The sequence below is a fragment of the Callospermophilus lateralis genome, chromosome 3, assembly GCF_048772815.1.
Source record: "Callospermophilus lateralis isolate mCalLat2 chromosome 3, mCalLat2.hap1, whole genome shotgun sequence".
Classification (NCBI taxonomy): Eukaryota; Metazoa; Chordata; class Mammalia; order Rodentia; family Sciuridae; genus Callospermophilus; species Callospermophilus lateralis.
Window position 1 is genome coordinate 71,028,785 of NC_135307.1, and position 129,341 is coordinate 71,158,125.

Sequence of the window (129,341 nt, forward strand, 5' to 3'; positions counted from 1 at the left end):
CACATGAGGATTTTGGAGAATTTTCATAAGGTTGTGCTGAGAAGAGTCCTTATAAGTGAACAATAATGTGCATTTTTTTTCTTTTTTAGAATCTCTTTGAGGAATAATTGAAACACACACAATAAATTGGACATGATAAGTTCTGATTTGGTGAGGTCTGACATATATAAATACCAATAAAGTGATCATTAAAATGAAACTAATGAATATATTCTTACACAAGGTTTCTCTCTGTGTGTATGTACCTGTAAAGTCTACCCATTATTTTTAAGTTACCAGGTTATTACTTTACCATTGAATTAGAGATTTTGAATACCCCATGTTTTGGGCATAGCATTAAGATCTCAAGTAATTTAACCTTTACAAAAATTCTATGAAGGAAGAGCTACTATTATCAACTGTACTCTTTCAGAACTGGGTAAGAACAAAACTAGCGGAGAGGCGGTCTCAATAGACCCTCCACGGGTCTCCACCAGGATCCATGCTCCGAACTACATGGTGGCTTGCCTTCTAAGTTGTTCCACCGCATGGATGTCCCATAGGTCACTAGTAAAAGTGTCTTACTATGGAGTCATCCTTCCAGTTCCACTTAACTCTTAATTCTTGGCGATAAATTTGGAGAACCCGGGAGGTACCCAGCCCACAGGCGGGCCGCGAGGGGGCGCTCGGGGATCTCAGCGTCCTCGTTGCCTTGGCAACCACCGTCCTCTGGCCGAGGCGGCTCTCAGCAAAAGTGGTAAAATGGACCTGAGCTCTTGGATGTCAGAGCTGGGTTCCGGCAGCCAGAAGGTGAAGAAGGTCGCCGTCTCCACCGGCCCCTCCCTGGAGTTATGCACCTTCCCCTCTACCCTGGGCTCCTCGGTCGCGACTGCTGCGCTAGAGCAACTCTTTGTTGTGGGTGAGAGGTCCAGGGGTGACTGGGGCGAAGTCCCCTCGGGAATGGCGCGTAGGTGGCAGGGAGGATCCCTGGCCAGGGCCGAGCATCCCTGACCAATGCAGAGGTTTCTTCCTCTCCCTAAAGGCTTGGGGGAGAGGCGGTGAGGAACTTCAGTGCTCTGATGCAGACAGGGTGACTTGACCTAACTCATTTTAGTGGCTGGGGAAAAATCCTGACTTCCATGACCTGAGTATCCATCTGCTTTTAGATTATGCCTTACTTCAACTGTCTCTTCCTGCTTTTCTTTTGCAAGTTAACCTCCTTTCACATTTTGCTATGGCAAACGGGAGAGTTTAATAGTCAAGTGGGAAAGGAAGTGTTTAAAGAAACGCCTGTTGTGTTGGGCAAGGAAAATTAGATTAAAAATGTCTTGGAGATTCAGACCAAAAAGGACCTTAGCCAGGTTAACAGACTTCTCCAGCTAGAAAATTGAACTTGTTTGTCCAAGAAGAGGCATTTCTTTTTCAGTGTGAAAACCATTAAGCCAAACAACAAAGCATCTCATTGGTGCACCATAATCATTTTATTGTTTCAAAATAATCATTGATTTCTGTTAAAATGTTACTGTTAGTTTAAAGTAATTTTCTTTTTTCTTCTTCGAGGACCTGGTTTAACAATTTTTATCAAATAGGCTTGGGCAAGTATTATCATGAGGAATGTTAATACTAATGAGGCTTAAATTATTCCTATGTATTCAAGGTCATGGTCAATGACTTTGAGCTTAGACCTCAATTTTTTTATGTGCTTGGTTTTGATATTCACATGTTCATTCAACTCTACAACAAATAATTTTTCTGCTAGTATCTGGACCCTCAGAAAACTTTTCATAAGGAAAAACTTCCTGGGGCCTTCTTGTTCTGAGTGTGTTATAACACAGATGATGCCCCCATTTCCAAGGAGAAGCAAGCTTGTGCTCATTCACTCCATAAAACAAACAAAAGAAAGGAGATAAGTAATGTCTGTGCTTCTTTCACACACTTGTGTGCAAATTCACTAGCAGGTTTTCAGTTGTTTTGAGAACTTAGTTCAGAGAGTCCATGGTCCCTGAAACTGAGAACATTCCTATTCACTTTTCTGAAAGATAGGAAGAGTCTGGGCCCTGGAGTCACACTGCTTGGGTTTGAACCCACACTACCATGATCAGGTCTGTGACTTTGCACATGTAATATGACCTCAACAGCTTCCTCTCTTCTCTCTTCTCTTCCTTTGATGCTTTCTTTTCCTTTCTTCTTCCCATTCAGTATCTACCTTGTTTTCTCTGTGCTAACATTTCAGAAAGCCCCTCTTCTCAGGGGCTTTCTATTTACAAAGTATGAGGGCAAATGAGATATTAGTAAATATATCAACGAATAAAAAGGAATAGAAATGTCTATTTCACACCTACTGGTTTCACAAATAAAATTTCATTCCATTCCTCAAATTTTAGCACAGAAGCAAAAATGATATAATTTTTTGGTTGTTGTTGTTTGTTTTCTTGGTACTGGAGATTTAACCCAAGGGTACTCTACTAAGCTGCACCCCCAACCCTTTTCATTTTGTGACAGTGTCTCATTAAGTTCTCGAGGCTGGACTTGAATTCATGATCTTCCTGCCTCAGTCTCCTGAGTCCCTGGGAATACAGGTGTGTGCTACCACACACCTGGCTACCATAGTGGGTTTTGAAACAGTTGATTAAATTTCTGTTTCTGGCAAAATATTTTTTTAATTTTAGTATATATTTACATGTAGGAAACCATTCTTACTCAAACCTATGTTGTAGACATGTTAGCTTTATCCCATTTATATCCTATAAATGTGTATTGCTTTTTTTTTATCTTATTCTATTCAGACACCTTCTTTCTACCATTAAGATTTGCAAATATGGATCATTAGGAGGAGTCTGTCCTCAAGGTGCACAAAATATATACCTAAATTAGAATTGTATGTAACAGGAAACAAAAGGTACAAGAGAAAATCATATAAAGTACAATAGAAATTCAGAAATAAAGGTAACATCCAGAGTTTGAATCAGATCGTAAAGATTTAAGTAAGATTATAGCAGATTTCAGTATGTAATTAAGAAATCTTAATTTTCTAATCTTTTTTTCCAGAAAAATCTCTGCAAAGTGACTATTTTAAATGCAATGAAGAAGCTAGGATCTTTCTTAAGGACATTGCTATAGCTGTTAAAAAATTGGTATTGTATCATCTATGAAAACTATTTTTTTCAATCATCCACTTAGTTATTCATCAAACTTTAATTTAGCACCAACTCTGTTTCAAGGTACTTAAATAGGTGAACAGGAAAAATATTTGCCTTGAGTTAAAAAATATATATTTTTTAAAATTTCAATTTGCTAAGCATTCACACCAGTATTGATTGCTGCCTGCTTTTTTTGTGCAAAGAGCTGAATTATGGGGGCTGTTCTAGGGCTGAGGAGAAGTCCACTCAGGAAAAGCAAATGAGTGACAACAGAGATCAGCTAGTGGGTGTGCCACCCTGACAAATACTTGGGATACCAGATGTAAGCACTACTTAAAACCAGCCAACCAACAAGCAAATACCAAACAACAAAGAGTCTCTAGGAAAATCATATGCAGGGTGTCAATTAACTTAGTTTTCTATAATGCAATTATTTTCAAAATTGGCAAAAGACTGATATCTATCCCACTGAAGTAGACTGTGCTATTAGTGAAAACAAAAGTGGAAACTCTTTTAATTATACTCACCTGGCCAGTATCAAAGACATGTTTTTATGATTTCCTTCGGAGGTTTCACTGACGTGTGTCTGTTTGTCATCTCTGGATGATTTTTAGGATGCTTTCTTGGTGGGGTCAAAATGATGCAATCTCTCTATTTAAAACTATTGGATAAGAATCTACTATATATCAAGCATCTAAAAATGTAGAAAATGGGGTTGAGTCCACAGACTGCTGATAAAAATTTCATTATATTTTATATAATTATATGTTTATACATGATAATGTTTACATACTACATAGTCATACTTTATAGTCCTACTCAATGAATAGATCCATGCAGACACTTGAAGTTCATGTGTGTTTGCTACACTGGAGGCCTACTGGAACATTTTCTCCTGCTTGCTTTTTTAGTTATGTTTTTCTCCAGTATCTGGTATGTATTTATTTAGTAACAGAGCCATGAAATCTCTTAAGTAACAGAGTTAAATTCCTCCACTTTTAAAAGTAATAATACTCACTATTATAATAGTAATACATGTATGCTCTGGAAATTTTAGGGAAAAAATAGAAAATTAAAAAAAGAAAGTAAAAATCACCATGATCCCACTACCTTAGAATAATTAGTTAGCTCTTTGAGGAATATCCTTTCAACCTTGACTCTTACTTTTGTCCAGAAAAGTGATCTTGCTATATATACAATTATGTAATCTGTTTTTTAATTGGTAAAATATGACAATTTCTCAGATCATTCTAATAGCTATAGCTATTATGACCATTTATTTAAAAGGTGATTTATCTATTTTATTTTTTTACTAACTGGATTTTTAATGGTTTATACTTTTTTAAAGTAGTCCCACCTTAAACCAACCAACCAACCAACCTCACTTGGTTATTTGTTTGGATTTAGAGATATGAATCAGAGAACCATTATTCTCTTTATCCCTAAACATTTTTTGTAGGCAATTTTTATTTTTTTAGTAAGTAGCTTTCTTTCTCAATGTTATCCTCCTTGTTGGACTCTTTCCTTTCTGAATGGTTGAAACTGCACACAAGAAACAGATACACAAAGAGGATAGATTTCTAAGTAGAAGAAAATCAGCAGAAACTAAAGGATAAATTAGCAATGATATCTTAAAAACTGATTATAAAATATGTTCTTGTCGCACTTTCTATTCCAAATAAAAATAATGGCAGAAGATGTTTAATGAAAGTTAAATATTGGCCCCAGAAAACATTTGTAGAACATCATTCAGGAAACTAGGTTATTATTTTGGTGTCTGACTTTTTTAAAAATATAATTTAAATTTTCAGGAAGAAATGAGAAAGTCCACAATTGACCTTCTGGAAATAGAAACCATGGAACTCAGCAGACTCTACTTCCTGCTGGAGATGCTGCCTGAAAACATGGTCACGGAGCTCGAAGGTGCTTTTGAGGTTATCTGCTGTAGAGATGTAGTGTATAAGAAAACAGAACCAAGTACTTTAAAAAGGACGAGTCTGATAGCTGTTGCTTGTATAAATACAGCTAGAAAGATTACCTGACAGGAATACAGTGCAATCCATAACCATTTTCCCTTACATTTTAAGCAGAAATAATGAAACTTTAATTTCCATAATTTCATTTCTAAATAGACTAAACATATATGAATTAGTTCATTCTGATTTACTATTTATCCAATTAAATGAAGCAGCTTGACTGGCCTAAACCACCATTCCAACTTCTGTCTCTATGACTTTAGCAACTCTAGGTGTGTCACCTTCATGGTATCATATTTCATACAGCAGAATGTCTTCAAGGTTCACTCACATTGTAGCGCACATCAGAATTTTCTTCTTTTGTAAGGTTAAATAATGCTCCATTGTATGGATTCACCACGACTTTGTTTATCCATTCATCATCTGATGGACACTTTCATTGCTTCTATTTTTTTGGCCTTTGTGAATAATGCTGTTATGAACATGGGTGTACAAATATCTATGTGGGACCCTGCTTTCAAGTCTTCTGGGTTTACATGCAGAAATTGAATTGCTGAATCATATGGTAATTCTATATCTAACTTTGTGAAGATCCATCCGTGTTTTCCACATGGCTGCACAATTTTACATGACCCCCATCAATGTACAGGGCTTCCAGTTTCTCCACATTCTTGCCTACACTTGTCATTTCTGGGTGGTTTTTGTTTCTTAATGATAGCTATCCCCTTGAGCGTGAATTAGTATCCCATTGTGGTTTTGATTTTCCTTTCCCCAATTGCATTTTTGTCACTCTGATTTAAAAAAAGAAAAACCTACAAGAACAACTTAGAGAAAGAAAGAAAAAGTTTATTTTAGCTCATGGTTTAAGAGGTTTCAGTTCACATCTAGCTGACTCCATTGCTCTGGGCCCAAAGTGAGACAGAACAGTTCAGAACATGACAATCAGGAAGGAGAGAGAAAAATGGGGGGAGTTGAGCCAGAGAAAAAACATAAACTGCAACGTGATGCCTCCAGTGACCTGCTCCCTCTAGTTACAGCCTACCTACCTACAGTTACCATTCAATTAATCCAATCAGTGGGTTAGTCCACTGATTAGGTTATAGTTTCAGAATATGATCATGAAACCAATGAATATCCTTGCATTGTCTCAGATATGAGCTTTTAGAGGACACCTTATATTCAAAGCATAACATAATGATTAGTGGTGTTGGATATTTTTTTCATATGCAAATTGGTTATTGGTGTATCTTTTTTTGGAGAAATGTCTATCCATGTTTGTGGTTGTCATTGAGTTCTTTATGTATTCTGGATATTAGACACATGATTTGCAAACTTTTGTCCCATTTCATGGATTGCATTTTTACTCTTTTGATAGTGACTTTTTTTTTTTGGTACCAGGATTAAACTCAGGAGCATTTGGCCACTAAACCAAATTCCCAGCCCTGTTTTGTATTTTATTCAGAGACAGTGTCTCACTGAGTTGCTTAGCACCTCGCTTTTGCTGAGGCTGACATTGAACTTGCGATCTTGTTACCTCAGCCTCTTGAGCCACTGGGATTATAAGAATGTGCTACCAAGCCCGACTTAATAGTAACTTTTAATGAATCAAATTTTTTAATTTTGGTGTAGTCTAGTTTATTTATTTTTCTTTTTTTGCCTTTGCATTGTTTCCAAGAAGTGATCGCCCAAAACACTGTTTTTGAAGTTTTACCCTGTTTTTTTCATCTAAGAGTTTTGTTTTTGCTGTTTTGTTTTGTTTTACAATGCTGGGAATTGGTCAGACCCCAAACTTCATGCTTACTGGGCAAGTGCTCTACCTCGATCCATACCAACCCATAGGAATTTTACAGTTTTAGCTTCTAAATTGAGGTCTTTGATCTATTTTTTTAAAAAATTGATTTCTGTATTCAATGTAAGGTTAGGGCCCAACTTCATTTCCCCAGCTGCAAGAGTGTCAACGAAGGCTCTTAGCTGACTTTCTCTCTAGGAATTGCCTTAGACAACCGAGAGAGAGAGGCTTCACCCTAGGTTACACTTCCTGCCTAGATGCCATCTACATTCAGTGAACTGTCACTTCGAGGGTACAATCCGTGGCTCCCTCACCGCAGAGCAGAGCAGCCCTGAAGTGTCGTCCAGTCCCAGAACTCTTCCCAGCTTCCAACCTCCCTTCTGTCCAGCCCTGATTTTTTTTTTTTAACCTTACCAGGGGAAACACTCCTAAAAGCACTATTCAATACATTTTCTAGATACAAATTATAGAATCCATTTCCCAGGGAACCCACCCTAAATGAGTGGTCCTAATAAATCGATTTGAAAACATTTTCAAAGACAATCTTTTTTTAAAAAAAATAGGTATTCCAATTATCACTTGTTGCTCCCAGTTCCAATCTCCATTCAATTATTTGCTCTACAGTATGGGAGCCAGGCACTACAGATTTCTCGCTTCTCAACTAGCAGGCACAATGTTAAGCTTTGTTTGTAGAAAGTACTAGAGGAATAGTGGAGGAGGATAGGGTTCTCTTCCTGTATCCAGTATGGTAGGCTTGGGAAACTTCATTCTTGGAGCATGAGTAGCTTCAGCATGCCAAGGTTTTGCAATGTCCAGTGGTCTGGAGAGCCCAGCAGTATCCCCCAGTACCTTTTGGGTAGTTTCATGGTAAAGAACAACCAAGAAGCACCTCTCCATGAAGAGTTTGCCCTGAACTTCTTTAGGAAATTTTGCAGTGAGTTCTGTAGCATGGCACCTCCATATGGATGGGTTCTGCAACACTCAAGGGTGGAGTTCTAGTAAGTTCCACCAGCTAAGCATTTCATGAACTTTTTTGCCTTTCAGTGAGAGACAGCCCTCTCCAATGAGGTCTACCTCTCAGGGCTGGAGGGGCTGTTCCCTCTTATCTCAGCCCTAGGAATGGTGACTGCTGCTCATACCTGCTATTCCTGAATTCTTTGGAGTTCTCTTGAGTCCTTACATTCATTCCCTTATTACTCTAATCCTCTGTTTTAGTTAATTGCCCTTTATAATAAACTTACTCTATTCAATTTATTGTGATATTTCTATCTCCTAAAGAGACCTTGAATGATAGTGTAGGTTATAAAACAATATGCTTGATATTAGTTTAGTTTGACAGGAAAAATGCAAAAGTTTATGTGCAGAGAAATAATAAGACTTAGAAGAATATGCACCAAAGGCAAAATTTAGAGTGTTTTTGCTTTATTTTCTTTCTTTGCCTTTCTTTATCTTCCATATTCGCTTACAGGAAAAATAGCTTAGAAGGAAAAAATATGTAAATTTAAAACCAAGAAAATTTAATAATTGGTTTTATGTCATAAAGTCATACTGTTCAAAGTGTGTGGTCTTTCAACCAACAGGTTAACAGTATCTGGAAACTTGTTAGAAAATGCAGTCTCTGAACTCACCTCAAACCCATGCTGTAGTATTAGAAACTGTATTTAGCAAGATTCCCAGATGACGGTTATGCATATTTGAGAAGCTCTGCTATAATGAGCAATTTAACTAGTAGTCTTGGGGTGGACATGGGGGGCTAGAGAAAAATTAGCCTAGCTTTCTTAGGAGAGGTGCCACAACTTTTGTATTGCAATGGGTATTCCAGCATCTTTCAAAACAATAGTGTTCAAAAATTCACATATGTGACCCTTAATCTGTCAAACACTGACTAATCCTTTGGAGTCTTAAGAAGTATGTTGATTTGTCATTTGTTTATGAATAATTGGTTCTTTAATACATTGATTCCTCAGCAAACAGTCTGAGGCAATAGTTTTTGCACTATTACTTCCTAGGGAATTCACTCTAAAGAGGAGGGTAGAAAAGGTGGAAAGATTTATGCCCTGACTCCTGTCCATCATTGATTTAATATTTGCCATATCTGCTGCACTTTTGGTTTATACATGGGTGTGGCTATCCAAAGAAATTCCATACTAGAGAAGACAGGATGTCTCAGGTAGGAGGTGGGAAGTACATGGGACTGCAGGAATCAGGTACTATCAGACTACAGCTTTTGGAAGTTTTCAGAGCAATAGAAAGCTGATCACCATAGCAGCAGCAAAAACCAGAGAAATAAAAATAGGTAAGATGGAGAGGGACCAAAATGGGTAACAGGTAATTAAAATAATTTTTCAAATGAAGACAATTTTGTTCACAGTTTGAAATTGTGGTATCTACAAGCATGCTGTTTGGCAACTAAATTAATAACATTTCCACTTTTAAGAATGTGTCATAGGTGCTCGCAAATTAAATCGTGCTGAGATACATCAAATGAACATGAGAATTCTCAAGACAGATAATGAAATAGAGTGTCTAAAGAAGAGAATAATTGATCTGACAGAAATTAATAAAGCTCTGGGGTAAGTATCTTTTAATTCAGTACTTCAGGGAGTGGAAGTCCGGAGCTTAAATGAGAAAATTGTCCCAAGGGGTTTGTTCTCTGATCTGAACTGGGGCAGGGCAAGTTAAGAGGTGCAGATCAGTCATAGGGAATGACCCAATCCTAGGCAGGAAAGCAGGAGACTGGAAGACCCGGGCCACTGCAGGGACCATCCAGCTTCCTAGCAGCAACTGTAGTTTGCTTATAAATCACACACGACCTCAAATGCCACCTCCAAAGGAAGGTAAAGGCACAGAATACCTAAGTCCCATTTTCACAGAATTAAGTTTATAACCACAACTCCTTCCAAAGCAGAAACTCTTGTGGGGATTATAATGTAATGACATCCAACCAGATTTATTGTATCTAGTTTAGTTCTTAAAGACATTTAGTCATAACCTACTGGAGGGCTTAAGAATGGGATTTGTTCCCAAAAATGTTCTATAATTTACCTGTTACAACACCTGTAGTTGTCTAAAACTCTCAGCTTGGAATATGACACCTGTCAGTTCCTTTTCTTTATTCCTGAGCTGTGTTGCCTCAGACCAGCACTTCACCTCACAGACCTTATTCATTCCATCTGTGAAATGGAAATCACAGCTCTTGACTCCCAGCTCACAGAGAAAGAGACACGTTCTAGAAGCAAAACAAAATAAAAACAATAAAACCCTCAAGGAATAACTCATTTCTGGGAGAAAATTTGCAAGACTAATGCATAAATATCAGAATGTTTTACCAGGATGAGAAATCTTCAAAGAACTCTCACCATAGGGGAAAAAATCTCCTTGGGAAGCTAAAATAATCAGGAGGTTGCTTGGTGCACAAGATATCAAAATAGTAGGAATTAGGCGGAGACCTCAAGGCCCAGGAACACACTTCCCAAACCAGGCCCTGAGAATACCTGTCCTGAGAGATGCTCCATGAGAAAGAATGTTCATACTTAGCATAAATCTGAGGAATACTGAAATTCTAACCCTGTTAGGGATTCACAACGCAGTGTTATCCATGGTGCAGGCTAAACAGAGACAACTCTATGTAGTAGACTCCCTAAGCCAATAACCAGAGAAACACTGCCAGGCTAGATATTCTTATCAACTGGTCTGCAACATCATACCCCTATATTCCTATGATTCTCAAACTTGAAAGAGCATCAAATCACCCAGAGGGCCTGTTAAAACACAGATTACTGGTATTTCGTGGGTTGTGATGGCAGGGTGGGGGCAAGAGTCTGCATTCCTTACAAGTTCCCAGGTTTTTCTGATGCTACTGATCCTAAGTCATTGCTGTAGCCAAATCTTTATGGAAAGGCCAATTACAGAGAAGGAAGTTGGTACAATCATTTGAGGCATCTACTTTTCAAAGAAAGATGCATCTCAAGGTTCCCACAAGCTCTGACAGGTGATAAGTATATCTCCTTTCTCAGATGGTCCTGAAAATCTGGAAAAAAAGGGCAGCTGTTTGGATGTGGTTTTGTTAGGTCCCAGGTTCTGTTTTGTGAGTGCTCTCTTCTCAACACACCACAACCCACCTAGTTAGGTTTGGTTGTTGTTGTTGTTGTTGTTTGTTTGTTTGTTTTTTAACTTGCTTTGCTTTCATGAGGCTTCTCAATTCTGGGGCTGATCCATTTCTAGGAGGCTTCCTGGGCTAGACCCACAAAGCATCTACTATCTGACCTCCTCGTGGAGCCTCCTGCCTAGGCTTCTTTTTATTGCATTTCTGTAGAGTTTGACTTCTATAAAAAATAAATTTATCAACAGCCCCAACAGCTTGCTTCCATTTTCCTGAGGCTTCAAACACCCCCCACCACCACCACCACCAAGTTAAAGTCCTTAACCTCAGGGACTGGAAAAAGTAAAAGGTCTTTATATTTCAGGAGTTTTTAAAAAGTAAACTAGAGAAATGAACTAATGATCCCCTTTTCAGATCTTTTACTGTCAGATGTTTTTCCTGACATAAGGTCTCCTGTGGATAGAGGAGGCCAGCATGTGAGGTTGAAGACTCCCTTGGTCCTCAGACCTGACAGAGATGGGGGGAGGGTTAGGCGGAGGTCTCAAGCATCTTTGAGACAGTAAATATGGACTCTGCCTCCTTCCCCTATAGTTTCTGTTCAGAGGAAGACTATATTTCTCTTGGGCCTACCTCAGAGGGTCTTGGAGATATGATGGGATGGTTACCTTTTTTTTTTTTTTTTGTGGCTTAATGACATATCTCAGGTTGATTAAGACTGATGCATTTAAAAACATTCATCTGGCCAGGTCCCATTCACCTGTTCAAAACTACTTTTGAATCACTTTATACTTTAATCCAAAATATCCTGTAGTTACTACATGGCAATCGATGGGGTAAAGTGAACCCATACGACACTTTTGCAGCCGGTGAACAATTGCTAGGTTGACATTTGTTTCGTGTTTCCTTTTGTCCTTGTGTCAACTAAATTAAGATAATCACAAACACAGCTAGAAAATAAGCATCCTTTACATTTTTCCTCTTCACAAGGGTTCATCTCATCAAACACTCTTTAAGTTTCTTTTCTAAGTGCCCTCCTTTTTATGCTGGGAAGGATTCTTTCTTCCCTAGTGCAAAGCAAGAAGAGATGTCGAAGCGGCATACAGAGATTGTCCTAGCACTCAACCAGCTGATGGAACAAAAAGCCACTACCACAGTTAACATAAATGATATCTGTACCAAAATCAAAGAGGATAGAAAAGAAACAGAATTGCATAAAGTACATCTGCAAGAGACAGAGGAGTTGATGTCAAAAGATAAAGAAGAATATTTGATAAGAAAACAGCAATTGGCTGCAGAAGTAAGTGGCATGGTGTTTTTTTTTAAGATACAGAATGATTTAGAATCTAAGGCAGAAATGGAAAATAATCGTCTTCAAGACTGGCAAATGCTCTTTATGGTGTCTTCTGTGAACATTGGGCAGAAATAGGGTGAAAATCTCAGACATTTGGAGTCTCGTGGAGAAGACACTTGATTATATCCCAGCATCTCAGTTAATGGGAAAGAATATAAGAGGTAGGATTTGTAACCTCTTGGTGGCCCTTGCCTATAGGCCATATATGCCGCCATAGAGGGAAGAGGGACTTGCCACCATGTTATCTCGTTGCCTTTGGCAGTCCTGGGACTGTTTCTGTGTGGGCAGGGCCAGCTAATTCAAACAGAACACCTGTTCATGCCTGCCACTGCTGCTAGATGAACCTGAGAGATCAGTGGCCCTGCAGAGGAGCTGTCCAGAGCCAAGGGCCTCAAGATCCAACAGTGTTCTGAGGCAGGCATGTAAGGGTAGGGCTGGCAAAGCTACTTCATCTTTTACTGCCCCTCAAAAGGCTGTGTATCTGCTATGCTGTGTTAATCGAAATTCACCTTCAAATGGATTATGATCATTTCATCTGTGAAATTTCTTTTGCAGTATTTCTGGTTACTCCAGAAGATGCAGGGCTGTCTCCATATTAGGTGTACCCATCAGCAGTCTTCACCCTCCCTGTGCAAGCTGGGTGCATGATGAGGATTGCTGTGCAGCTCCTGATGCTGCTCTTTCCAAGATAGCAATTGGCATAACCTTGGTTTAAAATGCAGCAAATCAGACTTGGTCTGGCCAGCACTACTGTCTTAAATAGGAAGGGAGAGGGAGAGGGAAGGAGGATGGAAAGAAGGGAGGAGAAGGAAGGAAAGAAACTTGGTTAATTAAATTGTTTTTCTTGAGTCTTAATTAAAATTTAAAGAAATAAAATCTGGCAGTGACCTTTGGAAATCAAGTGTGAGCTGGGTTTTTGTTGTTGTTGTTTTTGTGTTTAGTTGTTGTTGTTGTTTGCGGTGCTGGTGATTAAACCCAGGGCCTTGTGCATGTGAGGCAAGCCTCCACAAACTGAGCTGTATCCCCAGCCCTAGGTCTGAGCTTCTTGATCCTTAAAAAATGTCAACCTCTTCAGAAATAGTTTTACCCTAAAACCATGTATTCCTGGGAATAGAGAGCCCAGCACCACTGTTTGTTGTAACTGGCATTTTTGTAAAAGAGCTAACAAGGAGCCCATCTTGGTCTGTTTGTGCTGCTATAGCAAAATACCTGAAACTGGATAATTTGCAAATAATAGGAATTTATTTCTCCCAGTTTTGGTGGCTAGAAATCCCAGATCATGGCCAGTGAGTTCAGTGTCTGCTGAGGGACCAATCTCGCGCTCCAACTAGGAGCTCTCGACCGTCATGACTTGGTCAACTCTTGCCCCACCTGTTAGTACTACCACATTAGAAATTAAGTTTCAACATATGAATTTTGGGGACCATATTCAGACCACAGCAGAGTCTCTTGGGCAGTCTGTGGCCACCAGACAGAATTTTAAAAGCCAGACTCTCTGGATCCTTTTCTGGGGTTGAAACTAGCTATAAGCCTGGGCTGCTTTGCTTGAATCCACTGAAATGTGTGTCTAAAAACTTTACTTGAATTTATTGCTATAACAACGAAATGCAAATTTTAGGACAAGAAGGATGAAAAGAGGTTGTCCTGTTTTCATTCCCTTCCCATGACAACCCTGAGAGGCATTTGCTGTTTCAAACCCTGAGCAGGGTTTTGTTCCCTCTCTGTAGCCCAGACACCCCCATACTGGTTCTGATCACCACATTATAGGGGCAGAGCAGGGTGTCCAAGTGGGCCTAACCAGATAAGGACCCCCATGGTGCCGGAAGGGTGGGGGAACCCTGTTTCCTTTTTTCACTTCTCCTGGAACCACAACAGGGGGTTGGGGTTGAGGGGAGGCATGGAATCTGATCTTTGCCCTCCAGAAGGGAGGAATTTGTTACATCCACTACTGCATGCGGGCATCAGGAACAGGGCCTTCGCACCTCACATATGGAAGACATGGCTGCACTGCTTTCTTGAAAAAATGGATTTCACACTTTATTTTAAGCACTACAGGGATGGATCCCCTTTCTATTCTTTAATATGAACATTAAAACCTAAGAAAAAAAGCTCAGAAAGCTTCATATAGGAAATCTGCAAACATTATAGTTCCTCTTCAGTATTGCTATATGAAGAGTCTGTCTCAATGGTCTACAAACTTTTTCTAAAAAAGGCCAGATAGTAAATACTTAGAACCATACAGTCTCTGGCACAGCTGCTCAACTCTGCTATTTTGTCACATAAATAATATGTGACAAATAAATAATACCTAAATAAATGAAAGCAGTTGTTGCATGGACAGGCGGTGGCTGGATTTGGCTCACAAGTAGCCTCCCCACGTCTGTCTTCCTGAGAAAGGACACCAGTTAAGATGCATTCAGATGCAACAGCAAGGCCCTGGTTGAAGCTGGCTCCAACAGTAAGGTCATTTATTTTGTCCTTACTATAGGAATTCTCAAGGTGGGACATCTCCCCTCATCCCCAGGCTTGTTTTGCTCAGGGTCATTAGAAACCTGCTTGTGATAACTGGACCTTATGCTTCCTTATTCAAATGGAAAGAGGAAAACCTTTCCCCAAGCATAAGTTTTTCTCTCCTGTGTTTCATAGGCCAGGTGCAGATGGTGTCCAGCCCTGGAATCACAGCAGATCCTGAGGGAGTGCCATGTGCTAAGGGGCTGGACCAATTGAGGTAGATGGATATTCAGGAATCAACCACCAGTGTTCACTAAAGACACATGACAGGCCATGGTCACACCTGTTAATTACCTTACTTAGTGTGAGAAAGGAAAACCTATTACAGATGTCAGAATATCTCTAAGCCCATAAGATATCTCCCAACACAAAATACTGTTTTCTATAATTGTAATATTTTGGGGGGAAGAATTAAGTCTAAGTATAAATGCGGATTTCTCATTTTCAGTAAAACTTCTTAATCGCCAGGTTTCACTCATATGCATCTGTACTTCTGTGTAGAAAGAATTGATAACAGTCATTCAGGGTTAGTGCTTGGGGTGAAACAGCTGGTGACTCTGATGAAGAGCCACCCAGACATATGTCCTCATAGTTCTTTAATACAGAGTTGAAATGATTTCTTAGTCCTTCCCACTTAACTCTTCCTTCATTCATCATCATTAATTTTGTAGATAAACGTGTTTGATTTTGATAAGAGGGTGATTCACTTCATTAGGGTCTCACAAGTGATCATATTATCTTTGATCTTGGTGAAACAGCAAGAAGTTGTCTGGGATTGTAAGATATCCTGTTTTCAATTATTTTGTCTACTCTGTCTTTAGTTAGTTTATTTCTCATGAAGTAATGTAACTTTTAAGTTCCTAGCAATTCTTCATTCCTCCCCTTCCTCATCTCTCCATGTCTGCTGAGCATGCTATAAATCAGGTAACCATTGCTGTGGTATTTTACTAGTAAATCACTATAAGGGCAAATACTGCTTTTATAACTTGTTATTAATGATCATTGCTATTACTTCTCTTCTAGATTTGCTGTTTCAATATTTTATAATTATAGTTTGACTCATATTTAGTTCACTGGTCCCTGTGATACTGCAAAATAAGCAAACCCTGATTTTGCTTTATATTATTTTGCTTTACTTGTTGGAATACTTAGATTGAATATGGTATACTTAGATTGTGAACTAAGTTGATAAATTTAAAAAGTTTTCTAAACGTTGTTGTGCTAATTACACTTTTAAATTAGTTTGTTCTGTCACTATAGATAAATGAATTTAAAAAGATATATGAGCTTAAGAAAATAGAGACTTTTAAAAAGAAGAAAGAATTGGATAAATTACTAGAGGAAGTGTCAAAAATGAAAGAAGCAGTTATTACCACCTCAGCGGTAAGAAAGAATAAATTATGTTTTTTTCAAGCCTAAAAAAAGCTAATTGATTTTAATTCATCTTCATGTCTTCTGGGAGAATGCTTTCGGCATGCTTTCTTTCAATTCTTTAACTTTCTTCAAAGTGTTATGACGTGATTGTGTTTTCTTCTTCTCCCAAAGAGAATGTAGTGGAAGCAAGAAATTTGGTATATCTGAGGTACAAATTGCACTGGATGAACCAAAGTACAGTGAAAATGTTGATCAAAAAACACATATAAAACCAACCAAATATACTGAGATACACACACACACACACAGAGAGAGAGAGAGAGAGAGAGAGAGAGAGAACATTTCCATGGGATTGCTTTATTTACAGAACAAAATGAAAAACCTTGGGCTGATTCCTTAATTCTGAATGTGGGATAAAAGAACAGAATTTAAGCTCTCAGTTAATATTGGGCATAGTAACATTAATTTAGAAAGGAAACTATTTGTCTATTTGAATTAGATAATACTTCACAACTCTACATTTCTATTTTAAAAATTATTTATTGAGGATCAGTACTGTGATTTGTACTTTGTTATAATTATTCTCTCTCTCTCTCTCTCTCTCTCTCTCTCTCTCTCTCTCTCTCTCTCTCCCCCCCCTCTCTCTCTCTTTGGTACCAGGGATTGAACTCAGGGGCACTCAGTGACTAAGCCACATCCTTAGCCCTATTTTGTATTTTATTTAGAGACAGGGTCTCATGCTTAGTGCCTCACTTTTACTGAGGCTTTGAACTCATGATTCTCCTATCTCAGCCTCCCAAGGTGCTGGGATTACAGGCATGTGCCACCATGCCAGCTGTTAGAATTATTCGATAATTTAAAGATGAGAAAAATAAAAACTTATGGAGGTGACTGTAATTGAAATGGTTAATATTAATATAACTTTATGTCATTTAAATCAGAAATACCCGTTAATCTTCCATCATGATTACTTTGAATGAATGAATCTTTGTGTATTGAAATCACACGAATAGCCATACTGATGGAATAGTAATATGGAAATGTCACATTTTCTGTCCAAATGCACTGTTATTTCCATTATACTTTATAGGGGGTGATTCTGCTTATTTTAATAGCAGTGTATCTGTTAAGATACTCAATTACAGAATATGAATAAAAGATAACATTTATTCACAATATGAAATGATCATTTAAAAAGATCATTGCCTTTTTTTAGATTTCAACATAGTAAAGTGCACAGGCCAGACCATGCTTAAGGGAGAACAGAGAGGTTATACAAAATGTAATTCACCTTCATGCCCAAGCTCATATTTCCAGTTTCAGCCTCATAAATCAAACAAGCATCCCACCAACCTAGCTTGGGAAAATCAGGTGTATGTTTCTTAACTATATTTAAAGATCTCTAAGTCCATTTCTAATATGCTACAAACGCATCCCCAGGTCCTTGTCCACCTCCCACATTCAGCCTGCCCTTCTCAACTCACATTAGCACAGAATAGTGCTTGAAGCACAAACCTGAGTGTCACACAGACCTGGGTTCAAATTTGGATCTACCAACCTGAGGTAGAAATAGAGGGTAATAATGAAATAGAGGGTAATAATATTGCCTACTGCAAAGATTTTTTTTGTGGAGATTAAACCAAGTAATGCCTATCCCAGTGCTTTGTATTTGGTAAAGCTTATGGCTGTTGTTGGTTGATATTAGAAGATAGCAGTTTAGCTATGGATTGAGACCACAGGGAATTTCAGATGAACCTTCATGTGGTACCTTTAGCCTTCAAGTCTTTGCAACCAGGTCAAAACTAATGTGATGTTGACAGAAAAGAATAATTGGGTACAATTTTCAAAGCAATCTACTTGTTCAGGGGAGGGATAACTGAGGGGTATTGATCCCCAATCTTTCATCACTCTGCAAATTTTGGTGATAGTTCTAAAATATTGGACCTCTGATAACTTGGGAACTAGCTACAGCCCAGATGTTTAGCCATCTGGGTGCTCTAGAGAAAACAAAGAACAAAACATTTTGAGTATCGTTCATATAGTACCTATCTCACATGACATGCTCCCCACAGGAGTTTCTTTGACCCCACATTGATGTCCAGGGTTAAACGGCCTAAATATTCCATCCAGGTAACTCTATGTCAAAGGGAAGAGCAATTGTGCATCCTTTCCTTAGCTCTATCCTCCCTCACAGGTGGAAAATAAAACTAAGACTCAATAACTTTGAATTCCCTTCTCTTTATACCAAAACTACATTGCAAAAATAATGATTTCACTATGAATTTTCTCTACTGATTTTTTCCCTTATTTTAAGTCATGATAACATTTTTTGATAGTATCCATTTGTTCTATTTTCTGAATACTGATAAAATATTGATAAAATATTTTTTTAATTATTTTGGAATAAACATAACTATCAAAACAAAAGACCTACTTTGTTATGGCTTTTAAAAACAATATTTTTAGTATTCTGGGATAATTCTTTGAATATGATTATGATGCTGTTGACTTATTTGACTTTTTAAAAATGGTAACAAAATAAATTCTTGTCTTAAAAAAATTTTTAAGTATAATTTTCACATTCTTTCTGCTATTATGTCTTCCCCCCTCCACATGTTGGTTTTTTTGATGATTTCAGAATTATTTTTGACCCAGTTTATTTTATGAAGAAACAACTATAAATATTGCCTTTTTTTAAACTAAAGGATGGTATCAGTTTAAGAGTTGAATGAATTATTTATGAATATTTAGTGTAATCAAACTGTTATTGTGTTATCAAAATTGGTCATGATTGAATGTCATATTTTTTGTTGAATTTTCAATAGGCTCTTAGTGATCACAATTTAGAGATAGCACAGCTACATGGTTCAATAAAGCACTGGGGAAAAGAGTTGGAAGGGATGAAGAAAGTGTGTAAAATTCTGGAGGATAAAACGTGAGTGTGATACTTTACTTTGTATTTATAATATTGTTAATCAACTTTTCATTACTATAACAAATTACCTGAGATAATCAGCTTATAAAAAGAAAATATTTATTTTGGCTCACAGTTTTAAAGTTTCTAATCTATGATCATTTGGTCCCATTGCTTTGTGCCCATGGCAAGGGTGCTAGCACAGCTTGGCGGGAATACATGACAGAGAAAAACTACTTACCTGGTAGTCAGGAAGCAAAGAAGGAGAAGAGGATGAGCCTGGAGTCTGACAGTCCCCTTAAGATATGCCCCCAGTGTCCTAAATACTACCCATCAGGTCCTCCCTTTTCAAGGCAGACTATATCCTAATAGCACCACTTTGGAGACCAAGCTTTTAACATATGGGCCTCTGAGAAATATTCAAAATCCAAACTATAGCAGTTAATATGGTACTTTCATATTTTATGAATGTCTTTAATATTAGATGGATATTCTATTCTCTTAGTTTACTCAAATTTGTGTGATAGCTTTAAAGAATCAGCTCTTCATTTTGAAATAAGCCATTCTTTCCAATGATGAAGAGAGAAGACTAAGAATGACACAGTCACCTTGGAAAAGGGGGGGACTCTTTGAAATTGTAGTCCTCACTTCAGCTGTTGACTCCTTACAAACAAAAATTCCTTTGGGGAAAGTCACTAGTAGGACATGCCATAAGGCTACAACTTTCCTGTGGGTTGTGATAAGTATTCTTAGTCAAGGGGGATTTTCAGAACCTACTGAGAAAATACAATGGCAGAGTGCTTGCCTACCATGGGCATGATCCCCAGTACCATAATACAATAAAAGAAGTAAAATAAAATCTGAACTCTTACTTTGCCCTCAAAATCCTGCATGTTCTAGTCTATCATTTCTAGCCTAATTATACCCCTTCCTTGAATACACCAAGCTTTTTCTTGTCTCTGGATCTTAACCCTTGCTGTTTCTTCTGCCTTTCAGTCTCCTCCTTTAGATCTTTACATGACTGGCTCTTTCTCATCACTCAAAGAGGTCTTCCCTAACGTTCTGTCCAAAGCAGCATTCTTACTCTTAGGATCTCACTACACTGTACCCTACTAGGTGTTCTTTGGAGCATTAACATTAACTGAAAGCTATTAATATTTTCTTGGTAGCTTACATCTATTCTGACTACTCCACCAGAATGTAATTTACAGAAGATTAGGAACTTTGGATATATGGTATCCCTAAGCACCTTAAACAAATCTGGCAGAGTGTGGGTGTTCAAGAATTGTTCCTTGTGGCCGGGCATGGTGGCACATGCCTGTAATCCCAGCGGCTCGGGAGGCTGAGGCAGGAGAATTGTGAGTTCAAAGCCAGCCTCAGCCAAAGTGAGGTGTTAAGCAACTCTGTGAAACCCTGTCTCTAAATAAAATACAAAATAGGGCTGAGAATGTGGGTCAGTGGCTGAGGGCCCCTGAGTTCAATCCCTGGTACCTCTCACCCCAAAATTGTTTCTTAAGTGAAATAATAAATAACTAAAGTATTGGTTCACTAATTGAAAAGCAAGAAAAATTTATAGATAGATAGATTGTATGGGGATCTGGGAACTGACTAGAAGTTTCCATGCTATAAGTACATGTATCTTTTGCTGCAAAATATGTTCTGTCATGAATCTGTTCAGCTTTCTTTGTTCATAGGCAGTTCTTTACGACTCATCAGAACAAACTGGATGATACATCCGTTATTGAAAAAAATGAATACCTGAGTAAGATAAAAGAGGTAGGAAGACAAGAGTGATATGCCTTTTATATAAAATTAGAGTTTATATTTATTTGGTGTTTAAATAGGTGTTAAAATATACCATTTTTTCAAAAGTAGAAATTTTTGTTGACTAATAATAATCATGATCACACACAGTAACTGATTTAAAGATTTTTATCTGCTCCCAAAGTATCTTAAATACACGAAAAAGCAAAGATTGTCCATTTGAAGATGAATTGTTTTTAGGTTACTTTTTGTGTGGTTATAATAGGACTACCTGATTAGTAGACATTTTTCATATGAATTATTTAGAGAAATCATGATATTCTTGATGTTTTTTGGTAATCTGTGAAGTATAGTAACCTAATTTTCACTAAATAATATTAGTATTATTTGGTGGGCTGAGGCTGTAGCTTAGTGATAGAGCACTTGCCTAGTATGTGTGAGGCACTGGGTTCCATCCTTAGCACTACATAAAAATAAACAAATAAAATAAAGGCATGCTGTCCATCTACAATTACAAAATAATTAAATATATTAGGGTTATTTGGAAGTACTTGAGTCAGATTTAATTCCCTAAGGAGAATTCTCTAGGCTTTTGTTTATTTTGTTTTGCTTCTTTCTTTTTATTTTTTTTTCCTTTTATTGTTTTTTTGGAAATGTTTAAAATTTTTCTAGACATTTTTTTCAACTTAGGTTAAAAGAAATTTTATAAGTAAATAGCCAACAATGTAAGCCAAGACAGCCACAAGCTATTTCGTGAAGCATTCATTAGGATAGTGAAATAAGAGGAGGGAAGATTTAATTAAAATCCAACAAAAAGAGCTTAGGTAAATAAGTATGAATATTGCCAATATGTTATCAAGTTATGAAGTCATCGGAAAAGAGTATTATATGACCCCATTTATTTATGTATATACACAAATATACATTTACACCAGAGATAACTGAAATTCTTTTTGTTCTTCACAGCAAATGAATGTGTGAAATGCCCCCCAACCAAATGCACATAGTTAATTACCATAGACCAGGCTTTATAGTGTCAGTACCCTCTATCTGCATCCTCTATCATGTTTTGCATCAGATCAGCTAGATGTAAAATCCATTTTTTTACTAAAACAAATTGAATAACACTGATTTCATGATCTACTACAATCTTTGTTGGAAATGGGAAAGAATTCCACTGCAAAGCACAAAACCTTGTTTGTTCACTGCCTTTTCTTTGACTTCTAATTCTTCATCCACCTCTTGTTCTAGGATGCATGACCACCACACATTCAAATTCTTCTTCCCCTGTTAAAAAGCATCTCTCTCCATCCAAGGCCTGTATCCGTGCCCCAGATCAGAAGGAACATCACAGGAACTCTCCCAGAAGAATGATGCGTACCAGTTAAATACTTTTCAATTTGTGGTTTTGTGAAAAAAAAAAAATCAGCGTAAAACTAGAGATCTCCTCTAGGATAGCCCTTCTCTGATTCTCTCAGTTGCAAGGATTCTAGAAACCAGAAAAGGTTGGTTTGTTGGTTGGTTGTTTTTGAAGTTGTCTTTCGTTTTATGATCAAAAGATTTTTTTCCATTTATTTCCTGTTGTAGGAGTTGTTAAACAACCTTCAGACAATAGTTCCATATTTTTCAGGCTTCAAGATTGTCTAAACAATCTAGGACCCCTAAACTGGAATAGCTCACCTAGTCAAAGGGGCAAATAGAGGGGGTTTTCCTTTCAATCCATATTCCTGAAACAAATTCCATGGTTACAAGTAAGTGATCACTTCAAAGAGCAGGGCTCTGACCCACTTAGTATTTCTACTCAAATAGATACTGTAGGCTCTTAGTGGCATTCAGAATTCTCATGAGTTATTGGAGGCAAGTTCAATGTTATGGTTTGGATGTGAGGTGTTCCCCAAAAGCTCATGTGGGAGACAATGCAAGAAGGCTTAGTTTTGAAATGATTGGATTATGAGACTCTTAACCCAATCAGTGAATTAACCCCTGATAGGGATTGACTGAATGGTAACCGAAGGCTGGTATGCTGTGGCTAGAGGTGGTGGGTCAGGGAGACATGCTTTTGGGGTATATATTTTGTATCTGGCAAGTGGAGTCTCTCTTTTTCTGCTTTCTGATCATCATGTGAGCTGCCTCCATCCACCACACTCTTCCACCATGATGTTCAGCCCCACCTCGAGCCCCAAGGAAAGCAGCCTGCTGTCTATGGACTCAGAACTCTGAAACCATGAGCCTCCAAATAAACTTTTCCTCAAAATTGTTCTTTTTGGGTCTTTGAGTCACAGCAGCAAAAAAGCTGAGATGGAATTCAAAGATGGAATTAAACTCTGTTATATCTTTAATTTTCCCCCCAACATCTCCCCTACCAGCCCCTGTGTACCAGCACTCTGCTCTCTACTTCTATGAGTTTAGCACTTTTTAGATTCCTCATATAAATGAGATCATAGAACATTTATCTTTCTGTGCCTGGACTGTTTTACTTAACATAGTGTCCTCATCCAAGTTGTTGCAAACAGTGGGTTGCCATTCTTTTCTCAAGGTTGAGTAGTTTTTCATTGTGTGTATATATACTGTGGTTTTTTTTTTTTTTGTTTGTTTGTTTTTTTTTGGTCATTCGTTCATCCATTGGTGAACACTTAGGTTAATTCCATACTTGGCTATTGTGAATAAATTATTAAGTGCACCACATTATTTATGCATAGATATATCTTTTAATGAATGTAATCTATTAATATTGAACATTTTAAATATTGATAACATCAGTTTATCAATATTTTTATTTTTGGTCAAAGCTTTTTGTGTTCTGTGTCATAAGGGTTTCTTTTCCATTATCTTCTAGGCCTTTCACATTTAAGACTGCAAGCCATTTGGAGTGTGTGTATGTGTGTGTGTGTGTGTGTGTGTGTGTTTTATGAGATAATGGTCAAGATTCATATTTCTAAGATTGGCTAATTAACCACCACTATTTAAAGAAAAAGGTCATCTTTTCTCCGCTATATTACCATTGCACTATCATCATAAATCAAGTGTAGAGTGTTGATTTATCAATGTAAATCAAGTATAAATATATCATAAATATCTGTGTGGATATTAGACTTTCTGTTCTGTTTATTTGGACTAGTTTATCTCTCAGAGAACAATATTTTCTTAATTAGTAAAGAAACCTTTATAGCTAGTCATACAACTCCTTCAACTTTGTTCTTCAAGATAGCTTCAGCTATTGTTAGTTCTTTGAATCTCTCTCAGTTTGTCAAGTTCTGCCAAGAGATTCATTTGGACTTTGATTGGTATTGTGTTAAATCTATAAATCAATCTGAAATATTGAGGCTTCTAATTTATGAATGTGGTCTATGTCTAGTTTAAGTCTTCTTTGTTTGCTTTGCCTTAATTGTTTGGGTTACCATGATGTGTCCAAAGTTTTCTATTTATTTATCCTCCTTGGGATGTATTTGGTTTCTTAAATATGTTAATTTCTATATCTAATAAGTTCTGCAAAATTGTAGCCCATTATTTATCAAATATTTCTTTTGTACTATTCTCTTTCTTCTACTTCTGAGCCTCTAATTCTATGTATACAATTATTTATACTAATCCATGTATCCTCTATCTCACCTTCACCTCTGTCTCCATGTTGCAGCTTTCTAGAAAGATGAGTCTTATTTGAGTTCCCAATTTTAATTATTGTATTTTTCAACTGGTAATTATTTAGTATCTGTTCAAATATTCTGTCTCACTCTGCTGTTTCTAATTTCCAGCCATAATTTTGAAACATGCCTAATATTTCTTTGCACATAATAAGCATAGTACTTTTAGAGTTCAGGGTTTGATAATTCTAATAATCAATGTCTGTGTGTGTCTATAGGCTTTTCCTGTAGTCTCTTATTTCTACAAATTTTGTTCATGCTGTCTTATTTCTTTTTATTGCTGGTGAGAAACTGTATGCTAGAGATGGTATTTTTAAAAATGTTCACAAAAACAATTCAAAGCCTAAGATGATGATATCTTCCTTGGGAACTAATATGTATTCACTTTTTGTAAAATATGTGAAGAGTTACTAGTCCCATACTACCTTAATCCACCTTAAATTTTCCTACTGAAGCTCTTTGGGGTCCCAAATCACAGTGGTGAGAGGTTAATTCAGACTCAACATCAGGATGAGCTGTCTGTGTTGGTATTTATCTCCTTACTATGCAAGAAAGCCAAGTCTCAGTTTCCAAGTGGTTTCTTCCATATTGGTAAATGTCCTCAGGGCAGGAGTAGTTTTGAGTGTCAGCCTAATTCCTTTGTCCAAGAGTTAGACATACTCATTCCTCATTACTTTATTTGTTCTTTAGTACTTTCAAGGAGATTGTTCTCATCCAACTATTTTAGTAGTCCTCAGCCAGAAGGTTATTTTTAACTAGCCACCATTCCTACCAAACCTAACTTTCTTACCATATTTGAAGCAATCCAATAGAATTCCAAGAACAAGATTCTTACTTCATGCAAAACAGTGATGGGTTCTACTTTTTTTTTTTTTTGAGTGGGGGGGGATCTTCCAATAGAAATATTGTCAGACATTGGTATCTGCAGGGGATTGTTTGCAAGACACCCTTGAAGATACCAGAATCAGAGCATGCTCAAGTCCTTTATGTAAAATGACACAGTATGTGCATATAATCTATCAATATCCTCTTATACGCTTTAAAATAACTCTAGATGATATTTAATCATTTATACAATGCCTACCATCGCTTCACTCATGTGGATTCCTTCTACCCAGTATTCAGTGTATGACAAATTCAAGTTTTTCTTTTGGGGATTTTCTGGAATTTTTTTCCAAATATTTTCCATCTGCAATTGATTGAATCCACAAATGCAGAACCCACAGGTACAGGTGGCTGATTGTACTTCACAAGAGGCAAGCATCTTATCTAGTTAAAGTCATTTTGAGCAAGAATTTCTATGGATGTTTTCTTTTCCCTGGCATTGTTAATATTCTATAAAAAGGACACACAAATTTGGCTGAATGATCACAGTTTATTAATATCATTTCCTATTTCAATGTGGATTTTTACCCTATGGTTTTACATCAATGTTTTCTATCTTTCTATACTTTTGACATAATTTATAAAAGAGGCCCCCAAAGGTTCAATTGCCTATTTGCTATAGAAAGAAATCATTCAACAATTGTGGAATATCGGTCGCATGCTAAGCAATATACTCAGGACTCTATAGAGAATTGCTCATCTAATGTGGAACCCCTCCAAGGAACCATGAAGCAAGTCTTCTCATACAATTCCTTTGTTTTTCTCTAGCTGGCTGAACAACTGCACCGGTTTCAAACAGAGAACAAAGCGCTACGAGCGAAACTGTATAATTTAATGAGACAATATAAGATCGTCTCCAGAGAGGAGCATAACATTTTTACGCATGAACAGATCATCTATGAGGAGTATGTTTCTACCTATAAGCCCCGTGTGAATCAGTGTGCCATAATTATGGGATGCTTGTCTTGCAGTGCTCGTCCTAGTTTTAAAGATCTATTGACAACAATGAACTATTCTTAACCCGGGAATAAATAAACACACTTCTAATCTGCCCCTATAGTGCTATGTAATGCTTTCCTTATTTGGATCAGATCAATCTATTTTAAAAAACACATTTTTCCATTTCTAAAACATGTTTTTTTTAAAAGAATCATTATGCTCTTACCCTATAAGACTATCCAGAGAAATTATGTTATCTACTTTCGTCAAAAGCTGGCTCCACATGTGTATTCCCTTTCTTAGATTGTCGTTGACACAACCTAACCCTAGAGACTAGAAAATTATTCAGCGAAATCCCCAATTGGACTCCTTTTTGGTCACCAATGCCACCTCTAAAATATTTCTTAAATATAGCCTAAACTTCTCTCCAATTTTATTCTTTCTACCTCTTTCAGTCTCTGTTTTGGCTTTCCTCTCAAAAGTTCCCTCATCTTCTGGTTTACAGCCACTAACTTGTCTGCCTCCTTTTCACCAGAATGATCCTTCTGAAGCATTCCTTTGATGCCATTGTAGTCAACTGGGTATAAATTCTTTTGTCCCACTGGACTACCAGGAGATCAGGGCAGTCACTCTCCTTATTCAGTGCTGTTATGCTTGGGACCTCATACATTGCTTTGAGGGTGGTGGGCATTCCCCAGTGTTTTCTTCAAGAATATTGCAGAGTAAAATCTTGCAACCATGAAATTATGTGAGTGAGTCCATTGCTACACTCAACGTTAAATCTCAGGGAAGTGTATTTACAGTGACCAGACCCACTCAAATGAGTTTATGCTCATTGTTTTGTAGTATTTAAGTTACAGAGAGTTGTCACGATCATTTTATGTCATCCAATTGCACAGCATACTTAGAACAATGCTGGTATTCTTCAAGCAGAAACCTCACCCAGATCAATCCAAAGTGTGTTTGTTAGAAACACAAACATGCTGGCGACAGCCATGAAACTAGAAAGTTTGATAGCATCGTGGTTTTTTGTCTTAGCCCAGGCTGATTAAACAACACAAATGTATTTGGGGATTAAAAATGATTTTTTTCATGCCTATCAAGTACAAGTCTCTGGATTCAATCTCAGGTACCCACACACACACACAATATATATATATATATATATAAATAATTTCAGACCTTCAACAAAGCTATCTTTTTTCATGGTAGATACCGCAAACAAATGGCCTTCACTACTAAGAAAGAAAACTTCCTGTCACAAAGAAAAATAGACATCCAACATATGGAAGAAGGACTTCTTACTCTTAAAAAGCTTTATCTGTAAGTATTTTGCCTTTGAAATTTTCAGTCTTTACTTTTATCTTGCATTTATTTCTAAATAAATGGTAACAATAAGTCTATGTTAATTTCTAATATACTATAAAAAAGTAAGTTTATAATTAGCTGTTTCACATCTAAGAAAGTCATTGCCATTGAATCTTTTAGAATTTTTAAATTTGTTCTTTTTAAATATACATGACAGAGTATATTTTGACATATTATACATACATGAGTATAACTTCTAATTCTTGTGATTTTATATGATCTGGAGTTATATTGCTCATATATTCATATATGAACATAGAAAAGTTATGTCTGATTTATTCTACTATCTTTCCGTTTCCTGTCCCTCTCTCTTCCCTTCATTCCCTTTACTCTAATCCAATGAACTTCTGTTCTTCCCTTTCCCCCCATTATTGTGTGTTAGCATTTGCACATCAAAGAGAACATTGGGACTTTACTTTTTGGGGACTGGCTTATTTCACTTAGCATGATAGTTTCCAATTTCATCCATTTACTGGTAAATGCCAAATTTCATTCTGTTTTATGGCTGAGTAATATTCCATTGTGTATATGTACCACATTTTCTTTATCCATTCATCTGTTGAAGGGTACCTAGGTTGGTTCCATAGCTTAGTTATTGTGAATGAGCTGCTATAAACATTGATGTGGCTGCATCACTATAGTATGCTGACTTTAAGTCCTTTGGGTACATACCAAGAAGTGGTATAACTGGGTTAAAATGGTGGTTTCATTCCATGTTTTCTGAGGAGTCTCTACACTGCTTTCCAGAGGGGTTTCACCAATTTGCAGTCCCACCAGCAATGTTTGAGTGTACCTTTTTTCCCACATCCTTATCAACATGTATTGTTGCTTGTATTCTTGATAATTGCCATTCTGACCGGAGTGAGGTGAAATCTCAGTGTAGTTTTAATTTGCAATTTTCTAATTGCTAGAAAATTGAACATTTTTTCATATATTTGTCAATCGATTGTATTTCTTCTTGAAGTGCCTGTTCAGTTCTTTTGCCCATATATTGATTGGATTATTTGTTTTTGGGGTGTTAATTTTTTGAGTTCTTTATATATCCTGGAGATTAATGCTCTATCTGGGGTGCAGGTGGCAAAGATTTTCTCCCATTCCGTAGGTTCTCTCTGCACATTCTTGATTGTTTCCTTTGCTATGAAGAAGCTTTTTAGTTTGATAAAATTCTACTCATTGATTCTTGATTTTACTTCTTGTGCTTTAGGAAGTCTGTTGAAGAATTCGGTTCCTAAGCCTACATGATGGAAAGTTGGGCCTACATTTACTTCTAGTAGGTGCAGCGTCTCTGCTCTAATACATAGGTCCTTGATCTACTTTTAGTTGAGTTTGTGCACGGTGTGAGATGTGGGGCTTAATTTCATTTTGATACATATGGATTCCAGTTTCCCCACTATATGTTAAAGAGACTATATTTTCTCCAATGTATGTTTATGGCACTTTGTCTAGTATGAGATAACTGTATTTATGTGGGTTTACCTCTGTGTCTTCTATTCTGTACCATTGGTCTTTATGTCTGTTTTGGTGCCAATACCATGCCATTTTTGTTACTAAAGCTCTGTAGTATAATTTAAGGCCTGGTATTGTGATGCCTCCTGTTTCACTTTTCTTGCAATCCTTAGATTGCTTTGGATATTCTGGATCTCTTATTTTTCTAAATGAATTTCATGACTGCTTTTTCTATTTCTATGAAGTACATCATTGGACTTTTAATAGAAATTTCATTAAATCTGTATAGTGCTTTTAGTAGTATGGTCATATTGACAATATTAATTCTGCCTATCCAAGAGCACAGGAGATCTTTCCATCTTCTAAGGTCTTCTTCAATTTTTATCTTTAGTGTTTGGTAGTTTTCACTGTAGAGGTCTTAAATCTCTTTTGTTAGATTGATTCCCCAACATTTTTTTGAGGCTATTGTGAAAGGGATAGTTTTTCTTATTTCTCTCTTTCATTTGGTTCATCACAGATATATAGGAATGCAATTGATTTATTGGTGTTAATTTTATATCCTGCTACTTTATAAGTTATAGAAGTTTTCTAGTGGAATCTTTTGGTTCTTCTAAATATAGAATCATGTCATCAGCAAATAGGGGTAGTTTGAGTTCTTCTTTTCCTATTAGTGTCCCTTTCATTTCTTTCTTCTGTCTAATTGCTTTGGCTAGAGTTTCAAGGGCTGTGTTGAATAGAAGTCATGAAACAGGGCATCCTTGTCTTGTTTCAGTTTTTAAAGGGAAAATTTTGAATTTTTCTCCACTTAGAATGATGTTGGCTTTGGGTTTAACATGTATAGCTTTTACCTTGTTGTGGTATATTCCTGCTATCCTTAATTTTTCTAGTGTTTTGAACATGAATGGATGCAATATTTTGTCAAATACTTTTTCTGCATCTATCGAGATCACCATATGATTCTTGTCTTTAAGTCTATTGATGTGATGAATTACATGTATTGATTTCTGTATGTTGAACAAACCTTGCATCTCTGAGATGAACCCCACTTGATTGTGGTGTGCTATCTTTTCAATATGCTTTTGTATGCAATTTGCCAGAATTTTATTGAGAATCTTTGCATCTATGTTCATCAGGGATATTGGTCTGAAGTTTTCTTTCCTTGATGTTTCTTTGTCTGGTTTTAGTATCAGGGTGGTAGTAGCTTCATAGAATGAGTTGGAAAGAGTTCCTTCTTTTTCTATTTTATGGAGTATTTTAAACATTATTGATGTTAGTTCTTCTTTCCAGGTCTGGTAGAACTTGTCTGAAAATCCATCTGGTCCTGGGCTGGGCTTTTCTTTTTGGTAGGCTTTTGATGGTATCTTCAATTTCATTGTTTGAAATTGATCTGTTTAAATTGTGTATGTCCTTCTGATTCAATTTGTGTAAGTCATGTGTCTTTAGAAATTTGTTGATGTCTTCAAGATTTTCTATTTTATTGAAGTATAAATTTTCAAAATAGTTTCTTGATTATCATCTGTACTTCAGTAGTATCTGTCATGATATTTCCTGTTTTATCATGAATTTTAGTAGTTTGGGTTTTCTTTCTCTTTGTTAGCTTAGCTAAGGGTTTATCAATTTATTTTTTCAAAGAACCAATTATTTTGTTTTGTAAATTTTTTAAATTGTTTCAATCTCATTGATTTCAGCTCTCATTTTAATTATGTCCTGTCTTTTTCTAGGACTTTTGAGATGTAATGTTATTTGTTTGGCATATCTCTATTCTTTTGATGAATGACTTCAATGCAGTGAACTTTCCTCTTAGTCCCAGAGATTTTTATATGTTGTGTCATTTTCTCATGTATCTCTATGTATTTTTGAAATTTATTCCCTGATTTCTTCTGCTATCTATTGGTCATTGAGTAGCATATTATTTCATATTTAGGTGTTAGAGTAGCTTCTTTTTAAATTTTATCATTGGTTTCTAATTTCAATCCATTATGATCTGATAGAATGCAAAGTATTTTTTTCTATTTTTTTTTATATTTATAAGAGTTGCTTTGTGGCCTACAATATGGTCTATTTTAGAGAAGGATCCATGTGTGCTGAGAAGAAAGTGTATTCAGTCATTGATGGATGAAGTATTCTATATCTGTCTGTTATGTCTCAATTATTAATTGTATTTTTTAGTTCTATAGCCTCTTCATTTATATTATGTTTGAAGGTTCTATCTAGTGGTGAGATAGGTATTATAAAGTCACCCAGTATTATTATGTTGTGGTCTATTTGATTCTTGAAATTGAGAACAGTTTGTTTTACATACATGATTCTCTATTGTTTGGGGCATAAATATTTGATTCCTATGTCATTCTGATGTATAATTCCCTTAAGCAGTATGAAATGTCCTTCTTTGTCCCTCCTTATTAACTTTGGCTTGAAGTCTACTTTATCTGATGGACACCCCTGCTTGCTTATAAGATCTATGTAAACGATATGTTTTTCCCCCATCATTTTATCTTTAGTCTGAGGATGTCTTTGCATATGTATGAGTCTCTTGGAGATAGCATATTGTTATACCTTGTCTTTTAATTCAATTTTCCTCTCTATGTCTTTTGTTTGATGAGTTTAGGCCATTTACATTAAATGATATTATTATTTCTAAAATTTTTTTTTTTAGTTGTTGATGGACCTTTATTTTATTCATTTATTTATATGCTGTGCTGAGAATTGAACCCAGTTCCTCACACATGTGGGGCAAGCACTGTACCACTGAGCCACAACCCCAGCCCATTAAATGATATTAAGAAATTGTTTTTATTCCCTGTCATTTTGATTTATTTCTGGTTTTTAATTTGAATTTCTTTCTCCTTTGCTTCACTATCTTTGTAGTGCAGTTCACTCCTTTATTGGTTTTCAGTTTTAATTTTCATTTCTTCTTCATGAAATAGTTTACTGAATACATTTTGTAGTGCAGGCTTTTTGGTTGTGACTTCTTTTAACTTTTGTTTAACATGGAAGGTTTTTATTTCATCATCAATTCTGAAGTTTAATTTTGCTGGTTGCCGCAGTCTGGCTGGGCACAAAATCACGAATCACTCACAGCTTTGTAGATTCAAACAGCAATTCTTTATTCCTGATCTCACACCGGCCCTCTACAAACACGTTCTGGGGAAATCCACGTTCTCTGCCAAGTTCCACGTTCTGGATCCCAAGTACTCTCTGAATCCCGCGAGAACTCAACGGGAACTTCAGGAGCGGGCACGCCTGAGGCAGCAGGATATGCCCTATTCCCAGCAGGGTACACCTTAAACCTGGAACCGCCCTAAACCCAAGGAGAGCCCTAAAACCCTGATCCGCCCTAAACCCGGATCCGCCCTGGTCCTTGAGCAAGGTCACCTTACATGCAATGTCACTGCAAATGTCCAAGTCCATTTCCATGAGTCCTTCCTCTAAGCAACATGGGGTACACTGGCAAGGAAATTGTCATACCTACTTGGCTAATGGCTCTCAGCAGCTGGTTTTAGTATTCTTGGCTGGCATTAATTTTCTTTCTGAGCTTGGTATATACTATCCCAAGACCTCCTAGCTTTGAAGGTCTGAGTTAAGAAAAGAAAATGAGACCTGGATTCGTCTCCCTCTGAATGTAACCTGTCTTTTTTCTCTGGCAGCTTTTAAAATTCTATCCTTGTTCTGTAGGGTTAGCCATTTTCATAATAATGTGACTTGATGTGGGTCTGTTGTAATTTTATATAGTTAGGGTCCTGTAAGCTCCTATATTTGATTTTTCCATTTCATTCTTTAGGTTTGAAAATTCTTCTGATATCATTCCATTGAAAAGATTATGCAATCGTTTGGTTTGTGTCTCTGGGCCTTCATATATCCCAATAAATCTTAAATTTTATCTTTTAATGTTATCCCATATTTCTTGGAAATTCTATTAATGGTCTCTTAACATCTTTTCTTCATGGTCAACTTTGTTTTCAAGATTATATACTTTGTCTTCATTGCCAGAAATGCTGTCTTCCAAGTGGTCTAGTCTGTTGGTGATGCTTTCCATTGAATTCTTAATTTGGTTTATTGATTCCTTCATTTTAAAGATTTCTGCTTGATTTTTTTCAGAATATATATCTCTTTATTGAAATGATCTCTCACTTCCTGTATTTTCTCTCTGATTTCATTTTTTATATCATCCTTTACCTTGCAGATCAGTTTAATTATGTATATTCTAAACTCTTTCCATTTTTCTTCAACTGTGGTGTCAATGGATTCTGTTATTGAAGTATCTTGAATTGTTTTGGATGATCTCTTCCCTTGCTTTTTCATATTTGTTGTGTGTCTACCCATCTGACATTATGGATCTGAGTCAATATAGATTCTACCCTGTGGACTTATGATATCCCTGAAGGTTACCAGTACCTAACCATTTTGGGGGAGACAAATAACAACAACCAATGCAAACAATGTACAGCATCAAACCTAATAGTTCCTGCTATGAGATCTACAATGTTAATTGTCACAATAAGCAGAAATGATATGATCAATTATAGCCTACAATAAAAACAAAGAATTTGAAAATTGTTTTACAATTTTGAATGGTGGACAGGGAGAGAACAGAAGTGATATAGGATGTGATGATTATAAGGGAGGAGGAGAGAAGATAGAAGTAAAAACATACAGAATAAAAGAGAACAATAAAAGAGAACAAAAAAAAGAGATTGTTAGCAGAAGAAAAGAGAGAAAATCAACGGAAACAGATAGAGAAAAATATAGAGAGTATAAAATTTTTAAATTAAAAATGAAAATAGAAGAATTTAAAACAAAATTGAAATATATGAATCAAACATCCTATCCCTCAAAATATTGATCCATGAAAAATAACTGGCTTCAAAAATGCTAGAAATGAGAAAAAATATGAATATGTATAAATGTCTATGAACTATTAAGGTCACAATTAAACAAAGAAAAGGAAAAAAATTATGATAAAAAGTTAAAGAATTGTCTCATTGGAGTTCAAAAGATTTTCAGCTTCCCCTCTAAGCAGTGTTAGGTTGTGTGATCTGGAGCATGTAGCCTACTCTACCTTCGGGGTCGAGTTGCTGGAATGAGAGAGGTAATTCTATAGGCAGAACTCCTGGAGGCAGGGTTTAGGCTTAGGTAGCTCAGTATATTTGCTGAATGCCACTTGGTCTGGAGATTTTAAATCATTGCACCTCCAGGATCCATCAGTTGCTGGTCCACACTGGAAGACTGCACCCTGTTGATCTCCCCTGGATTCTATTTGTGTGGTGGAGGAGCCATTTCTTAGTTCATTATGTCACCCGTGGACCCTGTTTTCTGGTCTTGGGTTCAGTGTACAAACTCAAATCTCTCTTGCCCCCATCCAGTCCTGTGAGCGTCCCAATTAGAGGGAGAGGGGAGTGGGGAGTGCTGGGTGGCTCTTCATGACTAGTAGTCCCCTGTGTAAACCACTCTTCACATCTGATTTTCTCCTGTTCTCTCAGGCACACTCCATGTCATATAGTGTGGGTTTGCCAGGCCTGTATTTTGGGCCAAAATCAGGTTAGCCAGGAATCAGGTCCCCAGCTGATTTGCCAGTCTCTGAACCATGGCTGCAAAATGGTTCCTTCTTCTGACCTCCACACACAGCCAGGATAGATGCAGCCTCTTTCCTGCAGAAGGATATTATGCAGCATGCAGCATGCCTTTTGGTTTTTTGTGGGAAACAGACCAATCAAGAAGCAGCAAGCAGCACTCAGAGAGGAGAACTCCAAACTTTATTTTATGCCAGTGGGCCCAGAAGAGAGTAAACTCCAAATTCTGAGCCCTGATCCACAGTTTCTCACCACATTTATGGATTATTTGGCTTCGTTTTAGACTCATCCTATCATTGGGGCTTTTTTCCTCTTTAAGAACCCCAAATCCCTAATCTACATAGCTGAAGGTCTTGTGTAGGGTCTCTAACATAAAGTATGCTTACAGAAAGGGCTCTTTTCACAGGCATCTATTAAATCTCTAGCCTTGAAAGCCTGGCACAGGGCTGTTTACATTCAAGAGGGGAGTAGTCAGACTCCTAGGGCAGTTATTTTCAATCCAAAAGGTAAGGACCCATGGTTAATTAGGCTTCCTAAAGAAAGGATGATAGAGGAACTGACCCTTTCCCCAGGCATTGGTTTCTTGCCATAATGTTTTCGAAATTTCATTTTACAACCAGGTCTGGTTTGCCATCACAAGTTTAGTCAGGCAGTGCCTTTGATCTCTAAACTCTTCATACCCAGATGTGACTCAGGCATCCTAAAAATGTAGGTTCCTTTAATTCCCTTCTCCCTCCATTTTGCTCACAGAGGGACAGCTCTGGCTGGAACCTCCAGTGGTTGCAACAGCAGTGGCATTGGGGATTTCTTTCTTATTTTATCATATCCAACCTCCCGGAGTCCCCAATCTGCTTTCAATGTCCAGTATTAAATCCCAGTAAAGTGCCCCCTATCTTTTTTCACCCACCTTGCTGAGAAGCTGCCTCTTTGCTTTCTGGGTTTCACACCATGGAGCAGCCAGGAAAGTGACCTTCTCTATTCTGCCATCTTCTCATTGAATCTTTCATTGAAGGTACAGACCAGCTCTGAATTTCACAGAGGCAGTTGGATACAGGAACAGACCAGTGGAGGGCCTCATGAAAACAATGTGAACATTATCATAACACCAACCTCCTGTGGTATTCATTTCTGCCATTCTAAGTCACTTTCACTTTTAACTTTTTCTTAATAAAGTAATGCTTATACTTTATTTTAAAATTCAAATATAAAAATGTGTAACTTAGAAAATTAAAGCTACCCTGATCTCTCCCATCTCTCCGTAAAAAGAATCATAGTTTCTAGTTTGCATACATGCTTTCTAAGGTATTGATGTATATGCATGTGTGTTGTGCATATCTGAAATTAGATTGTACACATCTGTTCAATTTTAAGTGCAAATCTGTTTTTTCCATGTAAAATTATGAGAATGATAAAACAAATATGATCAAACAGCAACATTTGGAGTATACATGGGAAGTCTTTGTACTATATTTTTCACTAATATGTTGAGTTTGAAGCTATTTAAAAATAAAGAGGGAAAAAAAGTCATTCATACAAGTGATGGTTCCTCATTCTGTTCTCCAGACAAATGGTATTCATCGACTGTACCGTATTTAATTTAACTAGATTTCTTTTCCCAAATTATAATTTCCACATTTATATCCATCCTATCACAGAAAATATCCCCTCCTTAATTACTACTTTCTTCTAGTTCAAGGACCTATCTTGGCTTTCTGAATTCTACAGTGTAGTAATTCAGTACAGAATCCAGAATTCCTGAAAGATTTGCTGACCTTAACACCTCCTATGACTGTGTGATTTTTCCTTTTTTGTTTTCTGTATGCAGCAAGCCTACCTTGTATCATGACAGGGCCCTACATTTTTGCTTCTTTCCTCTGCATCTTTGCAAATGATTACATCCTTCACCTTGTATTCCTCCTTCTATTAACATTAAACTCCAGTGACCCTTACCCAACTACCTCCCCAGGACCTCTTGTCTGTCCCTGAATATCTGCCCAGTGCATGCAGGATCAGTTTGCATTGACCCAGAATAATAATTGGTCTTCTATAACTGCCACTAAGACCTTCATTGCTTCACAAAATTTGCTATGTCTTCCAACTAGACTGTAGACTTATTGACCATAAGAATTATACATAAAGAGTTTCTTTTGTATTCTAACAGCTACAATAAATGAAATAATATAAAATTTGTTTGTTTTTAGATCAATACATGAAACATATAGAAAGCAAATAAAAATACTGAATGAAAACCTGGAAAGAGAAACTCAGAGACGGTAAAAATAAATAAATAAAAGTCATCATTTGTGTTGTGAGTGGTGCGTGTTATCTAGAGAATAAGGACATGATTCTCCTAAACTAAATTGTGTATGAGTTCTTTCAGATCTAGATGTTACTTAGCTTGATATTTTTGGTGTTGAACAGAATAAAAGTTTTTCAATTCATTGGAGTGGAGTCAGCAAAGAATAAAGGTGCTAATATTTGTGCAATGCCTGTTGCTCATCCAGGATTCTGTGTGAACCAGTAGGAGGTGATTCCAGGGGAAACAAAAGAGAGTGGTTAAGACTACAGGCTCTGCACAGAGACTACTTTGCTGCCGTACCCTACTATCTCTGACCAAGGCTTAGTAACTTAATACATTCTCTTTACTTTCACCCTTGTGAAGTGTGAATGGTAGTAGTCCCCATTTTATAACACTGTTACAAATGTCAATGAGTTGATTTGTGTAAAATATTTAGGTCAATGTACCTGTTATTACTTGGCTGTGTTTTTTTAATATTGTTGTTACTGTTATCAATGTTATTTATAAGACTGCAGTTGTGTATTTTTGCCATTCTTCAAATATGTACCTGTTTTATAATGTGGTGGAGAGAAAAATTTGAGAACCCAGAAGCTTAATGTCTCTTATTAGTACTTTGAGTAGTAATAGTAGTAGTAGTAGATAATTCCATTACTATTTCTGCCAGCAATTTTTCTTTCTTTACCTGCTCCTTAGCATTTCATCTTGTACCTCAAAGAGGCAAGCAAACATTTCATCTTCCACCTCAAAGAGGCAAGCAGTCATAGTGTATTATGTATTGTCCACTGTTTTATTGGATACACAGATACGACTTCTTACTGGGAAGCAACTTGCAGAGAGAGCATTGAGATAGCTGATGTTTTATCTTATTATTTCAGTTAACTCATCAAGCTGCAAGTTTTTAATTTTAAAATTGGTACGGCACATTAAAATTGGTTGGAAATCTAGAGCTTGTATGTATTGTATTAATATAATTATTACATTATAATATAATCATATTCTTGTTGTTACTGTTATTCCATATTATATAATTAAATTATCTGCCATTTAAGTTTCTAAAGGTAATTCATATCTAGAGTGATGGGACAATGGGTTCTCATGTGCAATCTACATCACTGATGCTAGGAGCGATGATGTAAAATCACAGTAGGACTTGTTTTGCTTTGAATTCTTACTTCTTTTTGGTAAACTGCTGGGTCAATTTAATTATCAGTATTTTTATTTTAATCCCTAGTATTTTAAATCAGTGGAAAATATTATGTTTAAGAAAAAAACATAATCGTTGGGTAACTAACATAAAGAATGAAATAAATCAAACTATAGAAAACATTGAACATTCGGAAAAGAGACGAACTGAATTGCTTGAAGAGGTAAGGGAACCTGAGGTGCTTAGAATTACTGTAGTTCCTTACGTATATATCAGTGATGCTCCTTCAATATTTGATTAAACCTTATATTATTAAAAGGTATTTTCCTTCTACTTATATCATAGTGTATTATTTAACTTTTTTCAGAAATGTTTCCATTTGTTGCATACTAACTAGAAGGATTTAGCAAATGGAGCAGCAATTCTCTCCAGAATTTGTTTTTGAAGCATGTAACCAGAAACTTATTAAGGGAGCTCTCTCTTAAAATGTGAGACTGAACGTCATTGATTAGCTCCCAGGTTTGCCTTCTGTCCACACACCATCCCCCAGCCTCCCATCCTGGTGCCATTTTATAGATATCATTTGGTGAAGAGCTTAATTTCTGAGGCATCATATAACTTGAAATCACAGGCAAGTCTCATGTGAGGAAGGGTGTTTGAAAATGTAAGACTGACCACCACAGAAGAAATGACAAGTCTTCAATTTTCTGTAATTAGACCCTTGCTAGAAGAAATGAAATCGATGAATTTGTGGTACAGATCGAAAAACTTTCAACAGAATTACAAGAAGAGGAGGAGGAATTTACTTTAAAAGAAAAACTGTTAATTCTGGAGTTAAAGAAGTATGAGGTAATTCTCACTTTATATCTCACAATTTCGGATGTGTGGGGGATACTATTACATGCTATTCTAATCAGTTAAATGTAAAATAAATCTTCCAGTATGAACAAGACTACAATTTTACTCTGAATCTTTCTTCTTCTTTTCCTGAAAAAGAAATAGAAATAGAGAAATGAGAAATATTTTTCTGGTTAAAAAAAATCATACACTTCAAATAATGCAGAGCTGCTGGCAACATCGCTGGAGACTGGCAGAGCCCTGAAGAAAGGTGGCAGGGAAATGGGGAGAGTAAAGAGGTCACCACAATGACTTAGAAACTTCCAAAAGCCAACCTGGGTTGAAGTAGGGCATGAATTCTGGGGGACGTAGGTAGAACAGGCATTGAAAGTATCCAGGAATCCAGAGGGTGCAGATCTTCAGAACACAACAAAATTATATCTTTTCAAGATGATACTACCTTCAAAGGTAAGGGCATGATTCCTAGAGGCAGTCACTGGTAGGCAGTCATTGGTAGAAGGCAAGAATAGTAGAAGGAATGTTCTGGAAAACCCAGTCAACAGAGTAGGAGAATCGACTATGAGACTGAAGAAAGAGGCAGACAGATCCAGGGTTCCATGGAGTGCAATTTATTGGGGACTTACTGACAGAAGCTAGTCTTAGGTGGCAAAAAGACCAAAGGATTCCCATGATTTGGGTCAGAAGGAAAGGTATATAAAATGGTCAGAATAAAAGTGGATTTTCATCCAAGTTGGAATGTACCTAGTTTATCTCAGGCTAGTTTATCCGGTAATGAAGACACCAGCATCCAATAGGTTATGAAGTTCCATGTACCACTCTAATGGTTTTGTTTATTTATAGTATTCTGGGAAAATATATGTAGAAAATTGGCCCGGTTTACCAGGGCAATCAAGCTGAATCACTACCAAAAGTCTTCCTGAACTTGATTAGGTTTGAAGAGGAAGACCAGGCTTTGATTACATCAAACAGGGACTTTATTTGAAGAAAACAGTTTCTTACTATGTAGCAAAGTAGTAGGAAAGCCCTTAAAATTCAAAGTTTAGAATTTTACTCTATTCCAATTCTGCTTACCCCATCTACCCCCATCCTGCCACACAATATGGAAACCCTTTCAGATAACTTGCCCAACCATAGTCAGTTCTTTTGATGTAAGGAATCCAAAAAAAAAAAAAAAAAAAAAAAACAAGACACATCTTCCATTCAAAAATAGTATGGGAAAAGCAAGTGAAAGGGGGAACAAAACTTTCCAACAAATGAATGGCACTTCAGAAAACTGGCACCATGGAACAGATGAAAAGTGTGATCACACATTTCACTGTGAATTTTTTTTAAAAAAAATTAGCTTAATAGAGGTGCAAAGGCAGGTCATCAATATGAAACTATAGGAACTCAGAGAAGAAGTTTTGGCAGATGGTGACCAGAAAGTTAGAAGAAGTAAAATAGAAACTGGCTTCACTCAGAGGGCATACAAAAGAAAGAAACCATTTCTCAGATTACTACACGGTTGTAGTAAAGTGGAAGAAACGGAAGGAAGAAGAGTCAGGGTAGAAAGCATTCCTCCGTTGCTTACCACACTTCTGGGAGCCTGTCTGTCTTCAGGGTATTAAAAAAATAGATAAAAGCTCTACCCCTGTGGAATTCAAATTCTAGTGTCAGGAGGCTGGAAATAAATGATCAATGGAACGTGTATAGGGGATGCTGATTAATGCTTCAAAGAAAATTAAGCAAGGAAGTGGGACAGGGCCTACAGTCTGTCTGCCATGGCCAATAGGGTAGTCAGGGAAGAGCTTCACCCTAGAGGTGGATGAGGCAGCGTGCCTGGCAGGTATCCGCAGGACGTGGCTGTAAGCAGAAGGCATGCTAAACACAGAGGCCCTGAGGCAGGGCCGTCCTATCTGAGGAATAACAGAGGAGGTGGTATCTCTGAGTCAGAGGGGAATGCCACAGTGGTCGGGAGTCATCTGCCAGAAACAGATGCTAAATAGAGTCAGGAGTGTGAAGGTTTATTAGGGAGTAATATCTGTGTAACCTGACAAACTCGACAGAGGGGGAGTAGTTCCAACAGAAGACTGCCCAGCTGAAGAGCCCTCCCTTGCATGACATCTTCATTAGTCAGGTTTTCGTTGCTGTGATCAAAATATCTGACCCAAACAACTTGGAGGAGGAAAAGTTAATTTTTGTTCATGGTTTCAGAGGTTTGGGTCCACGGTAATTCAGTTCCACTGCTCTGGACCTAAGGTGAGGCAGAATATCATGGTGGAAGGGCCTGGCGGAGGAAAAGTTCTCAGCTCATGGCATCAGGGAAGCTGAGAGAGAGGAGGGAGATAAACCCTCCCAGGACACGTTGTCGGTGGCCCACTTCCTCTGAACAGGTCCCACCTGCCTACAAGTGTTGACCTCCTCCCAGTAGTTCATTCAGCCATAAATGGGTTAATCCACTAGTGAAGGCAGAGCCTTCATGATCCCATCATTCCTCAAAGTCCCACTTCTGAACACATGAGACTTTGAAGGACAGTCCAGATCTAAACCACACAAAACCTCTTGCTGGGTCCCAATTGGGAGCTGTACCTGCAAGAGCAGGACATTGGCTAGAGAGGTGAGGTGAAGAAGCCAAGCACTGGAGGTGTCAGTTAACCACACTTCTCACAACAAAGCAGGGATTCATCCCTTGAGGGAGGATCCAGGTGGAGCAGCCCCTATCTGCCACATCCCTATAGGCCTTTGCAAGATCTTTATCCTTTGCTTTGCTGAGCTGGGAAGCCACTGGAAGGTACTGAGTAGAGGGTTAAAATATTACAACTTTAAAAAAAAAACAGGATCTCTCTAGCTGCCACATTAAGTAGAATTTAGGAAAGCAAAAGTGGATGTAGGAAGATCAACTAGGAAGTTAAGCAGTAACCCAAGTGAGAAACAAAGGTAGCTTAAAAAAAAGGTTACAGAAGAGATGAGAAGAAGCTGTCTGTATCTCAGATTTCTTTTATTTTGTTTGTTTTGGTTTTGGTGCTGGGGGTTGAACATATACATGCTAAGCTCTACTACTGAGTTGTACCTCAAGACTTGCCATATTTTTTGATGATAAATGCTAAGAATTTACCACCATACTTAACAGTAAAACAGTGGAGAAAATTCCCATAGAAACACAAATAAGGAATAAGGACCTTATTTAATATTGTACTCAAGTCTATACAATGCAATTAGGCAAAATAAGTAAAAGAGAAGTATAAGACTTTGCAAGTGAAAATATTGGCAGGTTACAAAACACAAGACAATCAACTGCAAAACTACTACAAAGATAACCTCCATCTTGCACTCTGCCAGACCATGTTCCACTACAGGACTGAGTCCTTTCATGCCTCATTTACGCAAGGCAAGGACTGATGACAGCTTTTGTGCCATTACTATATAGCACACATATTTCCCTTGACAATCAACATCAATAACCTTAGCTGCAATGTAATACCATTTCTGTCTTTGGTCCAGTGGCATTAAAAGCCCCAAATGGAAAGAAAGTAATCTCAGAGTTTGATTTATGGAATCATTATTGGTTCCCTTGCCCTTAATGGGATCATTCTTCTCTTCAGCAGTAACCTCTCTAAACCAACAGAGCCTAAAGTCACAAGGAAGGAAAGCAAAACCACTAGGTTTAAGAGCAAGAAGTCCTGCTACTCTTTGGGTCTCTGATCCATAAGTTCTAAGGAAATCAGTCCTGAACATTAATTGCTTGGTTATAATATAAACATATAAATTTAGAGGTAGTGTTTCCCAGGCAGTGTGGTGACTGACTCTTCCATAGGCCAGGAGCCTCCACTTTAATTCTGTCAGAACCTTCACCAGTTACATGCATATTGTGATTTTGCCTGCTATGCTGAGTACCATTGGATCTACTAGGTCCCACACATCAGACAGGGTCTGATCAGAGAAGCAGAGCCTCTAGATAAGTGATTTATTATAGGGTTTGATCTTCTGCAATAAAGTTTGCTGGCTACAGAATTTCCACAGGCTGTCAGCTTTACACCTGGGTACTCAGCAGGACAGGCACTTGAGGAGCAAGGCAAACTGAGACTTGCAGAATGCGTTGGAACCCATGAGCTTGGACAGGAGCCTGCATGTTTTTTTTTTTTTCTTTTTTTTCCCCTCTCTTCCATGCCTCCAACTTCTTGAGATTGGGACTCAGCAGAAGCTGGAGCTCATCATCACAGAACTAAATATGCATGTGGCTCAGAAATCAGACACACTGAGGAAGGAATTGAAGATGGTGTGGACTTGATTGGCAGCCCTACTCCAACAACCTGAGCCCATAGACGAGCAACAACTTGTCTTAAATGCACTGCACTTGGACCCCACACCATCACTCAAGGCATTAAATAAACCTGGTTTCTTGTCAGGGCAGCATTGGCAACCCAAGCCGAGTGATGGGATGGAAATGAATGAATGAATACACAAACATATCTACTTATAACCCCAGGCTATCCTTTTTTTTTTTTTAAGAGAGAATGTAGTATAAATGGTAGATTGAGTTTCTTTACCTGCTCAATATTGCAGTTTGGAGAAATTTATTCCCACTTCCACATTATTCTTAAATTATGGTGTTTTATTTTCCTATATGCATTTTCATCTTTCTCCATTTATTCATGGCAATTTGGGAGGGGACATAACAGATCAGCACATCAATGTATTAGTTAAAGTACAGCCAAGCTTCTCCATCAAAAGGATATCCAAATACCCACCCTCTCTAGTTCACTAAAAGAAACCCAACTATTAATGCATTTAAAAATAAATAAAACTTTTGAGTAAATAAGCAGGATCTTTATGTTTTGCTTTGGGTACTTTTATCTATTTGTTGCAATATTATATCCAATTATTTCTAATCCTCTTCCCAAATTTTACTTACTTGCACATCCTTAGAACTTGTATATTATTTTGATGCCCTTTTTTTAAAGAAATATGATCAACCAAGGGAAATTTTTTCTCAACTATATTTTTGGTTGTGCATAACATAGCAATAGAAATGTATCAGTAAAGATTAATAACTGAAGGATCTTTGGAGAGGCAATTAAATCTAATATCCTTAACTTTATAGATTACCAAAGAGCCAGTAGTGAGAACACAAATATTTATTGACTACCTATTATATACCAGACACTGTTCTGGGAACCTTGGGTTAGAAAACAGAACACTAAATTGTTGGTAAATTCTATTCTAAATTATTGGTAAATTCTCCAAAATCACACTTCTCAACCAGCTTTATTTTCTTTAAAGGAATTATATGTTCACGAAGTACAAATTCATAAAGAGAAACAAGAAGAACTAATTGAATATATTCCACAACTTCAGGAAGCAGAAGAAGAGTATGAAATCAAATATAAAAAGTTAGAAGAGCTCTATAATATTTTTACAGGTACACATGAAGTACTTGGTAATTAATTTCCATCCCAGGTTCCCTTTCAACCCAGAGAACTCATGGTGAAATCCATCCAACTTTTTCCACTTCCTTTTACTCTCTATTTTCTAATTTTCCCCTAATCTACTAATTAATTCTTCTCCACACCTGCACATCACAAACCTTATTATTGCTACTGTCAAATGTTTTCTTTCTCTTCTAAATACTATTTAAAATTAATAATTAGCCATTCACTGTATTATATTGTTTCTTTCCATACTTATAAAGGTAGAACTAACTCCCATATCAGCTACCACATGGAGAAATTTTTTTTGTTTCTTACTCTGAATTTGCAAATTATATATTATTTCTAGCTATGACTTTACATTTATCAATGTAAATGTGATAAATGTGTGTGTGTTTTTCACTAACCTACACCTAAGGTAAAGATAGGTGAAAATCGTTTTGATCTGGGAGCTTAGTAGAAGATGTGAACTATGTCTGCAAACATGCATATTTTGCATTCTACTACATAGCATAATGACATGTGTGTTTGATATAAAAAGAATCATTTTCTCCACAAGAATTAAGTGTGATCATCTAATCCTAAACCCAAGGTCCAGAATCATCCCAGAGTTTTGCCTCTTGTCTTACATTTGGGGAGAAGAGAATCAATATCTAGGGAGTCTGTGCGGGTCTTTAAGCAGGAACCACTTCCAGAGCTTATGTGTTATAGAGGATGAGAGAAGAGTCATGTTAATCAGCAGGTCAGAATCAAAAGTTACAGAAAAAAAAACTGGAATGGGAGCAAAAAGCATCCACTGGGGTGGGAGTGGGAATGACAAGGTAGCAAAAATGAACAAGGGGGCAGGAATTAAAATAGTCTATGTCAAAATGGAACATTAAGGAGGAAGCCCAATATGTTCCAATGTAAAAATAAACAAATATTCACAATTGAATAGTGATTATTGCCAAGATAGGCTTTTACAACTCTAATAAGAAGGACCTAGGTAATCAGTCCCTTTCCCATTTTTCAGTTGACTTTCCACTTTTTGCCATGTTTTCATTTACAACTCAGTATAGGTTTTCTTGGCCCTTTATTACTTTTAACTAGACTCACAATACCTAAGTATTTTATTTCCAAATTTCTACTTGCACAACTTTTCCTCCTATCTCATTTTTGTAGTGGGTGTGGGACATGAGAAACTCTGAGTTTAAAGGTGAGCAATACATTGCAAGTACTGAATCTCTTAAGGTAAAGAGAGGAGATATTGAAGAACGCAGAGAAAAGGAAGAGAGGAGAACAAAACAAGAGAGAGTGGAAACCCAATGTGCTTCAGCACCTAGTAGAGAGCACCTCCCAGTGCTCCACTTACAGACAGCCTGTGTAGGCTCAGGTCACACAGAGCACAGTGCTGTGGCTTTTAGTTAAATGTGATGGATGAAACACATGCTTCTTTGCTCCCTCACAACAAAATGTGTGTTAAAGATTTTTTAAAAATATAATTTCATACAGAAGATAATTAGAAACTATTTTGAAAATCTATACTCCAGTAAAATAGAAAATCCTAAAGACACCAACAAATTTCTAGAGGCGTATGATCTGCCCAAACTGAATAAGGAGGGCATACATTTTTAAACAGATCAGTTTCAAGCAACGAAATAGAAGATGCCATCAAAAGCCTACCAATCAAGAAAAACCCGGGAACAGATGGATTCTCAGCCAAGTTCTACAAGACCTTCAGACAAGAATTAATACTAGTACTCCTCAAATTATTCCATGAAATAGAAAGGGAAGGAACCCTTCCAAACTCATTCTACAAAGCTAGTATCACCCTAATATCAAAACCAAACAAAGACTCATCAAGGAAATAAAACTTCAGAACAATATCCCTGATGAACGTAGATGCAAACATTCTCAATAAAATTCTAGCAATCACATACAAAACTTATTGAAAGGCTAGTGCACCATGATCAAGTGGGGTTCATCCCAGGGATGCAAGGTTGATTCAACATATAGAAGTCAATATACATAATTCATCATATCAATAGAATCAAAAATTAAAATCATATTAATAGATACAGAGAAATTTCACAAAATACAGCACTAGGATAGTAGGAGCATACTTCAACATTGTAAGCCAAACATCCTAAACCCAAGGCCAATATCATTCTAAATAGAAAAAAAAAAAACAAAACTGGAAGCTTTCCCTCTAAAAACTGGAACAAGATAGGGATGCCCTGTTTCACCACTTTTATTTAACATAGTCCTTGAAACTCTAGACAGAGCAATTAGACAGACCAAAGAAATTAAAGGAATTTTAATAGGAAAAAACAAACTATCACGATTTGCCAATGACATGATTCTATACTTACAGCATCCAAAAAATTTCAGCATAAAACTTCTAGATTTAATAAATGATTCAGAAAAGTAACAGGATATAAAATCAATACTCACAAATTAAATGCATTTCTATACATCACTGATGAATCTTTAGGAAGAGAAATTAGGAAAACCATCCCATTCACAATAGCCTCAAAACGAAAACAAAAACAAAACAAAAAAACACTTGGGAATCAACTTAACAAAAGAGGTGAAAGACCTCTGCAAGGAAAACTACAGAACACTAAAGAAAGCAATTGAAGAAGACCTTAGAAGATGGAAAGATCTCCTATGCTCTTGGATAGGCAGATTTAATGTTGTCAAAATGGCGGTACTACCAAAAGTTGCTATACAGATTGAATGTAATACCAATTAAAATCGCAACATCACACCTATAGAAATAGAAAAGGCAATCATAAAATTCATTTAGAAAAATAAGAGACCCAGAATAGACAAAGCAATACTTAGCAAGAAGAGTAAAGCAGGAGGCATTACAATACCAGACCTTAAAGTATACTACATTAATAAACATGACATGGTGTTGGCAAACAAAAACAGACATGTAGACCAGTGATAAAGAATAGAGGACACAGAGACAAACCCACATAAATACAGTTATCTCATAGTAGACAACAAAGGCACCCAAAACACACTTTGGAGAAAAGATAGCCTCTTTAACAAATGGTGCTGGGAAAACTGGAAATCCATATATAAAACAAAATGAAATTAACCCCCTATGTCTCTACATGCACAAAACTCAACTCAAGGTGGATCAAGGTAAAGAGAGGAGATGTTAAAGAAAGCAGAGAAAAGAAGGAAGAGAGGAGAATAAAACGAGAGAGAGTGGGAAAACCAATGTGCTTCAGCACCTAGGAGAGAGCACCTAGGAATTAGACCAGAGACCTTGCACCTAAAAGAAGAAAAAGTAAACCCAAATCTTCATCATGTCGGATTAGGCTCTGACTTTCTTAACAAGACTCCTAAAGTGCAAGAAATAAAATTAAGAATCAATAAATGGGATGGATTGAAACTAAAAAGCAGCTTCTCAGCAAAAGAAACAATCACCTCATTTGCACCTACAGTATGGGTGCAAATTTTTACCACACATACATCAGAAGAGCACTAATATCCAGGATATACAAAGAACTCAATAATAAACTTAACACCAAAAAAAACCCAAACAACCCAATCAATAAATGGGTTAAGGAACTGAACAGACACTTCTCAGAAAAAGATATACAATTAATCCTCAAATATATATTAAAAAGTTCAACATCTCTAGTAATTAGAGAAATGCAAATCAAAACTACTCTAAGATTTCATCTCACTCCAATCAGAATGGCAGTTGTCAAGAATACAAGCAACAATAAGTGTTGGCGAGGATGTGGGGAAAAGACACACTCATACATTGCTGGTAGGACTGAAAACTGGTGCAACCAATCTGGAAAGTAGTATGGAGATTCCTTTAAAAACTTGGAATGGAACCACCATTTGACTCAGCTATCCCTCTCCTGGGTCTATACTCAAAGGACTTAAAAACAGCATACTACAGTGATGCAGCCACATCAATGTTCATAGCAGCACAATTCAGAATAGCCAAACTGTGGAATCAACCTAGATGCTCTTCAATAGATGATTAGATAAAGAAACTGTGGTGTATATATATATACACAATGGAATATTACTCAGCAATAAAAGAGAATGAAATTATGGCATTTGCAGGTAAATGGTTGGAGTTAGAGAATATCATGCTAAGCCAAGTAAGCCAATTCCCCAAAACCAAAAGCCAAATGTTTTCTCTGATAAATGGGTGCTAATCCATAATGGGGAGGGGCATAGATGAGTGAAGGAACTTTGAATTGGGCAAAAAGAAGGGAGGGGAAGGAAAGGGACATGGAGATAGGAAGAATGGTGGAATGAGATAGACATCATTACCCTAGGTACATGCATGATTGCACAAATGGTGGGGGCCCTATTTAATATATAGTCAGAGAAGTGAAAAGTTGTGCTCCATTTATGTACAGTGAATCAAGAGCATTCTGCTGTCATGTATAACTGATTAGAACAAATAAATTAAAAAAAAAAAAATATATATATATATATATAATTGGAATCAAGACATTGGCCAGTGTTTATTATCTGGTGATAATTCATTTATATATTATCTGATAATAAATATCAATAATTTCTGGGAAAGTGAAATTCGATTAAAAAGTTATTAATGGAAAGAGAAATATGAATAGCAAATGCCTTCAGGGAAAGGATCCCATGAAGAAAAATATTCTCTCCGCTGAATGTAGGAAGTCACAGGCACTGGCCTAACCCTATTACTGTGAAGACCAAGATGAGCCATGAGACTTGTTGGAAGGAAGTCTTTATAAGGAGTAGTTAGACCTCCAAGTCAAATCTCCTCTTTGTGCAACTGATTGACTGAGTCCTCCTTCTCATGCTTGCAAAGAAATTGGACCAGATGTTTCCAAACCGCAACATCAGATAGGGCTGAGGGCAGAAGACAGCCCGGTACCCAGATCCCCTTCCACAGCTCAGCTTGGTGAATGCTGCCAGCCCGCTGTGGCAGTTGCATATTAAGAAACGGAACACTTTGTGGGAAAATTCAACATAAAGATACAAACTTATGTAAGAAAAAGAAAAAAATTCCCCATATTAGTATTTAAAGTAATTGATTCTACCTTTACTAAGTTTGGAGAGAAACAACATATAGTGAATTACTAAATCCTAAATTTAAATAGTTTTTAATAAAAAGAAAAACAGGATTACTCCTCTCAACTCTTACCCCACCCTGATGAAGGAGTCTTCCTGAAAGGTAACTGAACAGTTCAGAGAGAAGCCCCACAAGAGATACTAGCATTTGAGAGTCCCTCCAAAAATGACTGCGTCTTCCTGATCACTGCTCCCTGAAGCCCATAAGCAGGCAAATCTTTTAGTGTCTCACTCTTAAAAAGGATTGGACAAAGATCCCCAAAAATCTGAAGAATCCAGAGGTAAAGACAGAAACTGAAGACAGAAACAGAGAGCTTGGTGAAAACATAAACAAGGCAAAGAGCATATGAATGCTTTTGAAGAGTATATTCTTAGACAAAGAAAGTTATCGCATTTCTGAAAAAGGAAAAGAATGCTAAAATAACAGAGTATAAAAAAAGTTTAGAAATTAAAACTGTAATAGCTAATATTTTTAAATTCCATAGAAAGATTATAGGAAAATTTAAGGAAATATCTCTAAAATAGAATGACAAATCAAGACACGAGGAAGGTTGAAAAGGATAAGAAAATTAAAAGATTATTCTGAGATATTAAATATTTAATTAACAAAGAGGCTAGAAAATTAGAATAAGAAAAATGTAAAGGATGAAATTATTTCTTAAAATATCAAAAGTTTCTCAAAAATGAAAAATAAGGGACTGGCTCAGAGGTAGAGTGCTCACCTAGCAAGTGCAAGGCCCTGGGTTCTAGTAATATTTTATTGTATTTGACTCTATAGAAAAATTTTCTGTTTCTTAGCATGAAACTGCCACAGCTGAGCTGTGGAAGGGGATCTGGGTACCGGGCTGTCTTCTGCCCTCAGCCCTACCTGATGTTGCAGTTTGGAAACATCTGGTCCAATTTCTTTGCAAGCATGAGAAGGAGGATTCAGTCAGTCAGTTGCACAAAGAGGAGATTTGACTTGGAGGTCTAACTATTCCTCATCACCACATAAAAATAAATAAAATAAAAATGTTGTGTTCAACTAAAAAATAAATATTTAAAAAAATGAAAACTAATATGAGTTTCCAACTTCAAAAGGTCCCATTAAATCTCCCAATTTATAAAAGTACATTAAGTCATATTACTGTGGAATTTCAGGGATAAAATGAGAAAGAGAGCATCCTAAAGATTTTTAGAGAATAAAAGTAGATCTCATACAAAGGTTATCAACCAGAATGGTTTCAGACCTCTTACTAGCTCGATTATACTACAAGTTAGAAAACTTTTAAATTCAGAGGAAATGGAATTTTCAACATTAGATAACCACCCACGCTATCAATGAAGTATAGATACAGAATACAGACATCGATGTATAATATCTCAAAACATTTTTTCTCATTTAGTCTTTCTCTTGGAGCTAGGAAAGAATTTGCTTCAACAAGTTCAGGGAATATAACAGGAAAAAGTGAATGATATGAGATTTAGGAAATAGGAAGAAGAGAAAAAGAAAACGCAAAGCGGGGAAGAGGAGGTCAGCTGTAAAGCAGGCCTAAGGAAAAGAAGTCTCTGGAAGGCATGTCAGGGGGACAGTGTGGGAGGAAAAGATATGAAACTGATAGATTTGCTTGTGTGTTTGATGACATATGCAGAAAAATCCCTTGTAGATTTTGGTATTCGTTAATGATACATACATGGAACACTAAACAAAATATTTTTTTTTTCCAAATTGAGTCATTTTTTAACTCCAGGAAAAACAAAAGAGAGAAAATGAAATCATTCTATAAAGCTTGGTTCATTGATGAATCATATGATCTAAACAATTAAACTTTGTTTAAATAAAAAACATGATTTCATGGGAAGAGTAGAAGGAGGAAATGGTGGAGTGGTGGGTGCAGATGGGGTTTGTGGGTGTGAAAATATTACATATTATGTACCCTCCTTTAAGAAACAGAAAATGCCTTAAAACTGTAAATCAATAAATTCTGATAAGCATATTTTTAAAGAAAATTGTTTGAGCAGGAAGAAAGGACATAAAAAGAGTTTTTAAAATGTTAGATTCTGAAGAGTGAGCTTTGGGAGCGCCTAATGGCTGATTTCAATTATGGTAATACTTTAGAATTTGACTTTCTAAACTGGGTACATGCCTTACTTTGATTAATGTTAGTTAACTAAAGATCACTGTGGGTAGTTATTCTCTCTTTCTCTTTTTTAATAGCTCAACAGCAGGAGGAGAAGATAATGTGCAGTAGCATTACTAAGTTGGCAAGAGAATTTTCAAAATACTTAGATAATACGGTAAAGGGTATTCTTCTTCTTTATTTTTTTACAATTCTGGCATATGCAAGCAGTATATTTATCTGTTACCTTGAAAGTACCTGGTACCCTGAAATCCACATTTATTAAACTTACTGTTTCAATGCCATTTTTTAATTTTGTTTTTGTTCTTATATTTGGTTCCAGGGATTGAACCCAGGGGCACATTACCACTGAGCTACATCCCCAGCCCTTTTTATTTTTTACTTTGAGACAGGATCTCACCAAGTTTTGTAGGGTCTCACTAAGATGCTGAGGCTGGCTTTGAACTTACGATCCTCCTGCCTTAGCCTCCTGAGCCACTGGGGTTACAAGTGTGGACCACCACGCCTGGCCAATGCCAATGTTTTTAATTTTGGAACATATTGTGGTCATACATCCACACATGCATGCACATGCAGGCTCACACATATGTGTGTGAGAGAGAGATACAACTAAGAACCACCAACAGGAGAGGAAAATCCAGTTTTCTTCTTGATAAGGTGAAGAAAGATAATGCTTTTTAAGGATGAATTGGCAGAGGTTGTATGGGGGTGGATGAAATAGGAACAGGCAAAGAGAAGTTTACTACTTGTTTAAAATTTATAATTAATAATTTGTGATAAGTTATGTGCATAAATTCAGTTAATTAGAAACATCCTGTTCTTTGAGGTGCACTGATATCAAAAGGTAACTTTTGCCAGGCACGGTGGTGCATGCCTGTAATCCCAGCAGCTCAGGAGGCTGAGAAAGGAGGATTGAGAGTTCAAAGCCAGCCTCAGCAACTTTGAGGTGCTAAGAAATTCAGTGAGACCCTGTCTCTAAATAAAATACAAAGTAGGGCTGGGGATGTAGCTCAGTGGTCAAGTGCCCCTGAGTTAAATCCCCAGTTTCCACCCTCCCAAAAGTAACTTGTAATATGTTATAAAGAGATTATGAAGGAGACAATTTAAGTCTCATATAAAAACAGTTCTCTTTTTTTAATTAGATGTCTTTGGTGATGATTGACTAGGTGATTTGTAGCAGTATAACAACTGAGCACTGATTAGAGAATTCAGAATTCAGTAAATAATTTTTAAAAATCCATAAAGTAATAATCTTTTTCCTTTAAGAAATATTAAATTCTTTGTTAAAACCTCAATAAATTCCCCCCCCCCTTTTTTTTGGCCAGGCAGTTGTTCATACATCAAAGTATTTACTATTTGTAAAGTTGTCTCCATGTCTGGAGGTTTTAAATGTGACCCCCTTCTCAAAGTCCATGAATAAATTTTCACCAGTCAGCTTTGGAGTCCGTAAGTTTTTCTAGGAAAAAATGTGTATAGTCTCAGCTTCAGGAATTAATTTAGAGTCAAGCTCTGACTATAATCTATGTAGGCCAGTTTTCTTGTGTCCTATTCTTTGAACTCTGTGAGATAATTGTGTTTATGTTTGAGCAGGAGAAAATTAAGCAAGAACTAAAAGAATTACTAGATCTTGAAAGCAAGAAAGTCAATGATCATTTTGAAATTCTAAAGAAGTTAGAAAATGAAATCTTTATAAATGATCAAAAAGCAAGCCTTTTGCTGGTGGAAAATGAAAAATTAAAAAGGGTAAGTTCAAGAGTACCTCATTTTGCATAATGGTTTTCGATTGCTTTTGGTTTCAGATCAATAATATTTGTGTGAGAAAAGAAGATAACTCTTAGAACAAAGAATTAACAGTATCCAGGTATTTTCTACATCCTTCTAGTCACTAATCCCCTCTCCACAAGAGTAACACTATTGGCTTCTAATACCAGTGACAAGCTTTGCCTGATCTTGAACATTTGATGCTTAGAATGAAACAGTATACACTCTTTTGCTCATCTGGTGTTTGTGAGGTTCGTCCTTATTGTTGAGTGTGGTTAGTTCTGTGTAGTATTCCATTCTATGACTGTACCATAATTATATACTCTATTGTGGATGGGGGTTTGGAGAGTTGCTGACTTTGGGCCATTACAGAGAGTATTACTATGTACATCTAAGTATCTTTTTTTTTTCTTGGTGAACATATGTACATGTTTCTGTTGGGTATGAATCTCATGTGAAATTTCAGGGTCATAAGGACACACATCTTCCACTTTACTACTGATTGGTGATCTCTCAAGAGCTTTGCACCAATTGCCACTCTTACCAGCAATGTATAACAGCACTAGTTGTTCTACAGTCTCCCTAAAACCATCTCTCTTTCTGTGTTTAGAAGGATCTTTTCCCATTTGTGTGTGTATGTGTGTGTGTGTATGTGTGTGCGCGCACGCATGTGTGTGTGTGCAGGGGATTGAACCTAGGGTCTCATGCATGCTAGGCCAGTCTTCTACAACTAAGCTATCTCCCAACCCCTTATCTTTTTCAGTTTAGCCATTTTGTTGGATGTGTGGCAAAGTCAGGCTAATTTTCATTTTCCTGATGAATAATAGAGCACCAGTCATATGTTGCTAGCCACTTGGATAGCTCCTCAAAGAAGCAGCCATTTGAGTATTTTTCTCCCATTTTTAAAAATTAAGTTGTCTGTTTCATATTGATTATAACTCTGAATTGAATGAATTTGTTTATCTGACCCCTAAATTTAAAGTCTCAATCTCAAAAGATCAAGTTTTACTCATTTATTTGCTCATTTTAATGTGTTAAAATATTATGCCTAAAAATTAGATATATGCCACTGAATTTTAATACCTCTAATTGGTGCATATAATGAATGAATGAATATATATATTATATATATATATATATATAGTGTATACATAAATATATTTTAAAGTGCATAGATTTTCGTATTTCATATTGTGTAACAAAACAATAACAAAAAGTTGTGTAATTTTCTCTATTTTGATGACCTGGATTAGAGTTTGTCATTCTCTGGTGAAACTGATTTGGGGCAGGTCACCTAACTTGTGGGCTTCATTTTCATCCTTTTAAAATAGGAATAACTCCTAATAAATGTTACTCCCTTGTAAACTGACAGTGCAAAAGAAATGCATTTTTTTTCTGTTTTCGTGGTGCTGGGGATTGAATCCAGGGCCTTGTGCATTCAAGGAAGGCACCCTACCATCAGAGCTATATCTCCAGCCTCAAGAAATGCCTTTTTTATTAAGCCATAATGACCTTCAAGATCAGAGTCTATACCAAGTTCCCCAAGTGTTTTGCACAATGCCTTGCATGTTAGAGGGATTCAGTCTCATTTGATGTTCACAATAACCACATAAAGCAGATGATATATTATGTCCCTTTTATAGATGAGAAAATGGAGGCTCTACATTTTTTAAAAAATTTAATAGCCAAAACAAAATACAAAGCACTCAGTCCTACAGCAGAAAGATGGTTAGGGAAAGTGGCCAATCAATTTCTAGTGCAATGACATTGGGAAATTCCTTCACAATAGTTATCCGACCATGTACTTTATGTTTTCTGGGTGAATTAAAATAGTATAGTAAGTACTAATGTACTTTGAAAGGGTACCTTGTGCTTCAAAGAGCCAAAATATGTACCATCACCAATAACCACACACATGCGTGCGCGCACACACTTCTAGCCTTTGAAACAAACTCATCAGGCATTTCATCCACCCATAGAAGTATTCAATTAGACTCTCTGGCTCTCAAAATGATATCAATTATTCATTAAAAGAATTGGGACTGTTATTGGTATTTTGTCAATAGGTGACCAAATGATGCCTATATGAAAGATTGATATGATTAGATTCTGTATTTTGGTTCAATAGCATCTACTAGGCCAGGATGAGCTGTCTTATTCACTCACCACTCTCTGCTTTGCTGACCATGTCCCTTTACTTTAAATATCCACTGAGTCCCAAGCACTTGGCAAAGCATAGTGAATGAGTAAGATTCTACCCTTTGGAAGCTCATAGTCTAGCTGAAGAGATGCATATATAAGTGAATACAATTCATATGTTAAGTGCAACAGTGTGGACAGGGTCCAGATAGTGCTGTAGAGTAAGAGCACCTAATCACACCAAGTTAGGAGCTCAGGGGAGAAGTCTCTGAGTATCATTAGCACAGAGGTAGGATTGATATATGGAAGGTACAGTGTATTGAATAAGATCAGTGAGCTATGTATAGAAAATCAATTTGGAAGGCACAAACTGTGGAAGAGGAGATCAAAGGAGACTAAGAGAGGATAGTCAGAGAGTTCTGAGAGAAACAGGAAAGTCCAGCTGAACCAGGCTGACAATCATCCAGGCTCAAAGAGAGGCAGAAATAATACCTGGGACTTGGCTTAAGGTTCCTTTCACTTTAGTTTACTATAAGCAGGCAAGCCATGCTAGGAGTGACACAAGATCAAATATACATAAGTAGACTCTAATCCATGGTTATAAACATTTCTATGCAACAGTTTCATGTGCACCCCTTCTATGGCTCTCAGTACTAAGAGTTTTATCCATAATTTATAGTATTTGCCTTTTTCTCTCTGGGTAAACTGGGCTAGTGCGAAATATTTATCCCAAAGCCCACATCTTTAGAATTCCTAGAGACGTTAGATTTTTTAAACTTCTGAGCATTGGGTGATCAGAACAGAAATCCATGATCTTATTACCCTGACTACTACCACCACCATCACATTATCTAATGAAACCTCTCAATCAAGTGGGCAATTCCATGGGGTCTCATACCTCAATAATTACTTATTTGTGACTTCAGCTGCCCATACATTTTGCATAAGGAACTCTGTGTGTGTGTGTGTGTGTGTGTGTGTGTGTGTGTGTGTGTACATGATGCATTCAGACAGAACATCTTTTAATTTCTTATTTTGGAAAATTATATTCAGAACACCATGTTTATCGCATGCTGAAATGCTTAATAGGAAGCAGGATCTCTCCACAGATGGAAGCTTGGAAAAGCTCGTTCACCACTGTCGCCTCACACATAGGACAGTTGGTGGCACAGAGGAATCAATACGTGTTTGCTGAATGACTAAATGGATATTTAATCCACAGCAACTAAACTTCTAAAAACAATCACATGCCTTTCATTTCCAGTATATTTTATATATGAAGATCAATGTAGAGAAATACAGAAAAGGCCAAGAAGCCCTTATACACGACTTAAGTGATGCATCGTGGCAACTGATAGCTGAGCACAGTAAGTAATGTGTCATGGGTACGCCTTGTACATATGGTTTTGTTTCGCTGAAATTTATTTTAATAGTTTGCTTATAATAAAGTGCACCTATTTTTAAGTGTAATGAATTTTGGCAAATGTACATAACTGTAACCACTACCTCCATAGTGAGATATAGAGATTTTCATCATTGCAACATTTTCCTTGCTGTCTCTTTATGTTCGATCTCCCACTCCCACCTCCAATTCCTGGGAACCATTGATCTGCTTTCTAACACTAATAATAAATGAAATAATAGTTTTTACACATTTGTACTGAGGTCCTTGGACCAAATGAAATGTTTATTAAGATTTGTTCACATTTTTCCTTGTCTCATTAGTTTGCTTTTCTTTATAGCTGTATGTTATTATTCCTTTGTATGGCTATACAATAGTTTGTTTATTCGTCCACCAATTAAAGGACACTCAGTTTGAAGTTATTATTAATGAAGCAGCTGTGAACATTTGTTGACAAGTATTTTTGTGAATATATTTTTTTCTCTCTTGGGTAAATACCTAGGAGTGGAATTGCTGGATTATATGTTTAACATATGATTGCCTTTTAAGAAACTGCCAATTTTCTTAAAGTACAAAATGATTGTACCAATTTTTCATTTTGCTAGTGATCTGGAAGAATTCCTATTACTTAAAATTTACAGAACACTTTAAAGTGTTCACATTTAACCATTTAAATACATATGGAATGGTACTTTATTTTGGTTTTAATTTGCTTTTTCTTATGAGTAATATTGTCAAATATCATCATTTCATGTGTATTTGGGGCCATTTTAGTGTCATCTTTTGTGAAGTGTCTTGAACCAACCAGTTATTTTGCAGCATAACAAGTATCACAGACCTAATGGCTTAAAACAGATTGTTACTTCACTCACAAATTGGCAATGTGATTGGAGCTTGGAGACCACGGATGTCTGCTCTACAAGCATTAGATGGAGCAGCTCGGGGGGCTGCGGTGGGGAACTGGCATCATCTAAGGACCCATTCATTCCTGTGTCTGAAGTTCATGCTGGCTCTCAACTAAACCTTAGGGGATCTCCAGTTGGCCAAAAACACCTCCTTGTGGCCTCTGCATGTAGCTGCTTGGCTCAAAGCAAACATCCCAAAAGACAAAGTAGAAGTTTTATGACTTAGCCTCAGAAATCAGAGTGTCACTGCCACATTACTCTAAGGGTTAAGGCAGTTACCCAGTACAAGGGAGAAGGGCCCCAATACCACCCCCTCACTGGGAGCAAGCAGGTTTCCGGAATGGAATGTATTGTGGGGCCATATTTGGAAACTGCAGTCTGCTATGTGTCTATTCAAGTCTTTTAGGATTAATGCTCTTTGTGCCTGTGTAAGACATTTTTGCCTACCCCAAGATCTTGAAGATTTTCTCTCACCAAGTTTTAGTTTTAGCCTTGATGTCTAGATCTCTGGCTCATATTTCAAGTGAATATTTTTCATATGCTCTGAAGTAAGGGTTAAATAAATTTCATTGTTTTCAGGGCTGGGTTTATGGCTCAGTGGTAGAGTGCTCACCTAGCATGTGCCAGGCACCGGGTTTGATCCGCAGTACCACATAAAAATAAATAAGTAAATAAATAAATAAAGGTATTGTGTCCAACTACAACTACACACACACACACACACACATAAAGACTTAATTGTTTTCTCTGATGCTTATCCAGTTGTTTCAGCACCTTTTTTTTTTTTTTTTTTAAAGAATATCCTTTCACTGCTATACTAACCTACTTGCTTTTTCAAAAATCAATTTCATGGGTCTGTTCCTTTATTCTAAATGTCTAATGTTGTATCAATACCACACTCTCCAGATTATGATAGCTTCATATACAGTCTAGAAAGCAGGTAATCTAAGTTCACCTTTGTGCTTCTCTTTTAAAACTATTTTGACTCTTTTAGGTCCTTCCATAGAAGTTTTGAAATCGATTCATTGGCCTATACACAAACATACCCAGAAACCTGTTTCGATCTTAATTGGATTTGTGTTGAATATGTACATCAATATTGGGATAATTGATATCTTAACAAAATCATGTCTTCTGATTGAAGAGCAGAGTATACATCTCCATTTATTTCGGTCTTTAATTTCTTCCAGCGACTTTGCAGCTTTTAGTTAAATATGTTAGCGATTTGCAGCTTTGGGGTTAGCTGTCCCCAGGACTACCGTCAGGCTGATGGTTAGTTAGATAGATCCACAGAACTCAGAGGCTGTTATAGTCATTGTAATTACAATGGAAAACACACTGTGAAATCAGCAAAGGAAAAAAGCATGCAGGGCAGGATGTGGAGGGAGACAGGTACAAGTTTCCAGTGTCCTCTCCCAGTGGCATTGTCTGAATGCACTTTGTTTCCCCAGCAGCAACCTGTGACCACACACAAAAAGCGTAGCCGACCAAGGAGGCTTACCTGAACTGTGCTATCTGGGGTGTCTATTAAGGGGTCTGCCATACAGATATACAGTGCTCATGTGACCAGCAGCCTCCACAGCCCAGATGGCTCCTGAGAGGCCCACGTGGTATTTTTCAGGCTATGCTGTTCATGGAGAAAATTGCCTCCATTGAGATCTAATTACTAAATCAATTTCCCATTCCTGGAATAAAGTCCACTGGTTCAAAGGCTTTTATTGATTTTATCTGTTGCTGAATTCAGTTTGCTAATCTGGGTGTCGCATTTTGTATCTGTGTACAAAACTGCCTTCCCCTGCTTGCACTGTGGTCTTTTAAAGCCAGCAGCAGAGCAAGTCTGATCCAGTTATTCTATTATTTTGGACATAGAGAATTTTAGATAGAAATATTTTTTGAAAAACAAAAACAACAACTTTAATTTTATTAAAAAGTTCAAATTGTTTCAGTAATCATTGTAATTTTTAATCTATTTCAGCACATTATGTAGACTTGTGGGCTGAATTTCAGGCCCTAGTTAAGGTAAGCATTTATTTTTTTTTTGTATTGCCTCCATAGTAACAAAGATTCCAAAAAAATGTTCACTTATGTAATAAAGGTGTTGGTATGTGCATATGTGTATGTGTGTCTAGAAAGATTACAGGGCAGTGACAGAGCTGGTGTGACCATCACATCCCAAAATGGATCCATTGTGCCGAATGTCACCATGAAATCTTAATCCTTACTATCTTCCTAAACTACCACTCAGTTATAGAGAAGACTTTTCTCTCCTTCTTTCCTCCTCCCCTCTCCTCTCTTCTCTTTCCTTCCTTCTTTCTTCTTCTCTTTATCTTGCAAGCTCAAATTGAGCACATTTTGTTTGAGGACAAAGTTATCTGTTCTAAGTTTTACTAGTCATGTGACACCTCCACCCCTCCCCATTTTAATGGCAAGTAGGCTGGAATTTAAATCCAGGCTCTGCCCCTTTCTAAACACTTAAAGTTGACATAAAAATCCTTGTTTAACCCTTAAAACACTGGGTAAAGTATTGATGGTGCCTTTTTGAGATGAAGCTATAGAGTGAGTTGAAGTAACTTGCTCAAGACCAAATCATGAATGGGGTGGAGTTTAAAACTCAGATTCTGTCTGATTCTATAGTTTTTCTCTTAAACTTTACCTCCTCTGCAGTCCTATACTGAATTTTTAAAAAATATATTAATTGTTTTTATTTATATTGACAGTGGAATATATTACAATTCATATTACACATATAGAGCACAATTTTTCATATCTCTGGTTGTATACAAAGTATATTCACACCAATTCATGTCCTTATACATGTACTTTGGATAATAATGTCCATCATATTTCACCATCATTTCTATTCCTATACTACCTCCCTTCCCCTCCAACTCTTCTGCCCTATCTAGAGTTTGTCTATTCCTCCCATGCTCCCCCTCCCTACCCTACTATGAATCATCCTCCTTGTATCAGAGAAAACATTTGGCATTTGGTTGGCTAATTTCACTTAGCATTATCTTCTCTAACTCCATCCATTTACCTGCAAATGCCATGATTTTATTCTCTTTTATTGCTGAGTAATATTCCATTGTGTATTTATGCCACATTTATTTTTTATCCATTCATCTATTAAAGGGCTTCTAGGTTAGTTCCACAGTGTAGCTATTGTGAATTGTGCTTCTATAAGCATGATTGTGCTGTCCCTGTAGTGTGCTATTTTTAAGTCCTTTGGGTATAGACTGAAGAGAGGGATAGCTGGGTCAAATGATAGTTCCATTCCCAATTCCAAAATCTCCATACTGCTTTCCATATTGGCTGCACCAATTTGCAGTCCCACCAGCATCATATGAGTGTACCTTTTCCCCCACATCCTCACCAACACTTATTGTTGTGTGTCTTCATAATAGCTGCCATTCTGACTGGAGTGAGATGAAATTATTAGAGTGGTTTTGATTTGCATTTCTGTAATTGCTAGAGATGATGAATAATTTTTCATATATTTGTTGATGGATTGTATATCCTCTTCTGAGAAGTGTCTGTTCATGTGTTTGTCCATTTATTGATTGGGTTATTTGTTTGTTTGGTGCTTAGCTTTTTGAGTTCTTTATATACATAGAGATCAGTGCTCTATCTGATGTGTGAGGAGTAAAGATTTGCTCCCAAGATGTAGGCTCTCTGTTCACCTCACAGATTAGAAACAATTTATATTGATTTTTTATGCCACCACTGCCACTAAAAATTCCAAGCTCTGTAAGCATTCCATTAAATTTTCTCATTTGAGAAACCATTTCTCTGAGCTCTTTCATAGAATTTTGTGAATCGGCTGTCTACACACACACACCCATATTGCACTCTGCATGTATAATCCTTGTGTTTTGGACAGAGTCCATTCAGGATGTTTTTATTTATTTTGTTGCAATTTATATTCACATACACCCAAATGCTATTATCTTGTTTAAGGAACTGGTGCGGAACGGTGAAGAGATCTTACAAGAAATAGAAAATCTAATGAAGAGACTGCAAGACAGAGATCAAAAAATTGAGCTCATCAATTCTTGGCTACAAGGGAATCTTGAAAAACTGCGTTCTCTTATGAACCAGGAATTACCAACAGACCTTATTAGTAAGCAACAGTTTGGTGTTTCTAGAGATCTTTTACAATAGCTGGTAACATCAAAAGAGGCAAGCAAGAGTGCCAAGTAAACTCATCCCCAATAATGTCACAAATACCCAGTTGAACATTGATACTAGCTTACAGGTTGAATGCAGTACTATAGAAATATTTGCCAATTCTCCTTCCACACAAAAGAATACTCTAGATAACTGAGTCTTTACTTCCTTGTGATTTTTTGAAAAACACTCTTAAAAAATATTTTTCAGAGAAGTTCTTTTTAAACGTATTACATACATCCTTGTCTTCTTAAACAAAAGAAATTGAATATAATTTTCCCTTTTCTTCCTGAACTCAATTTAGCACTGAAAACTATAACTGTAACTGTAACTGTCGGCTCCTCTGAAAAATCTAGTAATGGCTTCAGGGGCTTCTGAGGCTTTAACATGTTTATTTGCCTCTAAGCAAGCAGCCCAGTCTCTCCAGTGGTGTATCAGCTTCATCTTCAAGCCTGCAGGCCCCAAAGCTCTGTCCCAACTAGAGCTGCTGTTGGAAATGGAGGTGAAGCCTAGTATGGGCACAATCTAAGAGTCCCAGGGGCAGAGATACCTGGAAAGGTGGGACATGGGTGCAGCGAGTTGGGAGAAGGAAGAACAGAATATAGAGGAGAGATGGGATGATGAATGAAAATAACATCATCTGGAAACTGTAGAGCTCTATGAGGTTATTCAGGTTTGACTTTAAGGAGCTTAACCACTAAATACACTGTCTTAAAGGTAGCCTCTAGAAAATGAAATGGGATAAAAATAGAATGAGAGAAAGTGATAGGATTAAAAACAGCATGTGGTAAAACCTGTTTTCTGGGGGCTTTGCTTAACATGAAACACTGTTTCAGCAGTCAGTGCAGAATTTTGTGGGTCACGTACCCATCAGTTGTTCCAATAGTCCTTGGGGATCCTGGGGATGTCCAAGTGCATAAGGGATCCCTGGTGGGTTTTGCTTCTCTTTGCATTTCCTTTGCTAGGTCTGGCCAGCCCAGTCACTGTAGATCAAGTAGTTTAAAGAGCTAAATTATATGTATATATATAACTTAGGACACATGACATAGATGGAAGGACAAAAGAATTTAGATATCAATGACCTGGTTATCTCATAATTAAAATGTGTCTTCAAGTTGACATTAGCATCACCAACCCCAGACATTGAGGTAAGATTTAAGTCTGCTAAAACTAGCAAAATTAAAGCTTGGAGATATTTAGTTTTGAACTCCTCCCCATATTCTCAGTTGCTTCCCATTTTCTAGATGTCAAGAATGTTGTGAACTTAGATACCCTTCAATAGATGAATGGATTACAAAAAATGTGGCATTTATATACAATGGAGTATTACTCAGTACTAAAAAATGACAAAATCATGGAATTTGCAGGGAAATGGATGGCATTAGAGCAGATTATGCTAAGTGAAACTAGCCAACCCCTAAAAAACAAATGCCAAATGTCTTCTTTGATATAAGGAGAGTAACTAAGAACAGAGTAGGGACGAAGAGCATGAGAAGAAGATTAACATTAAACAGGGATGAGAGGTGGGAGGGAAAGGGAGAGAGAAGGGAAATTGCATGGAAATGGAAGGAGACCCTCATTGTTATACAAAATTACATATAAGAGGATGTGAGGGGAAATGGAAAAAATCAAGGAGAGAAATGAATTACAGTAGTTGGGGTAGAGAGAGAAGATGGGAGGGGAGGGGGGATAGTAGAGGATAGGAAAGATAGCAGAACACAACAGACACTAGTATGGCAATATGTAAAAACATGGATGTGTAACCGATGTGATTCTGCAATCTGTATACGGGGTAAAAATGGGAGTTCATAACCCACTTGAATCAAATGTATGAAATATGATATGTCAAGAACTATGTAATGTTTTGAACAACCAATAATTAAAAAAAAAAAAAAAAGAATGCAAGGACCACACAGCTGGAAAAAAAAAAAAAAAAAAAGGAATGTTGTGAAGATTCCTGGGCAAGTCTGCTGTCTGCTACAGGTTAGTATACTATAGCCTGGGACCAAACCAGCCCTTCTCCTAGTTTCATAGGGCCCAGAACTAAGAGTGGGTTTTATACCTTTAAATGATTGGAAGAACCCAAAAGAATGATAATGTTTCATGACATCAAAAAACTACATTAAATTCAAATTTCTGTGTCCATACATTTTATAGACACATAGCCACACTCCCTGAGAAAGTGCACTGAATAGGAAAAAGTTGCCAACCCCTGGTTACTCACAGAGGGTCACAGTGAGCTCTGCTGGTGAGCCCTAAGGACCACATAGGCTGAGAAGGGAAAATAAAGGCTGACCTCTTTGTTCTAAGCCACACAATGATGAGCAATCTGTTAAACAATGACCCATCCAGGTAAAATAAAATTTTCACTGAAAATGAAAAGAATGTCAGTTTTATGAAAAAATATACATTTTATTGAAAACATATTTTTAGTCAATAGGTTATTGACTGGCAGAATTTTGATTTAAAATTCAATACTATTTGTAGTCAATAAAATGTTGATAATTGGATATAGAGATACTTGAAGATTCTCCTGTTTTTTAGGTTTCACACCACAGGTTACTACTATTGCTAAACTATATTTACAAGTATTTATGGAGGCCTGTTGTATGCCAAGCACTGTTAAGACATCTTGTTGACAATGGTGAAATAAACAAATATAGTCCCCACCTAAATGGAACTCACAGTCCAGTACAGAGGTTGACAAACTTTTCCTGTAAAAGGCCAGATAATAAATATTTTTTTGGTTTTGCCGGTCATGAGATCTCTGTAGCAATGGCTTATCTCTACCACTGGAGCATCAGGTATGGCAGAGATACATACAAAATCCCGAGGGTACTGAAGGTGGGGCAGAAGTATGAAGGAACCTAGGAATGAGAAAACCTGGTTGAGGAATCAAGGAGGAAGAGATGGAGCTGAGATCTGAAGGCAGTTTCTGGCTTCCCATAGATCTATTTAGCTCTGCTTCTGAGGCACTGGTGTGTGGGGCTGGGGGCAGGAAGGTGTAGGTTTGAATCTCAGTTCTGCTTCTTAATTTAACTTCTGCTCCTCCGTGTCCCCAGTAATAAAATAATTTGGTGATAATTAACAGGAGTTTTAAAACATCAAACCCATAAGTTACTCATTACATCCCTGAAATCTACCCCCTTCCTGGGGAAGGAAAGAATAAAATTTGAACCTTGTATTACTTGATCATCTCTGAGCCACCTGTAATCTAACCTTTGAATGTTCCCTGTTGAGTGGCTTCTCCCAGCAAAGGATTTCTCTTCCAGCGTAATAACCGCTCCTGTTCTTGTCTGAACACAAGATATCACTGCAGCCCTGTAGATCCTGCCCTCCTTTATGACCACTGTGATGGCTTCACTAAAGTATTGAGTGCCCTCAGCCTGGCTCTAGACCAGATGTTGCAGTGACAAAGTTGAATAAAACTCAGTCCTGAACCTTGAGGTGCACACCCTGTGAAAATCAGACAAGCCAGGAGATGATTAAAATAAAGTGGATCTCTTCTATTATGTGGCTATGGGATGGCAAATCCCTTGAGTATTGCTGGGAGCACATAGGTGTCTTCTGGAAGGAGTAACATAGACATGAGCTGGACAAGAATGCCAGTAACTTGACTGCATGGGGATCAGCTAGTGGTGCCAGTTGGAAAGAGTGGGGGATCATCTGCCACATCCCTAAATGCCAGACTTCCCCTGAGAACTAAGACCATTAACCTTTTGCCTTTCTTTCTTGTAAACAAAAGATAAGTAGTGATTTAATACAGATTATTTTTAAAGTGTTAAAAAGAATTTAAAAAAAAATTCCTAAAGCCCTTGAATATACCACATAGTTACAGATAATTTGAGTATTAAACAAATAACTTAATACATGCTCTCCAGAAGACTGTTTAAAAAGAACATATTAAAATACCAAAAAAATCATTCATATAACTGTCAGTTATCTTTTAGTGATTGTTTAATTCTGGGAAAGAACCCATTTATAATTTTATAATTACAAGAGGTTCAAATTTGAGGGGAGAAAAAACAAAATCATATGCCCCATAATTGTCAAAGGTCTTCTGGAACAATTGGGAATTAAACAATGAAGAGTTTAGACCAGTGATTCTCAAATGTTAAAATCAGGTGGAAATTTGAAAATATCCCAGGCTCAGGATGCTCCCCAAACCAATTCAACATGAATGTCTGGAGGTGGGAAGAATTTGAAAACTTCTCCTGAGGTTTCAATGTCTTACAAACCAATACATTTAGACAAATGTATAACAATGCAGTTACTAAATTTATCAATTGACCCAAATGAATCAATATAATATTTTGACTTTTAAAGTACTCAGAACTGATTTGCAAAATTATTACCATACACTAAACAGCAAGAAAGGTAATATGCTATAAACTCCTAAATTGAAACTTAACATAGCTGAGCTAGGAAATTTGTTTGTATTCAATGATCACATTTTCCAAATTACTAAGTAACATCAGCAACCTTAGTGGCTCTGAATTCCAATTGTCTTGGTTTTATGAAAGCAAATCTAAAACACAGATATTATGTATTCGTGAATTCTTTGCCTCTGAGGACTTGTAATAATTTCTTGCATGACTTCTCCTTTTGCACAGATATTTTTCTGTTAGAACAGGATATCTGAAAAGGTGATTGTTAAAATGGCCTCACATATAGTGGGACCTGAAGATACAGTCCTGGTAATCAGATTCATGTAACCCCCCCATATACCCAGTTACATAATTTTCCAATGGAGGATTCTTTGGGCAACTCGGGATTTTAATGTACACTAAGAATCACCAAACCTATATGAAATGCAAATAGAATTTAAAGTTTTATGCTTTATTCCTACAGAAAAGAAGAAACTAAAGCACAAAAAAAGAGTCCATTTTCAAACAACACCCGAATGTCCTAGGGAAAAGGCATTAACAAAGAAGTACTTCTCAAAATAACTGAAGGACATAACTGCTGTGAATTTGAAAGGTAAAAACAAAACCACAGGAGAAGTGAGTGCACTTATTTTCATATTTTGTAACTGTTAATAGAAGTGTTCTAAGTTTGAGATGTAAGTAAATAGTCTAATCCCCCACATACTGGCAGAATCAGTGAATACCTTCTAAACAATATAAATGGGGCATAGCCAGATTATAAGTGCTAAATATTTTATTTTGCTTCCATGGCTTAGACCATGAGTCTCTTGAAGCCTTCAGAGGATAAACATCACTGTATACCTAACAAAAACCAACCACAGAAAAACCGTTTACAATCTGGGTTTAATTAAATCTGAGAAGCTGTCAGTTATAAGATGTATCCTAATTCAGAAATGTCACAATGTGAGAAGATGTGTCTCAGAATCAACAAAAAAGTGTATGTGCTATATATACAGGATGATAAAGATACAAGATAGTAAGATATAAGAAATATGTGACTATATTACTTATTCATTTGGGAAGAGACTAAATTTACTATATAACATTTTAATTATTTCTATAATTAGTGTGGTAAAAAAACAAATTTCAGAACATTTGAGTTTTTTATAGTTAAGCTTTTTATTATTTTCTTTACAGGAACAATAATCTGAACATGTCTTCAAATTATAAACAGAAAACCTGTTACATAAATTATGCTCTATTTCTGTATTATCAAAATACTGTATTGGTGAAAATAAATAGATAACAAAAAACAATACTTTATTTCCACTTTTGCTGCAGACCATACAAATATGTTTGTCTTTGTAACCCATTATAGGTGAAAAACAAATTGAAACACAACAGGCATGCACAATTATGTCACTGCTAGGGATTTCTGATTATACTTATTAAAGTTTTTCTTACTAAAAAGTGAACAGGCTATTGCTACCAAGAACACAGAAACATGATTATGCTCTAAGAACAGCTGAAACTTCCTAAGAAGTTTAGTTTAGGCTTCTAGTGTGGTAGATAATATTATACTATGCAACAGAGTATTATGGTATTTCATATTTTCCATGTCTAACCATAAAGTCTGTTAAGTCAAAAACAAAACCAACCAAACAAACAAAAACAAACATTAAGATAGACTGAAAATCTTGTTCCCATGTGTGACAGAATAATTCTAATGCATTTTATTAAATTTCTTTATTCTTTATTAAGAACACTTTTGGGGTTTTTTTGGCATTTTATATTCAATGTCCATTAGCTCCTTCTGAGAGTATCCGTGAAGGTTCTGTAAATTTTGAAGTGAACAAGTAAAAAAGGGCTGGTGTAGGTACCAAAGCCAAAAGGGGTAGATCTTGCTCAAGCTTATCCACTCTGGAAATGGAGATTATCCCATAGGCATGTAGTAACCAGTGGCTGAAGAGAACAATTAGTCTTTTCTTCCTGACCAGAAGATCATAGCAGTTCTATATAATTTTATAAAACAGAGAAAATAGAAATACAGATTATCAGGATGAATCTGCTAAACAGTTTGTTTTCAAACCAAGTCATAACCTTGAATTCATATAATATTTGAGTTAAAAAGGACTTAATGAGTCACCTGGTTTACCCATTCATTTTACAGATGAGGAACTTGAGGTTTCCTTCAGTTACAATTAGCTCCCTTCTAGAGGGGACTGTGGTATTTCATAAAAGATATGAACCAGAAAGAGGAATCCCATACCATGTGCTTTCTTCTTGCCCTGACCCACTGTAGCTATGAGTTTATAAGTGGAATTGGAGGTACATAAACCCAACTTCCTCAGCCTCTAGCAATCCTAGAGGCTGCTGCCTGAATCATTAGAAGAGAGCAGAAATGACGTGTGAATACTCTGATTTTATTTTTAATCATGTTCTACAGTCTGCAGAAACTGGAAGGATCAAATTCCTATGAAAGAAGCATCTAAATGAGCTAATAAACACACTGATATACAATTTATAAAAGGTTAGTCACCAACTTTCTCTTTATCATTCATGACTTATCAACTCACCTAGAACTAGATTCTTTCCTTGATTCAGGTCCCTATTTCTGATTCATATGTAGAGGACTAATTAAAGTATGTGAACATTTGACATAGGAGAGAGTCACAGGGTCAGAGAATTATAGTCTGAAGCTAATTTAAAAGTGTATAGCTAATTCTTCACTATGGAGAACAAATAAAAATTCAAAAACCTCATTTTATTTAAATATTCAAAATTTCTTCCCTAGAACCTTTCCCTGCAGTTGATAAGGTGTCAAAAATAACTTTCTACACAGCACGGTGTAATCCTAGGAGCTCAGGAGGCTGAGGCAGGAGGATTGAGAGTTCAAAGCCAGTCTCAGCCCCAGTGAAACATTAAGCAACTCAGTGAGACCCTCTCTAAATAAAATACAAAATAGGGCTGGGGATGTGACTCAGTGGCTGACTACCCATGAGTTCAATCCTGATAGCCGCCCCCCACCCCCACCCCAAAAAACTAATGTCCTATCTTCTTTGATTAATCTTAATGAAACAATGATTAAATATTACAAAGGAGAAATGAGGATAGCCTACAAATGGGAACAACTGAATAATCACTATCAGAAGTTCTTTTGCTATTACTCTACCTGAAAGCCACTTTGATTTCTAGCACCTACCACCATTTTTTCACTAATGTACTACTCAAAAATAGTTAACGACTTATTTTCTTTGTTTTTTTTTTTTATGCTACAAACCATGAAAAAGCACACTTCTTATCAACTGTCATGAGCAGTTTAAGACAGATCACAGACACTACATCAGCAAGCACAGGATGGAAGTGTCTAAGACCTTTTACCTTTATTCCTTTAGGGTTTAGCCTCAAAATAGAGTTCTTAAATGAGAGACAGGTATTTGATAGCAATCATTTAAATATGACATATTAAAAAATAATCAGAAGACAGCCAGGCAATTATTTTAGAAAGAAAATTTCAGAAGATTGTATGTGAACAAATATTGTGGAAAAAATAATTAAAAGTTTAATTAATACAATTTTCCCAATTTAAAGAGTCAAATATACTCTTCTCAATTATTGTTCATATTTTTGATTGACAATATCTTAGTTCTTTAAAAATAGAAAATTTTAAATATGTGAATGACATGATATTCTATTCTATTCCTCCAACCTATAATCAAAATACACTTTTATGGTCTGAAAATACAAACAAGTATAAATTTAAAAATAACAAAAATAGAGTTCCTTATAACAGCGGTCTTCCACTAAAATATCAGAAAGTTTAAGGCACAAAAACAATGTCTCAAAAAAGGAAACAAAATTAGTTTGTCTATCATTGTGATTTCCAAATCACCAAAATATCATAGACTTTATAGGACAAAGTGTTAAAAAAAACTTATAAATGATTATATGAATAAAGAGTGAGAAAACATATTCTACATGCAGCAGAAAAGCACTTTTATATTCAAAATAGTGTTAAGTTCCAACATTTTGATAGTTAAATGGTTGCTATGTGAGTAAATTATGTGAAATGATTTTTCTTCACTGTGCTGGAATAGGAAAACCTTTACTATGTCACCAATTTCCCAAAGAAACATAATGGAGCAACACACACAGCCTTCCAGAAACTTATAGATAACAAACTAAAAGCTACCAAATGACACCAATTAGCCAAGGATTACTGAAACAATTAGTTGTACCTTATCACATTATATGTACTATTTTATTGTCAGATTTATTTTAGAATATCTTTAACAAGGGGAAAAAAAATTTCCTACCTCTATTTCAGAAGCCGACATGTATACAGCCAGGGTGAACAAAGATAACACTAATATAATATATGGGAAGGCATAATCTGAAAGATAAGCATCAGTATTATTGTTGGAAATTAAACAGATTTCTGAATAAATCATTAAATAAATTCAGTATAATTCTCCCTAGGTCAAATTCTTTTTCAACTAGTTCTGTGAGATTTGAGTCCCAATGTCCTGAGACAGGGATCAGCAAACCTTTTCTGCAACACTTTTGGCTTTGCTGGCAAGGCAAGTGTGTCTCTGTTTTAATTACCCAACTATACAGTTGTAGCTGGAAAACAGTCATAGAGAATATATAAATAAATGGGCATGTCTGTGTTCTAAGAAAACTTTACAGACACTAACATTTGAATGCCATATGATTCACACATATCAATTAATAAAAATCTTTTTATTTTTTTTTCTAATCACTTAAAAATGCAAAACACATCCTTAGTCCAGTTTTGAAAGACCACTGCCTAAGGCATCCATTGATTAAAATAATTATATTCCTCCTGTGCATCTGGAATGGTACCAGTTATATACTAAACTTGGGAGAACTGAGAAAATAGTTGCTTAAACAATTTTCTGTGCTTTGTGGCCCAGGAGGCGAGCATTGGTTGAGAAAGACTATCTTTAGCTACTTAAGCTTTAATCAGTTTTTAGAAAAGTTCATTTATCAATAAATTTCAAAGGATTAATAGATCTTTCAGCATTATTGTAATAAATTTTGGAAATTTCTACTCTACATACAGTACAGTAATATTTTAAGCAAAATTTTTCCTACATAACACTAGTACTCTTTGAAATTTAGAACACACAAAAACAAATTCAAAATATACTATGATTATTTTACAATGACTCTTTTAAAAACCTTTATATATTTATTTTTTTTTTTATGTGATGCTGAGGATCAAACTCAGGACCTCACACATGCTAGGCGAGCATTCTACCACTGAGCCACAACCCCAGCTCCCTAAAAATGACTTTAATTTAAAGAAGCTATTAACCATTCTACAATTCATTTGGAACAATTGCAAATGTTAATTCAGGATTCTGATGTTGAACTATCCATACAGGGCTTATTTCAACTTACTAAAGAGCTGAATGACTTGTTTGACAGAACTTTTCATGATAAAGTGACTAGGTCCTCAAACAGTCATGACAAAAACAAAAACAAAACCCATTTAATTCATAAGAAGCTAAAGGATGTTGCTAATGATACAAATTTCAAGACTGTGCAGTAAAAAGCCATATGAGGTAAAAAAGAAGAAGAGGAAGTTTCTAAGAAAGGCCAGACTTGTAGGGAGTAGAGGGGAGGTACTTGGCTGGAAGCAGGAATCAAAGTGGTCTTTAAACCCTAGTGTGTAAAACAATCTGAGACTCTATGAACCTAGGTCTGGGATAGGGCCTGGGAATCTGTATGCAGGTTTCCCTCATGAGTCAGAAGCAGATCACACTTAAAAGCCAGCTTTGATAATACTTCCAAGCAGGTAAAAGTTTGTAACTGACAATGTTCCTATCGCTCCCAGTACATTTCTCTCTGGACCTCAAACCCCAGGTGTTGTAGCTATAAGAAGCTTCCTGCTGCTCTACTTTGCTCAGACTCATTATATCCTCTACAAACCAAAAAATATTTAATTTTTTTCCAACATTATAAAATTGAGTTGGTAAAAGCCCTCTGTGACTATTCTCAGCAGACTGCCTAAGTTTATACTTAGTGCAAAGGAATATTAACACCTTGATCTTTCCCTTGAATGTGCTCCGAGTGGTGGCCTGTTAACAAAATGAGTAAAAACCATTCAGTGCGAAGAAGCAAATTTATAGGCAGCTGTGATATAGGAAGCAATGGTGTTTGGGAGTCTCCATGGGTTTCCAAACCTTTTCCTGCCTTTCACAGCCTCTCTCTTTCCTCCATTTCATAACCAAGAGCTTAAGCATAATAGCACCAAAAATCCAAGGCAGAGGAAATTGAGGGCAGCCAATTCTTAACTCTTTCCAGCTTAGGTTGCTCTCCCAAACTCCAGACTGGAAAGCACTACTACCTGTAACCTTTTGGATACTGAATTCACATCTACCACCCTATTTCACTGTTTATCCACCCACCAGCAACTAAGAAGGCTACTTGATCCTAGTCTCATCCACTACTTTAGCCCCTATATTCAATTTATTCCCTCCTCTTAAATAGCTCTTCATTCCCAGTACTTCTCTGCCTTAGGTCAGACAGTCATTCTTGGCTTACTGCAATCATCTCTTAACTGATCTCCCAGGCTCCCCTCCTCTGACAGTTCATCTTCCACAGTTCATCTTCCATTATCCTTTTAAAACACAAATCTGATCCTGTCACTCTTCTGCCTAAATCCTTTTCAGAGTAGTTCCCTATTCCACAGAACAAGAACAGCAACCTCAACAGAGGCTAGCCAGGCAGGTAAATAACTCAAGTACTCCAGTTTAATAAGAATGGTAGAAACTGGAAGGAACTCTAAATATTCAAATACTGTGTAATCGAATTAAAGAGTTTACCTGTAAGCTACAATAACAAATCCCTGATTAACCTCCAATTTCCTTTTCTCTTGTTCTTACTTTCAATTCTGTCCTTACCATTAACCAAATTACATTGCCAACCTACATTATTTGCATAATGATACCCAATCCTGCCCAGTTCCTTTGGGCCAGAAAGCTCAGCCTTTGTACTCCACAGACTGTGTAAGAGCATTATCCAAATCCTTGGTTTGCTTGTTTTTGAGGAACTGGGAATGAACTCCAAGGGTGCTTTATCACTAAACTTAATCCCTTGTCCTTTTTATTTTTGATTTTGAGACAGGGTCTCACTAAATTGCCCAGGCTGACCTCAAATTTGTGATCCTCTTGCTTTGGCCTCCCTAGTTGCTGAGATTACAGGTGTGCACCACCACACCCAGTTCCAACACCTTTGGAATGTTCAGTTCTACAAATTCAAAAGTACTATACTGATGGGTCAGTAGTGCATTCCTGTAATCCCAGCAGCTTGGGAGGCTGAGACAGGAGGATCACAAAAATCAAAGTTAACCTCAGCAACCAGAGGACTTAATAAGACCCTATCTCAAATTTTAAATAAATAAAATAGGACAGGTCTAAGAACATGGTTCAGTGACTAAGTGACCATGAGTTCAATCCCTGATACCAAAGGAAAAAAAAAAAAAAAAAAGAAAACCATACTGTGTTCCTCTGCTATTTACAGCTTCCCTGCTTTATCTCTTAATAGTATTGTGAGTCCTTTAACAATGCCTTTTTCTTGATATTTTGAGTTAAAGTTCGATCTAAATGGTTTCTGAATAAATAAATGAATGGTTATCTTAAAGAATAGATTGTGAATGTTTTACTGTATGTAAAAGATTTTCATAAAAGACCTTAGAAATCTAAGGCCTAATTTGTTATGGTTTGGATATGAGGTATCCCCTAAAAGCCCATGTGTGAGAGAATGCAAGAAGGTTATGAGGAGAAATGATTGGGTTGTAAGTCTTAACCCAATTCTATCAGGGATTAATAAAAGTGGTAAGGTGTGGCTGATGAAGGTGGAATTTGGGGCATGGCTATGGGTATATATTTTGTATATGGAGAGTGGAGTCACTCTACCTTCTGGTCACCATGATGTGAGCTGCTTCCCTCCGCCACCCTCTCCCGCCATGATGTTTAGCCTCACCTGGAGCCCTGAGGAATGGAGCTGACCTTCTTTGGACTATGTATGACCTCTGAAACCATGACCCATCAAATAAACTCTTTCTCCTCTACAATTGTGCTGTTCAGATCCTTTAGTCACAGCAGAGGAAAGTTGATTAAAATATAACTTAAACAGTTTATATCATCAAGACTAATTTCCATCTATTATAAAAACTTAGTTTTGTAATTTTTATTTTATAAATAAAATTTTTAAAATCTTCCAATTTGGTTATAAGCTTCAAATGCAAGGTATTCTCTAAATAGATATCAGTTTTGATTAGCTGCCATCATTTTTATGAGAATTTCTATTCGATTCTGTTTTTATAAGACTGATTATATGTTTTAGCAAAAGTTCATGCTAAGGGGCTTGGGATGTGACTCAGGGGTAGAGGGCTTCCCTAGCATACATGAAGCCCTGAGTTCAATCCCCAGAATCACTATATGTGTGTGTGGGGGGGTGTGGGTGTGTGTATTTTGTCACACACAAAAGCTTCTTTTTAAGGATTAAAAAATGAGCTTAAAAAAAGCTACAAAATTAAGAAAAAAAACTGTTTATTACACATAATAATAAATAAATTTCATTACCTTTACTCATCATACTTACATAAAAGGCCTCCGCCAACTGCCTGAAGCACAGTTAAAATTGGGAAGAAGTACAATGCAGCATAAATACTTTTAAATCGATCAGACTTCCCTAACCCACATGCAATCTTCTTCACCAGAAGAGGTCGAAGCAGCATCATTAATACCAAACAGAATGCATAATAGATAAATACAATGGTGTACCTATAAGATATAATCGGGAATGTGTACCATCAAAATATGTTTAAAGGTGTTTTTGTCCTTGATATTTTAAAATCAAAGATTCTACAACAGGTTTAAAAAGTATAGTAAGTCTACCCATCAGATATTCAGATTGCAGAAGGTTGGCCAACATACAAGTGTACACTGGTTTCTTTCCTGGCATTTTGGAAATATGCATCAAAAATCCTAAAAATTTTATTTTATAGTCTTTGACCTAGAAAATTTACTTATTTATTTATCAAAGGGAAACAACCCAGGATACACAAAAAAAAAAACCTTTATGTATAAATGTTTTTATTGAGTCACTTATAAAAAAGAAAACTCGGGAAGAAAATAAATACTCGACAATAGAAAACTGGTTAATTCTATAGTATAGTCATGCTGGAATATTGTGCAGACATTAAAAATGCATCACATGATGTACATATGTATAGAAATGTCATGAGGTACCTAATATCATGTACAATTTCATGTATTAAAAAATAAATATTAAAATTCAATGGAAACAAAAACAGATGTAAATATTTTTAATTATGATTTAGATAAGTAGTTCGGAAAATATGGAGTTATTTGACTTGCATTTTACATATTTTCAAATTCAGTCATCTAAGAATAAAATCAAAAGCAAACCAACAAAGCTTGTAAAATACATGCCTCTATTGTTCAACCCACCCCTTATTTAGGGCGTTTGTTTTGTTTACTATGTTATTATTTACCTTAAAGTAACTCTGAATTAATTTTATTAACAAAACAATAGAACAAGAGAAAGCAGTAAAACAGTGCTTTGATTTTCCTGGAGAATATTCTACAGTGTATAACTAGCTTGATAGGCAGATGACAAGCCATGAAGTCTCTTAAATAATAACCTATAATTGAATTAATTACCTTGACTTTTCACCTGACATAGCTGGTATGTTTGCATTTTTATCGCATAATTTTATAATGCCACTCATTGTGGCTCACCAAAAATTAACAAAATTCTGCCATTCTACTTGACTTTTTTATCCCCTCTAATTTTTGAGAGCCAATAGAGTTTGAAATTAGAAGTGCTTATCATAGGTGCAGAATGAGGCTGGGAGTATCTTGTTGCCATCTCTCTTCTAATCTGATATTTCTATAATAAATACCATACATATGACTAGTAGTAAATGAGTCTGATTTTATTTTGAATAAGTAACTACATATCTTATTTAAATGTGATAACCAATCAGTTCTTAAGTTTCCTAAATAGGACTAAGTTAAATTCTGCAAGTCCTCAGGACAGCATATAACAAGAGAATATCTGAAGTTCAGGGTTGTAATCCTATGAAATAGTGAATGAAAGAGGACATTATCAGTCTTTTATTTATACAGGTTGGCAGTGGAAAAGATGATTTTCATATTGCTACATCTGTATCTTGTTTCACCTTTTTACATATATACATATGTAGGTTTTTGACACTTTAATATTAAGAACTTGATCAAAAAAGGACAAATTTCATTGAACATATTATTTAATAGAAATTTGCTACAGTTAAGAGAACAAAGTAACACTTTGCTTCCTTTCTTTTGTTTTTTGTACCTGGAATTAAACCTAGGGGTTCCTAACCACTGAGCCATATCCCCATCCCTTTTTTATATATAGATTTTTAATTTTGAGACATGGTCTCACTAAGTTTCTGAGGCTGGCTTTGAACTCATGATCCTCATGTCTTAGCATCCCAAGCCTCTGGTATTACAGGCTTATGCCACTGCACCTGGCTTGTAACACACTTTTCTTTATACTTTAAAAAAAATAATAATCCATCAAAATGAATGCCAACAATTTATAAAAATTCTAAAAATAAAATATTATATATGGAATTTTAATAATTTGATATCATTAAATCAAAACATTCTGATGAAAATTACATTTATTTAGAAAAGAACAAAAAGAACATTAACTCAAGCAGTCTAATAATGCCAACTACATTTAGGTGCTGTGGAAGGCAAATATGTATGGATTCATTTAATTCTCGCATAATGGTTTTGCCATTTCACCAATGGGAAACCTGAGGTTACTAGAGGCTATTAACATGCTGTGCTAACATAACAGCTGTCAAACTCAGAATTCAAACCCAACATTTTTATCTTCAAACCATATACTCTCTTGTATGTCAGACACTGCATCTCTGCAAATTTTTTCCTTATAACTCTTTAAAAAAAACTCTAGAAAACATATAAATCTTATTTTAGAAATACTTATATATATTTCAACAACAATATAAAAATGCTTTCCCTTCTATTATACTGAGATTTATTTATATTTCCTCCTATAACACTCTGTATGCTCTAAAAGAAAAGAAATAATTTCAATATATCTTCCCCAGTACCTAGAAGCTGTTTTTATAATGTTCAATCTGTTGAAACAAATGAAACCTATAATGATCCTCAGAGTTTTTTAACTGACCTTAAGTCTAAAGAAATACTTACAGTGGGTAGACAGCTTCATGAGTACAGTGTACTGTGGTAACATAATCTGGACTTGGGTTGTAAAGCATCGTGTACCAATCAGAAAGCATCAATACTCGACATGAACGGATATAAAGAACACCGACAGGATCACTCACAAGTAAGGTGATGATAGCTGCCATACTGCATTCAAATAATGCAGTAACATGTTGGAAAAGTGCACTGGAGCTAGAAAAACAGAGAGGCATGATTTCCAGAAAAAATTTCAATATTGAGATGGCTTTAATAAAACAAAGTACATGTTTCAAGATTTTGATTCTAGAAAAAAAATTTTCACTGCAAGATCCTAAAACTAAAACATCTTCTAAAGAGATCAGAAAAGCCAAACATATAAGAAAACTACTTGAGAAGGGTGTTCCCTTATTTTCTAAAAAAGATATTCATATCCCAGAGGATACTGTGCTAATATTATTTAAAGGTGTAACAGAAGAGCAGAAATTAGGTATCTACTTTATATCTTTATTATACTGCCAAATTGTTATTAAATTTTTTTAGTTATCTATGCATCATTTAAAATTACCTTAATAAGTACATAGAAGATGATATGTAACGTGTCAGTTATAAGGTATAACAATGTAATAAACACTGAGAGCTCACTGCTTAACCCAGCAACTAAAACATGAATAACTATTTCTTAGTTCCTCCCCATTCCACACTCCTAGTGGTATCCATTATACTAAATTGTTTTATTGTTTTTTTTTCCCAATTACATTTGTGTTTCAAGATTACTCTGTTCAGTTTGGCTCATTTAAATCATATTCCTCTAATGTGAGTCTTTGGGCTTTTTTTCCCATTCAAAATTACATTTCCAAGATTTGTCCATGGCATTGCTTACAGCTAAGCTTCAAGCATTTTCACTTCTGTGTAAGATTCCACTGTGTGACAGTACCATGATTCATCTACTTTAGTTAAACATGTTGCAAATGTCTTCCTCTCAGTTTGTGGGCTCAATTTTCACTTTCTTTGTGATCTTTATGAACATGTTCAAAATTTTAATACAATTGTCTTTGATAATTTTTTAACAAAGAGGTTGTTAAATGCTTCAGCAATTTAAATGCTTTATTCAAATACTTCTACACCCCAATATAAGAAATTATTATCCTATGTTTTCTTCTAAAATTTTTAAGGTTCTGCTCTTTATATGTCAATCTCTAACTCACCAGAATAGATTTTTGTGTAGGATCTAACTTTAGATATTCCCATATGGAAATCCAATTGTCTCAGAAACAGCATTTTATTGAATATGCATTTCTTTCACCCAACTAACTTGCCATGCCACTCCTGCTATAAAAAGTTTCATACATAATTCATCTCTATATGGTCTTAATAGTCTTCTGCCTCAAAGGAGCCAGTCTCTCCTGGGGCAACTTCATAAGTATATTTTCCAAGATCCTATAAGGGACATGCCAATCACAGGAATCAAATGAAATCTTTAATGATCTTCAGAGTTTTGAGACAGGTTCTCAATAAGTTGCTGAGGCTGGCTTTGAACTCAGGATCCTCATGCCTCAGCCTCCCAAGCTTCTGGGATTATAGGTGTATGCCACTGCATCTGGCTTGTAACACACTTTTCTATTATACTTTTACAAAAAAAAAAATATCCATCAAAATGAATGCCAACAATTTATAAAAATTCTTAAAATAAAATAATATTATATATGGAATATCGTTAAACCAAAACATTCTGATGAAAAATACATTATTTAGAAAAGCACAAAAAAGAACATTAACACAGCAGTTTAATAATAATGCCAGCTACATTCAGCAATTTGGCAAGACCTTGCCTCAAACAATAAAAAAGGTCTGGGGATGTTGCTGTAAAACACTCCTGGATAAATTGCTGAGGCCAACCTCAAACTTGCAATCAGCATGGACCACCATGCATCCTTTATTTCTTTAAGAATTACAGACGAATGGGCTGAGGTTGTGGCTCAGCAGTAGACTTATTTTTTTATTTTGAGGCAGGATCTCACTAATTTGTTTAGGGTCTCACTAAGTTGCTGAGGCTGACTTTGAACTTATGATCCTCCTGCCTCAACCTCCCAAGTTGCTGAAATTACAGGCATGAGCTATTGCACCTAGCTGTGCTCAGTACCATTTAACATATTTCATATTTTCTATCTCCTTCCCTCTTAGCACTACATTCCATTATTTCTTGATATGTAATTTTTCTAATCCACTATCTTTAACTGTTTAAGCTGCTGATCACTTTGCTTTTTAACATGGCAAGTGTACATCTTCATTTTAAGAAGTTCCTTTGTTGCCTCTAATCCACTTTTCTGATAATCTCTTGATGACTGGGCAGCTTTCTGACTGCATCCTTTATTTCTTTTAAAAATTACAGAGGTAGGGGCTGCAGTTGCTCCCCTACTGCAAGGTGCTGGGTTCCATCCTCAGCACCCATAAAAATAAATAAATAAAATAAAGGTATTGTGTCCAACTACAACTAAAAAAATATATAAAAAAAAGAATTACAGAGGTAAAAGTTATCTATCCTATAATTCAAATTCATTATCTACAGTCCTTTGGGGGCACAAATATATTATTTGTTACATCTACCAATTAGTTTTTCAATATGTAATTTAACTTTCTTGCTATGGTATGAATGTTTAAGTGCCCCAGTATTCATATGCTAAAACCTAAACCCAATGCAACAGAATTAGGAAGTAGAGACAATGCAACAGAATTAGGAAATAGAGACATTAAGAAATAATTAGGTAATGAGGGTGGAGCCCACAGGGCATTAGTCCCCTTATAAAAGAGGTCTGAGGGAACATGTTTGTCCCTTCTACTAAGTGAGCACACTGTAAGAAGGTGCCATCTGTGAAACAGAGTGAGCCTTGATCTGGAATTTCCCAGCCTCCAGATCTGTGAGCAATATAGTTCTGTTGTTTATAAATTACATAAGGTATTATGTCATAGCAGCTCAAATGGACTGAGGCACTCTCATTCCAACTACCTGCTTTATCACTCTTGCTCCCAGCCTGTCATCCAGTGTGAGTTTCTGTTTTTTAAAAAAGAAGAATTCTCAGAGATTCCCCCTACCTCTGGTGAGACTAGCAATATCTAAAATAGTAAGGCCTTTCTGGACCTCTGTTATTTTACAAGGGTCACTTGAAACCCCTAATGAGCCAACACTGTTAGAAGCAGAACTCCTAGACCATTTTACAAAGGGGAAAACATTAGAGACAGAAATCCCAAACTTATTATTTCTTGCCTATCCTCCTCTCTTCCTTCCTTCCTTCCTCTCTCCCTCCTTCCCTTTCTTCCTGTTTTTGGTACTGAGGATTGAACCCAGGAGTGCCTTACCACTCAGCCACATCCCTAGACCTTTTTGATTGTTTATTTTGAGATAGGGTCTTGCTAAGTTGCTAAGGCCAAACTCAAACTTGCAACCAGCATGGGCCACCATGCCCGGCTTCTTGCTGTTACTTAAATATCCTCTTTGATGGTGTCATGGTGTTCCTTCAATCCATCTGCAGTCACCTATGTGATCTTTACAACGTGAAGGCCCATTCTAAAATTCCCTCTATGAAACCACAGTTATGCACTGCTAGTAACGCTGTAGTCGAGGAAGGACCACAAATGAGATAGTGATTCCGTAAGATTGTGTTGCTTACTTATCTCGAAGCTGTCCTGTTGTCTGCACAATGATAAAAGTGTCTAACAGTGTCAGAACATATCCCTGCTTTTAAGCAGTATGTGACTGTACTTCAGAATCTCTTCTGGCTTTCAGGAAAAACACTCCTCACCAGCACCTTTGACAACTCTCTGCCATGCTAAATTTCTTTAAATTCTCCTGTACCAATGTTGGATGAGAACACATTTCACTATCTGGAAAAATGTGTATCTTTCAAGATGAGTTCTGGTTTTATTCAGTTCCTAGGACTCCAACAGTCCCAAACATCTTTATATTCTAGCCTCAGGCAGTCCTTCTTTCTAATGTCTCCCTCAACTCTCATTTCTCGATCAGACGCTCCTTTTCGCTTCCATACTTCTCAGGCTGAGTAAAGGGGGTTCGAGGAGAGGAAAGACATAAAGTAGGAAAAATCCTGAGAAGCTGGAGGAGTTAAAGGAAAATCAGTAGAGCAGAAACATACTAAGGAAGAATTTGGCTTCCTATTCTAGTAGAATAAAGTTCATGTCCTTATCAAGAACCTGCATATTTGGGCCTCAACCTACCTTTCCCACTCTCCTTTACATTACCTTTCTTTCATTTGCAACCCATACTTTGACCACCTCAGATCCCACATTTCATACTTCCATGCCATTGTTCATACTGCCTTTAAACCTACTCTGAAATATTTCAGAATCCATCAGGTACAATTATCTTTCCATTTTCTGTGATTCTAGAGCATTTTGTTTATAATTTTCATTACATTTAACTCTTTTAGGGACTAGAGTTGTAGCTCAGTGGTAAAGTGTTTGCCTAGCATGTGTGAGGCACTGGGTTTGATTCTTAGCATCACATATAATAAATGAAAAATAAGGAGCCACCAACAACTAAAAAATTTTTAAAAATAACTATTTTATTATATTTCTAACAGTGATTATATTTATGCATACATTTGTCTTCCCACAAGATTATCACTAGAAGCCACATCATCTCCTCCTCTGATCTTCCAAACATAAACTACACTACTCAATAAATTTGTTGTCTTAATGTTATGAATTTTTATAATTAGGTTATAGCAATACCATTTTTAACTACATTATACTAGATTATTAGCACTAAATTAAACTACAAGGTATTTTATATAGAACAATAAACAGCTTGTAATCATAACCAGTTTTTTTTTTTTTAGAAGATAAGACACAATAAGCAGCCTGGGAGGCTGAGGCAGAAGGATTCCAAGTTCAAAGTGGGCCTCAGCAAAAGTGAGGTGCTATGCAACTTGTGAGACCCTGTCTCTAAATATAAAATACAAAACAGGGCAGGGGATGTGGCTCAAGGTCAAGTGCCCCTGAGCTCAATCCCCAGTATAAAAAAAAAAAAAAAAAAAAAAAAAAAAAGACACAATAAGAATTATTTTTGAGAAAAAAAAATAGTCCTTCAATAAAATAAGAGATTTCCTTAATAAGGCATGTAGTCCTTCTTTCTAATGTCACCCTCAGCTCTCATTTCTCGATCAGATGCTCCTGTCATTAAGTTTCTTGCTATAGTAAAGTTTAATCAGAATATAAAGAAAAACAGGCTTATCACCTTTAAAAACAACAGAAAAAGTGTAATTATTCTTCTAAATGAAAACTGGGTTGAGTATGTGCTCAACATGTGCAAGGCTTTGAGCTCAATTTCTACCACCAAAATAAATAAATAAATATTCCAACATTGGTACATCCAGAAACAATCATAGAATGTGCTAACCTCTTTTTCCCAGAGTACCATTCGATGAAGAACCAGTGTAAAACAAGAGGAAGCATAGCCATAAATCCAAGATAGAGCCAATCATAAAGTTCTGGAGATTCTGTGCAAGGCTGACAATACTTCTGTGCATTTGTTCTCTGTCCTCTTGGGCATACCTACAATATATAAAAGCCATATTTTATGTACAGACAGTACTTTAGAATATTAACACCCCCCAAAAAATCATTCTATAAGATATATTTTAGTTTAATACAGTTGCTTTGTATGTGCAGCTATTTAAAAATTTTTAAAAGTGTCCAAGTGAATAAAAAGAAGCCTCATCTTATGTGCTATGACTTTAAAATTCTTATAAAGGGTTCCTTTTATTTTGTTACTAAATAGTTACCATTTAATTAAAAATCTAATTTTTAACATCATGTAAAAAAATTTGCAGAGAAATTGTCTGAAGTTATGTTACTGTACAAGTCACTGTACTAAAGCATTTAAAAAGTAATTAGAATTTACTGTAAAATTATAATTTTTTAAAAAATACCTGTGACTATCAAGAAAGATGCAATACATTAAAAATCCCAACATGAAAGTATGAACAAGGATTTTATTAATACCTCAATAATCTTTTCTAAGTTGAGTATATTTAAGAAAAAAGATTAAACATGGGAAAATATTTCAAAAGCAAATAGATTTTTACAAATGAAATAAAACTGCAAACATAAGACTTACCCCACATTCTCCATATATTTCAGTTGAGCCATTTTTAAATAATAGGGTCTTCCCACAATAAAGTCCAAGGCATGCTGGTTGAATATCGACAGCTTTTTAAAAACAAACGCCAGTATAGTAACATCTTTTGTGATTATAAAAAAATAATGCAATAATAGCGAAGGATTTGGCAGATATATGGCAACATAATTTTGATTTTTAAAATGACATGTATTAGACAAATCTCCTGATGCATTTACTTTTTAATTTCTCCCTTTTATACTGTGGCACTGCAGAAAGTTAAATTCAAACCTTGCTCTTAATACTGTGCCTTATGATTAAGGTCCTCAATTAGCCAAGCAGGTTTATCCCCATAACTCAAAGTCTAACCCAGGTACATCTCCAGTGGTTCCAGATAGCCACTCCCCTTATAGAGTTGTCTTTGAATTTTATTGATTATATATATATATATATATATATATATATATATATATATATATATATTTTTTTTTTTTTTTAACAAAAAAACAGGACTGATAAAGGATCATCACTTTTTATTTTACCCAGTTCAGGAATTAAGCACATACAATCTATTATAATCTTTGTTCATAACAACACATTTTAATAGCAAAAAGGACAATTTCAGAATAGAGGGTAAGCCTTTGAGAGTAAATACATTCACCTCTATTAAAAAAAATTCCTATATTGTCCTAGCTTTTATCATTTTTTTGAGGACAGGCAAAAATTTCACCAAGGTCATCATTGGGCCTCTGACCAAAATTTGGGAACAAGTGCCTTAGAATCAAATCCCTGAACTCAAAGCTGGTGCAGGTGGGGTGGGGGTAGGGGTGGGAGTGGGGAGTAGGTGGGAGGGAAATAAGTCTTCTTTACCAAAAAAACTTAGGACCTACAGATCATCTTGGATCTCATCCACCAGGAAAAATTGTTGGAGGAGTTTTTCATATGTGACATCTGATTCCCTTCATGCACTAGCTTATTCTTTGAATAAACACATACTGAGATCATTTTCACTAGTTAAGGGCCACTAAAGGTCCACAGAGAAGCATGACAGAGTCCCTGCTCTCTAAGAACCTATAGCCTAATGTGGAATAAATCCAAATCAACTATGGTATAAATGTGAATTGATTTGGAAAATAATGCATTTTATGACTATTGAACAATCTTTTCCCAAATTCTTCATGATTTCACAATTGAGAATGCCTTATCTACAGGTCTTTTCACCTTTCAAATTCCATTTATTTCTCCTGCTGCTGCTGAAAAATAAACAGAAAAGACACTAGGTAAAATGTCTCAAGTTTAGTATTTTTGATTTTATCAAATATTGGACTTGGTTTTGTAAACACATGAGTTTCTTTGTCGCTTTTTAAAATAGGCAACTATAATCAATTACAGGATTCTAAATACATGAAAATAAATGTTTCAAGAAGGCAAAAGTTAAAGAATTGGAAGCTTCTGCAAGGGCTTTATAGCTAGTAAAAGCTTAGTAAATCTACTTGAAGGTACATAATCTAATGTTTCTTGAGATCCAAGACCTGAAATATCCTGTACGATAAACTGAAAGCAACAGCTCACCATCCACCAAACAAAACCCAGGCTCCAAAAGTCTGTTCAATTTCCCCTTTAATTTCCTTTACTGAACAATGGTTAAAAACGGTCTGTCTGTGAAGGACCCTATAAACTTAAAGCGCGGAGAATGAAGCAGGAGACATTAATCTATGCAGTAATTAGCTTCTGCTCCTTTACTTGTTCTGGTCTAACGCCCGCGCTCTTAATTCATTAATGCATTTCCTCCGCAGTACACAAAGGGACTGAAGTGACATTTCATACAGAACAACAAAAAGCTGGGCCTCCCCCTCCCCCCGCCCGATAACAGCCCGCGCCCCCTTGCAGTCTGTCAGGGGCAGACACCAACCAACCCCAGGAGGTGTCCAGGGCCCGGCCCCACGGCAGGTGGGAACCAGGGAGAGAATGAGCCGCTATAGATGGCTGCCCATCGCAGCTATACCCGGAGCCAATTGCGTAGGAAAGAAGCCCGGTCTAAAATAAACTCTTCCAAATCCCGTCGACCACTCACCCATTGGCGGCTGGAAGGTTTGCTTCAAGTAGCTCCGGGATCAGTGGACGCGACTGGGGCACTCGGACATCCGGGCTACAGCAGCCTTGACGGCTCCGCCTCCTGGTAACCCGGGCGACCGCCCGAAACCCCGCCCACACTTCCTGGTTTAGGCGCAATGCCCCGCCCTTAGGGCTGCCACGCCCACTAGCCTTCTGGCTTAGGGTGAGTTGTAGGTTCCTATCCTCAGGCGAGCACCGCTGGGCAGTGGTGGAGCTGCTGGACACCGACAATGGAGAGCGCGCTAGCCGTGCCCCGCTTACCCCCACACGACCCGGGGACGCCGGCGCTGTCGGTGGTGGACATGCACACGGGCGGCGAGCCCCTGCGCATTGTGCTGGCTGGGTGTCCAGAGGTGGAAGGGCCCACTTTGCTGGCTAAGCGGCGCTACATGCGCCAGCACCTTGACTACGTGCGGCGGCGACTCATGTTCGAGCCCCGGGGTCACCGGGACATGTACGGAGCTGTCCTGGTGCAGAGCGAGCTTCCGGACGCTCACCTGGGCGTTCTGTTCCTGAACAACGAGGACTACAGTTCCATGTGCGGCCACGCAGTGCTGGCGCTTGGCCGCTTCGCCCTCGATTTCGGGCTGGTGCCTGCACCCGCAGCCGGCACCTGCGAGGCCCGTGTCAACATCCACTGCCCGTGCGGGCTGGTGACCGCTTTTGTGGAGTGTAAGGGCGGCCGCAGTTGGGGCCCTGTGCGCTTCCACAGCGTTCCGGCCTTCGTGCTGGCCTCAGGTAACTGGCGGGACCCTCCATCCTCTATCCGGAACGAAACTAACCACATTAACTGTCTCTCTGGGTTGGAACCCAAGCGGTGCAACTAACACACTCCGCAGGCCCCCGCAACCAATAAAAAAGGTGATTCCAAATCACTGCAAACTGTTTCAGCCTCTTAAGCTTTGCAGATTCGACGCGTGCAGTTCAGTTAAACCGCCGGAGATCCTGGAGCGGTGAAGAATTGGTGCTTTGCTTACTGAGAGCCTTTTAGGCCTTTTCTTGCATTCCTAGATTTCACAGTTGAATAAAGCAAAGCACACTAGGGTCAAGGAAACAGCAAATAATAGACAGTACCAGGGTTCCAGATTATGTTTGATAAACACATTATTACCCCTAATGAGTTACTAAATATGGTCTTTTCTAATGTTAAAAGTGCCTTTCCTCTTTGGATAAGAATTAAATGAGAATGAAGTGAAGATACAGATGTTGCTGTTTTAATTGCTTTAAGAACAGGGACATGGCCTGGGTTCAAATCCTGCAACCACTTAAAACTGTGTATCCTTAGATTATTTTAACCTCTCTGAGCTTGTTTCTTCATTTATCTCATAGAGATAAATGATGTTTATCAATTTTCTGGAAAACTAATGTATGACACCTTGTTAAATGATAGTATGTTGTATACTTAGAATTTTAAAACTATATAAAATGTGTTCCTTGAGGTGGAAAGATTGCAGGATGTGTAGGATTGTTGAGAGGAATTGGGCTGTGAATGACAGTAGAACAGGCATTTTTCAGTCTTAGAGCAAACTTAGTCTATTTAAGCACACAAGTTGATGATGGATGCCTCTGCGGAAACTGATGCCATTTTCCCCTTAGGAGAGAATAGTGTCACATTCCAATTGGCATTTGAGGGAGACAGAATCTATGTTTAGAATTGCATCTAAAAAAACCCTCAATGGTTTACTGATGCTACCTAGTTTTTCCCTAGGTAACCCCAGCTGCATTAAAAGCACTAGATACTGTAGGAATTGACAGCTGGTCACCAACTACATCATAGTTCTGGGTCAGTTAGGGCAGGGGAAGCCAACCCCTCAAGGACAATAGTTTCTGAGAGCATCTCCATGTGACATCACAATAATTGGTGGATAGTAATGGTCACTTTGAATAAAGAAAATGAAATCCTATATTCTCTACTTGGAAAACTACATAAAAGGCAGATGGCAGTATTCAAGGTCACTTGCTTTGTATCTCCATATTCAGTGACCATGGGCAAGAAAGTCCTTGCCTCCATGTCACAGTCTGTAAAATGAGGATGACTGCAGTACCTACCTCAGAGGGTTGCCGAGTTCATCTCCAACACACAACACTAAAGGGCATTCTCCTATGTTTTGTTTACTGTGTCCCAATTGCCGAGAATAGTAGGTAATCAATGAATATTTATTGAATTTTTTAATAAGTAACTAAATAAATGAAATTTAGAAGAATATGCTGATTTGCAAATGTAGCTGTCTGTTCCCTTGAGAAACTTATTCTCACTGGAAATTAAACTTTTGTCTTTATTGTTAGGATGTATTGTGTCCCTAATCTGTACCAGGCACTGCCCACACATTATCATGTAGAATTCTGAAAACAGCTCTTAGGGAAAATACACAAGGACATTTCATACACAAGGACACCAAAGCCATAGTAAGTGAGGCCAATCAGATTGCTTCCCTCTCATCCTTAAAGTGTTTGTTGTTTGAAGAGATGTTTATCAATTTTCTGGAAAACTAATGTATGACACCTTGTTCACACATATGGCATGTTTTAAAATGTCTTTTTTGTCCAACTGAACCCCAAACCCTAAAAAGGGCAAAGGCAATGTTTTATTTATTTTACTTCTTGTATACCTCTTAGATCATATACAATAATTGGCATATAGAAGGTAGCCACTAAATCTCAGGTGAAGTAAATCAAATTAAAATTGTAGTGATAAGCTTGTATAAAATAAAAGGAAAAACCTTAAATTTGGATTGAGTTCTAAATAAAGGTTGTATATTTTAGTGGAAAAAGTTTGGGTGTTGGAGTCACCTCATCCCAAGTTTGATTCTAAGCACCACCACTGATTTTATGCGTAACAGAGAATAATGTGAAGACAGTAAATAATATAGTACAATCTCTTAGGGCTGTAGTAATTACAACATTAATGTAATGAATCAATGTGAACATACCTGGCACTTAAGATGTAGTCACATGAGAAATAAATATCTTAATTTTTAATGTTAATAAATTTCTAATTAAAAATAAAATATTAATGGAATAATATTAATGGGCAGAAGTTTAAAAAGAGGAAACTGAAACTCAGATATATTATCTTACCCAATTGCCCATTCTAAAAAAACTAGAGCCCAAGATTTTAAAGAGGGTGGGCTAGGGGAGCAGTTACAGGCTCAGTAACCACTTCACTTGAGCCAGCTCTCCCACTCCTCCCTGGTGCAGGATTGGGGCCAATGCCTTGTTTAGCTACACAGTCAAGAAGATGGGACAGGCAGACTAAGTCACAGACTTTACTCCTGCCCTCTGGTAGGTACCAATCTACACGCTCACACCCATCATTTAACCATAGGTTTCCATATTCAGCAGTCCTTCATTACTACTTACTTCCTCATTCTCCTTCCCTTAATCCTGATTTCAGGTTGCATCCACATCAAGATAAAGACATTTTTCAATGTTGCTGTTAAGATCCACAGGCACATTTCATTCTTTTGATTATAAATTTTCTTTATTTCAACACATATGTTACAAGGACTTCTGTAGATTAGACCATAACTCCTAGTATACTGGTATTACTGTATTACTCTGTAAAACTCAGATACACAAGGAATATTTTCTTTTTCATGACTTTTCTAAAATTGAGAGCCCACTCTGTCCTGTTGGGTGACCTGGCCCTATTCCTGTTATATGTGTGAGCAAAGGTTTCCTCAAAGTGCCACGCTTCAGAGGAGGGCCCTTTGGCCTAGCTTGCACAGCTGACCAGTGAAGTGAAGCTGGTCAGCCTACTCCATGTGGCCCTTGTCCTCATCCCCTGCACTCCCCCTCCTGGTTGGCTGTGCTGTCCCACCCTGATGCCCTCCTGTGGTGCTGTGGGGAAGTCAATACAGTCCTCTGTACTCTGGACATTTAGCCTCCTCTCTTCCTAATCCAAAAGAAAGTATCAGCTAATAGAAATATTTCTCCCTTCAGACACTCTAGCCAACAAATGCCTTTCCCCTGAGAATTAGGTTTCCATTAAAAGAAAAAAAAAAAAAACAAACAGATCTACTTTCTCCCTTGCCAGGTGCCTTCCCCAAGGCAGGGACCACCAGACCAGCTTGAATTGGGGAGAAGGAAGAGAGGAAAATATCAAAAGGAGTACCATTATGGTTTGGATATGTGGTGTCCCCCAAAAGCTCACATATGAGACAATGCAAGAAAATTTAGAAATGCTTGGTTAATCAGTGTATTAATCTGTTTGAATGGTTTAACTGGGTGGTAACTGTAGGTAGGGAGGTGGGGTGTGGCTGGAGGAAGTTGGTCACTGGGGATGTGCCTTTGGGATATATATTTTGTCCCTGATGAACATTGCTCTCTGTGCTTCCCAAGTGTCATGTTCTGAGCTGCTTTCCTCTGTCACTCCCTTCTACCTTCATGTTCCGCCTCATCTCAGGCACAGAGCAATGGAGTCTGCCAACTATGGACTGAGACCTCTGAAACCATGAGCCCCAAATAAACTATTCCTCCTCTAAAGTTGTCTTTTGGTCTTTGGGTCATAGTGGCAAAAATCTTACTAAAACAGGTAGAAACACTTTTAATGTCCCAAAACATCTTCCAACCCATTCCTTTGGAAGTGCAGATAAAGGATTTCAAAGAACTGACCTTTAGTTGGAACTTTAGATATGTAAAAATCCTGATACAAAAATAACACTATGTGATGTCTGCTATTATACAATGGCTTTTTCCTGAGTCTTTGCAGAATCACTTTGAGATGAAAACATGCAGATGATGTTTGTATATAATTTATAGAAAAAAATTCTTTCAAAAATTTTATTTTGACCTAGCATTTGAAGAAAACTAATTTGTGAATAGAATTCAAATTCTATTTTAAACTGTTACTAGTAGTAAAATCAGGGACCTACATTTTCCTTTATAAGGATCAATTTGATACCTGAGGGTTTTCCCTCCCTTGGTCTCTATGATGTTTCTCAGAAAAGAGCTTCATAGTAGTTAACAAATATGTATGTATGATATGGGGTGTGACAGCATTCAAATGTTTTACAACTTAATGCAAACATCATCAAGTTAAAAATAAAAAGATGCACCCATCACTACCTGATGCTCACTCTTTTGAAAAATGGATTTCTGCTTCATTCCTTTTCATGATATCAAAAGTTCTCCCTGCAAGCTGGGTACAGTGGCACATGCTGGTAATCCCAGCATCTTGGGAGGCTGTGGCAGGAGAATGGTGAGTTCAAAGCCATCCTCAGTTCTTCCACAGAATAAACATTTAAATATTTAAAATGCTGTGAATGTTTTGCTAAAATACTAAAAACAAACTGATTTTCAAACACATCTTTTTAAGATCTCATGGTGGATGTTCCTGGACATGGAAAGGTGGTGGTAGACATTGCATATGGTGGAGCATTTTATGCACTGGTTAGTGCAGAAAAGTTTGGACTTGATGTATGTTCTGCGAAGACAAGAGACCTTGTGAACACAGCGAGTGCAGTGACAGAAGCAGTGAAAGCTCAGGTCAGTCCAGTCACTGCCATAATAGCAAATAACCTCCCTCTGTGGCATGGAGAAATAGAATGATCATGTCCATTAAGTATCTTAATAGGGTACTGGTTAAAATCTTAGGTTCTAGAGCAAGGTTACTGGTGAGCTCTGGCTTTGCCATTTATAATATTCATAATCTTGTACAAGTTACATAACCTCTGCATGCCTCAGTTTTTAGCAGATATTATACAATATCTGCTTTTAGGGTTGTTATAAAAGTGAAATAAGTTAATATATGTAAAAGACTTAGAATATTGCCTGGCCCTTAATAATAGCAATAAATGTTAACTATTAGTCATTTTTTAATATACCTATGATGATATGGCTTATGGTTATTTGAAATTAAATATATTATATAATATTCCATTAATTTGAAGCTCATGTGTTTTGCTCTATGTGGTTATTCTGTATTTGCTATATGTGGTTATTAGTTCTGATAAAAACTCTTATTTCAATAAGAAATTAATGAAAAATTTTCTTAGTGAATTTTTCTTGTATTGTCTAGAAGTTACTCAAATAACTATTCAACTAACTAGTTTGTGCTTGGGATAAAACCATTTTGATAAAAATCAGTTTCAATAATGAGTCAATAATATTATTTCTAGCACAAGTCTGCCATTTTACCTTGAAGTCAGAACTTAGAGATAAAATACATAATTTGAATGTTTTGGCACCTAAATATTTAATTACTAATAGTAAAAATTAACTTGTGAAAGGCAATGTCTATTATACTTGCACTCGTAATTTCTAACGGACTCAACACTCTTGGCTTTAATTAAAAACTTAAGTAACAAATGAAAATATATGCTATATTGCTATTCTAAATTTTCATTTTTCTGAAACTTTATGTGGATATTATTTAATCAGTAACTTTTAAAGAGCAAAAATCATATTTTTTTCTATCAAGCAGAAAGCTAATAGTTTTAAAAAATTGGCACACAATAATTCCATGTGTTATGAAATCGAGAAGAAAAAGGCATGTAAAAGTAGTAATTTTGAACTTCCCCATAAAGTTTGAACTTCTCACACAGATGGTAGTGACAAGGGTGGACCCTGATGGAGGGGAGATTTTGAGAAAAATATGTTCTATTGCTGATGTATCAGATAGTAGAACTACTTTGTCAATTGCTGACCATCAATACTGCTGATGCAAATTTAGGGAAAGACCATCTGTGGGGGGAAGGGCTAAAGTTAATATAAATTTTTCTTCATTCTTTTAACAAACATTTGGCATGAACTTATTGCATGTCAGACATATGCTAGATGCTAGAGACCCAAAGGAAGAACAAACCCTACCCTATCTCCCAGGAGCTTGAGCTAGTGGTGGGAAGGATGGGGGACATACTTGTGAACCTGTGAACAGTGTGTTGGAGTGGTACTTCAGTGGAGTTGGGCTCAGGGGCTCAGAAAGCTAAGATCCAATATGCAGGCCTGTTTATCTTGGTTTTAAATGGACTCTTTGGCTTTTAAGAATCTAGATATGTTCAATTTTTAAAAAATAACAGGTAAGGGGGAGTGAAATATACTAATTATAAGAATAAATGGAGATCATAGTACTCTAGACAATTGGAATTATAAAAACTCAGGGAAAGTTAAACAAGTAGATCTCCCAAGAAAACCTGGGAGCATTACACTTTGGGATCTTAATGAACCTTACCACTGAGGACCTACCAACTCGGCCAGTGCCAGCTTCTGTGTCTGCTGTTTTTCATGGAACCAACTGACTTCATCCTCTACAGTATCTTTCTTTTTTCCCCTGTTCAATTGCTTCTCTTACCCCAAATCTTCTAGATCCTTTTAACTTTTACTTGCTCGTGGCCTCTCACAGTCCTTGTCTCTATCACTGGAATTAACCTCAGCTCTAGATACTTTGTGCCTGATTTTTCTACATTCTCCCCTTTAGGCTCCTGAGAATGAAAATACGATGGCTTTAGCTACAGCCAGCCTGTGGACTTGGGGCCAGTGCTTCAAAAAGTGTGTGTTAGAATAGAGGACTGTTCTTTTCATTGAAGCTATATGCAGGTCAGTTTCCTTAGAAGGGACCCAAAGTATGATAACCAGAAATTAAAAAAAAAAAAAAAACTATCTAAAGAATAGCATCTAGCATCTGGTGCCTTGCCCCAAAATGGTAAAGATTGAAAAATTATATAAAAGAGTACTCTATCTACATTATTGAAAAAGATAAATTTGAAATAAAGCATTTATTTTACATATGGCTAATTATGTTGTCCTTATTTTCAGTTTAAAATCACTCATCCTGATAATGAAGACCTTTCCTTTCTCTATGGAACTATATTAACAGACGGAAAAGATGCTCATAGTGAGGAACCAACCACCAACATCTGTGTATTTGCAGATGAACAGGTATCAAAACTGTAATTGTTAGCCAAAAACACCAGGTACTATGGAACTAGAATACTCTGAACATTCTTCCTTTATGCTGAAACAGGTTGACAGGAGCCCCACTGGCTCAGGAGTGACAGCCCGAATTGCTCTGCAGTATCATAAAGGCCTTCTAAAATTGAACCAGACCAGGATCTTCAAAAGCAGTGCAACTGGCTCTGTGTTCACAGGGAAAGCTGTGAGGGTGAGTGTCACCTTTGTTTCTTATTTGTAAATGTGTTGCTTATGAAACTGAAGAGGACCGAGTTGAGTGATGAGTTCTCAGAAGAGATTCGCGCGCTTGTGTGTGTGTATGTGTGTGTGTGTGTGTGTGTGTGTGTGTCTGAGATTAAACCCAGGGGTGCTATACTACTGAGCTACATCCCCAGTCCTTTTGTTGTTGTTGTTGAGACAGGGTCTCCCCAGATTGATGAGGCTGGCCCTGAACTTGCAATCCTACTGCCTCAGCCTCCAAGTAGCTGGGATTATAGGTTTGTGCCACTGGGTCCTGTTCATAATAGAATTTTAAAACAAGCCTGTAAAAACTTCTGTTCAACTAACATATTGGTTCTCAAAGTTTAGACTTGGGACCCCTAAGAGTCCCCAACATGCTTCCCATATGTCTACAAGGTCAAAACTCTGTTAATAATAAGACTAAAAAAAAATAATAATAATAATTGCTTTTCACTCTCATTTTCTCAAACGTATTCAGTGGAGTTCTCCAGAGACCACATGATGGGTGATATCCCAACATCTCAATGCAAAAGCAGATATTAGAATCTAGTTGTCTTTTGTTAAGCCAGACATGAAAGAAGTTTGCAAAAATGTAAAAAATGCCACATTTCTCATTAAATTTTTTGCAAATATATTTCACAAAGATTTCTTTATACATTAAAGTGTAATCATTGTAATGGGTTTATTGTTTTTAATGAAGTAATTAACAAATATCTTTAATTCTCAATACAACAAATATGGATAGATACAACCTTCATAAACCAACCTCCTTGAGGTCCTCAAATCTTAAGGTATAAAGGGTACCAAAACCAGAAGGTTTGGGAACCTCTAAAGTATGGTTTGAGGATTTTGTTATTATTTTTTTGTTTTATTCTACAGAGTATTTTATTTTATATAATAGAATGTAAAAACCATGAAAATTGTGAAAAGCAAAATTTTTGTACTGGAATAAAATTTTAAATATGTTAATAGAGCAAATTAATCTACTTATGGTAGTAAGTGAACTCTACCACAGAATGATTACATGTAGTAAATGAATCTCTACTCCTTTAACATAGAAAACAATCCATCCTAATTCAGTTATTTTCAAGGTTTGTTTTTTTTCTGAATATGGAATTTTCTTTAAGTTAGGGATTCCTAGATCATAGATTGATCTTATGATATACCAAACCATTTACAGCATATGAGAACACTTGGAGCACAATGTCTTCAGAATTTGAGCCTGAAGATAAAAATAATAATTTAGAATATTTACTAGGTACTTCACTGTGAATCAATTTCCAAGCTAAGAATGTTATACATACCATATTCATTTAAACCTTGTAAGAATTCTAAGAGACTGGTACTATTATGATCCTTTTTTAATAGATGAAAAATAGAGAATTAGAAAGCTTAGGTAAACTTGTCTGAACTTAGTTCATGAGTAGCAAAGCCAGGCTATGAATGGGGTCTCTCTCAACAGACTCTATACTATTAATTATTACACAAAGCCAAGTTTACTAGTGCTTGATATTATAGCAGCTTTGTAACAAAATAATAAAATCACTGTACCCTACTTTAATATTTGACATTTACTTTTTACCTTAGTTGTTCTTATTTACAAGATTTGAAAGTAAAAATCAATTTCAACTAAGAGTTGCAGTTATTTATTTTTCAGTTATTAATCAGGCTTACCAGAATATCTTCACTTGCACTATAAGCCTTTCCTTTCTGTCTGGGCTCTTCCAGGCTCTCTGATGGTGCCTTCTCAGTCTCTTTCCCTGCCCCAGCTTCTGCTCCCTGTCCATCCAATTAAGTGACTCCAGCATTTTATCCTTAGTTTCCTTCCATCTCATCTACAATTAATGCCACTAGACACTTTCTTCCATTTCTAGACTTCAGTTCTCAACCCTCTGCTGCTAATGACTCCCAAACCTTCATCCCTACCATGCCTGTCCTGCAACTCTTTCTGTATCTAACACTTTTATTGCTGGTCACTATCCTCATCTCTATGAGGAATTAATGTCCTCAAAGTATTTCAAACTCAACTTATTAAAAAGTCCATCCTATGGACTAGGGCTGTTATTCAGTGGCAGAGCGCTTGCCTAGCATGTATGAGGCACTGAGTTCAATCCTTAGCCCCCCATAAAATAAAGGCATTCTGACCATCTACAACTATATATTTTTAAGTCCATTCTACCATCCTTCCTTCCACATACTCCTCTCTTTTTCCCCATCTTAGCATCATTAGTTTCACTTCCAAGCCCGAAACCATGGTCTTGTTTACCTTTTTTTCTACATTGTCAACGGGCCAGTCATTTCCACCTCCAGAGTATTTCTATATTATGTTATCTTTCTCCATCCTTACCAAAAATTACCTAGTGCCTCTGGATTAAACCAGTGAATCAGAGTTCTCTCTTAACAGGTTTCTGGGCTCCTAGTCTCTCTCCTCTTCAATTTTTCCTTCATTTTATGCTAAACATATCTAAAATACACATTAGACCACGTTACTTTCCTTAAAATTTTTCCATAGCCCTTGGGTTTCCTTTAACACAATAAAAATCAAGAGTTCAGCTTTTAAGCCAGGTACAGTATGAGTGAAATATTTTGATAGGATGCTCCTTCCATCTTTTTTTCAGGAAGCAAAATGTGGTGACTTCAAAGCGGTTATAGTGGAAGTATCAGGACAAGCCCATTACACAGGTGCAGCAAGCCTTACTGTAGAAGATGATGACCCACTGAAGGACGGGTTTCTTCTCAAGTGACCTCTTCCATGACTTTTAAGGGATTTCCTTCCAAAGTAATTATTATCTGTAATCAATGTTTCCTCTAAATTATGTGTTAACCATTATTGAGTGATACATGTCATCTAATATCCCTTCTTTCTAAAATAGTACACTGTAGTGAAATAGACAATTATCATATCCCCTATTTTCAAATGGACTTTGATATAAATATCACTTATGTCTACTATACAAAGTGCCAAAAATTCAGAAACCTTTCTAGTCATTATCAGGTAAAAGAGAACCTTAGTTACTTAAATATTACTCTGTGGTAATTGCTATAAGATTTTGTTTTAGAGATTCTTTGAATAAAATTTATAATTGTAGCCTTCTTAACAATAAACTTTACAATTTTTTTTAGTCTTCTAGTTTTAGTAAAGTAATGGCTTCTCTATAAGCAGCATATAAAGGATATGGGTTATTAAGGGGTATCCAACACTTAATATAAACAGCCTGGGTGGTCAACTTCTGTGAGTAGGTGTTACTTTAGCTGCTGCTGGGATGTGCTCCAGCCTGGGTGGTCAAATGTAGGGCATGGCTGCCAGCTTCCCGGTCTTGGGGCCGCTTATGTGGCTGGGATGGCTCCTGGCGATCAGTCAGGAGGCGGTGCTGTGGGCGGTGACAGAGGAGGTGGACCACCTCCAGGATAGGTCCGGGACTCTTCTGTCCTTGTGGAAAGCCTTCTCTTACAGACTATGGGATGGGTGTACATGTGAACTTGCTCCACCCCTCTGACCTTTATTCTGATTGACTCCTGTGTAGTATATAAACTGTGCATACTTCCTCATTAAAGGAGATCCTGCTTTGATTTGTCTTCCTGGCACGTCTGATTGTCCTTCGGAGAGGGAGGGCTGGGTGTGGGCCGCCAGTCAACCTTTACCTCTCTTGGTTCGTCTTGGTGGGGCATGCTTTCCCAGCTTCTCCTGCCAGTCAGGGGGTCGGGGGTGCTAAAAACCCTGACAGTCAACTTCTGTGAGTAGGTATTACTTTAGCTGCTGCTGGGATGTGCTCCAGGCTGCAAATTGGGCTCCTACATCCACAAGTATTAAGTGTCATAAACTTATGCTAAGACTAACTAGTAATCAGACTTGCTTTCTCTTTAAGGTGTGTGTGTGTGTGTGTCCACACATGTGCATGTGTGTGTGCATGGTGGTATGGAATCCAAGGTGGGTACAGAACCCAGGACCTCAAGCATGCTTAGTACATTCCTACCCACTGAGTTACCCTCTGGCTGCTTTGAGGCTTTTATAAAAGAAATTGTCCATTACATTATTGAAGTGCAAGTACATAGTAGAAATTAATAGGGAATGGGGATTTTAGCTCTGTGGCAGAGTGCTTGCCTAGCATGTGCAAGGCCCTGAGTTCAGTCCTTGGCCCTGAAAAAAAGAAAAAAGAAAGGAATTAATCAATGAATCTTTACAATGGAATGAGTCACATTATCAACCACATAGCAACAAAGAAGAAATAAATGTAGACCTTTGGCACTCTTGCTAGACAATTCTTATCTGTGAGCCTGTTAAAAATATTTGATTGTTATTAGCTGTCATGGATTGAAGCACTAAAATGTGATGCCCCTAAAGAATTCAGTAGACTCTTTTGTGAGGTAGGTAATAGTATTTTCTTTCTAAACATACAAAAACTAAATTAATTATTTATTTTACCAGGCTTTATCACCCAGTAAATCCATATTGATCCTGTCATTAGTTCTGTGGTTTCACCTGACCAAAATTAATGTTTTTTAATTTCCATATTACACAAAAGAAGTTATGGTATTTTTCACTTGGTCTTTATGAAATTCTGTGGCAAAGAAATCACCAAAGTGACACTATCTCTAACTCAGTGTGACCATGTACTTTTTCTACAGATTAAGAGCTGTACTTTAAAAAAAAATTAAAAGTGAACTAAATAACAGTGAGTAGAACCACTCTTTTTCTTTCCAAATCTCACAAGTCACATTAATTTGAAAAAATACAAGTGGTGACTTTTAGTCAGTTTTACCACTGTTTTGGAATCCTCTACAAGCAGCATAACCCTTGTCAGCTGCACCAGGGTGGATCACTCCCTCTGCAGATCCTCTGTGTGTTACTGCTTGTCCCAGTCAGATGGAAGAGGGAGAAGCAGATCAGGTATGTCAAAATAACTCTCCAAAGGTCATTCTAGAGGCTGTGAATCTAGGACTTCTGACTCCACTATTTTCTTACTATACTTCTTCTATCTCTAAGACAGGACAGAACTTTTTCAAGATATAGTACTCGAATAATGATGGTGTATTTCTTGAACATTCAAAAATAGGTATTACTTAACTCTTACAAAATTCTAATCTAAACCAGAGCTAAACCCTTGCAATACAACAATGTTATTCTATATTTTGCCCTGTCTCCTCTGGGGTCAGAAACACTAGGGAGATTACCTCCCACTTCTGCCTGTCTGGCCAGTCATCAAGCCCTATTGATTCTATCTTCTAAATGTTGCTCACTTCTACTCCATCCTATCTCACTAAGGGTCTAACCTCACCAACTAAAGTATATCTGATCTTCCCCTCACTGGTTTCTTCCCTTAAGTACTTAAATGTGCTTATCACAAGTAGAATGAACCAAACATCCCTGTTCCTCATCCTTTGCTGTCACTCCTTGCCTTGGCATTCTAGTCTTTAGATTTCTCACTCTTCACTCACTGGGTACATTTTCTCACCTTCCATTTGCTAGTCAACTCTAAGTCTGATTTCTGCTTCATTACTACTTGGAAGCTATACTTGACCTAATTGTCACACTTAACTGTCTCCACTAGGTTTATGCAATCCATGGTGGCTGCTTCTGCTTGCTACTTGCAGGAGAGTATATTACACTAGGAACCCCCAACCCACTTAGTGCTGAGCTCACCCACAGAGCCACTCAGTGAGATTCCCAAGGCCTTTAGGTTGAGACCCAGTCCCCATTAAACCCACCTAGCACTGCCATTGTATGAGTCCAGGTCCATCTCTCTCCTTCACTATGAACTTGCATTGCTCATTGCTTCAAGTCCCCCAAATTCCATTAGAGTTTGGGTCATATCCTTCTCCAAACTCTCAAAAGCTACAAATCGCATAATATCCTTAAGACAACATTCCTCATACTTTGGCAAGTGTATAAATCACCTGTGAATCTTAAAGATGAACATTTAATCTTTAAGTGCAGATTCTCATCCAGTAGGCCTGGGGGGAGCAGTTCTACCAAATCCTCAGGTGATATTAATGCTGCTTAGTAGGAGGGCTACACTGTGAACAGTAAAATTCATTGGCAAATCTATTTTAATTACTTGTTTGGGCCCAGATTTTACAGGTGAGTTCCCCTGATCTGGTAAGCCATTTTAACTCTGAAATACATGAAAATCCTGTTTTCAGATAAAGGACAGGGCTGACCTCAAGAGCACAAATGACTTTCCTGAGGATAGCCTGGGGACATTACCTTCCCTTCTTTACTGAAGACAAAAACATAAGCCTCATTAACTCTTTCATAGCCTTGCTTTGTGCTCTTTAACTGCTTCTTAGTTTTTTACTACTCCCTAGCATTCCACCTATAGTTCCTTTGTTTCTTCATTTGATATTCTGTCCCTAAGCAGTCATACCCACCTTATGACACTGAACCTTGAATAAATCTGTTCCACCGTATGCGGGCGGTCTCCTTCCCTAGGAGACCGACCTGACTGGCACTCTGAAGCTCAAACCAAAGGCTAGGTAACCTCGGGGAAAGGCGGGGTGTCAGGGGCTGGCTTTTCTGGGGTACTGGGCTGGCGTCCCGCCCCGCGCTCCTGCGTAAACACGCGGTTCCCACGGCAACGCCTGGAGCCCACGTCAAAGGCTCCGCCAGGTCCCCGGCGACCGTCACCCCTCCCGCCCAGCCTGACTCCCCGCAGCGGCCGCTCCCCCGGCCCAAGCCACCTCTCCGGCCCAGCGGCCGTCTCCCCGGTGCGGGATGAACAGATCCGCGGCCTCCGCGGGGCCCCATGGAGGAGCATCCGCGGCCGCCGCCGGCCCGCCCACCAGTGAGCATGGCCTTGCCGGGCGTCCCACATCCCGGCGCCCCCTCCGCGGCCGGCTCGCCTGGCGGGACTTCCTCCGCGGCGACATTGGCCGTGCTCTCCTTCAGCACCGTGGCGACCGCAGCGGCCGCGGCGCTGGGGAACCAGAGCGACGCCAGCGGGGGAGGCAGCGCTGCCGCTCCAGGTGGCGGCGGCGGCGGAGGCAGGCCCGGGGCGGCGGGGGCGGTGCGGGTGGCGGCGGCGAGGCCGGCGCTGGGCCCGGAGGCGGCGCCGGTGCTATCGCACGGGGCAGCGGTGGCAGCTCAGGCGCTCGTCCTGCTGCTCATCTTCCTGCTATCTAGCCTGGGCAACTGCGCGGTGATGGGGGTGATCGTGAAGCACCGGCAGCTTCGCACCGTCACCAATGCCTTCATTTTGTCGCTGTCCCTGTCGGATCTGCTCACGGCGCTCCTCTGCCTGCCCGCTGCCTTCCTGGACCTCTTCATTCCCCACGGAGATTCGGCGCCCGAAGTCGCAGCGGGGCCTTGGCGCGGCTTCTGCGCAGCGAGTCGCTTCTTCAGCTCGTGTTTCGGCATCGTGTCCACTTTCAGCGTCGCCCTCATTTCGCTGGACCGCTACTGCGCCATCGTGCGGCCGCCCCGGGAGAAGATCGGCCGGCGCCGCGCCCTGCAGCTCCTGGCGGGCGCTTGGCTGGTGGCTCTAGGCTTTTCCTTGCCCTGGGAACTGTTTGGGGGATCCCGGGAGCCCTCCTCAGTGCAGAGCTTCCATGGCTGCCTTTACCGGACCTCTCCAGACCCCGCGCAGCTGGGCGCGGCCTACAGCGTGGGGCTGGTGGTGGCCTGCTACTTGCTGCCCTTCCTGCTCATGTGCTTCTGCCACTATCACATCTGCAAGACCGTTCGCCTGTCGGATGTGCGCGTGCGGCCAATGACCACCTACGCGCGTGTGCTGCGTTTCTTCAGCGAGGTGCGCACTGCCACCACCGTGCTCATCATGATTGTTTTCGTCATCTGCTGCTGGGGCCCTTACTGCTTCCTGGTGCTGCTGGCCGCGACCCGGCAGGCCCAGGCCACGCAGGCCCCTTCTCTCCTCAACGTGGTGGCTGTCTGGTTAACCTGGGCCAATGGGGCTATCAACCCTGTCATCTATGCCATTCGCAACCCCAACATTTCCATGCTCCTAGGGCGCAACCGCGAGGAGGGGTACCGGACTAGAAATGTGGACGCTTTCCTACCCAGCCAGGGTCAGGGTTTACAGGCCAGAAGCCGTAATCGCCTTCGAAACCGTCTAGGGCCTTGCAGCAGGATGTCCTCCTCCAACACCGCCAGTGGGGCCGGAGGTGATGTGGCCATGTGGGCCCGCAAAAACCCAGTTGTGCTTTTCTGCAGGGAGGGACCACCAGAACCTGTGACAGCAATAGCCAAACAGCCTAAAACTGAAGCCGGAGATACTAGCCTCTAAAAAGGGCTGGGATGGACAGCTTTTGAAGGCGAATTTCCACCCCTTCATTTAATGATACAAGATTCCAGGGAGAATCATGGATTTCATAAAGCCAAACATTTAAAACTAAAGAGAGGGGGCGGGTTGCCACTTCCCCCCAAACAACATAAAAACAATGTCCCCTTCTTCAGAAAGTGCCAAAAGGAATGTAAAATGCAAAAATTAAAACAATCTTAAGCCACACAACCAAGCATTGTGAACTTAAGTGCCAAAAAAAATGACACAAATAAAATTCACAATTACTGAAAAGCTCATATTACAGGAATCACACTGTGAAACAAAGCAAAAATCACTGAATGCAACCAGTATGTGTTCAAATACATAGTTTCAGGATTGAATGGAGACCCTCAGAGCTGCTTGAAGGCCCCTCTAAATCACCAGCATTGAACGAAAATCTTTAGATTCTAGAACTTGCACCTCTGACCATGCTTAGGTGCTTAGGGATGCTTAGGTTTTCGAGCAGAAAATTCTTATCCTTACATAAATTGGTGCACTTCTTTCCATCCTTGTAATCTTTGTGGGAAATTTTAAATTCAGATCTTATTTTGAAACCATTTGGGGATTCTGAAAAGTTGGATTTTGAAAGTTGGTTAATTACTACATAAAACTTAACCATCTGAAGGGCAAATAGCATAAAGAAATATGACTGTTCAAAAAGTATTCCAAGATTATTCATAAAAATGACTCTCCCTTCCACCCTTCTTCCTGCCACCCCACCCCCACCCCAATTACCTGTCTTGGGAAATTTGGAAGCTTACCCTTACTCTAACCTGCTACTCTCGGTTATAACTTTTAGGATGCCATTTTCAAAAGGCTTTCACATTTTAAAAAGATAATAACTTTCATAGTAGAAAAACCTTTTGTCTTTTGACATTAAATTTGATTTTTTAGATCCCACCCAATCTGTAATTTGAAGTCAAATTGATTGAACAGGGTAAGTGATGCTATTAAGTACCAAGACTGGCTTTCCTATATGGCATTTAACTAATTGAAGATAATTCCAAAGAGAAATGCTAAAAATAGTTTGAGAAGTGGCCACATTGTTGGAATAGTCAACAGAGCTTTCAAGAGGTTCATGCTCTCCTACATTTTGGAAGTTGAGCATATCTTTTTTTTTTTTTTTTCAAGTAGCTGATTGCTGCTTTATAGACATGACCTGTTTAAAATATTGTTATCTTTACCAAAAGGAAGAATAGGTGTGAGACTATTATATGAAAGAGGGCATTAAAAACAAAGTTGTAAAGTTGGAGAGGTACCTCAAGCAAATTGCAGATGTCTTCAGAAATGTGAGAATTGAGATGCTTCTTACAATAATTCAAAAGCACAATTTAGGATTTGTCTATGTGAAATTTCTTATATTATATTGAATGTCACTGTACACAGAATCATTTGCTCAGAATTTTAAAAAAAAATGTTTTTCTGTTTTTTTCCCTCTTTCCTTCTCGCCACCCTGTTCCTCTTTTATTCAATATTTCACAGCCTTAACTGAATAAGAACCTGGTATGAAAAGTCTTCAGCTCTCTATGAAGATTTCAATATGAAATAGCCAGCATTTTTTCTTGTATTTAAAGTTGTTTATTAGAATTTAAGTCTTTGTGTGACTTTTGTAATCAAAGATGGAAATACATGATTCCTGTCAGAGCAAAACATGTTTTATTTTATTTTATTTTTTCTGCTTCTCTGGGTATCATCACAATCCAAAGTATATAAATTACCTGCATACATTTTGCTACACTCAATGTAGTACAAAGTAGATGAGATAATCTCTCTAACACTTATTATCATAAAAAATACAGCATTAATAGCACAGGGCTAACATGTAACATGCATTGCCTGTTAAAGGCGGGGGAGGGGGTATTTTGGCATTGTGTGAAAATGGAAGTATTTTCTGGGATTTAGGGAGAGATGATAAAGTCTTCCAATTTTAAAACATACCATAGAAGAGGACTCAGCCAATATGAACAAAGAGCAGAAAGAAAGTGAGAGACCTCAGGAGGTGGCATGGTGTAAAGTAGGGTTTTGCCTGAGAAGAAAGGAAAAAAAACAAGCAAACTCAAATGTGATGTGAAATAAACCTTCCTGGATAGTAAAGAGAAAATCTAAGATTGGACATTCCAAGGTTAACATGAAGGACTTCAAGGAAGAAAATTAATTCCCCCTCCTTTTTCAGTAGAAGGGAGTTTTAAGGAAGGAATGGCTTGTGAGTGAGACCACTCTGTTAGTGGCTCCAAGAATCTTGGTTGGCAATAGGGAGAATGTTGATAGTCAGTTACTGAACAATTTACGATGTTGTGAGTGAGTGTTTATTTTTTTCATTTGAAGATATATAACTATTGATTGGCAGAACTAGAATTTTCACTACGGTCCTGGTTGGGCCTTAAAGTACCATGTTCCCTTGTCTACCTTCTGGTCCTCCTTGAAAGGCTACATGCAGGGAAAGCAAGGATGAGAACTTATGTTTCCATCATCATCATCATCAGTTACCGTTTCATTTGCTACTCTATGTAAGTCAGTTTCCTTGGTGCCAAGGCTACTAAGGGACAGAAATCACAGCATGGGGACTGCTTACTGCCCAACTGAGGGCTTAGTGCTTTATAAGAATCATCCCTAATCAGGATTCTTAATTTACTTGTGGGAAAGAAAAGGTACAGCATTTTCAGAATAGGTTATCAAAGAAAGGAGATGAATTTGTAAGCACAAGATATTCAGATAAAGGTCAGCAATAAATCTAGTCCCATGGAACCAATATGGTTTCATATCTTGAATAAAAGAAGGAGAATGATTCTCAAATAAATGAGTCTTAGTTCTTTCCTCATGTTTACCGTGAGTGTGCAATTACTATACAACTTAGTGGAAGAAGGGGAAAGAGAATATCGGGATGCATTAAGTATTGCCAGAATATAATCCCTTATGTCTTACTCTGTTCTGGTGTGAGTATTTCATTTGGGTTGCAATAATAATAGACACAAGTAATACTCTAAATAGTTCATTAGTTTATTTAATATTTAGAGCAAATTTATGAAGAGGATATTGTTATTATTCTTTCTCCTATTTTACAGATGAGAAAGTTGAGGCATAGAGGTATTAGGTGAGTTGCCTAAGAATACACAGCTAGTAAGTGCTAAAAGTAATATTTATACCTGGCAGATAGTTGCAAGAAGTGGTCTCTTAACCACTTAGAGCCTCTCTTGTTTAAAAGTTAGTAGGAAATCTGGAAAAGAGACAGGGAATACAAAGACAACTACCAAAAGAATGAAAAAAATAGATATAAAATTTAAAAGAAAGGATTTGCTTAGTTTGGAGAATAGCTATAGCTATAAAAGATGTGTGCCATTTTATTTTATTTTATTGTACCAGGGATTAAACCCAGGGGTGCTTAACCACTGAGCCACATCCCCAGCCTTTTTAGTTTTTATTGTGACACAGAGCCTCACTAAGTTGCTTAGGTTCTCACTAAATTGCTGAGGCTGGCCCCAAACTTGCAATCCTCCTGCCTCAGCCTCCTGAGTCACTGGGATTATAGATGTACACTACTATGCCTGGCTCAAGATATATGCTTTTTAAATATATGAAAAGTTTCTGAGCAGTTGTTTTCTGGAATAATCTCAACCCTTTGGATTATGATCCCAATATTCCATCTTCTCTATTCCTGCTCAGAGCAGCTGAGCACAGTTAGAGAAAAACTATAAAGTCGTATCAATTAGTACCGTCTGCAGATAGAATCCATAGCTTTGCCAGACTCTGCCCCCCACCGCCCAACAATCTGAATCTTTTCATTTGTCAACTCACTCTTTTTGCACATGTTCTTGACCTTCAGACATTCGACACTCAATCATTTAAACTGACTCTGTCCTCTTGGGAGATGATCTTTGCTCCTTCTTTGCCAAGAAAATAGAAGCCATCAGATATGTCTGTAGCTTCATATTTTAGTCACTAAACCTAACAAACTAACCTTTCCCTGGTATCCTTAACCTTGCTGCTGAACCAAATCCCTTTTATGAACATTTAAACATGTTCTAAGCTCTCGAGAGGAACAAACTCGCTCCTATCCCTGTTCTTTTCCTCCTTTCAACCATAGTCACCACAGGAATGATCTATACTTTTTATTGATTTAAGTCCTAATCCATAGTTGTAGAAGCATAAGAAAGTCATTATTGGGCTGGGGATGTGGCTCAAGCGGTAGCATGCACGCCTGGCATGCGTGCTGCCCGGGTTCGATCCTCAGCACCACATACAAAGATGTTGTGTCTGCTGAGAACTAAAAAATAAATATTAAAAATTCTCTCTCTCTCTCTCTCTCTCTCTCTCTCTCTCTCTCTAAAAAAAAAAAGAAAGTCATTATTTTTCTGCAACTCAGTTTTTCCCCACCAATTCCCTATTCTGCCAGATTGGGGGGAAAAATTAAGTCAACAGCATCTTGGGCCTAAGGATGGGTTAAGGCCAAGGTTTTGGTGAACATGAGTCAATCATGGTCATTCGTCCACACTGGCTTCCATCCAGGCATCCATCAATCTGTCTGTAGATTGACATTCATAATTTGCTGAATAATTGTCTGCCACTTCCACACCACCGAGGACTGTGGCCACACTCATAAGACTATCTCAGGCTGCTTTTTAAAACTTATTATTTTTTTTTATTATTGGACATGCTTTTATATTGTTGGATCAATAAATCAAAATGATATATAAAACACACACTGGGAGTTTCCCTTCTGGAATGACAGTGACAGGCTTAGTGGACTTGATCCACAGTGAAATGACTATAACTAACGAAAATTATTGAAAAACTAACCAGTTGAAATCTCTTGGAATTGATCTAAGGGCATACAGAAAATGAAGGAATATTTACTCAAGAAAAGTCTACTAAAACTCAGACATGAGTAATAAATCTGCAGCATTTGAATTATATCCACCATTTCTTCCCTGCTTCCGGCTCAGTATGACAGAAATTCCATTCCAGGTGTGTATAGCCAAGAGCATAGACTTCTCCCAGCACCCAAAGACTATGGTGTTTTTCAGAGAAAGGCAGGTCATGAGAATGACTCACTTCTCCAGTTGCATATTGCAAAAAAAAAGGTGAACATAGCCAAGATGTTAGGGGTACTCGTCTTCCTCCTAACCCCACTCATATGACATGTGTTTTACCCCAGTTTCACTATCCTGAGAATACTGGAGCCATGACTACCCTGAACCCAGTCATTTGTATGACTGTGATTCTATAATAGGATAGGCAAGCTGAGAAGACCAGGGGACCAGCGCTCCCACTCAGTGCCCTGCTTCTAAAAGAAGGTGTCACTTCAAAAGAAGCAGGCCATTGTCCCTGTCCCCAATGTCAGATCTTCAGCTCAGAGAATTTGCCCAGGCCTTTCACAAAGGGTTATGAAGTTTTACTGAAAGAAACTAATTTTATTTGAAGCACAGAATGGGAAAGTTCGAGTCTAAAGTCATTCTCAAAAACAATGGCATTTTGGTGATAAGCAATTAAGATCTTCCTGAGAAAGAAAAGCTAAGTCATGTTAGAGTCTGTAAACAAGTCAGGATGGCACCTGGCAAAATGCCAGAGGGAGTGGTTTGTGAAGTAACTCCACCGAGTCATTAAGTGTGGAGATTCCTTATTGGTTGACTCATGTATCTAGTTTATGCTAATTAAGATAAGCTGTGTGGAATGTATAAATACCACTCCTGTCCTACAATAAACGGCTCCTACTCCTGCTTTATCAACGTACACAAGTTGTTCGTCACCCCCCAGTTATTTTGTTGCAGCCAGCCTGACTGCGGCAAAATCATAGGCCATCTAGATTACCAGGGAGGATCAGGAAAAGGGAGAGCTAGGAAAAGCCTTTCTGGAGGCTAACACCTACCTCAGAAACTAGCCATGCCATTGGGTCAGACTCAGGAGCAATTGATGACTTAGAGCATTGTCAATAGCAATGGAGCAAATAGCGAAGAATTAGTAATATCTAACCACTAGATGTCATGAGGAAAAGAAACAGTCCTATAGAAACTGTCATCTTGTGGGTGACTGTGGGCCTACCCAAGGCCATGCTGAGGAACAACACCAGAGGCGTCACACTGTACCAAAGTAGTCCAGCCACCATATCACTAAATGAACAGGCAAACCACAGTGACAAGCCCCAGAGAAGGAGCAGGGGAACGTGTATCCAGAGCTTTCACATAGTTTCTCCAGAAGGGCTCTTCCCAGCCCTTTCTCTCCTTGGTTCTCTCTAAAGTGTCCAATATGTAACGACAACAGTAACAACAACCAAAATATCTAAGACATAAACAGAAATAAAAATGTGTAAATGAGGGCTGGGGTTGTGGCTTGGTGACAGAGAACTTGCCTAGCATGTGCGAAGTACTGGGTTCAATTCTCAGCACACCTCATAAATAAATAAATAAATAAATAAATAAAGGTCTTGTGCCCATCTACAGCTAAAAATATTTTTTAAATGTGTAAATGATGCCCCATGGGGGACAGGAGGTAGGCAGTAAGAACTGTTTGTGAGAGGGAACAGATGTCAGATTTTTCAGTAGCCATTATTAAATATGTTCAAGTAATTTTTGAAAACCTATGCTTAAAGGAGTAAAAGAAGGCAATATCAATATCAATAGAGATGAAGATCATAAAAAGACACATGAAAATTTTGGAGTTGGAAAAGTATAATAACTGAAATTTAGAATTTACTAGAGGGTCTCAACAGTAAATTTTAACTGGAAGAAGAAATAATTAGTGATCTTGAATATAGTTCAAAGAGGTAATGCAACATGAAGAACAGAGAGAAAAAGAATGAAGAAAAACAAATGGAACTTCAAGGACCTAAAGGAAGCCAGGAGAAGTGACACATGCCTATAATTCCAGCAGCTTGGGAGGCTAAGACAGGAGGATCATGAGTTCAAAGGCAGCCTCAGCAATGGAGAGGCACTAAGCAACTCAGTGAGACCCTGTGTCTAAATAAAATACAAAATAAGGCAGTGGATGTGGTTCAGTGGTTGAGTGCCCCTGTACAATCCCCAATACAAAAAAAAAAAAGACGTTATTAAATGCACCAATGTATATCTAATGTGACTTTCAGATGAAGAGGAGAGAGTGAAAAGGGCTGGAAAAAATACTTGAAATAATGGCTGTGAACTTTCCAAATTTGAAGAATTAATCTTCACATTAAAAAAAAATCAATGAACTTCAAGTAAGATAATCACAAAGAGATACACACAGGCACATCACAGTAAAAATGCTGAAAGAAAAAAAGGAAAAGAAATTCTTGAAAGCAGTAAGAGAAAAACTACCACATACAAGGAAACTTAAGATCAATAGCCGACTTCTCATCAGAAACAATGGCAGCCAGAAGGTAGTGGGATGACACATCCAAGAACAGCTGTCAACCAAGAATCCTATAGTCAGCCAAACTATCCTTCAATAAATATATGTTGAAAGCTACTATTTTAGCCAACTTTTTAGTTACTGTGACCGAAAGACTTGACAACAATAACTTAAGAGGAGGAAGTTTGCCTCAGCCTGGCTGGCTGGGCAAAATAACCGGGGGGTGACGAATAACTTGTGTACGTTGATGCAGCAGGAATAGGAGCCCTTTATTGTAGGATCTGAGTGATATTTATACATTTTACACAGCTTATCTAATTAGCATAAAATAGATACAGCAGTCAACCAATAAGGAATCTCCACACTTAATGGCTCGCTTTTGTTACTTCACAAACCACTCCCTCTGGCATTTTGCCAGGCACCGTGCAGACTTGTTTACAGACTCTAACATTTCTCTGGCAAAATAACAGGTGCCAATCTGACTTGTTTACAGACCTTAACAGAAGTTTAGCTTGGCTCACAGTTTCAGAGTTTCAGTCTATGGTCAGCAGGTTCCATGGCTCTGAACACAAGGTGATGCAGACAGAACAGGATGATGGAAGTGCATGGCGGAGGAAAGCAGCTCAAGACATGGTGACCAGAAAACAGAGCGCAAGCTCTGCCCAGTAAGGATTAAATATAACCCCCAAAGTCACATCCCCAGAGACCCACTTCCTCCAGCCACACCATATCTGCCAACAGTTACAGATCGGTTAATCTGTCCACTGGTTAGGCCACACCTCATGATCTAATCATTTCACCTGCAAACATTCTTGCATTTTCTCACACATGAGCTTTTGCGGGGTCACCTCATATCTAAATAACCACAGTTAATTTTTGCTTCTTTGTTAATGCAAGTGAAGGCATATTTTCTTAATTTTCTCCCTTTTGTACACAAAAGTTATCCAAATATAAACTAATCTGTACATTGCTTTTTTTTATTTACAATGTATCTTGGAAATTCTTCCATATGATATGTTGAAAATGTCCTTATTCTCTTTTTAAAAGTCTTTGAAAAATAACTACATGGTGTTAGGTATTTGGGGCATGGTCTTAAATGAATGTCTGAGGTTCTCAAGGAGATCTGTCCTCTCTGGCTGGACTGTAATTCTGTCATCATCCTGCCAAGTGTGGGTTTAGGTTTGTCTGTTCATCTCTCAGTCCTATAGTAACCTCTCTCCTCTAGGCCTCATGGTGATTTATTCTACATGTGTGTAGCCCTTAGGGGCTAGGGATGTAGCTCAGTTGGTAGAGTGCTTGCCTTGCATGCACAAGACTCTGGGTTTGATCCCCAGCACCACACACACACACACACACACACACACACACACACTCACACACACACACTCACACACACACAAATGTGTGCAACCCAAAAATCTAATACCAATGATGAAGAGCAATCCCCACACAGACTTGTGATTCCCATCTTCACAGGCTCTTCCTTAGAATATGCTGGTCCACAAATTCCAATCACTTCAGCTGCCTTTTCAATGTGAGAAGACAACCTCCCATTACCAAGATCTGAAAAACAGCCCTAAGAAGAAAGATACAATAACTTACATAATACATATGCACATAAAGCTCTTAGCACAAAACCTGCATAAGCAGCCAGTAAATGCTGGGTTTTATCATATAATCTGTTCACTGATACAAAATTTTACCTATAATGTTTTATTAAGAACAAAAACCTGTTGTAAAATATTATAGTTAGAGTGACTTCAATTTTGAAAATAAACTTTCATTAAATAAATCTGGGCAAATATCTACCAAATAATAATATTTTAACCAAACAATATAATTATAGATACTCTATAGTTTCTAATAATTTTCTCCATTATATTTTTGTAATAAGGACACATTACTTTTTAAAAAATATATTTATTTTCTAGTTATAGGTGGACATTATATCTTTATTTCATTTTTATGTGGTGCTGAGGATCAAACCCAGTGCCTCACTCATGCTAGGTGAGCACTTTACCACTGAGCCACAACCCCAGCCCAAGGACACATTACTTAAAAAAGATGTATAATAAAGATAATCACAAAAGAGCTATGTTGAAGTCTATGTTGAAGAATGAAGAGAAAGTCCCTCTACTTTGTCTTGAAGGGTGTGGAATCATTTGTTGGTTTGCTGAATACAGTGGACCCTTGGATTGTGGGGGCTTTTTGGCTAGGGATACTGCCTTTTCTGCCTCCTAGCCTCCAAGGGAAGACAGAGTTACTTACTGTAGGAACCCTTCTGAGTTGTGTGTTTAACTAGTTAGAAAAAATCCTGGGGAAAAAATTCAATTACAATATAAGCCAGGACTATTTTTTATAGTTAATCATTTTGTTGTATGATACCTCTTTGTTGGATTCAGGCCATTTTTGCAGCCAGTATTGAGCACTTTCATTAGATCTTACAGATATGAGGGAAAAGTAGAGGATAATATTATAATACCCCCTTTTGCATGTTCCTGACTTCTCTGCAGCTAGAACTTCCTGTGGCTTTAGTTAAGAAAGCAGAAACCACCAGATACTAATATTTGTTATCATGTTCACTGACAAAATTGAGTGGGCTCATCTGGATGCTTAGCCTCTGTCTCCCAAAGCATTCCACTTTGTTAAGGAGGCTACCTTTTTTTTTTTTTTTTTTTTTTAGAAGAACATACTCTCTGGGTAAAAGTAAAAAAATAACTTCACTAGATTAATAAAAAATATATCTTCAAAATTTAATATGCTCAAGGGTCCCACTATATGGGACTGTTTAAAAGTAAAAGCAATTTTGAGTTCCCTTGTTTTCTCTTTGAAGAGCATACACTTGATTTGAATGGACAAACAAACAAACAAACAAAAAATCTTTAACAATGTTTTATCTTTAACTACAAGGATGAAAAACAAACCAAAGGTGAAAGCATAGGGTTAGCCACATCCTGGTGGTCCTTAAGTTCTTGCTGATTTCTGGATGTCAGAGGTACACAGCCAACAATGTATTTCCTTGGTAGCATAAAGCTTGCATTTTGGAAACCTGAAATGCTGCTAATTCTCCACAAGGAGGCGCCATTATCAAATACAACAATTGTCTAAGCAGGCAACATGACTTTTTTTTTAATATATGACGGCGGAATACATTACAATTCTTATTACACATATACAGCACAATTTTTTTATGTCTCTGGTTGTTTACAAAGTATATTCACACCAATTCGTGTCTTTATACATATACTTGGGATAAGAATGATCATCACATTCCACCATCATTTATAACCCCAGGCCCCCTCCCTTCCCCTCCAACCCCTCTGCCCTATCTGGAGTTCATCTATTCCTCCCAGGCTCCCCCTCCCTACCCCACTATGAACCAGCCTCCTTATATCAAAGAAAACATTCAGGATTTGTTTTTTTGGGATTGGCTAACTTCACTTAGCATTATCTTCTCTAAATAAAAGTAGAGCATCATGGTGCATTAAACTTTCATAGCTTTTACATTCTTATAAAAATTTAACTCTCATTATCATATAAAATAGTGTATCATCTTAGTTCTGTGAAAGCTAAGACACATATCGTATGTTAAATCTATAAGTTAAGGGGAGAATGCAGAACAAGACAGTTTTTTGGTGGGAAAGGAAAGATATAAGTAGGTAATTATAATAAAAACAAATTTTCTTGTGCTTTAGTTGTTTCATCTGATCCAAGGGCCCTACCATATGATCAACTTTGGCTTTCCAAGTCAAATAAGAAAGATTAACCTTGGCTAAAGTCTCCACTTATAAGGCAAAACACAATTAGTTATTTAGTAGCTTTTTGCCTAATCCATAATACACATAGTCATTATATTTTAATATAATTATATTTTATATATAATTATTTAAAATTAAAGCAGTGAATACTTACTATATGATGGAAACTCGTATATATTGATAATAACATTTCTCAATAGTCATAAATGTTTTTGAAGTATTTAAACAGGAACTTACGGAACTCTATGCTTTCACCTTTGGTTTGTTACTCATCCTTGTAGCTAAAGATAAAACATTGTTAAAGTATTTTTTCTATAAATGTAATATATACATAAATTTTTTTGTTATAATTAAAATCTCTCCCAATGTATAATGTTAATACTAGAATTTTTTCTTTCATTTCTTAATCTTTCAAAAAGAACTTAAATGAGTTTAGTGCTATGAGCATTCAATTAAATTTTCATTTAAATCACTAATTTCATAACACATAATGTGTGGCTGGAACATGTCAAGGCAACTGAGAAATAAGGCAAGTTTTTTACATTTGGAAAATAAAATTGGGTTTGCAATTTAGAGAGTGTTAATCTGATAACATTTTCTTCTTTGGGGAGTAGAATTTTGGATGTAGCAGTATTTAATGAGCACTTTCATTAGATCCTTTTTTTTGGATTATTCCATTTCATATGTGAGCTTAGGTGCAACATTTTTTTCCCATCCTATAGAAGAAGAAATTTAGACTCAAAGAAATAACTTGTTCAAGATCCCTTGTCCAGCTAAGCCACCACTGGACAGGGATGGGAAGCCATCCCAGTGTGGATGAGGGGACAGCAGCTGTGGATGGAAGTTTGGGAGACTGTGAGGAGGAGGCAGAAGAGTAAGATCCTGTCTGGGAGCTCACCACAGAGTCATTTCTATCTGTTAGCTTGCTTCCCTCTTCCTTACCAACAGCTCTGCTGCTGGACGAGCCTCTATTCTTCCAGTCAGTTTGAATTTAAGCATCAATATGATATTTGAAATGAAGAAGTAAAATGGGCCTCCCATGATATCTTTTTAAATGATTTCTGGGAACCTGGGCAAACAGTTCCTGAATGCCTCATTGCCCTTAATAAAAGCTGAGACTACTCCTGCTGGTCCTACTGAAGCTAGTGATGAGTCAATCAGGGCCGAGTTCCGTTTCCCCAGATGTGAAGACTGAACACACAAGAAACGCATAGAAAGCAAGTTTTATTTAAGGGATAGGACAGAGGCAGACGTGTCCTGGGAGAAAGAAGGGGACCCAGAGCTGGTATCCAAAGAAGTGGGGATGTCTTGCCCCTTTTATACATTTTAGATTTCCTTTGTTCTCATGGCCTCTCTTTCCCATCCTGCTGTGACTAGTGGCCAAAGATGGAGTGATCCAATCAGGTAGGGAGCAGCGCAGGAGGCATTAATTAACCACTTGTACAACTCTCTGCCCGGAAAAACAACTCCCTGAAGGTAGGTCACCCTGGCAACAGGTTGTAGGAGGAGGGGGAAGGGCTTTGGAGGTATCAGTATTTCAGTTTTTTCCTCTTGAATCAGCTCTCATCTCTCCAATCTGACCTGATTATTTATTTCCTACGATGACTGTCTTTTTGTCCCCCAGCCTCAGTACCAATAGGACAAACCTAGTAGCCATCTAGGCAAGTGGCCATGAACTCACTGAGACTCTCGGATCTCCCTTGTGCACCTGAAAAACCCAGTTCCCTCTGGGGTGTTCAGCCTGACTGAATAACTCCACCCCAGATGCTCTGCCAGCATAGCATGCCAGCCACCCCGCTGACACTGGAAAAAACCTGCATCCTCTTATGCCCCTCATCTTAGACGAAACAGAAAGGTCTCCCAGTTTTGTCTTTGGAAATGGGAAGTTAGGCTTATAGTCTTAGGTTAACTTTAATGCAGAGATTATCCATCACAGACTGGGGACTGGGAAAGGTCAGATTCTCATAGAAGTCATGCCCAGTGAGACAGGGACAGGATGAGAATGTTTTCAGTTATGGATTCCTTGTTCTAATTCATGAGACACTCTTGTAAAAGGGTGAATACCTTTTAAAAATATTAAACAGTCATGTAAAGTCAGGATTTTCTGGATTTTGTTGGAAAAGATTATATTTTTTAAAAAGGAGGAATAGAAAATGTGATTGTGTATAAAACTTGAGCTCTTTTTGCCACTAACTATTTTCTAATGTGCATCTCAAACTACTTGCTGTGTTCTACCCTGAGTGGGAGAAGAAGGGAAGGGAGGGAAGAACAGAAGAAACTGAAGAAAGAACAAGAGACAGAAGAGGCTGCGGAGAGTGGGAAAAGGAGAAAGAAAATAACCAAAAGGAGACAGAGAAGGAGACAAGAAATCAGCTGCCGTGTGGCGTATCAGATGAGTAACAAAAACTTTGTGCATTCATGAGTTTGACGTATGTGAATTGAGCATCTTTGTGCCAGGCTTTCAAACCCTAGTGGAAGGCAGAAATAGACACTTGTTTTGTCTTATGGAGTATATGCATTGGGGGAAGAAAAGTTATTAAATACAGTAAACTAGGTTGCAGATAAACTCTTATTTTATTTACACACTGTTCCTCTCATACCCATAAGTTTTATCCATAAACCTAAGTAAGTAGAAATAAACTACTCTAGACTAATAAAATATATCATTATCTCAAAGAATATTTTCCAATTTAACTTCATTTGCTTTCATAAGTGAGACAACAATGGTTATGCATTACTACATGTCTACATATTTTTAAAGAACTGATAAGAAGATATATGTTCATTTCCACATAGGCAACTTGATCAGCCTCTGCATTTTCCTGGTAACTGTATAGGAGCAAAAGTCACAGTTAAAAGTGCATTTTGTTTAAAATCAATAAGTTAGATAGATACTAGACAAAAATAATCTGAAATTAAACATAGACTGTTGGATTGCACATGAAGTGGATAACCTGACAACCTATCTAACAACAACAACAACAACAACAAAAACAATTTTTTAAAATCCCACTCTTGTGTACAAAGCATTTAACTCAGTAACAGAGGTGAACTTGAGGTCAATGCTGTCAAATAATTTCTAAATGGCTTCCAGATTGGTTCTTGGCCTTTGGTTCCAGAAAAGACAATCAACGGTATATCCATAATTTACCTTCAGATTTTCAAACTGAAAGTGTACTAGTCAAAATAGTAAAATAGTAAATATACACTATTTTACACCTTATAGTGTATTTTTTCTGATGCAAAAATCTGGCTGAATAAATTCCCACCTTCATTATGCAGTTAAGGTGGAATATATCTTCCCTCCTGGTGCATTAAAAATTAAGCTACTCCTTTGCAGAAAATAACATGACTGACTTATCCTCAAATAACTTTGCTAAAATGAGGAGACAGTGCTCCTGAGTGCATTCCCCATTTTTAGAGAACTTCTCAGCATTTCTAAAATTATATGTTGGTATTCTGGTTGTCAGCACTATGCTGAAAAGATGTAGAGGATGCAGTTTGAAAGAAATGTCAGTTTATTTAGTCCGCACAGAGACATCAGTAATCACACTGTGAGACACACAGAAGACATGTGGGGCAAAGAGTGGACTCTCAAGCTCTGACTTCCCCAGATGTGAGAACCAAGCTATGCTTTGTGGCTGTATTTCCAGCAAGCACAGGTTCTTCTGGGGGCTGGACCCCTGCTCCACAATGGGGAAGGAAAGAATTGTTTAGCTCCATGCCACCCACTGGGGTCACATCATGCACTAGGGCACCTCTTGGCTTTCTCCTACTTAATTTTGACCATGCAGGAGCAAAACAGCACCTTGGCCTGGAGGCAGAGAGAGCAGGAGTTCAGATTACACAGTATTAAGGGAATGAATCACCCCCTACAGGTGACCACTTGGACAACCAGAGGTTCTAGCAAAGGCTCAGCAGAATTGAGAATGGATTATAGCAAAAAGAGAGGTTCATTTCACAGTTGCAGCCCCAAGATCAGCTGCAGTAGTGGAGATTGTACCTCATCTTGCTGACTTTCCTCTTGTAAGGAAAAGAGACCAACCAGAAGGAGCTTAGACCTAGCAGGTGTGAATGTTTTATTCAAAGCAAATGGATCCAAACGCTGTAAGATGGACTGTGGTGGGGACTGTGGTGTCCCATCCAGATACCTCTGTCAGGACCAAGACACCCATTTCCCCAGTTGCCAGAATTATTACCTCTGACTGACTCATAGCCCAAGAACTGCCCTCAGCTGAAAGAAATTTCTTTACCCAAGTTTATGCCTACTCCTCAGGTGAAACCCTCATCCAATGATTGGTCAGTGTGAGAAGCAAAGATCAAGCCCTCTTGCTGTAATTTGGAACAACTTAGAAAGGCTATCTCAGCTCCTTGCGGGATTAACTAAGGCTTCCCCCCTCCCCCAATTTCATTACAGTTTAACTCTCTTTTTGCCCAAACTTTCTTCCTTAACTCCTCATCATTACTGAAACCACTCCACAATAAATTACCTATATACGAATCTTTGTTTCTGTATCTTTATCCTAGGAAATAATGGGATAAGAATTTCCTAAGTCAACTATCATTAAAATATGGGGGAAAGTATGGTTGTGAAATAGGATAGAAATATGTTTTACCTTATGTTGAATGATATGACAAACTTCAGTACAACAAATGTAAAGATTTAGCAATGGGATAATACTTGGTAATTAGTTCTAAATCACTGGGCAGGCATTCTAAAAATGCCATGTCTATGACCATGCTTTATTTTTAAGTAATTAAAATTTGTTCAGCCAAATCAAATAAACTGCTTTAGTTCTTTTCATAACACTTGAAGTTAATAAAATAAATACCAGTGATGATAAGCTTTCATTTCTTCATGTTTTTAATTTATTGAATTTTTTAAACCAAACTTTGTAGTTGTGAAACACATTTTTAAATCTAAGATTATTTTTTAACCTCATACTTTCAATAGTTTGGCTTAATTTGTCTAATATGACAAGTTTCAGAATTCACCAAAAATTACTTTGTTGAAATTTGGTTTCTCTAAATGGGAGGTTCTACATTAGATGTCTTTAAAAGTTCATTTCACAACCACATTGATATTAATGAGGGCTGATAGACAGTACGGATAAAGCACATTTGTAAAACCTGTTCAGTACTGTTATGGTTTAGAGATGATGTCCCCACAAAGTTCCTGTGTTGATGCAGGCATGTTCAGAGGTGAAAAGACTAGATTGCGAGATTTGTAACCTAATCAGCCCACCCTAGTCCAAATGGACTAACTGGATGATAACTATAGCCAGGCATGGCGTGGCTGGAGGAGGTGAATCACTGGAAGGATACCTCTTTCCGGCAGTCTCTTCTTCACACCCCCTTTTGTTTCCCAGCCACCATGAGATAAGCAACTTTCTTCCAGCATACCCTTCCACCATGATGTTCTGCCCACCCACCTGAAGCCCAGAGCAATGGGCTTGGTGATTGTAAGGATGGCCTTAGCCTAAGCAACTGCATTTTAAAATAAACCTGCAGTCCCACCAGGCACAGCCTACAGAGCACTCCAATATGTCAATCAGGCATAACCTGATAAAAGACAAGTCACTTTCCACAACCCTGATAAGCGTCAGGATGAAGTCACATGTCATTTCCCTTTGCCCTGATAAGAGTCAGAGGTGTAAGATCAGGGCAGAAATCACCAAACCATATGTCCTGACTCTAAAATGTAAGACATCACCAGGAACCCTGGTCATAGCTGATAGAGATGGAAAGAACAAGCAGAAGCCCACAAATTTAATATAAATGATGGAGCAAACAAACAGACATTAGAGCCAGCCAGTACTGATGTCCACTCGCCAGAGAGCCTGATGAGGACCTCGGCTGACATCCCAACTCTTCTCATCATCTGCCTGATCCTCTGCATTGTCATCATGGCTCTCAAACTTTACAGCAGCCTCCTGACCCTGGTGAGAATGGTGGACTTCTCCTTACGACTTCTCTTCAACTGGATGTCAACTCCACACCAGGAGAAGCCTCCATCAGTTCCTGACCTGATCCCTGAGGTCTAAGTGAGTATACATTTGCTGGACTTAAGGCCTAAGACCTAAGACTTCTAGATCTGGCACTTGAACCATGCAGAGGGAGGGAATATCTGTAATAAGTCCGTCATGAGTAAGTGTGTTTGCAGTGCATAGAATTAACTTAGAATTGTTTGCTGTGAATTGATTATGTCTATTGCAGTGTCTAGCATTGAGGATTGTCATTTTCTTGACTAAGAACCTATAGAATGAAATTGCATTGAGTGATTTGAGTGATTAAAAAAAAAATTTGAAAGGGCAGAAGTGCATGGACATTCTTCATTATTTCTCCCCTTCGACTGCTTAAGTAGCACCTTTGCCCATTGTGACAGTGATCCATGGACTAAACCTCTGAAATAATGAACCAAAATAAACTTTTCTCCCTCAAAGTTGACCTTGGTCACAGCAATGCAAAGCTGACTAACACAAGTATCTTTGTTTTTTTTTTTTTTTTTAACAGCTTCAAGGTATCATTCACAAACTATACAATTTATCCTTTAATGTCATTTCATTAAATGAAATGAAATTTTTAGGGTGTAGACAGTGGGAATGGTTATGCAACCATTATGCAACCATTCCCACTGTCTACACCCTAGAAAGAAATATGTACTCATGAGAAGTTTTTTTTTTCCTCTCCCCTCTCCTCCTAGCCCCTGGCAGACACTAAACCATTTGTGATGTCTTGAAATGGTCTATTTTGGAGATTTCATATAAATGGAATCATAACAATATGTGGTCTTTTGCATTTGATTATTTTTGAGATTCATCCATGTTGTAGAATGTATCAGTACTTCTATTGCTGAATTATATTCTATTATATAAATACACATCATTTTATTTATTCATTTATCAGCTAGTGGGTATTTGAGTTGTTTTCATTTTTAGCTATAATGAATGGTGTCGCTATGAATATTGTGTTTAATTTTTGTGTTATACATTTGTTTTGATTTCTCTTGGGTAGGGAGTGAAATTTCTGGGTCATATTTGTTTTTAACATGTTGAGAAACTGCTAAATAGTTTTCTAAAGTAGCTTCACCGTTTTACATTTCCACCAGCAATGTATAAGAATTCCAATTTCTATGCATTTTCTTTAATACTTGTTATGCTTATCATTTAGTTTTAAATATTAGTAGTCACCCTAATAGGTGTGATGTGGTATCTTGTTATAAGTTTGATTTTTATTTTCTTGATGATTAATAATGGTGATCATTTTTCTAATGTGCTCATTGGCCATTTGGATTTCTTCAGAGAAACATCTACTCAAATCTTTACCCATTTTACAATTGGACTATGTTGTCATTTTATCGTTAACTTGTAAGAAGTTTTTTTTGGATATGAGTTCCTGACAGATATCTAAAGTGTAACTATTTTATTCCATTTTGTGGAATTTGATAGCGTCGTTGATGCCCCCCCATTTTTTTTTTTTTTTTTTTTTTTTTTTTTTTTAGAGAGAGAGAGAAAGAGAATTTTTTTAATATTTATTTTTTAGTTTTTGGCAGACACAACATCTTTATTTTATTTCTATGTGGTGCTGAGATCGAACCCAGTGCCCCACGCATGCCAGGCGAGTGCATTACCGCTTGAGCCACATCCCCAGCCCGCCCCCAAATTTTTAATTTTTTTTTTAAAGAGAGAGAGAGAATTTTATTATTATTTTTTTTAGTTTTTGGCGGACACAACATCTTTGTTTGTATATGGTGCTGAGGATCGAACCCAGGCCGCACGCATGTCAGGCGATCGTGTTACCGTATGAGCCACATCCCCAGCCCCCCAAATTTTTAATTTTAATGAAGTCCGATCTGTCTAGTCTTATTTGTGTGTTAGTCAGATTTTCATGGCTATGGCCAAGAAACTTAATGAGAACAACTTAGAGGGGCCTGGAGAATCATAGCTCAGTGGTAAACTGCTTGCCTAGCATATGCAAGGCCCTGGGTTCAATCCCCAGCAAAACACACACACACACACACACACACACACACACACAAAACTTAGAAGAGAAGTTTATTTGGCCAATTCTGTTGCTCTGGGCCTGAGACAGAATATTGTGTGGAAGGGCCTAGTAAAGGAAAGCTGCTCACCTCATGGCAGATGGGAAGCAGAGAGAGCACAGGTTCTAGGGACAATATACATACCTCAAACCAAATTTCAATGAGCTACTTCCTCCAGTCACACCCTCCTGCCTACAGTTACCACTGAGTAATTCATTCAAATTATTAATCCATCAAATAGATTAATCCACCATGTAGGTTACAGCTCTCATAATGTAATCATATTACGTCCTGCATGAACTCAGGAGTTTTTATCCCAAACAAAATCATTCATATCTAAAACAAAGTTTGTTCTATTGCTTATGCTTTCATTGTCATATCTGAACAGGCCTGCTTCAAGATCTCAATGATTTATATCTATGTTTTTTTCCTAAAATTTAACATTTTTAACTCTTTTACCTAGGTCTATTTTGAGTAAGTGTTTATGACTGGCATAAGGTAGAAGTCCAACTTCAATCTTTTGTATGTAGATACTCATTATCTCAGTCTCACTTTTGAAAAGATTATTTTTTCCTCATTAAGTTGTTTGGGACTCTTGTTGAAAATCAATTGATCATGAATAAGAGGATATACTTCTGGACTCGAAATTCTATTCCATAATGTGTGTTTATTCTTATGCCAGTATCACGCGATCTTGTTTACTATAGCCTTTTAGTAAGTTTGGATATTGGGAAGTGTGAGTCTTCCAGTTTATTTTTTTCTTTTTTAAGATTTTTCGTGGGCTCATTGCATCTTCACATGCATTTTATAATTAGCTCTTGTAAGAGAGCCAGTTGAGATTTTAATAGGTATTTTATTGAATCTATAAATCAAGTAAAGACTATCATCATATCAACAATAATATTAGTCTTCCAGTCACTACTTCCAACACCTCTAATGGTGGTAATGGTATATCATCCTTTTTATTAAATTGTATCTTTCTCCCTTCAATTGTGTCTGTTTCTCCTTCATGCATTTTCAGTCTCCATTATCACTTATACACATGTTTATAATAGTTATATCTTCCTGGTGGATTGACCCTCTTACCATTGTATAGCATGTTTTGAATGCCTGAGAAATGAATCAACAGATAAGAGATTTAGCAGATAATCTATAGGTATCTGCATTTGTTGAGCCAGATGTTATAGTAATTTTGTTAAAATTGCAAACTGACCAATAGATGGAGTACAAGAAAGAAACAAGACTCCAAAAAGATGTTTGTACCTCTGAAAGTGTCTCAAAATAGACACCCCAACTCAAACTAGCTTCAACAATAAACATGATGTACTAGCTTACCCAACTATTTTGGCAACCCGAGTTCCTTATTTGAACCACAGAACACAGAAAGTGATTCAAGTGACTATTTCCTCAGTTCTCCCCAAAGACACAGAACACAGTAACATTCTAGATATAGAAGAGAGAAGTTAGCTTATTGCATACCATGTATGTCTTAGAGCTATGAGGGCTTAATTCTCCTATGGAACTTTGGTTGAATACAGTTGGTACCAAAATAATGTAAATTTTAGATTCCATTTGGTTGGAGACTCTCTCTCTCTCTCTCTCTCTCTCTCTCTCTCTCTCTCTCTCTGTGTGTGTGTGTGTGTGTGTGAGAGTATGTGTGTGTGTGTGTGTGTGTGTGTGTGTGAGAGAGAGAGAGAGAGAGATAGAGAGAGAGAGAGATGAGAGATTCTAAAATTCTGGTCTTTGCTATGGTGGAGTTGATCTTCACACTGTCTTTCCTCTTGATTAATAGATGTGTGCCACAGCAGCCAGCCAGAGGGAGGAGATAGCTTTTCCCTTTTCCCCTCACAACCTGTGAATGAGAGTCCTGAATTCCACTTTGCTGGTAATTACAAAATCATATGACCTCCCTAGACAACCTATGTGGCAAATTTGAGTGCACCCTGGAGCTGGGAGTGAAGTCAACCTCACCCAATGCTAAGCTGTACAGAGGGGAAGGGGAAAATGAGAGTGGAGAGGCACCACGATATCTCCAGATTCCTCTGGTTCTAAGCCCTAGCATTTTAGGAGCTAGTAATTAGTTTCATAATTGTGACAAATCCCTTAGTGGCATCCTATTTCAATGGTAATAAGAAAGTTAGCACATGTCATGTTATACAGAAATAGGATTATTCCCAGCATCATAACCCCAACAAAATTAATTATTTTAAGAATCAGATGACATAGCTACAAATTTATCTTTTGCCAATTGCTGGGAAGACCTTTGTACCACAAAGGCTGCTTCATAAAATAGGAAGGACCAAAAGCCAAATATGATGCTGCCCCTGTCACATCTGAAGGGATCTGGAGGCTAGAGTTCCCCTCCCCCCCAGTTTATAACAACTGGGTAATTGACAGGCAGGGAAGTCTTTTTGGATTCTTGATCTTATCCCACAATTTTGAACACACATAAAGATGCTTTCAGAACTGCTGTGCATAATCTTCAAATATATTGGAGGATAGTGGGTGCTAGGAAAGTGGAAATATGTAATTATCATTCAGATTTTCCAAAAAGATAAACCCTGTAAGATGTTAACTTGTCTTAGAGAAATCCAAGGGCTCATTTTTAAAATAATATTTTTAGTTATAGATGGAAACAATAACTTTAATTATCTTGTATGTGGAGCTGGAGATGGAAACCAGTGCCTCACTCGTGCTAGGCAAGCGCTCTACCACAGAGCCACGACCCCAGCCCCTCAAGGGCTCATTTTGAAACAGATGGTGGTTAAACATTTAGAGATGAAGTCAGAAAATTAGTGATAGGCCAAATCATTTTCATTATGAATTGTTACCCGTGGGGAGTGCCTCACCTATAAGGAGCCATGATTGGCACCAGGGGGAGATCTCCCGAGGTAGCTTTGTGAAGAGCATAGAGAAACAGTGTCTCTTTGTTGGGCTGTTAGGTAGAGTCACAGTTGACTGGACCAACACAATATCCTAAATGCCTACCTGGAAGGATATCTTTTTTTTTTTTTTTTTTTTTTCACAGTAGCAGAAAACTTAGTCCTGTGATAAACTTTTTCTATATAACATTTTCTATGAATGATGCACAAAGGTCTGTTGTAAATCATTGCAATAAACTTATGAAGTTAATGAAATCTCCTGCCACACAGATTAAAATAGAGCATTGCCCTCATAACTGTTGTAAACTGTTGTGGCCAGATGTAATACGTTTTAAAATGGTTTAGAAAAACTGTAGCAAAGAAGATGAAATGGATAGATTTGCCAGAAAATGTCCTGTGAAGGAAACTAAGTGAGAATAAGGAGGAAAAAAAAAAAGATATTTAACTTGGGAAATAAAAGGAAGATTTTGGAAAGATCTTAAAGTGTTAGAAGGGCAAAATTTTGTTTGTTAGTTACAGATGAATAAAAAGTTTCTGTTAAGTAAAGGCAGAGGTTAGGTCTATGTAAATGAAATGCCTAGTGAATAGGTTGAACCAGGAGGGAGCCAGCTTCCATTTCTCACAGAGCATTACTTTCTTTTTTATTTTTAAGTGGCTTTGTCCTATTTCTGACCTCCTCCCCAGGTGCACCTGGATAATCCAGGATTATCCCACATCTCAAAATCCTTAATCACTTCTGCAAAGTTCCCCTTACATGTAGGTAACATAACATATTTGGGTCCTGTGCCTTAAGAGATGGACTTCCTTGGAGCATCATAATTCAGCTCACCACAGTAAATAACACATATTTAAAACATGATATCCAAAATCTTTTTTGAAATGAGGTAGGTACATGCCACCAACCAACCAACAAATCATCTCTTGTTGATATTATTTACCTCTTGCTTACTTTTACTGTCTTTTTCTTCTTTTTTTATTTTTTCTTTTTGGTACCAGGGACTGAACCTAGGGGTGTTTAACCCTTGAGCCATATCCTCGGCCCTTTTTAAAAAACAATTAAATTTTGAGACAGGGCCTTGCTGAGTTGCTGAGGCTTGCCTTGAACTTGAGATCCTCAGTCTCTCAAACCAGTGGGATTACAGGCATGCGCCACCACACACAGTTTACTTTTATTGTCTTGTCACCTAAATACCTATCCAGTTTAGAGATGATAGGAAACTGAAAAAAACATGAGGCTCACTTCTCCCACTGGATCCTGCATGGATTCATGATATCAAGTGAAGTAAGTGTTTTGGGCTGGATGGAAGACAATTGATCTTAATCTGGAATCTGGCACTTGCCTGAGGAGGCATGCTGGCCATTTCTAGAGTGATATATCCCTTCAGAAACAAACAAACAAAAAAAAAAAATGACAGAATAAAACCAGTATGCAAATCATAGCTGTATCAGGTTATTCAGAATCATAGACAAGATTGAGAGAACTTTTTTGTGCTTTATTTAAATCAAAGCTTTTATTCTAAGAAAATTGTAGATTTCCATACAGATATAAGAAAGAGTTTCCATGTGCTTCTCACCCAATTTTTCCTAATAACATCTTTTGAAAGACATCTGGGGGCTTTTACAAGTAGAACTTAGATGAAATACAGGTTTTTGTGTGATCGTAGGTTTGTCATCTCTCTGGGAAAAATGCCCAGGAGGGCCCTTGTTGGGAATCACCAGCTAGCCAGGATGGTGACCTATGCTGGGTTCACAAAACCTGGCTACATCAATAACTGAGAAAACAGTGAAAGAAGCATGCAACACACAGAAATACCTTTTCAAAATCCGAGACAGGTTTCGACCTTAGGGATCCATTGAAAAGAGAGAGAGAGTACACTTGAAACTATCCTATTTATTTAGGGGAAAGACATTTGAGAAAGTTCAACCCAAATAAGGCAAAGGGTCAGGTTTCAGGAGGTTGCTTGGTGATGACTTCAGGTCAGCAGACTGAAAAGCTACACCCATCTCAGGTGCTGTGTAGGATCAAAGGCAGAACCAAAGGAAAGTGTTGCACAGCCCAAAGAGCGTGTAACACCAGGCCAGTCCTCCCACACACTCAAATGTTCATAGCCCACACACACAGCCCATGACTGGCTCACAACAGTGGGTTTCATTTAATTTGCACATTTAGCATTTTGAGAGACTGCCAACCCATTTTTTTTTTTTTTTTTGGAATGGCCATACCATTTTACCATCCAGGTTTCTCCTTATCCTTGCCAGTATTTGATATTATCACCCTTTTTTATTTTAGCTCTTCTAATTGGTATGCAGTGATATCTCGTTGTAGTTTTGAATTTGAATTTCCCTAATGAATAATAATGATGGTGGACATATTGGCATTTGGTAATTTGCTTATTTAAACTAATTTAAACACCTTTGATGTCATGATTAGCTAAGAGAGGTGGGCTCAAGGCCTGTAACCTCTGTTTCCACCAAAACAGCCCTATTGATTCAAGTTTCTTGTGTTTAAAAAAGAAAAATGTGAGCCCCACTTTTACAGATTATTTTTTAGAAAATAACTTCTCATAATCCTAGACTTTGTGTGTGTATGTTTGTGAATATTTTATATATATATATATATATATATATATATATATATATATATTTAGAATTATAAATCAATACATCCAAATATACTTATATAAAACTATATTCAAAGGCCAACGAGTTGAGCCAATACATTTTTCTTCATTTATTTCTTTATGGTGAATGACACAAGCTGCCTCTAATTTCTGAAAGATTTGAAAATGACTTCAATATCTTTCATCAACAGTCTGCAATAGTTTCCTTTCCTGAAGGACCAGAATTCCCAGTGCCATCAGGCAGGGGGTGCAACAGTGTAGAATTAAAAAATAAGTGGAGACACTCATACTTTGAGGCAATACTTTAAATATCAATGTTACATACTAGTGACATGTAACAATGATGATGAATACATGCAAAATGCTTGCATACAGTTGGATTTTATGACTGTATAGGTTATCAGAACAGAAACCCTTCTTGGGCACATGAGTCACTTCAATCTTATATTCCTTTGGATTGATATTGTCCTGGAGTTGCTAATATGTTAGCCTTTCTTCCTATTCGGGTTCTTATGGTTTTTTGTTGTTTTTTTTTTTCCCCTTAAGAAGAAATGCTTTTCAGGCAAATGTTTTCAGGCAACCTAAAAACTTGTCAGGTTAAAAAAAAAATTGTGGTCCCTATCATGCTTTTCCTAGTAATTATCACTAGCCCAATAGAGTCAGAATCTTATTTCTCCTAGAGGGAACATGCCAAGGGCATTAGGTAGGCAGGCTATGACTAACTTGCTAGTGGCTCAGTTTGCCTCAGTGAGGCCATCTGAGGTGACAGCCTGCAGCAGGCCATGAGCCAGTGTGAGCTATATCCTCCCAGGGGCCCAAAAGGCAGAGGTCATTTTATTCCAGCTCCCAGGGGGAGTAGCAAGACCTCCCCTTTCACTCTATGAGCCAGCTGGGGTCCTCTGGTACTTGTGCACGTGCACACAAGAGGCTCTCGACAGGAACACAAATGGGCCACAGTGGAACATTTTTCTCCCATGTTATCATCCTCCCCAATTCCTGTGGTGGGAAGTCTGTGAAAAGTCAAGAATAGGTCTGGTGAAAAGGAAATATTCATGTGTCTTCATTCTGCACATGTATCTTCCCCAAACATTGCTATCCCCATAGCTACATTTGAGGCCTTCATACATGGTGGTCAGAAGGCTCTCTAGAGAAGCTCCATACTATTGGCTTGAACGTGGTTTCCCTTTCTCCATGTGTGGTAGAAGTAATTTGTGGGGGTGGGAGTGATATCTTCTGGAATAATGTTTTATGTTCCCATTGGACCTTGGGTTCAAAAGCACAAATAAATGTGTAGGAGGAGCATTTGCCTCAAGGTAGATCTGTGGCCTATGGGCTGACTGGACCCTGGGGAAGGGCTTGGGCTGCCTCAGCTCATGCTTCACTGGATTTCTTTCTCTATGCACAGCCAGGATCCCAGCAAAACTGGAAGGCAGAAATAGGGTGTTGGCCAATTTCATCTTTCCCAGGAAACAGCTAATGGCATTCCCTCTAAACTCTTTTTAACACCAGTCAAAGGCAAAGCATTCTCACACTAGTACTGGCAAAGATTCACTCTTCTTCCTAGAGGACATAGAAGGCCATGTCCTCTAGGAAGAAGAGTGAATCTTTGCCAGTATTAGTGTGAGGTACCAGAGAGGTTAATGAGACACTGTGACAAGAATGATTACAAACCGGAATTGGTTTTTGCATATATCATCTCATTTAATTTCCATAGCACGTATCAGGAAGGCACAATTATAAGGTCCAGTTTACATATGTAGGAAATAGGGGCGGGGGCAAGAAATAACTCTCCAGGATCACACAGATAGCAAGATGAAGTGCAGGGAATCGAAATTACAGTTTGGCTTCAGATCTCTCACTCTCAACCACTTAGCAATACCAGGAATGGTATGGGGTCTTTTGAGAGAGGCATTAACAGAATACAGTGGGAGATGAAGGACTGAGATAGAATGCTCCTAGGAGTCAACACTTGTGCTCTATGAAGGATAGAAGGGAGTTAGAGAGTGGTAAAAGGGTCAGAGGTGGGAAATGGGAAGATTAACACAGAAAGGGTCATGGCATGTGCAGATACCCAGAGGAAAGGGAGAAATGCATGGGTGGGAAAGCTGTGCTTAGGGCACTGAGTTTGCATTGCACTGAAGAAGGGAGCAGGGGCTGAAGTAGAGGTAAGAAGAGTGGAGAGATTTCTAAGTTGTACTAGAGACTGTGTAATTTGAAAATTCAGAGAAGCTAATAAAGGATTTTAAGCAGAGGGGAGGGTGACACGATTTGCATTTTAGAAAGATTACGTTCTTTGTATGTGGAACCCCTGGAAGGAAATTAGATCCCAGGATATGGCAACAGAGGAAAACATGAGCTAGGGAGAGTAGATAGGAGACGATGGATGACCTAATC

General features: G+C 37.5%; 4 protein-coding genes across 6 annotated transcripts; 3 read left to right on the forward strand and 1 right to left on the reverse strand.

Annotated features, from left to right (window-relative positions):
* The first annotated feature begins 741 nt into the window (after positions 1–741).
* On the forward strand, positions 742–62,022 carry Ccdc175 (coiled-coil domain containing 175). Its single transcript, XM_076849325.2, has 19 exons — positions 742–898; positions 3,028–3,113; positions 4,931–5,042; positions 9,322–9,457; positions 12,055–12,283; positions 16,109–16,231; positions 19,048–19,157; positions 20,831–20,912; positions 26,195–26,331; positions 27,578–27,688; positions 36,951–37,022; positions 38,280–38,415; positions 38,910–39,041; positions 44,310–44,448; positions 51,732–51,811; positions 53,245–53,397; positions 56,819–56,921; positions 59,837–59,880; positions 61,819–62,022. Exons 1-19 carry the CDS (start codon positions 742–744, stop codon positions 62,020–62,022), a joined length of 2,346 nt encoding a protein of 781 aa, XP_076705440.2.
* A 5,598-nt stretch (positions 62,023–67,620) lies between these two features.
* On the reverse strand, positions 67,621–85,953 carry Jkamp (JNK1/MAPK8 associated membrane protein). Of its 3 annotated transcripts, none has more exons than XM_076848350.2 (7): positions 85,879–85,953; positions 83,805–83,896; positions 83,085–83,239; positions 77,681–77,887; positions 75,030–75,211; positions 70,712–70,788; positions 67,621–68,407 (listed from the first exon to the last, which is right to left on the reverse strand). In XM_076848350.2, the coding sequence occupies exons 1-7, from the start codon at positions 85,880–85,882 to the stop codon at positions 68,189–68,191; spliced, it is 936 nt and encodes a 311-aa protein (XP_076704465.1). In that variant the 5' UTR covers positions 85,883–85,953; the 3' UTR covers positions 67,621–68,188. The 3 variants fall into 3 exon arrangements, with proteins under 3 accessions (XP_076704465.1, XP_076704466.1, XP_076704467.1); XM_076848351.2 differs by having other exon boundaries at positions 83,805–83,878; positions 85,879–85,951; XM_076848352.2 differs by lacking the exon at positions 70,712–70,788 and having other exon boundaries at positions 68,339–68,407.
* Positions 85,954–86,092: 139 nt separating this feature from the next.
* Positions 86,093–97,619, forward strand: L3hypdh (trans-L-3-hydroxyproline dehydratase). The gene is made up of 5 exons (XM_076848353.2): positions 86,093–86,657; positions 91,237–91,406; positions 93,675–93,797; positions 93,883–94,020; positions 96,668–97,619. The coding sequence occupies exons 1-5, from the start codon at positions 86,150–86,152 to the stop codon at positions 96,791–96,793; spliced, it is 1,065 nt and encodes a 354-aa protein (XP_076704468.2). The 5' UTR covers positions 86,093–86,149; the 3' UTR covers positions 96,794–97,619.
* A 3,173-nt stretch (positions 97,620–100,792) lies between these two features.
* On the forward strand, positions 100,793–102,289 carry Gpr135 (G protein-coupled receptor 135). Its single transcript, XM_076848355.2, has one exon. The coding sequence runs from the start codon at positions 100,793–100,795 to the stop codon at positions 102,287–102,289; it is 1,497 nt and encodes a 498-aa protein (XP_076704470.2).
* The last annotated feature ends 27,052 nt before the right edge of the window (positions 102,290–129,341 follow it).

Coding starts and splice junctions, on each gene's coding strand:
- Jkamp (XM_076848350.2), bottom strand. Junction 77,888..83,084: donor TGGTACTCTGGGAAAAAGAG/GTTAGCACATTC, acceptor CTGTTTTTCTAG/CTCCAGTGCACTTTTCCAAC. Junction 68,408..70,711: donor TGTCGGCTTCTGAAATAGAG/GTAGGAAATTTT, acceptor AAAATTATATAG/AACTGCTATGATCTTCTGGT.
- Gpr135 (XM_076848355.2), top strand. CDS start 100,793: ATGGAGGAGCATCCGCGGCCGCCGCCGGCCCGCCCACCAGTGAGCATG.
- L3hypdh (XM_076848353.2), top strand. CDS start 86,150: ATGGAGAGCGCGCTAGCCGTGCCCCGCTTACCCCCACACGACCCGGGG. Junction 93,798..93,882: donor GTGTATTTGCAGATGAACAG/GTATCAAAACTG, acceptor ATGCTGAAACAG/GTTGACAGGAGCCCCACTGG. Junction 94,021..96,667: donor TCACAGGGAAAGCTGTGAGG/GTGAGTGTCACC, acceptor TCTTTTTTTCAG/GAAGCAAAATGTGGTGACTT.
- Ccdc175 (XM_076849325.2), top strand. CDS start 742: ATGGACCTGAGCTCTTGGATGTCAGAGCTGGGTTCCGGCAGCCAGAAG. Junction 9,458..12,054: donor GAAATTAATAAAGCTCTGGG/GTAAGTATCTTT, acceptor TTTCTTCCCTAG/TGCAAAGCAAGAAGAGATGT. Junction 39,042..44,309: donor TGGAGTTAAAGAAGTATGAG/GTAATTCTCACT, acceptor TTTTCTTTAAAG/GAATTATATGTTCACGAAGT.